Source organism: Pyxicephalus adspersus, chromosome 7 (assembly GCF_032062135.1).
Source record: "Pyxicephalus adspersus chromosome 7, UCB_Pads_2.0, whole genome shotgun sequence".
NCBI lineage: Eukaryota > Metazoa > Chordata > Amphibia > Anura > Pyxicephalidae > Pyxicephalus > Pyxicephalus adspersus.
Genome location: NC_092864.1, coordinates 18602117 through 18717116, shown reverse-complemented (window position 1 = coordinate 18717116; position 115000 = coordinate 18602117). Strand labels below are relative to the sequence as shown.

The following is a 115000-nucleotide window of genomic DNA, read 5'->3' as shown; positions in this document are numbered from 1 at the left end:
GTTCCAAAGTCATTAAATCTTCTGTTCTTTTAGTTTATAATAATGTTGCCTTTTTGTTTTCATTTTGTATTTTCTAATTTACTATATATATATATTAGCAGTTGAAATTAAAAAGGGTATTACACTAACTTTCCAGAATTTTTTAAAGCTTTATTATGTCCTAAATTTTATAGCAAGAAATAGAATGCTGGCAACTTTTGCGGCCATTAAAAATACGCTATTGAGGTCATGGAGCTATATATTTACTGTATAAATAATTCCTTACCTTAATGTGAATAATGTATAAACTCTAAAAATTATATGAAAAGTACAGCTTATTAATATTCATGATGTCATGTTCTCCATGCGCGCCTGCTGAGAACAATGCTCTTAATTTTAGGAGGTAATTTTTTAGGAGTCAATAGGTTTGATTTCTAAAACTGGAGAAGATAGACTATCATGGGAGAACCTGGGTTATCCATCAAACCTGCATTATATTTCCTAAAAATAATTTGCTATTAAATTGAGTAGAGTGAGGAAGTATAAGGACCTCTATCAATTTGGTATCTTCATTTCTATCACCACATATTTCCTGTCCTGGTTTTGGTGGTCAGTTTGACAAGAAGTCAAGAGAGATCTTTGGACAATGATTAAAAAATCAACAGGGGTTCTGGGGTTTCCTCACTTTCCTCAAAACAAAATGTTTTTGCTGGAGTTAAACTCTGTAAATGTAATACTCTATTAACTGTGAAGTGTGCATGCAATCAATGACAGTTAATAGACAGTTTGTTCTATACAAAGGAACATATAAAGACCTCTTGGGAGAAAAAGGATTAATGGGGCAATTATGAAGCCACAACAGTCATCTATACTACTAAGCTAACGAATGGAAGTTGTTCATTAAGCTTTCTTCTCTTATCATGAAGAACAGAGAATATTCTCTCCAGGAAACTATTTTTTTTTTTGTAATAATCAGATCCCAAAGAAAAACCTATGTGGTCCAACCCTCATCAACATCATTGGGGTTTATTGGCTAGTGTTAGTGTTAACTTGGCAACATGAATATTCTGTTTACCAAGTAAATGTTCACCTGGGCTTCCTCCAGAGTTTGCTGAGGGTTCCTTGACATGGGACTGATTGACCTTCAATTTAATGCAGAACACCAATTACTTTTTAGCTGGTGGTATTCTGGCCACTACTTTAAGGGTCATTCAAACCACTGGCCCCCATTATCTTACTGCCCCCCAAAGAATTGGCTTTAGCAGAGGTTCACTGAGACCTGACAATTATTTAAAATATTTTAAAGATTCCCCCAAGGTAAAAAAAAGTTGACTTAAAGTGACTCAACCATGATATATATATATGGGGGCTGCCATTGCTGACTTCTCCTTTGAGAATGTAATATGCTTTGCTCTGGAACAAGAGTAGAGATAAGGATTGTTGCCACTAATTTACAGCATAGAAAGCTGTGATTCCATCTCTGTAACTCAAAGGCATCAAAGTCATAAGCTGCTGGGCAACCATCATTTTTAAAAGTAGGTTAGCAATGGCAGCCCTTTATGTTTTCTATGACAGAGTCACTTTAAGAGTCCATTCACACCATACGCAATGTGTTGCAATGTATGCATTTTCAATTTTTAAAAAATGGGCTATTAACACATATAATATTAACACCTAGACTATATTTTTTAACACAATGCAACTCAATGCACAGACTAGGTCTGCTTTCTGAAGATCTCTAAATTCGGGTATATAGAGGTGCACTCATGTACATTGGGGTGCAATTAACTTTTCAGGACAAAGCACCACAATGTAGGTAATGCAAGTTAAGATGCCCCTAGTAAATCCCCTCCATGGCATCAGTTTATTAAATTAGTGCAGAAAGGAGACCACTCCTTGTTAGCACTGTATCATAGCAAAATAAATAAAATGAAAGGTGTAAGAAGCGGCAAGTAACAGATAAAAGCAATTGCTACTTCTTTATCTTCTGTAACATTAGAACAATAGCAGTAATCATTAAAGCCAGGACAACACTTGGGATCCCTGCTGTGAAGTATGACAACACAACTTGTAATAAAGTGTCATTTTTCAAGCCAATTGTGAACACAGAGAAGATGTTTATTAACACATATTGGTACGCCTCATATCAATCTGAATTAAAGTCTGTTTGCCTAAGTGTGATAAGTAGATCATCTTATAGGTCAAGTTTTATTTAGAGGATGTGAATCTTTTTAATAGAAACTACTGGTTTCACAGCACATTCACCTATCTAATTGTGGAAGGGGAAAATACAAGAAATGTTACAACAATCCCATAGTGAAGATAATGAAGAAAATGCTAGTTTCTTGGCTCTCATGCAAACCTATGGCTTTAGTATGTTCATAGCCAATGAAAAAAGTATGCACATTAGAGATTCACAACAAATCCCTGCATTTGTGAACTTCATCGCGACAATCTGGCCTGAAAATGTTGCAATTTGCTACTATGAATAAATAACAACTTATAATACAGTGAATAGCCTTCGCCTGTGGTCGGTTGAGTCACAACATCCAATAGATTGAAAAAAAATAAAAGGATATCTTCATATCAGATATATTGTCAGCAATGTGTGGGAGATGTATAGGGAGGCATTTATCAATGTTTTAAATGTTGGTATTGGTATGGTATATGTCCTTGTGGCAGTTCTTCCTATGACTTTGAACAAAAGCTTGCTTATTAGCATTATAAATTGCCAGAGTTAAATAACAAGATTAGCCCCCCTACTTCAATATATTTTATTGGGGTTTCTGCAAAGTTTGCAAACTTTGATCTGCAAACAAACTTCACAAAAAGTTTTCTGGCTAAAGCCTGGCAGACTCGGAGATCTCAAACTAAATTATATAGATTTTGATTTCACTTTCTCCTATTCTACATTCTTTTTCCCGGTAGCTGATTTGAAGGGCCTGATTTATTAAAACTCCCCAAAACTGTAGAAGACTGTCAATGGAGATCCTGGGTGATCCAGCAAATCTGAAATGGATCTGGTCAAGGAACTAAAATATTTGCTTACTAATAATTCCAAGTTTGCTGGACCATGTTCTCCCATGATCATCTATCTTCTCCAGTATTTGAGATCTTTAATAAATCAAGCACTTACACAACCAGGCAATAGCAGTCTACACATTTCCCCTATATTAGGTTTTCTTTCATGCAATTTACAAAGAATTGTGAAAAGCAATGAAGTGAAGTGTAATATGAAATGACATGAAGTGCACATGTGTTCATAAAGCTCTATTTTCACCTCTTACATAATTGGATGTTTGAATGGCACGTGGATGAACTTCATGTTATCTTATTCCACACTTTTTGCAAATCAGCCCCAGCATGTTTCATGAGTGAGCTTCATACACACAAATACAAAGAGGAAGTACTTGCCAAGTATTACAGATGAATTGTGAGGGCCCTGGAGATCAGAACCCAAATCATCTATATAATATAGAACTTGTGATCAACAGTGGGTGCTTTGCATGCTGTATTCTCCTTTTAGATTGTGTTACATTCAGCACATCCCCAATATACTCAATTGACTGTTCAAGAGCCATAGGTGGAGTACAGATGTGTACCACCATTAGGATATAAGGTAAGGGTGCACCTTTATCAATGGATTCTGCCCCATACTCACCCCTGTGTACCACTCCTGTCAATCATAGTGTATACCAATCAATTCACAAATCCCAACCTGACCAAATCCAGCAAACCATTATTTATACCTACTTTAATTTCACCCAATGGATCCTCTTATCATCCCTATGTATAACATTCATCAATGGAAGTGCATACCACTCAATTCACAAAGCCAGCAAACCAGTATTCTCCATCATTACTTCCAGCCTTCTTTAAATTTTGGATCGTGTGCCACATCTTTCCATAGAGAATAATGATCAAACTTAGTATAATAACTGAATAAGGAACCAGATAATAGTTTCTATGGCAAGCCTAGTGCATGCAGAAGAATTTAAATAATAAAGTGCTGTAGGAAAAAACTAACTGGGCATGATTTATCCAATCACATACTGATGAAATATTTTTTACATGATTGAATAAGTAAAGTGAATAATCATACAATTTATTATGTGAGTATTTTTTATTCCTAAAATCATCGGCAAAGTGAGTTTGCCGTGGGCATGGTGGGTAATGTAAGCTGCAATCTCTGCAAATCCCTGGCACAGTAAACAGCACACCTTTAGGTATTATATGTGATGGCTGAGTACTTGCCAATACCTCAATAAGCTGTACATTGCAGAGTGGGATCAGTGCCCTTCTCCAGTTTTGGCAGTGTGAGCTGGACAATATGTAGCTTTAAGGCGTGTATATATTCAATGTATGTAATGTCTAGTTTATAGTACTTGGCATCAGAATATACATTGCATACCATCATTGTGACCCTGATGTCATAGTAAAGTCATGTTTTAAAGGGTTTTGCCAAAAGGCTCTGCTGTAATGATTGGTTACTGGAGATCATGTGATTTATACTGCCAAGACTTACAGCTCTAACTCTTTTTTCATGGCAAGGAACAGCTACATATTTTTTTGTAACATCGAAAAGTATGTATTCGTTTCTTGCAAATGACAAGTACACGTAAAGCTTACTACAGTTATGATTATTCATTATCTTTGTGTTTTAGATTTAAAGCAGTCATATTATTCTGTGCTATGCTGTGATATTTGTCAATCAATAAACTAATTGTGATATGCTGGGCATATAAAACGCGACTTGCAATTGTTAATCACTTTTAACTGGTTTTGAAAGTCCAAAATATTCAAACAAGTCTAAGGACAAATGATAGATTTAGGTTATCTATATGTGTAAATAATTTCTGTAATTGTTAAACTGATGAATAATTATGTATATGACCAGCTCTGATGATATACACATGGCTTCAGCAGTTAGTGTCCCAAGAACACCAAAAATATGGTTGGGAAATTTACATTTTAGGGGATAAAGAGCAGAAGTCTTGGTCCATGGTTGGAAGTTTCTTACCCAAAGATTATTCCTATTAATTATACTCATTTTGTCTGCAAAAAAGGTTCAACCTATAGGGTCTCTAGTTCAATACGTGCGCATAAGACATAATTTAATTATACATTTTTATATGATTTTTACCTCTTATTAAACCATATATTGATTTGGTGTAGCTCCTCGAATACTGCCTAGCTTTATTAGCTTCATTAACTTCAGTCTTATAAAATTGTTTTCCACATGCTCATTGTTAAATGCCAGATTGCTGTCTTTTTTATATTCCCCAGAGCTATAAAATGAAGTGTCAGGAAGATAGCAGAGGGCACAAGTCAATCTAAACCCATTAGCTCCTTTTTCCCCCCAGCCCAATCTGAGCACCTACAGAGGACGGTGGCCTAGCCGGGCCCGATCCGGGCCTGTCCTGGGTTCTTCTAGCACCCTGCACCCTACAGGGTTAACAGCTCTTTGTAATCACTAATTTTAATTCTCAAATGGGCCGGAGGCTCACGTTGTTCTGATCTGGTAGAGGGAAAGCGTTAACTATTATCTGCTTCTAGCTTGACCATCTGCTGTTGTAGAAAATTCAAAACCCTAGAGATCTACTTATATCCACATCGTAAACGAGAAAAGATGTTTTAATTAAGGGAAATCAGGTTAACTTAGCTCTAATTTACAAGCCGCCTGCTTAATGAATTGTCTGTGCTGCTCTCTCTTTGTAGAGAGTAAATCTAAAGATCTTTTTCACTGTGCAGTTCAGACACTAATTAACTAAGCAAAAATTTCTGTAGCAACCCCAGTTCCCTCTAATAGTTTTACCTAAAGCCAGCCTGCCCATTGCTTATACAAATTGCCAATTAAATTTGATTGATATAATGAAATTGGATTTTATTTTCACTTACCTTATCCATTCCTCCTCACTAATTCCCCTGCACCCATAGAAAATAACTTTAGCGGAATTGAGAAAAAAAATATCATTGAATATGATTGGTTGTATTTAAAGAAAAAAAAAAAAGCAGCGTTCTGAAAATTTCGCCTTTATTGCTTTTTAAACAGAATGAGCAAATTCTAAACTGGAACTCAAACCAGCGCTGGATAGGTTAAAATAGTTTAAAAACCTGATGTAACATTAACAGTTTTCAAAATCCATATAGCCGCTTAATTAAATATGTTGTCCTGTTTATAGGATCTGTGGATAATTATTTAGAGTCATTTAATCTAGTCAATTTACACGTTAATTAAAACAGAAAGAGACCCTTTTTTTAATAAACTGGAGAGAATAGGAAGGTTAAATAGCGCCGCCTAGTGGTCATTTTAGAATTTACAGCTCTTGGCTATAGTTGGAGTAACGAGACAGCCATAAAAAAAATTCGGTTTATTTTACCACTTAATTTAATGTTATCAGTTAAAATGTAATTAATATGCATTAAAATTAATAGACGTAAGTGGCATGTCTGTGTGTTTAATTGAAAATATTTTAATTGCCCAAGTTTAGGTAAGCTGGGGTCAAACACTATTTTTAAAAAGCTTAGATTTCTTATATTACCATGCAACTGCTGGTATTTGTAGTGCCACAATAGATGTAGCTTATTACTCATAATTAAATGGTGCTTAGATCACCTAAGTTTATTGTTATAAAGTTTTTTTGGTACTATGTGCACTGTAAAATATCAACAGATTACAGCTAAAAGTGTCACATTGATAATGATTTATTTTCCTTATTAGATTAAGTAGCAGTTATGCAGATTTTACTTGTAGGCTTTGCTACTATAACATAGACCTGGTTTGTACTACGCGACAGTCTACGTTGGTGTTAACTAAGCTGTAATTGTTTAAATATTGAGTCGGGAGGGTGAAAGAAAAAAAGAAGAAAAACAAGAGTGGTGCTTTGATTTAGTGATGAATTATGTAGGTCCCACTTTATCGATTGTTAATTGTTTTCCTCCTGTTCTTCTTTCCCCTTCCACCCCATCTGTCCCTTTGTGGCCTGTGTGTATTTTGTCTTTGTCTCCCCTCCTTTTATTGACACCTTCATTTCAATGGTCACTTCTGCCACCATTGGCAATCTCTTCTGCCCCATTAACTCATCGGCACAGGGGGCTTCCCGGACAAAGGCCTGAAATGGGATCTGCTCCTTTATTGAATGTATTGTTTGCTGCTTAATTCCACTTTGTCTGAGAAAATTTCCAGCAGCCCCATTACACAGAGGCACTGCATGCAGGCACTAAAAAAAGTCACCTAATAATAATATAATAATAATTATCATCATCATAATGGTAAAAACACCAATAATAATTTCAATGACAATAATAGAAGTAGCAACAATAAAAATAATTTTATAATAATCAAAAAATAATATAGTAATAAAATAATAATTATATAACATAATATTGAAATTTGAATATTGAAATAATAATAGTAATATAACCAGTTTTATAGCTAATATATATATATATAAAATAAAGATAAAATATTATTATACCTTACTTTAAAATAATCTTTTATTACTAAAAAAATAATATGACCACAAGGAAAAAGAAGGGTTTTTCTTTGTGGTCATTTTCTGTATATATTACCAAGGCCTAAACTTTGTTACCTAAATAAATAATAATTATTATTGCTTCATTTTATGTGTTATTGCTAATATGTATATATATTTTTTTAAATTCTAAATAATATTATTTTAGGTAATGCTAGCTTTGCTGTAGCAAAAACAAAAAAAAAACTTTGTTTTTGCTTTACTTTTTAACTTATACACAGCCAGATACATATGGAAGTGATCAGTTTTTACTTTTTATATGATAAAAAAATTGTAATAATGTATAAATTTATTCTAAACAGTGCAAATTATTATTATTAAATAATAAAACAATAATACTCCATTATATTATGACTATCATTTCCATTGTTATTTTTTTGTTTTACTATGTTATTATTGTTATGTTTTTATGTTTTTTTTTGTGTGTTATTTTTAAGCTTTGTCAATACCACAGTATGTTGGTAATAAAATATTTATCATTATAAGTGTAATATTTAAAGGTTACAACATTTAGATAATCAGAAAATTAATTAATGGCTCACTAATGACAGCTAGCTTTGTATATATTTGTTTGTCTTCTATTAACCAGCTGTTCTGGCTGACCATAAAAGGAAGTGTTGGACAGAAATCACTTTACATAAGCCCAGCCACGATTCTTTAAATAAGTTATATCATGTTTTTTTATTGATTAATGTATACATTACTTTCAATTAATTATTGTATCTTTTATCCATATTACATTCCTGTTCCAAATACAAGATTCTTCTATATAAGACAAATGCTTTGTGTTCATGTGGTCTGGACTGGCTGTATAGTTAATAGGATATTAGATGTATTTTTAGCACCTATTGAGTGTGAATGGAGCAGTACAGAATGTAATGGCATAGTAACAGGACAGGTAATGAAGTAATTTGGGGGCAGCTGCATGGAGGTAATTATTGGTTTACTGTACAACAATTTAATAGCCAAAGGGCTGTGTACTTATGAGGGTGCAGACACCTGACTTTACATAGAAATACAAGGTTTGCTTATTAGGAAAGTGCTCTTAATAAGTAATTAGCAGCCTGGAAGTAAGCATTAGCAGAGAACTTTGTTCTCATGTGTAGCTAGAATAAGTGAAGTATATGCTCCAGGCTATTTATTAACTCCTGTTTTGCTTTGTTTACATAGTCATTGCCCTTTGTAGTATGTTATGTTGCCTTTTTGCTACCTTTATACAAAATAATGTCAGTTAAAAGAAAACTTATTTGCCAAATATTACGCAAAGAAGTTAGGAAATAAGATTATGGATTGTTTATAGGGTTTATGTTGTTTTTTATGACTTTAATGGTTGGGAAGTGTTTATTTTGTCTAAGAAATGTTCAAACTTTGCTTTTTGTACTGGCCAATAAGAAATGTTTATAACATGCTCATAATTTATTTATTAAAGCTAAATTTATTTTCAGTTGAGTATCACTACAAAACAAGGCGAAGTGTACATGTATTCTGGTTTAGGCACAGGACAAACAATCATTGACAAACTCAGGACACAGTTGTGCATGACTTTCTATGTACTGCTGACGCTGAGGCTTGTTTACAGAACTCAGTAATAATAATAGGTATAAAGTACTTTACATCCATTCCATTTAAAAAACATAAAAAAACAACCATGAGATACCATTGAGGGCTCCAAAGCCTGCACAAGTCGAATTGATATATAGTAGTATACCTAAACAACTATAATTAAACTAAATAATAAATAGTATGTTTTATTATATTTGTATTATTAGTTTCATACTGGAGCTGGAAAACCTATCATGAGAGAAGTCACTGTTCTAATATCTTTCATAGTAAACCTGGACACACACCATGTTTTTCAATGCAGAATGCCACAACACAAATGATACAGTAAATGTTCTGAAACACATGAAGGTCGAGGTGCATTGGTAGGGTGCAATGGGGTGCCAAATTGCATATGTGTGAAATCAAACAAGAGAGAGACGATCAGTTAGTTTTTGGTCACTGATAGATATTTGTACCAGGGATTTTTTTGCCTTTCTCTGGATCAACTATGTCCATAGAGTTATATGTCTGGGATATGAATATTTCCCTAGTGGTTGAACTTGATGAATTTATGTCTTTTTTGTATATCTGATTTTTCTGTAGTTGGAAGTTTCTTAAAAAATAAAGTTATCAATATATAGATAAATACCATTATATATATTTATAAGTATTTTTTATTTATTATATAGAGTTATTATGTAGAAAAAAGTAAAATAATAAATACCTAGGCATTGAGAGTCAGTTACAAAAGCCCCATCACTGGTAGCTATTTATAACCAAGCATTTAGCTGGATCACTGGAGGTCAGTAGGTGGAACCCCTGGGAGTTAGTGGGTGGAATGTAGCCCCATCATTGGTGGGTAGTGAAAGGAATATAGCCCTATCACTGGTGGTTAGTGGGTGCAATATAGCACCATCATTGGTCGGTGGTGAAAGGAAAATAGCCCTGTCACTGGGGGTTAGTGGGTGCAAAGTAGCCCCATCATTGGTAGGTAGCTAATGGAATATAGCCCTATCACTGGTGGCTAGTGGGTGCAATATAGCGTCATCATTGGTCCGTAGTGAAAGGAATATAGCCTTGTCACTGGGGGTTAGTGGGTACAATGTAGCTCCATGGTTGGTGGTTAGGGTAAAGGAATAAAGCCCCATCACTGGGGGTTAGTGGGTGCAAAGTAGCCCCATCATTGCTAGGTAGCTAATGGAATATAGCCCTATCACTGGTGGCTAGTGGGTGCAATATAGCGTCATCATTGGTCCGTAGTGAAAGGAATATAGCCTTGTCACTGGGGGTTAGTGGGTACAATGTAGCTCCATGGTTGGTGGTTAGGGTAAAGGAATAAAGCCCCATCACTGGGGGTTAGTGGAAGCTATGGAGCCCCATCATTGGTGGGTAGTGAAAGGAATATAGCCCATCACTGGGACTTTGTGGGTGGAATGTAGCCCCATCACTGGTCGGTAGTAAAAGGAATGTAGCCCTATCACTGGGGGTTAGTGGGAGCTATGTAGCCCCATCATTGGTTGGTAGTGAAAGGAATATAGCCCATCACTTGCGGTTAGTGGGAGCTTTGTAGCCCCATCATTGGTTGGTAGTGAAAGGAATATAGCCCATCACTTGGGGTTAGTGGGTGGAATGTAGCCCCATCACTGGTCGGTAGTAAAAGGAATGTAGCCCTATCAGTTGGGGTTAGTGGGAGCTATGTAGCCCCATCATTGGTCAGTAGTGAAAGGAATATAGCCCATCACTGGAGGTTAGTGAGTGCAATGAAGCCCTATCATTGGTCGGTAGTGAAAGTAATATAGCCCATCCCTGAAGGTTAGTGAGTGGAATGTAGCCCCAACATTTGTGTTTCATTGCACTTACCTTGCAGGCTCCATATACTACACTGCATCTTGTAGTAATGTTACAGAGTTTAAAAGTAGCCCTAACACACTCACATGTAAACTTGCATGCTGACTAGCCAGGTAAGTAGATATCATGACCTTTGCCTTGGTATTTGGTCATGTGATAGCCCTGACCATAATGATCAAACTCAAACACTGTAAATTTTAGCAAGTCACAGAGACTGCTGTGTCCGAAATTAGTGAACACTGCCAAGAACTGCACAGATACTGAGATTTATTTAACAGATATCTGAGCCACTATATACAGTGCAGTAGGTAGATGCCAACCCTGGAGGATGCCTGAATAAAGATGGCCCCATCTTTCTGGAGATAAAAGCAGATGTAAACATTGTAAGTGGGAATAATGTGATCTTTGTGAGTAATAATAAAATTCTTTACAGTGTTAAATATGCATCACATACACAAATATATCTGCATTAATATCTGTTTAGTGAATGTGGTGAAAATTCACTTTGCAAAGAGTACCCAATTACTGCAAAAAAAAAAAAAAAAAAAAAACACATTGGGCTTTGTTAAAAGATAAATCTTTTCCCTGTCAATTCATATGAAATTTGCTGTTCCAATCTCTCTAAAATTCTTCTTTCATTGGTTTCTATTAAAACAATTACTCATTCTGCCACCTAGTGGCCAATTGACAAAATGCACAGCTGTTAGAATAGAAAATGCTATATGTATGAATGAATATTATGGACGAATTTAGAGCCAATTGACAAGGGAATATTTTATAAATACACCCTATGATTTGTTCATGATTCAGAAGACTTTCACATCATTTGTTGTACTTGTACAGCAGCAACAGACCCCAAAAAATGAACATGCATCAATCAATAAGGTTGTAGCTAAATATCTCCAGCACTGGTCACCACTGAAAAGGAGTGTAGTCTAAGGGGATTCATAAAACTACTATAGTATATGTAATTTAAAAAATGCAGCTTATTGCAAACACTTATTATTAACTTGTATGGCAACAGCCAATCATCCATCCATACTGAACCTAGGGGACAGGTGCCCATATAGACATGAGATAATGTGATACTTATAGAAAGATGCCTGCAGGCTGGGCATGTCTAAATTATACTGGACCCTGGAGATTGTGAAGGAACAGTATCTAAATGTCTAGAAAATGTAGAGGTGGTCAGGCGACTACTCTCCTGACATGTCACAATTTACAGACAATCAGGCAACAATCCAACAAATAAAATTTGCAAATTAAAACAACTGAACTATATATTAAAATAAAATAAATACACTCAGTGCACATCAAAACTAAAGATGAATTAGAGATATAGAGATATATAATATATAATATAGAGATACTGCAGACTAGAGATAGAGAGGTATGAAGAAGGGAGCTCTACACTGGAAAGTGAGTTGGCAGCCATGTAAGGAATTTAAAGCGTACCTAAACTCAGAATTTTTACTTTACATAAAAGAATATCTCGGGCGGAGAATGGCCTATAGTCCATATTGTCCCGACATTGTCACCTCCCAGGGAAAAAAGACTTTATCTACTGATGGGATTGCAGAACGTTCTCCAAAGGCACATTTCATTCTGTTCCAGTTTCATTTGAAATAAAAAGCATTTTACTAGGTGATAGTGAATCTTAGGCTCCAAGATAGAAGTTATTCAGCGTAATACCACCACTGCAGCCCCATAGGTAGCTTGGAATTTGGGACTATCTGGAACGGGGATTGGTGTTGTTGTCCCCTGTTGCCCAGTTCCTACAAAGCTTGTGATATGGTGAAGTAAGAAACCAATGAGCAGCCCATGGCCTGTGCAGAGTCTGCCCTATTGATTTGGCCTACACTTGGTGTAATTGGAATGCCCCTACTTACATGTACCTTGCATAAATAAATGGCCATGGGGGGAGGTTGGAGATGCAGCCAGCTTAACTGGTGACTATTGACAAAAGTCAAGGTTTGCACGTTAAATATGATGCTGCTTGGTTATTTTGTGGAAAGGAAGATAGTATTTAATTTGCCATTGGAGCAAATTATATAGGTTCCACCATGATTACATATTTGTACAACTGAAATGTTTATTTGACGTCATAGTATTCCTCTATATAAATACTTAGTTACTTTAAGTGTTATTTTTTCATTGAAATCAGCTGATAATCTAATAACATGGTGAAAATAATGTGTGAAAAATGTTTGTGGGTTGCAAAGGAGACTTTCTTTATTGTATCTTTTGTTTTCCTCTAATAACCATCCCCCTTTGATGATTCATGGCCATTACTACAAAAACGAGTGTACACTGTGATTTAATATGACAGCCACATACAAAATAAGGTTACCATGTGACAGCTGTGACATTTGAAGTCACGTTAGAGAATACGGCACAATAGAATGTATTGAGGACATGCAAATTTCAACCCTTCCTGGAAATTTATTAATGACTACAAAACAGACGCCCATGGAATACATACGAGATGAAGTTTAACATGCCACCTGTCATGTAACCTAATTAAATATATATATGTATATACTGTATATATAAATAATATATTTCTGATTTGGATGCTGTGTGATTGGACACGTTAACAATTGTTCAAAAACTATCAATGTTCTTGCTGAATGACTGTAACAAAATCAATCACATAGTAAGCCCCTTAAAGGTAAACATCAGGCTGATACAAAACACAATTTTAATACAGTTGTGAGTTCCTTATAATGAAAATACTTTAATGTATTTTAGAACTAGCATAGGTATGTATGCCTTGATACCGCCACTGTTATTCTATGCAGGGCTGCATGTAGGCTGGGAGAGGAAGAAAACCTTTGCTGACAGTAAAGCTGCATAAACACTTCCAATTATTATCGTTTGTAAACGAACGACAAACGATCCTGCACGATATCTGCGAACGATCGTATAGCACCGACCCTGTACATACAGATAACGACACGATTGTTCAAAGATATTGTACACACGATAGATGCGATCGTTTGAACGATACAGGAAGTGACGTGCATATGTGTATATATGTATATATATTTATATGTATGTATATAGACACACACACACTCATATACACAATACAGCCTGTATCGAAGGTTCGTTCATCGCGCATGCTCAGAACATGCACGATCACTGAACGACCGTACACACGATAGATGGTGAACGATCGTCGTCCAATCCGATCCGCCGGTCCGGTCGTTCATTTCCAACGACTATCCTCGTTCGTCGGCGCCGTTGGTTACTTTTTTTACGAACGATTTTTGGCCAATCGGTCGTTCGTCGTTCATTTCCAACGATAAAAATTGGACGTGTGTACGCAGCTTAAGAGTGTTTAGGATGGTTACTTAGCAAAGTGTTTTATCATTCTGCAATGGATCAGTTACTTAGCTTAGTGAATTTAGTGAAAATTTGCATGTGCATAGTCATATAATGGGTTGGGTCCTTTTCCTCCCTTGCTCACCTCTAGGCATTCATCAAACTTGCAGAGAGCAGCCCTGGCGCAAGGCTGGAGGTTGGATCTCCAAGGCTGCAGAGGATACACTTTCATCAGTGAAACTGTGTGATCCAGCTAACCTGGAATGGATCTAGTCCAGGATTCAAAACACTTGCTAGCAAATAGCAAATTAATTTGAAGAAATCTATTCCAGGTTCGCTGGATCACCCAGCTTCACTGATGAAAATGTATCCTCTCCAGCCTTGGAGAGCTTAATAAATCATTCCCAGTGAATGAGGGGAGACAATGAACGTCAATTAGTTCAGAGACTAGAAGAGCATATTGTGGTGGAAATCTAGCACTGAAGAGGACAGCTCCCGACTGAAGTTCTAGGCTGCAGATCGAGCTGTTTTTAAACTTCTGTTACTGTTTAATATTTTTTTAATTTGTACCCAAACTCAATTTGGGTTTTAAGCAGCATAACTGAGCTGCCAACTTTCAATTATGTGCAATCGCAAATATATTATATTAGGAAAATCATAAAGTACTGCAAAGTGATTGTTATAAATATACCTATTTATTTCATAAGGTAATTAAATTGGATGGGCTACTGCTAGTTACTTTTAACTTCTTCTAATCAGTAAAATCTAATCTAAAATAATTTAGAAAAAAAATCCAACATTAAAGTTACAATAAAACATGATAAAATTATTGCAATGTTAAAATCCAACAGGCCTGGTACTGTTATTGTGGTAGGTGTATGCTATGAAACAGGCAACTCTTATCAGGTCTTTTTATTCACAATAATGTATGGTACTGAACACTGTATTTTAGTATTGCTTGAACAGCTGCTTTGAAATCTGTGCCTGGGAGAGACCTTGCTGATGTAGTATTACTACCTTGTTTCTTGTCGCTGTGCTCAGTCTTGCCATGACCTTGGACATGAAACCATCTTCCACAACCTCACGTGGTAGTGAAGTTTGGCTGTTCCTCCTTTTAAGTCTCCTAATCTCTAGTTCAAGCATAACCCGCTAGCCATTCTTCCCCTCCTACCTGCTTACATTCAAGCATTCCTAAACCCTGGGACTATCTCATTGGTCACCCACTAACAGCATAATAAATTAAAGTCTCTGTACTCCCCAGAGGAAGCCAAAAGGCGAAACGTGTCGGGTATAGAGACACATTCTCCTTACTGATTTGTCTACTAATATGCTTGATACTTTGTATTGATTTCCCACTTGTTATGTGCCACTTATGATTATTTGTTACTCATTACTGTTTCAGTTGAGTCAGGTAAACCTGGTTGTACTAACGTGGTCTACATACTGTAAATATATTTAAGTTTGTCTAAAAGCCATTTCCTCTTCTCTCTCGGTTTTGCCTAACGTGTTTTGGCAACATATATTGAACAGGAAAATGCTTGGGTGCTCTATTAATATTATTTGTAGGGTATTTTAGTAAATAAAATTCTCCTGCACTCTTGCATATTGATGGCCTGATGAGAGATCTTACAAGCTTAATAAATCAGGCCCTGTTAAAAAATAGAAGCCTTCTGTACAGACCTTGAATGTAGAAGGGAAACCAGTGCTGGCTTTGCACAGATGTTCTGCACAATGAATGTTCTCAAATTGGACATAGATGTTATTTTGCCTGAATTCTGAATGTTCTTCCAAGTCTCCTAAATTCAAGTAAAGTTAACTAGCAAACCAATGGGCATTTAATGTCCAATAGCATCAGCACTGTATTGATAAGTTGGCATTTATATAAGTTGGAAATGTACCCCAAGTGACCCTTTCCATTCTTGTGTGCTGTAGTTTAAAGTTGGCAAGCCCTGCCCCAATACTAGCAAGCTAAACACAGATTTATGCAATCCTTATGATAACTTGCATTACGATCGTTCACCGTCCGTGGATCCGCCAGGACGGTCGTTTGGATGATGAATGACACGGGCTGTACACACTTCAGTCTCTCTTCCGATATTGACCCTGCGCCAATTATCAGGCGAGAACCATTGGAAGTGTGTACGTAGCTTAAGGATCACAAGAGATTTGTTAAACAGCCCAATCATTTTATTCCCTGGACCTGCTCGGTCACAGTTGCCCCCATGCACGCCAAAAGGTTAGCCAACCTGGTCAGGAGATTTCTAAATGCACTTACTGAAAATACAAAGTAGTTTTTATGAAAATGTTAACATATCTTTAAGAGCATTACCTACACGTATTTAAGCTATTCACATCCACATATACATCAAAAATACTGTTTATTTCCTGTTATATACATATATTTCTCAAATTGAAAAGTACCTTGGCCTCCCAGCTTTCGCTAATTTTATTAGCAACATAAATCTACAATTGTAGCCTATTCATATGCTAATCCATATTATTTGTTAATGCCGAGAACAGATCTGATGAAGGGCACACAGCCCACAACATTGTTTTGTGTGTTTCCTATGTTTGTGCTTTAATAGATTGGCCTCGGGGGAGAAGCAGTAAAATAGTAATGTTGCTTTAAATAGCTGGCAGTTTGGTGTGTTTCTGCATCTCATTACATGTCATTTGACAAAACCGGACCTGGTTGTTCAAGTCTTGATCAGAATGTGCCAACAAAGCAAACCTGGAAATTAAAGTGACTTCTATTGTTGCAAAATTCAATTATATTGCCCACGGTCTCCGAATCAATACAGAGCATTAGCAAATGTGCTGTAAAATACTGACATCTTGTGGTATTGGATAATTGCTGGAAGATTAATATGAAATGTTTTTTATAAGGTTGGAAAGGTTGAAGATAAAGCTAGTTATGGACATTAGATGGTAATTAACCATAAAGGCGGTATTAATTACAAGACACCCACGGACCAGTGTCTAGTGCAGCCTTTCTCAACCTTTCTAACATAGGGGAACCCTTGAAATAATTTTCAGGTCTTTAGGGAACCTCTATAATTACTATATGCACAGCTCACAGTATGTGTGGTGGTCAGTGGGAAGAATGTCACCCTTACATTGTTGGCTAATGGAAGTAATGTCCTCTTATAGATAGGTAAAAAGATCATTGGAGTCAGGTAAATTTACCTGAGAAGCACAAATTACTCTTTATTCATTCAGTCTTTCCTTTAGCAACTAATAAAATCTGTTATCCAAAGCATAGGTCTTCTTTATCAGGGGATTATTACAGAAATCCTAATCTATAAATGTACATTACAGATTTTAGCATTAGTGTATATAGTTAAAGACTATTAATAATCAAGTTCTATATCAAAATCATTGGGCCTGATTTATTAAAGCTCGCTAAGACTGGAGAGGATACACTTACATCAGTGAAGCTGGGCGATCCAGCAAACCTGGAATGGATCTGGTCCGGGATTTAAAAAATTTGATAACAAATAGCAAATTACTTTTCAGAAATACAATCCAGGTATGCTGGATCACCCAGCTACACCGATGAAAGTGTATTATTATTAATATTATTAATAATAAACAGGATTTATATAGCCCATTATAACACACTGCTCACATATTCAAAAAGTTTACATGACATAAAGCTGGTATGATTAGTAATATCAAAAACCCTCATTTTAAAGAGACCTTTCAACAAAAAAAAATGATGTAATAAACAGAAGAACAGCAACAGTAAGAACTTGAGCACTAACATGCATTGACTTTTCCATAAAAGTTTTTTTATTCAATTACAAAGTATCTTTAACTGGCTACATAATTTGATTACTTAAGGAAGAATATGTTCCCCTGCACAGCCCCTTCCTCCTTGCATGTCATAGCCCACTCCTATTTTGGGGATGTCTAATTATGGTGCTGGCCCAGCATCCCCACCCCTCCCCTAACCTCCCTACATTACCTTTTATGTAGCTGCCAGGTGGGGGATTCTATAGATGTTACAAGAGGAGAATGTGGGCTGCCAGGGAAGGGATAGGGAAAGTAAAAGTGATTTTAATGGTGCCAAAAGCGGACCTAAGCTCAACATTTTCACTTTACATAAAAGGGTAGGCAACCCTTATATGGAAATATATGTTATTTTTTTATTTTTTAAGTTCAAAATCCTTTTTTTTTTCGCCTCGGCAATAAAGACTGAATAGAAGCGCAGAGCCTCCCGGGATACCTATGTCATGCATGCCGGGAGGCTCTGGGTGCTTCTTCTGCACATGCCCTAATCTCGGACATCCGCAGGGGAAAGAGATGCTGATCTCACGCAAGCCTTTACAGTGGGCTATGTCACCCGATCTGGCACCTGTGCCAAGAAGACATGAGATGGTGGCGAACGAAGCGCTGGAATGAAGAGGAATCCCAGGACTACGCAAAACCGGATCGCAGGAAGGACCAGTGCCATCAAGGGATCTGCACGAATTAAGGTAAAGCTGCGTACACACGTCCAATAATTATCGTTGGAAATGAACGACGAATGACCGACGAACGACCAATTGGCCAAAAATCGTCCAAAAAAAAAAGTGACCAACGACGCAGACGAACGAGGATAGTCATTGGAATCGAATGATGGGCACGGCGGATCTGATTGGACGACGATCGTTTACCATCTATTGTGTGTACGGTAGTTCAGTGATCGTGCATGTTCCGAGCATGCGCGATGAACGAACGTTCTGTATAGGTGCTTCACTGTGTTGTGTTCATGTGTGTGTATATTTATATATATATCTATATGCACTAAGCAGACAAATCAAAGCAAGAGCTGCTTTCCTCTTCCTTGAGAACACTTTGAAGGGACAAAGGAACAGTGTGGTGAATGTAGTTCGTTTGACCCGATCGTTCGTACACACTATTCACTTCCTCTGGTGCACGTCACTTCCTGTTTCGCTCAAAGGATCGGATCTATCATGTGTACAATATCGTGTCGTTATCTGCATGTACAGGATCAGTGCTATACGATCGTTCAAAGATATCGTGCAGGATCGTTGGTTGTTCGTTTACCAACGATAATTATCGGAAGTGTGTACGTAGCTTAAGTGTCATTTTCCAGTGTCGTTTCCAGTTTACTTCTGTTTTAAACAAAAACAAGAATGCAACCATTGTGCTGCATGAGGAGAGCCCTGTTGTAACTAACCTTTAACCTTCAGCTTTAAAAACAGCTACTTCTCCCTCAAAGCAGATTTAAAGCCTGGGATACTCACCTGTCCTCATTCTGACATAGGTGCCACCACCCTTCTACTTTTTTGTTTCAAACTTTAGCCATCTTGATTGGTTGGGATGGCTCAGCTCCCATACAGGGCTGCGGGAGCTCAGTCCTGGCAACCACATGGGAAGCTGGGATGTGGGGGGGATTGGGTATACCAACAACCAATGCCAAGCTGCGCAGTTGAAGGAAGTGATCAGGCTAGTAAAATGCCAATTGTAGAAGGGCCGAAATGGGCAGACGTGGGTACGTGGGTCGCTTTAACAGTCGGTACACATCTGTGTGGTGCAGCACCACGTTACTGTATGTTGTATCGCACTGCACAGTATAATTTTTAACAAGTGTTGGTGCTCTGCCATTCATTTTCACAATGCATCACCGCTTTCTGAACAACACCCCAACACTCCTGTACAGTCAACCAGCAATGCACATTACCACACCTGAATGCAGGCATTTCTTTTTGTGTTCTGCTGTGCAGTTGGCAAAAAAAAGCTGCCTTGACCCCACTACAAGCACACAATACAACCAACCACTTCTATCATGGCCACATAAATGTTAACCCAACCCAAATGTGTAAAAAAAAAAAAAACATTTCCAATCCAGAATTGCTTCTTGCCAAAAATCAAATTTTTTCCTTTTTCACTCCAAAACACAGAATTGTTTTAATGTTTTCATTTTGCTTGTTTCTGTTTAGCGTTTTCTCCATAAACAGACGTTTTTTGTGTCACTTTTGCTAGATTTTTTTTTAGGAAAGAAAACATGTTATGTGGGGAGAAGAAAGCAAATGAATTATCAGGCAAACTGTTTTGTCAAAATTTAGCACATAAAATTACAAATGCAGATCGAGCTATAATCTGTCGACACTTTTTGTGTAATTGTTTCTGCTCGACACTTACCTTGCATAGCAGAAGTGGAGATCGGAAATCTGTTCATTCATCAAAATAATGAGTCGGGCATATTTAGATTTCATTTCTGCACCACATATCAAGAGACCATATGTGAAAGGAGAAGGTTGTAGGGTTTGAAGGAAACAAATCATCATTTTCAAGCATGTGACCCTTTGTGTGCTGCTGCTGCATAAATGTACATCTAAAGTGCACCTGTCTTTTATTACACCCCTAGCTGCTCTCTTGGCTCCTCCAATGACCTACTAATGACTTTCTCACTCATAACCTCTTCACATGGACAACTCCAAGACTTTTCTAGAGCTGCCCCCATTTTATGGAATTCTCTTCCTTGTCCTATTCGGCTTGCCTCTACTTTCTGCTCGTTTAAAAGAGCCCATAAAACCCATGTTTTCAAATTCGCCTACCCGTCTTCTGTCTCCCAACCTCAAAGGCACAGTATTACAATAACTGTTTAAAGGAAGGTTAAGTGGAGTTAATTAGATGATATTGTAGTGTTTTCTAAATCTACTTATACATCATTTATCTTCTGGGGTGATGTGTACTTGGGTCCCCCAAGCAGAATGGTGAACCACCAATAAGAAACAACTTATGGAGGAGAATACAGCTGCTTGCTCCTTCTCCCCCTCCCCTCTTTATTGAACAGAACAGTTTGTATGCACAGCATTTGTTGGTTCATCTGCCAAAGGAAACAATCACAAAAGATTATTTCCAGTAACGATAATCTGATGTCCATTGGACGTCTGTACAGGGCTAAAAGGGAGTTTGCATTTCCTTAATGGCAAAGCAGAGGTGGGGCAGGGAAACCATAATAGTGTTGGTGTCCAGCTCAGGGGTTAGCACTCTGGCCTTTGCAGTGCTAGGTCCAAGGTTCAACTCTCAGGCAGGACACTATCTGCATGGAGTTTGCAGGTTCTCCCTGTGTTTGCATGGGTTTCTTCCCACATTTCCAAAAACATGCAGTTAGGTTATTTGTCTTCCCCCAAATTGTCCTTAGACTGTGATAATGACATATGACTATCATATGGGACATTAGATTGTGAGCACCTTTGAGGGACAGCTAGTGACATGACTATGAACTTTGTACAGCTCTATGTAATATGTTGGCGCTATGTAAATACTGTTTAATCATAATCATTGATGAAGCACTATTGATGGCAGGAGCGGTAACACAGAGGGAGCTGTATTATGGCAGAAAACTAAAAAATGACTGTATGCTCGAGATCAGAGCTAAGCACTATATAAATCTGTAAAATAAAATGTTGGCGGTCAGAGATTGTAAAGCAGATCTGTGCCACTGCTGAGCATTTCCCCAGGAGGAGATTACTAATATTTCATTGACAGGTACAGTTTAAACCAACAGCAGTGTGTTGTTTAAAGTTCCTAACTGTCAGCTGTAGCTGTATGTAAACATAAGAACGCATGAAGAATGAAAGTGTATTTATTATTTATAATAAACAGGATTTATATAGCGCCAACATATTACGCAGCGCTGTACAATAAATAGGTACATTCCCTGGTGTGAATAGTCATAATTCTTCCAGAGACATCCCTGAAATTATTTTCATCCTTCTCTCTTCCTCCATTGGATCCAGTAGCTGGTCCGACATACAATATATAGCAGAACTCCAGCTACAGTTTTATATTTCACATATACATTATCCAATACCCACAAATTATTATGTGTTGTTGTGAGAATGATGCAGAACAGCCAGATATTACAGAAATAAGATGATCAGAGGTGTTCTGTAGTCCTAACACTTCCTGGGCCAGGATGAGGATGTTTCTTCTCCACAGAGAATACAGGGAGAGAACATTGTGACCTCAGGATGGAAGTGTTACTGGCACAATCACCAACCAACAAAGAAATATGTTCTTGGGATACATTTTAATTCTAGTACATACATAGACATCTCCCTCTTCCTTTTCATTAAATGTATTTCTATTTACAGGATTCAAGGTGTCCAAGAAAGTAACCGCGTTATACCATGGAATTTCCAGACCTGGGGACACATTGCTCAGAAGTCACCTGCAAACAGCTAGGTGTGTGATCATTTCCCTGTATCGGCCATCCATGAGGCAGTACTTCGGGGTAGCAGTAGACGGACAGATTGCTTGCAGTGGGCGAAGGGAGAGGTTCATGTTCTTGAATTGCATGGTGCAGAGATCTAATTCAGTCCCCTCTCTATTGTATCCATGGTACAAAAGTGGCTCTGATTGTTTAACTCCAAGCAAATAATGCAGCTATACAGGGTCTGAAATAATTGTATTTAAATATTTCTAGTATAGTTACTTTTTACTACAGTTACCATTCAAATGTTTCTTTTATGATATATTATGTATGATATAATATCTCCTTTATACCACAAAACTTTGGAGTGTGTGAGGTTCCATACTGTAAGCCAATCAGAGTTTACACTCTCATTGTAAATGATGGTCTCACCCACCTGGTTATGCAGCAAGGCAGACGTGTAAATCACAAGACCGACTGTAATGTCCTGCATGACCAGGTGGGGGAGCTGCCAGGTACAGTAGTTGCAGCATATACGTATCACCTATGTGGTTAGAGTACTGCTTGAACTTATTACTCTTTTGATTCTATCAGGCTGAACTTACATGAGTAGAGACAGGAGATTGGAGAATTGTCCATATTCTTCATTATTGTCACAATATAGACCACCCACATTCAGAACAATTTGAAATCATTCTATTTTATCTGATTATATCTGAACACAGCAATAGTTTAACAATCATCTACGTTTGTAACATCTCCATCCCATGGTGACAAGAGCTTCCAATTCTCATACAAGCATTGAATTTGTATGTTGTATTGACATTGCAAGAGATGCTCAATTCCAAAGTATCTCTGAAATGTATGGTAGAGGACCTCAACTTCAGTCCTCAAAGCCCGGGGACTGCACAGATTTGTAGTATTTCTCTAGCAGACACCAGTAAATGAAGTAAGGGATGCTTTTAAAAAGTCAGAAAATTACTAGATTTACCAATATGTGGCCCTTGGCGAGTTGAGTTGAGCACCCCTGGTCTATGGCCATGGTTTATGCTCTTATGATATCAGATCTCATGCCTGATGTTTTCTTTTTAATTAGAGGAGGGGAAAAGTTTGTATTGCTATGGACAGGAAAAGATTAAGAAACCTTACCATCAGGAATACAAACCTTGAAACTTTCTACATTTATCTAGTAAATAACTTAAATTGATGCTTGTGTCATCGTGTCCTCATTGGAATTGTTTTTCATGACACATCAGAAAATGAGGTGAAGCCATTCATCATTTGGACCCCAACAAATGCCTGACCGAGAACCTGACCGAGAACCAAGAATTCTCCAATTCTATCAACAAAATAAATAAGGTTTTAGTTGGAACTCTTTTAAATCTAATTAGAGTTGTTGGGAAATTTGACATTTTAATGGGAAAGCAGAACTAAAATGAGAAAACATTGCGAGCAGGCAGGTTCATTACCGCAGAAAAGACAATTTCCCTTTTGCAATAAAATAAACTTACCTGCTTGTTCACAATCGTTTCTTCAGTAAACACCGCACTTCCCATTATCTTCTATGGAGTGCAGGGCATTATTTTGTACAAAGGAAACAAATATACTAAAGAATAGGAGCATTCAGAATGGCTCCACTACACATACATGTCTATAGGAATGCAAATGAAGTAGAATTGGGTTACGTGGAAGTTAACATAACCTTCACAGAATTCTTAGTGATCTCAGAGAAGAAATGATGTCCGGGCGCATTATGTCAATCAAAGCCTATTAGGACTGCCGGTGACATTGCATCTTTTAATGACACAGCTTACACACAATGACACAGCCAAAGTTATGCACTGTGTCAATGTATCTTCAGTAATGTATGTCCTGCTTGAAAGGCTGAAATGCCATTCACTATTTATTATGGGCTGATATCCCGCTTACTGAAATATATGTAGAACATTTTCCCGTAAATACAAAGCTTCAATGTCTTTTTCCTTTTCAGATTTTCTTCCTCTGAAATGTGATGCTTGTGAGGATTTATTTTGCAAGGACCACATAACCTATGATCAGCATAAGTGTACTTCTGCATACAAGAAGGTATGTTTGCTTTTATTTCCAACAATGCTGACTTAAAATAGGGTGTATTTATTTATCACAGATTTCCTTTTGAAAATGACTTATTAGTTTTATTTATTGTTTGATTTATTAGGATATCATAGGAACAAGAGAAGCTCATTTTGCTTTTTTTAGTTTGATATAGTTACATAACAGATATGTTGCTCCTACTTTCTTTATTATATATATATATATATGATATATATGATTATATATATATATATTGATCTCTGTAGTTGAAAAGGATAGAAGCAGGTGATGCCAGATATGTTGCTCCTACTTTCTAGATATAATGTGATCTCTGTATATGTTTAAAATAGAGGTAGATGAAGTTAGATTACCTCTTACTGTCATTATCCAGGTGTATTTACGCCTCTTACTTGATTTGGGTGAATACCAATGTTATGTATCTGTGTTAGTAATGCTCTTCAGGTTTTTTTTAGGATGTGCAAGTCCCTGTGTGTCCACTGTGTGGCGCCCCTGTGCCAGTAAAAAGAGGAGAGCCGGCAGACATTGCAGTAAGCCAACACATTGACAGAAAATGCAGCTCCATCCGAAAACAAAAGGTTTGTGTGTTCACTTTACTCGGCTCATAAATAAATGTATGTATGTATTACATCTTTGCTTTTGCTAACGTTACATCCTATTAAAAAAATCTGCCTAGCTATTTTAAAGTTAAAGCACTTAAAGTTAACTTCTTAAAGTTTTTCCTTTGTCTAATTTATTTATCTTTTGACCATAGTTGTCTGTCCCAGCCACACAGGCAGATACTGTATATAGCTTTCAACATGCCAAATAAATGTCCCGGAGGGTTTCAGTGGATTTTTGCAATGTCTTGTTATTACTGATTTGAGTGCTATAAAAAAAAAAAAAAAAAAACTGGTCTACCTTGATTTTAAATAAACTGATGCGGTGACACTGTGCTGCTTTTGTCCCTGATTAGTAATATAGTGGATTTTAATTTAGAAGAGTTTTCTTCCCTTTTGACGTTGCATGATGACATACTTGGTTCACATACTTAACACAGATGTTGTCCAGGGCATCCATCAAATTTGTTGGGGCCTGGTAATTATTTAGGATAGTTTTTTAAATAACATTTTAAAATTGATGTGTTCATTGTTTTTCAGAATTAGGGGAAGTGCTGATGATATCACGGCACTTGTGAATACAATGTCAAAGCATTGTTCTGGTATGAAGAGCTTTTCTGAAGCACCTTGTAGTAGTAATGCAAACCAAGGGGTAGATCCATGCATCACCTCTATTAAAGGCTGGACTGTGGCTGGGCCTGGTAGCAAGTCATAGCACCATAACCCAGTGGAGCTACTAGGGCCCAGCATACATGCGCCATGAAGTTCATCTTCATACCCAGTTATAACATAAGAAAATTTTACATGTCATGGTGTTACAGAGATAGACTTTTTCCATACTAATCATTTTTGTCAATTTTTCTTTTATTTGTGCAGATATTTACTAATCGTTGCTTTAAACCAGGGTGCAAAAAGAAGGAGCTGATGAAGATTGAATGTGATCAATGTCACAATAATTTCTGCCTGTCTCATAGACATCCACTAGATCACGACTGCAAGACTACAGGGCCAGCACTTTCCAAAGCTGGGTAAGCATACACATTTTTTCTCCAGAAGGGACCATATCTATCTATCTATCTATCTATCTATCTATCTATCTATCTATCTATCTATCTATCTATCTTATCTATCTTATCTATCTTATCTATCTTATCTATCTATCATATATTATATATCTCAGTGGTTCTTTACGTAAATTTTATGCTGTCATAATCCACTGGTACCTTTGCAGCCATCCCTGGAGTATATGCATGTAGACATGCAGCATAGACTATTACAGTTTACTTGGACTTTGATTTGCCTTTCGATTTGGGGTTGTTTAGAATATTTTTAATAGTTTTACAAAGACTGTGACTTCAATACTTCTTTTTATTGTTTGCAGATATGCAGCTTTAATGCGATCTCAGAAGGTTTCTGAACACAATACAGCAGCAGTTAAAAGACCATTTTTTTCTCATAAAGTGGAACAGCCTGAGTCATGTAGAGCTGAAGCAAAAAGGTAATAAAATGTTGGACTGCTTCTGGCTGCATCTCCTTCAAACACAATTATTCTAACATAGCGATATGATAACCCCTGTGATCACCTATCACTGCATTCAATATAGTATCAGATATAGAGGCTTCCTAAATATTGTCCCTTGTGACCAGTAAGCAGAGAAAAATAGTCATAGTTATTGGTAAATGTGATAAAAAGACGTTATCCCATGACAAAGCTAGCTTTAAGTAAGCACTGATTTAAAATAGACCTTTTTACTGATATAGAAGGTATGTTTACACTCTCTGGGGCCCCCTCCTCCTTTAATCACCTACTCCTGGTGGGGTAAAATTTACCTGAAGACAAACAATTATTTGTTAGGCATACTCAAATCTTCCCCATTTTTTGGAAGGATGTAGCTGAGCAGGTGTCATTTTGTCAGATGTCACTTCTGGCCATTTCAAGCACATCCATGTTCTAAAAAATAGCGCTTGCCTGCTTTGTGTAATGCCGTCTAAATCACTGACCCAAAATGAGGATGCAGTTCAGGTGATAAATATTCTTCTGCATGCTTCTTTCATGTGTGTGACCAATACTATTGAAATCAAAAGATCAACTTAACATCAGGTTAGTGTTTTTTTAGAATGAGTTCAGCAGTGGCAGCCTACCCAATGTATTAGTAGTAGGTCCACTTTAATACGCAACAATGTAACAATATTGTAGTACAGTGGGCATCATAAGTGCCTTATATATTAACAGAACAACCTGTTGCTTAAAAATGGTACTGTAGTCCCAGTTAGCAAAGGTTCACTATAGAAAATACTCTGAACCTTAGACAAGTAGGCAGGTGACTAATAATGATTGTGTATGTGTTTATATGGTGTTATAATCCTCATTCAAGTTTATATTAGTGTCTGATGTCTGTTTATTATTCCTGTTTAGAGTGCCTCTAAAATCTTTTTTTTTTTTTTTTTTTTTTTTTTTATGCAGTGCCTCTCTTGAGGCTCCTGGAGTAGCTGATCTTCACAACGGACTGGTAAGAAAGTTAATGCATCTTCCTATCACACTTAATTTAAAAAAAACAAACCATAAAACAATGCTCCATCCATGTCACCAGTACTTTAATTGTTTTGTAGTTTCACAGAAAAAGCCTTTATAAAAAGGGACAAAAAGCACAATTTTGCATCCCATAACTAACCACAGTCCAGCACAATCACAGATGTAATCATTTGTAGTCTTCCTTTGAAATGCTGTTTATTAGTACACTTGGACTGATGATGAAGATGTGTGTAGCAGCAGAGGGTAATTTATGTACCAAAGGTTTTTCTGGCCCAGTCTATGGTGCCCTCAAAATCAAGATATATACACAAAAATGTAATAATCAAAAATAACATGCAAGCATTCTACAATGTCCTCAATGACTCTCTCTCAACCAGCATGTATTCAGTAAGGACCCTTTGCTGTAACTGGCCACTTGGTTGAGGGGAGGCAGGCACAGGAGAGAGGCAGACACAGCAGCTGTGATAGATGTAAACCGCTGACATTGCCCATGGTACCCATGCAAACCTGCCATGGAAGTCTCAAGATATTTAGGCTTTTATATAATTTAGGGTTCAGGAATATATCAATAACATATTTTCCCAGTGGCATTAACTCCTCAATGGTTGCATGCAGTATTTCAAAATCTAATGGATAATTGTAAGTAGTTCTACCCCAGATCTCCTGTCCATATATTGTGCACTTACCCTAATATACAGCAGCATTGCATTTTTGTAGTTTACCTTATGGTAATTATAAGTAAAAGGAGGACCCTATTTAAACGCAATGTGCCTACTTTTACATTACAGAAAATCCAAAGTGATTATGGGTAAAAAAAACATGCATACCGGTGCTTTCACGTTGTTGCTTCCCCATCTAATTTAATGTTCGTATGAAGCAATTCCTTATTAGAAAATGCACCACATCACAACACAATAATAAGAATGTTAGACTGACTTTACTATGGGAAATAGACTGTTCTTATCGATTTGCAAATGTACTTCAAAATATATTAAAAAATGTGCATTATGGGAACGAGCCTTCTGTTAGTATTCCCAGCCACATCTCATTTTTAGTTCTTGTTCTATACTGTGCTGTGTATCACAGATGGCATTTAAAATTTGAATAATGTTTATTCTTCTTTGGCTTTTATTCAATGCAAAAAAAGTTGAATTTGTGCTCTTTAATATTTGTTATTACCTTAGATAGGTAGATGCTGACAGAATACAATCTTGACTTAAAGAGGATGTATAGAAACTCACTGTGATCTTTTCTAGAGTGAGGATGAAGCGTTGCAGAGAGCTCTGGAACTTTCCCTATTGGAAGCCGGAATAAACAATCTCCTGACAATGAGGTATGTTCTTTCCTAGATTCTATCTTGGCTTTTTTCAGCCTTTGTCAGAATTTCTGTTTATATTCATTTGCATAGTTGAAGTACACTGTTATAGGATCACGATAAATAACAGTTATTTGAATGTTGGAGTTTGGCAACCGTTCCTGACATGTAAATGATTTTGGACAGCTCCAGATCTGTTTTGTTTCCGATGACAGGTCATCATGTTTATGGCTCAGCATAAAACGAATGTTCATCTTAACATGCAACAGTGAAAGCCTCAAGGCTTTTTATGTACCTTGTGATCCTGCCAGAAACACACTTTGTGTGCTAGGTGGTAAAGCATCCTACTGCCCTCATCTTTATAACATAGTGGGGAGATGTTCTGTTATCCTAATATCATTCTGATTACATTTTTTAAGATAAGACTTCAAAGGGTGCTTCTAGATTTCTGGCAGGTCAACAGGTATTTTACATGGTAAATGTAAGAGACCAAACCCAATATTAATGTTTCCTGATTCATATTTCTGACCTCTTTTTATTTTTTCTCCACAGGCATCCACCTATTAACACAGTGAAAACCACAGGACAATAAAGTCTGATATTCTGTAGGGCTTTTTTATGTTGACGAGTGATAACATTTAGTCCTGAAATGAGCTTTATATAAACAGTGATAAGAGGAGATTGTACATAGTGACAGTTTTAAACTAGTGGCTTTAGAAGAGCAATACATTATAAATGAATAAAGAAAAAAAATGTAATTGACATAACTTGTTTGTTTATTTTATTGGAAGCCAGCCAGCAGACCAATATGCCAAAAAGGAGCTTTGACCAATACCCATTGCTAGGGAAGTCAGTGTTTTTAGTGACTCACTATTTTTCCACGGAATTTAATAACTAGGTTTCTAGAAAACATGTACTGATATAATTATGTAGGCTACCACTGCTGACCTCCAAAATGTACTTTACTTCCAGAGTTTCTGTTAAACTGCCAAGAACAAGAGCACAGATTGTAATGTGAGAGTGGTGTGAAACCTAATCTGCAGATTTCTTCCTGGTCAGGAAGTACTAAATCTAGTGGATCACTATAGCAGTCAGGAAATTCATATTTTAGAAAAGCTAGCGGCAGGATTCTGACTTCAACGTTTTCACTTGTAATATTTTAGTTTTTCCTATCTTTTTGCTAAAGGCTGCTTTTGTTTAAAATATTTCTATTTTGTAATGTATCTTTATAGAGTTGTATATATTTATTAAAAATGTAATAAAATATTTTCTGTTTTCATATTTTGTCTTTTGTGTGTACATAATGGTTTTTAAGTCATTGGGCTGTAGAATGCTTTTTACTGGCTAGTGCCAGATAGATAGACTGTGACCACAGATAAGAGCTCATCCAGGCATCGTATATATCTAAGCTAACCACATCACTCCACCTATTCAGTTTTACAGCTTGAACCATTTCTATGAAATAATTCATTTTGTGTATGGGTTACACATGTATTGTAGCACAGGGAAGAAGATGTAAGTACTTAGGTTAACCTATCTTCCCTGCCACTGTTACCTGCAGTTGCTGGCTGGTAAAATTTGGGAATATTTATGGGCTCTATTTATAAAACAGGGAACCTGTTATTCCCTCAAACATTTCCGGGGCAATGTGTTTCAATGGCAGTAATTGATTCCCACAAGGGAACGTTTGAAGGAATGTCAGATTCTATGTTATTGCACAGTATGAGTGTCTGTCTATATTGCTTGCTAAGATGCTTCTATCTTTTTTTCTTTATATCTGTTTTATATACTTCTGTCCTAACTGCTACAAGAATTCTCATAATTTTATCTCTTGTAGTTAATTCTGCTGTCTTATAGGTTAACACAGGATGTTGGAGCTGGCAGCAGAAACCACAGCAAGTGAGAGTGGCATTAGGCCAAGGGTAGGCAAACTCCGGCCTTTAGGCCAGATATGGCCTAGCCAGTAGTTTGTTTTGGCCTAATGCCCCCCTGGTCAATCAGGCCTAATCCCGGCCGGCAGGGGTCAGCAACCCGCGGCTCTTGAGCCTCGTTGTTATGCCTCTCCTAATTACCGCTGCGGGCGTTAACACTTCCACCGCCGCGGTAGGGGGACATTCCCTCACCTTTCGTATGCATTGTGGAGGAGAGAGATTTCCTTTCATGGGCGTTCCCTCTTCTCCGTATGCGTTGCGGAGGAGAGAGATTTCAGGGGCATTCCTGGTGGGGGGCAAAGCCATCAGCTCGGGACTCGAGAGAGAGTCCGGCCTAGTGACCTCCTAAAATAGCCTAGTAGCCAAAAAAGTTTGCTGACCCCTGCATTAGGCAATTAGCCCATCTGACAAGGGAATTCTTTCCGTAGCTGGATGGAAATAAATCAGCAACTTTGAAAAAAAAATTGGCCAGCGGAGAGGTATGTATATGAAGTCTTCTTTAAGCAACTGTGCTGGTAGGTGTACTTTAAGTTGTATTCTAGGAATTCATGTTACACTCAATTTCTCAATCTACATACTTGGTGTTGCCCAGAAGCTCAAAAGGTACTGCAGTCATTAGATCAAGCTGGATGATCAGCATTTCCTAGAGTCCAGCAATATTGCTCTTTTAACAACTTTAGTAGAAATATGATTTGTAGACATTTCCTGCATGTAAAATATCCAGAGCTGTATTAGAACAGGGTTAGAAGCTTAAATGATACTAACTGCCAATCACAGATCTGGAAGGTTGGTATGTGGTTTGTGTCACAGAGTCAAACATTATGTCCAGTCTAATGATTAACCTAAAGTTAATCACTGTCCACTTAAAAACATGCATTTCCCTGGAACTGAATAGTGTTTCCCAAGTTCTAATGTACAATAAATAAAAAACATTTCAAGTGGTTAAGCCAACTTCAGTTTCCTCTCGTTTTATTTCCCACATTACTTTCTTGCTTGCTAGAAATAGATGAGCAGGATTCATAGTAGTACTGATAGAGACCATAACTTACCTAGTGAGATTTAGACTTACACACATCCCTGCTTTCTGTAAAGGGAAAAGAAGGCCATTGTACAGTGCTATCACAAATGCCATACCTGCAGACCAAGGGCCACATCATCTATTAAACTTCATTCCATAGAGATCTTTTATAATACCTTTCTTTGGAATGGCCTCGGTTTCATGGCTAGCATCATTCAACCCACCACTTTGAGTCCGGCTTATCAGTGACACATCCCAGCCTGTGATCAGACAGCACTGAGCTCATCTCTGACACTCTGCTTTCATCTGTTAGGATGCTGCTGCTTCCTTTCACATATGAGCCCTGCTGTATGGGAACTGCAAGAGACTGGTAACTTAGGTACTTGCATTTGTTATGATTCCACAACACAAGCACGATGATCCTGATTTATTAAAGCTCTCAAAGGCTGGAGAGCATACTCTTTCATCAGTGAACTTGGGTGATACAGAAAACCTGGAATGGATTTCCTAACAGTCGTTAGCGAATGTTTCCAATTCTGTACCAGATCCATTCCAGGATCGCTGGATCACCCAGCTTCACTGATGAAAATGTATCCTCTCCAGCTTTGGAAAACTTTAATAAATCAGGCCCAATGTATTGTGCACACCTGGGCCATGGGCACACCTGCACGCTCCTGTACATGCTGTAACGATACAAGCTAGCTAGGCATATTGTCCCCAATCCTTTGCAGTGTTTAAAATCAAATAGCATTGTTGATCCTTATTACAATAATAATGGCCCTATGTCCCATTTGAGGCTCCTTCCAGAAAGTCAATCGAAGCCTGTCTGGAACAGATCAGAACTTGCTGACTTACAGTACTTTACAACACCAATCTTCACTTTTTTCTGGTTTTCTCACCAACTGGTTATCAGTGCATATCAATGCAAGGTGCATCACAGATAGGTTTGGTGTTCCCGTGACATTACAATATGGACATTTTTAACAAGAGTCAATAAAGAGATGATAAAACACATCATTACACAGCTTGAGGCTTATTTATCTTTAAAACCTTTTTTTTACCAAAATCTTCTATGAGCTATAACAGTGGTGTAAAGTGTGCTGGGTTTTCCTGTTCTGTGGTTTCCTTGTGTCACCTGCTCTTTATTTTTACCTACAATTTTCGTAGAATTCGCCTTCAGGAGCTCATTTGGTGATAACATATGGGTGTATGATGAATTCATACTCTGTGAAAAGTGAAAGTTTGGTTCACTGTGTATAATCTTCCTATCTTACAGCTTGTGAGTTTAAAAAGAATTTCAAAGAATTAGTGCATCACTTTTTATTATTTAGTGGAAATATTGGCACATGTTTAGCATTAAGCTTTTTTTCTATATATTTATGAGGGCAGCAGAGTACCATTTCAAGATATAACCTACTTATGCCAGTACATTTTTGTTACACTTGCTGGTTCCTTCTAACTCTTGGGGACTCCACCAGTGAGAAAATTATGCTGTAGGTCTTAGATTTTTTCCACTTAACCTTGAGTTTTGGGTATTCTCACTCATCTACTCTAGATTGTTCCTATATATGTGAGTGCCCATAATATATTCTTGTAAATGGGGGCAATTCACCTTTTTATAAATATTGCCTAATATGCCACATTCCTAATTAAACATCACACAAAAGCACAAAAAATAGTGAGGATGCAAAGAAGCATTTCTTGGGACATTTTAAGCATTTCAAATCATTATTGTTATTACACATCAATCTAAAACTATTAAACATACATTTTTTCAAAATCAGATTAAAATAAGTAAAAAAACCATTTTGCCACTGTATCATGTATTAGGTCTCTTTTCAAATAATGTTAAATATGTGTTCTACGTGTTTTGCTTCATCAGGAACGTTGAGACTTACAATAACAAAAATCACCTTTCAAACACAATACAATTTCCATAAACACAAAATTATATGCACATTCACATTACATATTTATAAACATTGTAATAATTAGTTGAGATTTCTATAACAAGAATGAGCATGATACACTCTTTGTAGCTCCACGTTAAGTCACATAACATCTCAGAGCCTCATGGAAATTAAGGACGGGATCACAAGTAAGTAAATAGGGGAGTCACAAAATGCAGACAAAACACATTGGGCTCTATTTATAATACTGGGAATCTGACTTTCCCTCAAACATTCCCTAGTGGGAATCAATTGAAACATATGGACCTAGACCTCTCTCCGCTCCTCCAATGACCTACTAATGACTTCCCCACTCATAACCTCATCACACGCACGGTTACAAGACTTCTCTAGAGCTGCTCCAACTCTCTGGAATGGTCTTCCTCGTCCTATTCGGCTTGCTCCTACTTTCTGCTCATTTAAAAGAGCTCTCAAAACGCATTTTTTCAAACTTGCCTACCCGTCTTCTTCTGTCAATTGAAACCACCACTACTTCCCACCACTACATATCTCCCATTCTATTGTGTGTGAAATTCCCCCACCTACTAGATTGTAAGCTCTTCGGGGCAGGGTGTAATGTAATGGATTGGAGGTGCAAGTCATCCACTGCTTTAGTAATTTGAATGTCACAGATGCTCAGGTCTCAGGAGAGTAACACAGGAATTGCCATTTCATCAGTAACAGGTGGGGTCACAGCTTTTTCCCAGCCAATATGGCGATGGTTTGACTGCTGTGAGCCTGAAATGTGTGGAGCTGAACCCTTCTAGGCTCATATTCCCAGGAAAGATGAGCAGACATGTTCACTGATCTCCTACTGCCTCTCCATCCGGAGGAATAGTAAGCTCAGGATGCAAGGGTGGGGAGTCAGAACTGATAGCCAACCTGTGCAGAAATGACTTGCAGACACTGTGGGGGGCCCTGTTGGCCAGGCAAGGTTTGCACACTTTGCACCTCCTTATAGCCACCCCGACCACTTTAACAAAAAAAGCAGCTCAAAGAACAGATGTAAAAGTTTTTTTTAAAGCTTCCAGTGATGTAGCTGGCTATAAAGATGTTATCTTTTGTTCATACAAATTATTCTTTTACTGGTAGAAATACTGTAAAAATGTTGCTATTTGTTAAATTCTTTTTTTCTACAAATGTTAGTTGTCTGAATTATGGCAGACTGAAAACTAGATCAAAGTGATTATTTGGCTTCAATTACTGAATTACTTATAAAAAGTGAAAAGTTAAAAGGTGACTCAAAAGTAGGAAAACCAGTTTGGCAGCATAACACCGGATAACTAAAGCTGCATACATATGGTGAACTTCTGTTGCTGGAAATGATCTTTCATGAACGTTTCCAGTGATAGATAGTGTTGTATTAGAATGCTGTCCAGTTCTATAAAGAGGGAAGTGGCGAGAACAATTGGGAGGCACCCTGCTGCGTCATCCTCTATATTAGGTAACAGCGGTTATCCCCATTCAGTTGTTTAGGGATCTGCCACAGTGGCTGATGCACACATTATATTTTCACCCAACATGATCACAATTGTGAATCATCTAGCATGTGTACAAAGCTTAACATTTTTAAGTTGACATAAAGTCTGCTTCCTAGCTGCCTTTTCTTATGACAAAAGAGACTAAAGTCTGATCAGTCAGGGAGTTTCCACTAATGCAATGCCAAAACACCCAAAGGCACCTAAATGCCCTTACTAGAGCATTGCAGCATTTCAAGGTTGTTCTGTGTGTTCCTGCAATATTAATATGCTGTATATAGGACTTCAGTAAACAGACACTTTACTTGCAAAGAGGGCAAGTAAATTAATAAATGCAGGGGTAACATGCACATTATTTGCACTTAGTCTATTCTTTCTCCTTTTTTGTCACACAGGGCACAAACATGCTGGGCAGGTTATCTGTAGTTCCTTGGGTGCTTTGTCTGCTACTGTATTTGTGCATTGGGATGCCTTCAAAATGAGTTGCACCTCAGTGCATCATGGTGCAGAGGTTGTCTTAGGCATTTTGGTGTCAAAGTGTTGTCATTCTTAATTGAATATCCTGTGTTGAGATATGAATAAAACACCTACTGAATATAACATGCCACTGACATTTCCTTGTTTCTGAATATTTCCTAATACATCAGTTGTCACTTGCTGCAGGAGTGCATAATAAAAGCCCATTGTGCAGCAATGTGGTGTTTGGTTATCTCTAAATATCTCTTTTTTCAAGCAAGTGAAACTTGTTTCCAGTTTTTCCATTACGTCTGCAAATTGAAATCATCCCTGCACTAGAATATAAAGTGGTATACCACCCTTGTGGGATCACCTTCTCTGGGGTAAAAGGTACAAAGGTAAAAGGACAGTAGATAAAGTGGAAACTGACCCGCAGTCAGCTTTATTAAAAGGTTGCATAAGACAAAACAAAACACAAATAAATCCTAGCCAGTCAGGCACTAACTAAACAGCAGGCAGATTCCTCTCTTCCAGTTGGTGGCTAACCCAGGAGCGGAAACGAGGAGAAAAATATCTTCCCTCCAAGATGACTCCTTTTGCCATGTCACAATATATATATAAAGAAGTTCCGATGAGTGTGGTCCAATTACAACACAGATTCCTCAGGAGCTGATGATGGTGGGAGACCCTTCCACTTCCCCAGTAAGTACTAGAAAGGATGTAATAATTCTAATAATAATAATTCTATAATAATAAGGATGTAAAATTCTAGAGAAAAGAGAAGGTGACATTTTGCAACATATTGTTTATGTAGACAGAATTGGTTTTCTTTTTTTCTCAACAAAGCTGAATCATTTTTTGAAAGTCCAATTGAACATTTCTATATTATTATAATATCAACCCAGAATAAAATGCTAAAATCATATGTGATATGAATATAATAATAATTATATTAAATATAATATAAATTATTTCCAAACCCAAAAACATGTAACATATATAAAATGTGCTTAAAACAAGGTGCAATAATCAGATATAGTTTCATCATACCGATGCATATAGGTGCCAAATAGTATAAAGTGCAAACCTTCCAATAAATTCTTCCCACTGAAAACCTTGATATCCAAAATAGAGAGCAATGATCCACCCGGTGATGCAATCCACCTGCGGTGCTTCCACTCCCTTTGAAAAGAAAGCATAGAACATATAATTAGGGTGAGCTAAACAGTGATTATATCCAGGAATTCACTCCTTACCACTATACTTCCAGCAATTGCCTCTGATAATGTAAATGTGGTTGTGTTTTTACATTAGGATGTTCATCCTCAAAGCATTTCTATTAATGCCCAATCATAATAAAGAAGAAGGGGGATCACTTAGGATAACAAAAACCTTTATTTTATTGAAATCTATAAAACTTTAAAGAATGTTTTATAAAAACCTATTAAATATTCTGATGGTGCTAACCTTGATGCCAAAATGTACCGTGTTACTGTTCACCACATACCCATCGGATGGCACAGCACATGCACACATGATAAGGTCTTGTCACTTTTCTTCAGATGACTTTAGCAGAAACAGTGTTATTGATATTATTACTATATTGTATTCAAGCTGCAAAAATTCCCTGTGCCATACGTAGGCTTGAGAACACAGAAGTTCAGGACTTGAGTAGTTTAAAATTCCCCCAATTTTTACTTTACATTACTTCACAAGGGAAGACAACCCTTTTAGTTGAAGTAAAAATATTGGTGAAGCACACACCCTTTATGTCTTCATCGCAGTGGAACGCAAGACTGATCGGGATACCTACAGCACCCATTCCGGGAGGCTCCTAGCTTCTCCTGAGCATATCTGTTCTTCGGCTAGCACAGAAGAGGAATTTTCATTCACTGAGGGGAAAGAGATGCTGATCTTGCGCAGTAAGATTGGCGCTTCTTTTTTCCCTTTTACAGCAAGCTTTGTCACCCAATCTTGCGCCTGTTCAGTGGGAGATTGGATGACATTCCAGGAAGAAGGAAGGAGAAGGCGGAAGATGGCAGCGCTTCCTCTGCGCCGGGACGAAGAAGAATTCTAAGATGGTGCGGGACCCGATCATGGAAGGCTCCAGCACGATCAAGAGATCTGCGGAATTAAAGGGAAGTGTGATTTTTTCTTCTTGCAAAGGAATCGCTATTGTTCTTTGCTAAATTAAAGTCAAGCTATAATTAAAGGAAAGCTATACTGATAACATGTAGGTACCACTGCACGGTCCTTATGTTGACCTAGATCACCCCCTTTTTTCCCCAGGAGCCCTCTAACAGAATTCACGCCTTTGGGACCCCCTAACTATTATATCTAAAGCTGATGGTACCTGATCATAATCAATACAGTGTAGAAAGTTTTGAACAAATGATTAAGGAATGTGATCCAGAGCACTTGACACCTGGGACAGATGAGTTTTTTCTAACACCCAACTGCTATATGTGACAAAATTATATTCAGTAATACTGGATTCATTCATTTTCAGATATAAAGCTGGATATCAGCATTACCTTTAGTCTTTAACAAACTAAACAAAAACTAAACAAAACTGAAAATTAAACAAACTCTAACAATTGAGTCCACAGCTGAACTGTCCCTGACCTCCCCCCTTTTACTAACTGAATTTCAGTACTGAAAATCCCAACTAAACGAAGCAGAGAGAAAACAAAAGAGAACAGGCATATTCATTATCTCAAAAAGAATAGACAATGTCCCTTCTTCAATAAAATAAATTTACGCAGACAAGGATTTAGGAGTTGATTTTTCGATATCTGTGAATCTGGTATTTACACCTTAAAACAAAACATTATCGGCTCCTTGAATTAACGTCATGATATATATACTGATTATTACTCCATGATCTCTGAGTTACCGTATCTTAATCTCATATAACATTTGGAATTGTGATAATGTTAATTCCATGTGTTCTGTGTTATTCCTGTTCCTAATTCATTGATCTTACTGTTTTTGTTATGTTTGCATCATCTGCCAATAAAAAATAAAATTTAAAAATAAAGAAATAAACTTACCTGCATGTTCAGTGAGGTGCGAATACACAACTCAGCATATGATGAGGTATGCCTGGATGCTGGGAATAAATTACCTCTTATGTGCATGCAAGGGAGTTCTATCATTCCAGCCCAGCCAATCAAGATCCAGAACACAGAAGATCAGCTGAAGATGGTGGCGCCCATGCTGAAGTGAGGACAGGTGAGTAATCAATCAGACAAGATCAGACAGGAAAATGTATTTTACTGTAGAAGTCAGAAATAGCATAAAAAATGCCACCAGTAATAGGAAGGCCAAATATTCCACCACCAGGCACTTTCAATCAGGTGGGTGCAAGTGCATTGAAATGCCTGGGGACTACATTGACAAACTACATTATCAGTTGTGTTAATTCCATTTTCCACTTTACAATATATCCCATTTTAGCTTGGCTCACCTTCGTACATTGCCTGTCCCTTCTGCTATAAAGGACCTGATGGCTTTTAATTAGGTTCAGTTCTGTGTTAAGCCATAGAGGCTCAGTATCACGTGTAGGAGTTACCAAAGAAAATCTGCATGTTTAAAAAAAACATCTCTTCGAGACTGACATGAACTCATCCAAGTGCTTTGACATTTGCAAACCTTCTCCAGGAGCCAGCCTGTCCCTTTACATTAAGGTTGAAAACCCATGAGAAGAGTAATGAGGTTGTAATGTTTTAGGAAGCTACATACAACACAACATACAACCCCTAATTTGTCTGCATTGCTTAAAAAAGAACAAACACTCAGTGATCTAAACATAGTATTTAATAAAAAGTTAAAAAAATAATTTATTTATTTTTACATGTTCATGAAGGGGGTAAAGAGGGAACCTGGGAAGGCAAACTGTAAGCAGATTCAGTTACAGCTTTAATTCAATTGGAAATACTGAGCTGTGCACATTTTCTATATCTCTTCTTTTTTGAATGGTAAAATAATGTATATTCTATATGTACAACGTTTATGGATCCTCATTACATCAATTACAAGTCGTGCTCTTGTGTACATCATTTTGCTAGAAATAAATTCTGCAGAAAAGTATGGAAATAAATGTTCTATTTATAAAGTTTGATTTATGTGCAATACACTCCTTTGTTTTACTTGGCATATTGCCTTTTGTTATGCAGTGCCACCTGCTTAGTGTTCCAGTGCAAAAGTTGGATACCTTTTCAGGTCGTTAAATAATAATAATAATAAAGCTAAATTTAAAGCTTTAAAGCTTTAAATTTAAAGCTAAAATTAAATAATAATAATAATAAAGCTTTGGTTATATTTTAGAGCAGTGTCTCCTTTTAAACCATGCCCAGTCTTTTGTGCAATGTAGCCTCTTCCACTATTCACTTATTGGGGAGTATAGGGGAAGTGAATATCCACAGGGCTATTACAACTCTTTTGAGATATTAGATTGGTTTTTACTGCTATCCAGGGTGAGATTTTCCAAGCAGTTATTCTTTTGCTTATGTTTTACCAGACAGAAAATGTTGCTCTCCAAAGGAAACACAAGAAGAACCCTACAAAGTTCTTCCCTGTGTTAGTACGGTATGCTGCTATGTTCCTATCATTTCTAATCCCACCATTCAACTCCACAACTACTTTGAACAAGGATAATCATTTGTTAGAGCTTGTAATGGAACAATGGTGGTGGCAGCATGGACTTTGATTCCATGCACTTACTTGACAACTTGTGAGAACAACTGCCCCTGGTAGTTATCCAGAATGCATACAAGAGGAAGCGTATGAGAAAACACCTCATATAGTGTCTGATAAAAAAAATTGAAATATTCCCTTAGCAGTACAACCCCCGTAACTTCCTATGAGAAAACCAAACCAAGTGGAAGAGCTGGAAGCCTTGGTAAGTTCTCTTTTAAGTCCCTCCATATAACTGCCCAATGCCCAACTGACCCACATATCCTAATATCTCTATTTTAGCTTAAAAAGCTGTCTTCTTTTGAGCTGCAAAAATTGTAACAATTCCCCATAAGTTAAATCTTAATGGTCATATAAATTCTTAGACCTTCTTAGAACATGTGAGGAGTTTTAGCAAACCGTATATAAAGGGGAGGCGTAACTATAAATTGCCATCATGGTCGCCCAATTGTGCACAATGGGCTGGTGGCTTGTCTTTTTTGCCACTACAGTAAGAGGGGCAATAAGGCATTGGTAGGGTGCAAAATAGACACCAGACTGCAAATGGGTAGGAAGAAGTCCAAGCAGGACAGGAGGACTAACGACTCTCTAAAGTGCCTCTTCCATTATTGGCAAGTGGTGATCCTAGCATCAGGAAGTCAACTTTTAAGCCTGTTCTTGCAGCCTCAAATTTATACCTTCAATGATCCAAGAGAATAGAAGTTATCTAACTGGGGACATGATTCTTCAAAGGGGGAGTCCCTCTTGTAACCCTTTATGTGAGGCATTTAAGAATTAAAAGCTTAGAAAAGTAACTGTAACTCCAATGTACCAGAGACTTTTACAATCCTTGTTACTTTGGTGCCACAGCTTTGAAATACAATTGCTGCAAAATAAGGATCAGTGATAGAAGTGGAGACCTCAGGGAATGGTGGGGGACTTGTTACGTAAAAGTTTCTTGTTAGGATAGATTTATTAAGACTCACAACATTATGTAATTAACTTAGTATTGTGTTCTTGGAAAAAAGGCTGGTAATAGTTTCCGCAAGGATCTCAATGTATTCAAATACATTTTCTACAGTTCCTGTTTTGCTGGCACTTTCCGCTCTTACTGTTAGCAAGATTTTGCAGACGTTCTTTCATTACCCTCTCTAGAGGATTGCAGAATTTGACATCCTGTTCCTTCCACCTTCTGATATAACATCATTTTAGGGTTGTTTTACTAAAACAGCTAAACATCACTCCAACTTGTATCTGTATTCTCTTCATTTGTAGATAAGATCAATTTGGAATTTGTTTATTAAATGATTGGATATTTTTTTAAAAATCGTCACTCATTTCCATCACTACATCAGTGCCTTGTGGTGATAGTCTTTAGTTTTTGCATTAATTAGAAAGAAATAAAAATGTTTTGTGCAAAAATTGTAATTTTAACTTGCAACTTGAAACATTTTTCAGAAATGTGTAGACAGAGGGGACAGATTATGACTCAGGGGGACAAACTGTGCCCCTGACATCATCAGGCTCAGGCTAAAACAATATATCCTGGGTGCCTGTATCCTTGAGACAAAGTTAATCCACATATTAGCCATCGCTGGGGCAGGACCAACTGGATGCAAAGTGGCAGGCACCTGCTAGCGATAGAACCCAATCAATAAGGATTTCAGCTTCTGATACTAGTGTAAACCCAGTGTATTGTCATTGCTCTGCTTCTGATTTATCATTCTGGCCCTCTCTTAGAACTGTGACATTGTTAACCTTGCATCCATTCTTCCATCGAGGGTCTCAATATGTGGACATTTCAGGGCCTTCCCAGGCCAAACCTACCGATCTAAATTGGAGGCCCTGATTGCAAGGTTGAAAGCCTCCCACTAGGCACCTTTTCTCAAGGTAACATAGGATACAGCCTAAAATCTAGAAAAAGCATTAGACCAGGAAGTATAAATAGTTGGTTTAGTACAGAGGGAGAGAGACTTCTACTCTGTTAGTGTTCTTACAGATGTTTTACCCTAACCCATGTCTCTGGATCTAGACCAATAAAATGTAGAATACACATGTGTAATATTAAATAAGCCATTATGAGATCAGCTTGAGAGAAGGGTTCAGTAGATCCAGATGAAGTTCATATTACTCTTTTACCAGATATATTCCACTAAACACTTCAGATGGGGCACCCCAAACCATTACAGGACAAGGTAAAGGAGGCTGGGGTCACCCACCAATTGGGATCTCTTGGGCTTCCATATCAATTTTACTCTCTTGCCAATGCCAGATCGTGTTGATATTGCTACCAACTCTCTCTTTTGCGTTTTTTGATACTTATGGCTGTTTCTGCAACTGGCCGACCATGAGGACTCGCCTATCCTTAGAATTCCTCACAGATTACCCTCTTCCAATTGGTCTTTGTAATGATTATATTGGGTCTAATTAGAGCTTTTTATTTTTTTTTTAGAGCTTGGCTCCCCTGTCTGCATAGTTGTCTCATTGTAGATGTTTTATTGCAGTGGACTTCATCTGGTTGTGTGGCAGGACGATGTGGTACATGGGGAACCCATCATGGTGTTTTCAAACTGGATTGTCCTAATACATGGATTATGCACCAGCTGGATTTGGAGGGTTCCCAACTGCTAATTTGTTGGTTGCCCAATTGGCTTCCTCTTGGGCAGACTGGCTAGGGTTGGTTCCTGCTTGAGACTGTCTAGAAGTATTTGAGATAGGGAAAAACTACTTCTTGCTAGAAAGCTAAGATATTTGTACTCACTCCATCATTGTCATTATTAGGGTGGGTTTTCTCTTCCATCTTGTCACTAATTTCTGTATGTCTGGATTGTAGGGTTGCCTGACTGAGTTAACTTTAGGAATATAATTATGCAACTTTCAAAGAAAGCAACAGATTGTTATGACTCCCCATTCTCACCCGCTTCCATGATGTTGATGCCAACAACTATACTTGGTCCCTTGCCATGGATTCGATTTTGGCATTTACACAATTACCTATTCCTTTACTTTCTCTCTGGTTCCTTTCTGTCTCCCACCATAAAAATGTGCCTGTTTTCTCATCACAATAAGAGGCGAACAGAACAGAATAATGGATCCAGACTAACACATACAGAATTATTAAGCAGGTCATAGTATTCAGCTTGTTTGTCTCATTTTGTGCTAGGTTGTTGGTATCTGTACAAGTATTGGATTTTGGGTCCTTCTAAAAATCTAAGGAACTAACCACAACGTGGTATTGCACTACTACTCTATGTCAAACCTTTTTTTGTAAGAAAATAGATCTATGTAGGTTAGTGTTTGTTTTTGGGCTCTGAGGCAAGAAAGCAATGTTATCAATGTGCAGCTCTGCATTTTGTGGTTCTTAGATATCTTACACCAGAACATCTTACTATATAATGAATGTTTTTATCGGTGACCACTCCTAAAATATCTGGTGTCATAGTATTAGAGGACTGTATGTTGCTATCTCTGACCACAAAAACTAATGAGAAATAAGGATGTTACTATGACTCTTTAGAAATAGAAACAATTAGCAATATTGCCTAATGCACATTAAATTCTTGGTATTAGTTTAACTGTTTAAATAACCTATAATGATATTATAGGTCTTATATAGAAATATATATAGACAAATATATAGTCCTCTGAAAATACTAGTTTATTGACTATCACGTTGACCCAATTGATTCAATACATAGTTAACTGTATATATTTATTATATAAAAATTTGCATGTCACTTAGTACGTTTCTTATAGATACTGTAGTTCAAAAGACTGAATGGACTAAAACCAAAGCACTGGTACTACATCATACCAATCATGCCACATTTCCATTAAACCCCCCAGGAGCTCCAAAGCGCTAAATCCTTAGAAATGTAAATTTTCATTAGCTCTTGTGGTTGACCACCGACTAGCCCATCATGGTGACGGGGGTCCTGTCTGGCCAATAGAAATCCACAAGAAGCAGAAGGGGAAAAGCCAGGCTGTTGTTATTTTTTTTTTGCACTGGGCGAAAGAAGTGCCCAGGGATTTGGAGCTTTTGGGGCAGCGAGTAGGAAATGTTAAATGACATTGAAGCATATGACATGGCATCTCATTGGAGCTTTGGTGGATTTTATTTCACTTCAGGTATGCGTTAATATAAAAAAATATATTTATTATTTTAAAGTTCTGCTTTATAGCGTCAAGTTCAATAAAAAAGCAGGAGCAACATGGCTTTTTGATCTTTTTTATTCTCCTAATGGAAAGTGTGTGGATCCATCTGGAGGTGTGTGTTTTTTACTATAATACAGCCAAAGCAAATAAACAGCAAATAAACTCCCAGGTGATTGGTCTGCCTGCAGCAACCTTCATAAAACACAAAAACATTTTCCTATCCTATGACAACTAATACAAAAAGCTTTACCACAACATTTGTTAAATTATTTAAATGTTTATTTCAGCCGAGTAACAGTAATTTTCAATCACTTATTGGAATAATTTGAAAATAACAATTTTTTTGGGGAAAACCTTTATCTTGATGAGTTAGCCTTGTGAGCCCATAGAAATAAATCTCTCTGCCAAAAACCAAAAACTTTTTTAGTTCAAAAATATCTTTAGGATGCATCTCTCTAAAGGACAACAGCACATAAATATTCTACCTATCATGGAAAATGGACAAAACATTCCAGTTCTTCATATAGATTTTTACAAAAAATGATCTAATAGAGATATTTTATTATTATATATTATATAATTACTGGTATATAATTGTTTTATTATTAGATTTTACTTTTATCCTATACATGACAAAACAATTTCTGTCAAATGTGATGTCAGATTGGCTTTCTGGAAAACAAGATAGGCCCGGAGCAGTAAGAAGAAATTGAATAGGTGCAGGGGCTAATTGACTAGGTGCCCAAAGGGAACCAGTTATTTAGGACTTAAAGTATAAGAAAAGGGGAGGAGTATGATGGTGGTGTGATAGGGGTAGGCAGAGTTTTTGGGTAACTTTTAAAAAGTGCTGGAGAGGAAGTAGGGGGCATCAGAAGGTGGCTGGTAGTGGAGTTAGTTTCCCGCCTGCCTGTCTTCCCTTGTGTTTCTAGGGGTAGAGTTGGGAGTTGTTGGTTCGGGTCTTTGGGTGGCTGGGGTCCAGAGAAGGCATTGGTCTTGTGGATGCTGGAATGTGAAAGAAGAGCATGGTATCTATTGGGGTTACAGTATTGATGGTTAACAGCTGGTGGAAGGTGGCAGTGGAGCCTGTGGATGGTTGATATCAGCACCCAAGGCAGGACAGGGTGCGTCTGGGAGCCAAAAATAGCAGTTCTTTTTACTTGGGTGGATGTTATTTTATTGGTGGGGCATGTCTTCCCAGGTCTGCAGCCAATTAGGATCTCTGGGGTTAACTACTGTTAGTTAGTGTTCTACTACTAACTAGTTAGTAATGTCAAGGTATAAATGTTAAATTATTATTATATGTATATTGTTATAATTCTGATTATTTATATTGAATTTGTTAATAAAGTTAAATCAAGCTAATCAGGATTGTCCCTTCCTCCACCAATCACAGAGCACTAGAGGTGAATGAATGAGGAGACTTGTCCTCATTTAACCTCCAGTGCCCAGGGATCCCACACTAACAGGAGGATTCCCATGACTGTGCTCATGAATAAATGCAGCTGTGGGAATCATCCTGTCATTGCGGGATAACCTGTAAAAAACTAAAAGTTAGTTACAAAAATCACACACATTCAATAAATTACTTTAACAATAAAGCCTCTTTTTTTTTTTTTTTACACATATTTTTACACACAAATTCGCAAAGTTGAATCCCATGTTTTTCGGGTCGGGTCTATCCGAATTCGAACAGCCATATTTGGGTCGAATATAAGGACAAACTGAATTCGAACACGAACACTATTGCTCATCCCTACTTAATCATGTTTGACCTCTTCCAGTAGACATTCACTCCCATAGATTTTCATCGAAAGCAACTGGGAAAAGGGCAATCTCTAGGGTTGCTTTGCTTCTTTTTAGGCACAGACTGTCAAACTTGTATTCCTCTATGTTTTTAGTCAGAGTCAATGGGGACTAGGCTATGACTAAAACCAAGAAAAATACTGAAACCTTATGGCCATGAAGACCTCAATAAATGAATCAATGACATGCTTTAGTTAAAGGAAGTACAGAGGACAAGTGTATATAGTGCATCTGAGTCAGTATGTCTAGATCTTTCACTATGACATCATTTTCCCATTTTACCAATAAACCAACATCATACTTTAGCATGCCAATAGTTGACATCTAATTCTAAACTTCCCCTAAAGCTTCATGCTCTACAGTATGTATATGGGTGGCTGGATGAAAATCCTGTACATCTCAACATATGTGGTTGCAGGTGATTAGGAAAACAAATCCTCTGTTCATGAAAGTTTTGAAAGTTTACTTAGAAGAGAATTTTATAAAGTAAAAGAATAGAGATAGAAAAGCAAAAGATTAACATGCAGAGACCCTCATTGCAGGTTGTAGAGGATCCAACTTGATAGCCATATTGAAGTCTTATTTAAGCTAAAATTTTGGTCAAGTGCCATCCAGAAGCTCCCGGGCATAAATATAAGTAGAAATCATATAATTATTATTTTCTTTATCAGAGGTGAGATATTTGGTCATCCTGTCTTGAATCAGAGGAGCTCTGAGCTTGGCTTTATGTTCAGCCAACAGATATATGTGGTGTGTGCACAATTTGCACTTCCTTCCCTTTTCCTAAAATCATTAGCGTTGGAGAATTGCAATACAATAACTATAGCAGTTAAATAGCAAGTACGTTTGGCAGCTAAAAGTAAACTCAAACAAGGCCAAACGGACCTGTATTCCAACAAAGTTTATTTTGTTTATCATTTATGCCCAAACTAGGACATTTCTAAAAAGTTATTTAATTTCTGGCTTAGATTCTTAGGCTAAAAATGTCAAAAATGTTTTTATTTATTTTTGCAAGCGCCAACTTGATTTACTTTCTGCAGCTTTTTATGTTTCTGTAGGATTGGTCTTCTGTTCTGCACCCAGGGCTGATGCTTAATTCCTGTTCATGTGTTCATCCATTTTCATCAGAATCACGTCCTAAATCTTTTGCTATCTGGTTGTTCAGACATTTTGCGCTCTCCTAGCTGGTTCCTAGGGCCTGATTTAATAAAGCTCTCCAAAGCTGAAGAGGATACACTTTTTTTAGTGAAGCTGGGTGATCCAGCAACCTGGAATGTATCTGGCCCAGGATTCAAAACATTTGCTTGGAAATAGCATATGACTTTGAAGAAATTCATTCTAGGTTTTCTGGATCACCCAGCTTCACTGATGAAAGTGTATCTTCTCCAGGTTTTAATTTAATTTTATTTCTATTCTTTAATAAATCAGGCCCCAAGGTTGTTGTCCTGCTGAAAACTTCCTCTGAGGTCATGTCTGGCAAATCTATTTAAACCTTATTAGGGCTCTATTTTTGAAACAGGGAATCAGACATTCCCTCAAACATTTCTTGGTGGAGAATCTCCCAAGTCCAAGTGTTTCAGTGGCAGTAAATGATTCTCCTCCAGGGAATTTTGAGGGAATGTCTGATTCACTGTTTTATAAGTAGAGCCCTTAGTGCATTTGGATTTGCCTAGGTATTGACCTCATAGAGCATGTGGTCCCAGAACCTGTACCCAGATTGTCTACCCTTGTTATCTGCTTGCCCAGACCTTTTGCCTGTTTGTCCACAATCTTGCCTGCTGTCAGATGTTTCAAATGTGACCAGGATGTAACCTAGAAGCTGTCTACATGAAAGCCCATCATTGCTTGCTAACTTTATCAACCAGAGACTAGTTTGTAACCATCCCCCCATTAGTAACTCTAAAGAAATCTTTCCCCATTTTGGTGGTCAATAATACAGTGACTTTGGAGACCTTTTGTTTCATGATCAGATACTTCTTTTTAGGGGTAGACATCCTCAATTTTGAGACTTTGGAATTTTTTGTCAAGTTCAGCTTATGCTTTGCATGACATTGCTCCTCCTAAAGGGGACGAGGCCACAAATGGGTTGACCTCGCAATGAACTTGAGGGCCCGTTGCGCATTAGCTATGGTGATCCATATGGGGATCCTAATCACATACCAACAAAATCAACCTCCGTTTAGGGATTTAGTCTTAATATTTAATAAAAAAGGAGACAAATCTAATTCATTGTTCCTATGACTGCTCCATAACATTCATGTCAGGAATCATGGCATCATGCTATGGCTGTGTGTATCCTCCTCTACACTTGAGTTGGCTCTGTTCTAATTGGAATTTAATTGGAATTTAATATTGATTCCACTCTGGGGAAAATTCTCTTTAGGTCTTGGATTTTCCACTTTGGTGTTTTTGACCCATAGTTGGTAAAGAACTTTTATTGACGATGCTAAAAGAATGCGTAGTTGTGGAGTGATTGGGTGTGTGGGCGTAGTATCACAAATTACTCGCCAACAAAAACTTGTGTTACTAACTTCAGCTGTTCATGTTGTAATTCAAGCCATTTGCTGTCCGGTTCTGTTGAGACATTCCCACACTACCTTTATCGGATCCAAATTGGAAGTGCTGCTGGACATAACTGTAACATTGAGTCCAGTTCAGCTATTTAAACCTACTTTTAGCTCAATACCTCATCACGTATCTATTACAAGGTTCCTGTACCCTGATCTCTGTCCCAGTTCTGATGCTCATTTATCACCTCTGACTGTAAATGATCTTTGGTATCCCCCAGCCCCGACCTATTGTCTGTTTGACTATGATCTTGCCTGGCAATCCGGCACCATGTTTCTTTTTTGCTTGCTCTCAGCTTTTGGCTTTCCAAGTCTATGAGCCAGGTGTGGGAGTTGTGTGTAACAAAGCTTATTGTCATTTGCAGGGTGCCTTGGTGAACTCAGATTATTCAAACCACCTTCCTTCCAAACATCAAATGATTAACAATATTCTAATTACCACTACTTATACAATTGTCTTACCACTTTATAGAAAATGCATGCAATTTGTAATGTGACATTCTGTGCTGAGCAGTAGTAACACAGCAGGTTAATGTCTATAATGCTTTCTAAGACTCAAAACGTGTATGAAGCATTTTTTTTGTGAGCCTTGAAACACAAAAAGAGTGTATGCCTCCCAAATACCAAGTACAGAAAATTTTACAGCAGCACGTGGTATGATACCAGAAGCCATTAATATTTGCAGCACTAGAATGTTACATATATGGTAATTCTCATTGTTCATGTGAATCCATGGCCAAGCTTTCAAGTATTTACCAATTCAATACAAGCAGTAATTAGGCTTTAAAAAAAAGGGCACACTGACCTCTGAAGCTCCAAGCACTGTGGAGAGATTCATTAAAGTTTACAGCAGTTTCAAGGTCACTTTTAATACACCTAAATCTGCAGTTTTAAAATAATTAATTGTGATTATGATATGAAGGTGTTTTATGGCCCTGTATAGTCCCTGTTCTCCACTTTTACGTCTCCCTATACTTACCCTAGAACATGGGTTTCCAATGGAGTTTCCAAAAGGCTGTTTTCCATTATAGAGGTCCACTGTTTTCACCATCAGGAAGCCTGAGAAATGTACGGAGTCATACAGTAGATAAAAAAAATGGTAACTGTGCATTGTAACACAGTATGTTAGACAAAAACAAGTCATATAGGTTAAACTTATGTGTACCTTAAGAAATATATTAGATCCTTTTACCAGAAAATGGAGTTTGCTGGCATACTTCCACCTGGCATGAGTTAGAAAGCATGAGTAAAAACAAAGTTTTAGGGGAATGAAAAAAGTGTAAATAAATGCCATCTATAAATGGTTAACTCAAGCAAAGGAAGAGGAAGAAAATGCTGTAATTTGCTTTTGTGGTTTAGACAAAAAGTTAGGGACATTTATGACGTATGAGAACACATGGGGAGCACAAACAAGTTAGTGAGTTTATGCCAAATTTAGTAAGCACAGCATATTTTCAGATTATGGCACTAATTTACCTGTTTGCATTCTTCCTGCAACAATGATAGGTCCAAGAACAGGCCCCTGCTTAGTTCCATGAAGCTGTTATCTTCACTGCCAACTGCAAATTCGTTGCAGACTTCTGGGTGCACAGTGATTCTCCAAAGCCAATGAACACCCAATATTTTCCTGCACATGGGCAGGAGTTACATGTGCATCTGGATCTTTAAATAGCGTTGCTGCATAAAACCAAAAGCCACCAGGAGCCAGGACCTTTTTTTGGCAAAAGAACTTTGCATTTTTCTTTTACCGAAAAACTCTACCTCCTGGCAGTGGTTGGAACTTGAGTCACAACGTGGATTCGAGTCCGACTTAAGTCGCCTATTGAACGACTTGCAACTCGACTTGGGGGTTTTGCCCATCGACTTGCAATCGACTTGCCACTTGCTTTCTTTGCTGACAGCTGAAGGGGACAGGGAGGAATGCAGTGAGTCTTATGTAACACTGCCTACTTCCCCACCTTCCTTGCATTCTAAGTCCATGGCTTTCTCCTCTGATGGCTGAGGGGGCGGGGAGGAGGGTGTTGTTACAGAAGCCTCACTGCCTTCCACCCCGCCCCCTTCAGCTGTCAGAGAAAGCTGTGCACTTAGAATGCGATCCTGTGCTCAAGAACAGGATCAAAACTCTGTTTTTTATGGGGACAAATGGGGATAAATGAAGTGACATGACTTGGGACTCAACTTGGAGAAATTCTTGGTGACTTGAAACTTGACTTGGGACTTGGTGTCAATGACTTGGACTTGAAGGGTGATGACTTAGTCCATGGAACCTCTGCATCCTGGTGACGTTTTGTTTCTTTACTGTGGGTCTGCTTTAATTAAAAAATACATTGCAACTAAAGTACAGTTATTGCATGATACAAATTTGTAGCGTGCAGTGTGAAATGTTTGCAGGTTTAATTTACTGATACGAATCATAGTCTCATCACTGCAATTCTTCATAGTAGTAGTAAACATGCAACAGTAAATTGCATTGATACGAGGAGAAATTCAAAATTCGGCCCCCTAGTCAGGACCTTCACTGATGCTAATGAAATGATCAGAGAGAGAATGATATTTGGAACAAGCCACAAAATACGTGAGAAATACTGTTGACATTACAATAAGCCACAGGCATAATTTAAAATCATAGATGATTAAAAGAGTGTAAAGAATTTACCCACCACCCAGTCTTACTCATATGAAACAAAAACATGTTGCATGTGGGAAATCACACACTAAGTAAAATCTACCTATAGACAGTCTGATGTGTCACAAATGCAAAAAGTGAAATTACTATGCTAAAGGTCTGTATAGAGAATCGATTTTTATTCCTGGAGATGATAAAAAAACTAGTACAGATTTACTCCTACTGCCATTCATAATAATAATTTCCAGCAACAATTACTGAAAATAGTACAAGATTAGTACAACAAGAAACACTGATGAAACGCCCAATGTTGTTTCAGGGATAGACTGAGCTAGGGGTTCGGTTTAAGCTTGATCAGTAGCCATCGGTGGAGATATTCCCCTATTCAGGCCACCATCAGATAAGGGTCTACAGAAAGTGCCAGCTAACTTCGCCCTCCTTCAATCATGAGAATATAGCATCTGGCCAAGAAAAAACATCCATCCTGGGCTTTCTTTGCTGCTTGCTCTACAAAGTTACACATGCAGACAGCTGCAAAGGAAATCCATTTTCGAAGGATGTGAAATTTTTGAAATGTGGTATGCTCATATGTGTTACACCCATTAGCCACCATGTGGTATGTCCTCCACCCCTAGATGCCCCCAGCATGTATATATTTTTAATACTTACTATTTTCATATTTCTTCAGACTATTCCAATGAGAGGTTCTCTTTCAGTTTTCCAATACAATGCTTCAGTGATACAGAGCAGTAATGTCATGGTTATCCCAATACTCCAATGCACTTACCCCATTGTGACTCAGAGAACAGCATTAAGAGATACGTAATTGTAAAAAAAAGTGTTATCAATTATTGCATTATTATTTGAACTTTACACAGGAAAGCACCAATAAAAAGTCACAGTCTGCTGCCATAATAAAGCGGAATTAGACATAACACATTTACATTATACAGTACGCAAGCACAGGATGAATAGACCAACAGTAACATAGTAACATATAACATTCTTCAATGGCTCCATTACTTTCCTCTGCTGTATATATTTAAGTAATTTTGTGTGTGATGCCACCTGTCCATGAGCAATGTATCAATATTCATTGCATTTCTATTCCTAATGTGAATGTAGGAGTCTGGTGCCAGCTTTTAGCGTGGGCAAAATGTGCAATCACCCAGGACCCATAGGGCCACTCCACCAGTGTCTGCCTCCCTTCTCTTTCAATTTTGTGCCACTGCCACCTGAAGGTAAAGAAGAACCATGCAGCAGAATATGGATTAGTTAGCCATTAGTCTGCCTGCAGCCAGTTCCAACCTATCATTGTGGGCAAAGGCAGTGCCACTACCCCAGGAGGCTCCACTTCTGAATATAGGACAGCTTTTTCAGTACCTGAATGCCAAGTCTTACCAAAAAAAAAGACATAACGTTGCTGTCGGAATACCAATAAAATATAAAGGGTCCCATATTACTTTTACCCAGGACCCCATTTTACCTTAAACCAGCCCTGCCCCCCCCCCAAGAGCTAGTATGGCTCAGGCCTAGAGGCTGCCCACAGAGGAGAGGAGGAATGGACCATCAATGGAAAGCACATTATTGCCAGTAAAGCATTAGAATCTAAAGGTCCCAGGTTTACTTTTGTCTAGAGTCCCATTTTGTCTAAAACTGAAAATGTCAAAATCACAGGTTACTATTAACTAGTATTTATAGCGCGCCAAAATATTATGCAGCACTATACAAAGTCCATAGTCCCGTCACTAGCTGTCTCTCAAAGGAGCTCACAATCTAATGTCCCTACCTCAGTCTTATGTCATTAATATAGTCTAAGGTCAATTTTGGGGGCAAGCCAATCAACCTAACTGCATGTTTTAGAAGTGTGGGAGGAAATTGGAGTACTGGGGAAAACCCCCACAAATACAGGAGGAACATGCAAACTCCTAATCCATGGCATGCACATTACAAACAAGGAAGGTAAATGCCAGAGGGAACATGCAAACTCCTTGCCCTGCTCAAGATTCAAACCTGGGACCTAGCACTGCAAAAACCAGATTGCTAACCTCTGAGCAGAGACATGTTAAGGGAATCCTTCAACCAGCAAAATAATTATAATTCCAAAAACTTTCTTTTATGTTTTTTTACATATAGAGATCCCTTGTAATGTGCTTGCCAGGGATTGAGACCTAAAGTCTGGGAAGAGTGGAAGAAACAAGCAAGGTAAATGCCAGGACAATCCAAGGCTTCAGCAGCAGTGGTAGCATTACGGGTTATCAAAAAAAAAGTCAACGAAAGTAAAAATAAAATCTATTGAGCTAAAGAAATAAGTGAACTAAGTTTGGTTCTGTGTCTTTTGGGTGGTGGCTATACCTGTCTAATTCAACTTTCAATATACTCACACAATGATACAAGCTGGAGATTATTCGATTAGAGATGTTTTAGATAGAAATAAGTACAGGTAGAAAAGACAAATAGGAAACCACAGCACAGGAAAACAAATCACAATACATATCTGTGTTTTAGTCAGGATATTTGATAAACAGAACTTTACACTTGTTACAGATCAAAGATCAAAAACAATGAAGATAATATTTATTTGGCAGACACATTTTCCTATCTGCTCAGATAAACCCGAGCCGATAAATAATGTTTTTATGTTTTGTAGACACTTGTGAAAGAGATAGCTTGTTTTAAAAAAATATTATTGTGTGTAATTGCCTTTTGATGTGCACGGCTTGTAAATATATATGTACCGGGGGCAGCTCCAATAATTCTAACTTACTTTAACCCTAATGCAAATCTCCTACACTGGGTCCATATGAAAATAATAGACATTGTTCAGTGTTTACAACACCCATATTGCTCCTAGTCGCCAGAGATCATGTGATCTAAGCCAAAAGTATATCTACACCTAAAGTAGAACTAAACTAAAAGTAAAAAGATTCACACATACCTTCAATTCCACAGATCCCTCAATCCTGCTGTAGAAGTCCTCAATCGGGTCCTGCACAGTCCTGAAATCCTCCTTCGTCCTGACGTGAGTGAAGCGCTGGAAAGTGCCATCTTTACCCGTCTTCTTCCTAGTTCTGGCTACGTCACCCGATCTCTACGCAGGCATGAGTCCTGGTGACGTAGTTTGCTGTAAAGTGGAAGAAGAGAGTGCTGATGTCACTGCACATGCGTCAGGTCAGATTTTCTTTCCCATCAATGTAGGAAAATGCCCCAATCTCAGGCATGTGCAGACGGATCAGCCAGGAGCCTCCTGGGATGAGTGACGTAGGGTGCCCCGGGAGGCTTTGCTCTATAAAAAATTAAAAATTTTAGTGATACTTTAAGTGAACTGCAGTGGTTTTGGAACCAGTTTTGCATGCAGCTGTGACATCTTTGTTTTTGGAAAAATGGCACCACCACGGCAATCACAGCGACAATCCCATGCAAAAGTAATAACTGTTTTGCATTTTGCCACTCACTGGTGTACACTCATGGGAGTGGCCCTTAAAGTCCTAGGGTGACAATGCTAACTCACTGTACTGTATGTATGGAGGAGCAAAAGTGTCACCCTAGGCTTCTTGTTTCTGATTTGGCTCATAGAACATTTACCCTTCTCCTTGCCACTGTTTCAGCAACTACTATAGATTGCTTTAAGAAAAAGAGAGATGGCCTAATGGTTTTGTGGCCTCCAAAGCACTCCTTTTATCATGGTTTAAAGATGATCTAAAGGTCCACTTTACAAAATACAGGATTGGGCAGGTGGTTATTGCAGAAAAGGTCAAGAAATGTCCCTCCTGCAATAATCCATGTTACCTACCTGATGCCCGGGTAATTCCAAAAATGCCTGTCAATCCTGACTTCCCTTGAGTGTGTGGATAAGTTCAAGTTACGTCATCCCAATCAAGATGGCTAAAGGTCACCTCTAGTAAGAAGAAAGGAAGAAAGATGGCGGCACCCGGTGATGGAATGGGGATAGGTGAGCCACATTGGTTTCAGTTCCTCTTCAAGGGCATATGGGGGATCTCACAAATAGACTTAAAAAAAGATGGTGCACAATATTGTAATGTAGCCGCATTGATTGCTGTATGCTCATGAGCAGCTGGTGGGTGTAGGGTTTAGGAGTCTGCGGTAGCTGTTGTATTGAGTTTCTGCAGCTCTTCCCTTCTTTCAGAACTCCAAAATGTGCTACCATGACTGACACGATAATGGATTTGGCACCACTGCAATGACGGATCAATATCAGATCGCATGTGTTTTTAGAGTACATGTTTATTTTTTATGAAGTGTTATACTCATCAAATATCTCTCCTTTTATTTCTGTTCTGATCCAACAGTTAATAGTTATTACCAAACTGTCCAAATTGACACCAAAAATCACATTGTGGTTTGGTAAACTTGCTGGTTGCAGATAACTATATCGGCTTGCCTATCGATTGGTGCACATTAATTACTCAAACCATAAGTATTGCCAAGTACCAAAACAGAAAGTAATAAACACTCATACAAATTATAAACTTTTTTTTACTTAAAATTATGTAAAATTAACACTAACATTGAGTTAACCAATATTTACACTATATCATACCCTGTTATTCTCCTATACCATAAACTCATAACACTTGCAGCATCATTATTATGTACTTTATAGACAACACACAATAACAATTATTTTAAAAGAAACAATAATAATTCTCTTCCAATGCATTTAATTGGAAGTGATTGATTCTTCACTATTAAAGTGTAATGAAATGATTTGTTAAAGGTTTTATGAGATTTAAGTAATCTGTTTGACATATATTTCAATTAAAGGATTAGATCTGTATTTGTTTTTTCTTCAACAAATCCTTTTCACTGCTCAATTGAGTGATGTTTTAAAGGAATACAGATACGTGCTTCAGGTTTTTGGGTTTGGTTGGTTTTGAGTTTGTGTTGGGTTTGAGGTTGTGTTCTATTATGTTAGTTTGACACGTTCAGGTCTGTACAAGGTCATGAGGGTAACACATTTAGGGAAGACATTAACACCAGTGCTAACAAATATCCTAATGAAGTTAAACAAAATAAGGAAAAACCACAAACACCTCAAAACAAATGACTTCTGTATTTATACTATACTATATATACTATATGTATGAAGTGTATGCACGTTTTATGAGTGGACTTACAGGCTGATTTTACATAAATGGAGGGTAATCTTTAGAGGACATGTAGAAACAATAAACAAGCATAAAATCATTACTATTTCATGATGGAACATGACAGCTAAAAATAAACAAAACTACAATTCAGATTTATAATCTAGTTCTAGAATCTGGGATACACATCTATGATACTTGGATTTGTGTAAATAAAATAGTTTAATTACCAAAAGTGTTTAACATACAGTTTTAACATGGAACAAATTACTATCTACCATGTAAGTGATTAGAGATAGGCAAAATGATTTGTCATTTGGATCTGAACAATTTGCTCAGGGCAGAGTTTTAAATTCTGACAATCCAAGCATTGACTCTAAGCAAACGTGTTGCATCGTTAGGCTTCCTCAGGGGAGGGAGAAAAGCAGTAGAAGTAGCAGCAATTGTACTCCGTATACAGACATTTCAGGAAGGTCTCATCCTTTTGGATGAGCTCTGAAGTAGTGGCTGTGAAGTTCTGGACCTATTCTAACAATTTAGCTGTAAACCACTAGATTATTCCTAGTATTGGACTACTGTATGTTGTATTATTAACCCCTGAGGCCTAATAGGAATGTCTCTATTCGTAATAAAATTGTCAGTACTTGTTTCTACCTCCGTTTATATATAAAGTTACCCAGTTACTATCAAAAGACACTAAACTAAAGACAATCTGTGAAACCTCTTTTATATTTACCTCCCAGCATCTGTTTGTTAAAATTCTGCTATGTTAGTATCAAAAATTGCTACAGATATCCAACCCTTTCTTGGTATCCCTGCATTCATGCCAAATTCAGTTTTTTCCTGCCAGCTCCCACATAGGAACCACAACATGTATTTGCAAGTACTCATCACTTACAACTCAATCGGGTCTGTTTAATATGCAGGGAATCTGACATTTACAGAAACATTTCCTGGTGGAGAACCTTCAAGGTCCTTGTGATTCAATGGTATTATTGGAGTTGGTATTGTTGGTAATGTATTGATTCTCCACTTGGGAAAATTTCAGTGAATACTAGATTCCCTTTTTTTGTAATGTGAACCCTTATATACTGTTGCTTGGAATAGAAATTTGAATGCTAAATATCTGTACATATGCATGGTATATGAACAGCAAGTATGGGATTTTTTAACTTTGGTTTATGTGTATTTATTTCGTTAGCCAATCACTTTATTGGCTAACTAAATAAATAATAGTGCATCCACTATTATTAGTTTGTGGATGCACTCCTTAGTGAATGCACAAAAGCAGCATTGTTTGGATGTTCAACGCACATGGCAAGCTTGGACTTCCCATTACCCAATACCTACTTCCCATTACCTGCCCGATAGGTTGGGAAATTGTATATATCCAAGTGCTGATGCTGGCCCAGAATGCAAGCTAACCATAACAATTGTTCATTTACAGTTGACATTCAAAAAATCCAGCTACCTCCAGGCCTGAGGAGTGCCGGATTTTTGAAAATTCCAGATTTTTGAAAATGATGCTTACCTCCACACACAGGCCAGCCTTCCTCTCGCAGCACCAGTGGACATCTGGCACAGATCCAGGGAGCAAGCAGCAAGGATGTCTCAATGTGTATTTAGTTTAGCAAGCAGACCTAACAGCTGTTTCTGCAGAACAGCGCCATCAAAACATATGTGGCCAAACAGTGTACTACAGTCCCTGTACTAAAAATGCCATCTGAAATTCATGCCGGAAAACTGAAGGATCTGGATTATCGATGGCCAGATTTTCGATTGTCAACTGTACTTTAAAGCACTTGCACTGGGTTTGTAAAGTGCTGAATATTGCACTGATCATCCATTCCATTAGACTCAGCCTGCACTGTAGTCTCTGAAGACACTAGCGTCTGTTTTGACCTCATTAAAATTAACAAGACCTGAAACCTGTTCTGCACCAACTGGATTCCTAGAACAAATATATTATTCCCAGCCCTAAGGGAGTTACCAGAACATTCTGTCACTACACCGACTCTACAAGTTAATATATTTCTGATATATGTTTCTATTTAAAACAAATGTCTCCTGATTGTATAATATAATTGGCAGCTTGTAGTGACTCAATGACAAAAAATTTAGACATTTTGCCTTTTTTGGTTACTATCCTCTTGTTGCGGACCCTGACTACTTTTTTTTACTGTTTCTTGAAATCTGGCCAAAGCTTTTTTAAAAAATATAAAAATACAGCTAAAACATTTGTGCATAAGTCATCCTCAATGTCTTTGTGTGCTTCACACTTATCATGGTATTTCCCAAAAGTTTTGAGAAATATCCTATATTTCAATTTACCACTGATGACAAATCATTGTCATCTGCTCGATGTTGCTTGGTCTACCTGGCAGTTTCATTCCAATCCAATAGTAGCAGTGCCAATGAAGTAAATACCAATTATGTTTTGTACACAATAAATGTAATAAATGCAGTGTAATAAATCTTCTTCCCATGTTGAAAACAGTCTGCAGCACATTTGGGTACTTCTAGGAATAGGAAAGGAAACAGACTACCTCTCACACCTATCAGTCCCCAAATAATACATATACCAATATGTATATTAAATAAATATGTATATATATATATATATATATATATATATATATAATATATATATATATATATATATATATATATATATATATACATATAAAGCTATTGTTTTTTTTAGATAGCTTGTTTCCCAGTTTTCTGATGCAGACTTTTCTGTTGCCAGTAACAAAGGGATTTCTTTTTTTTCTGTTTCTGGTGGCCAAGTTCTTATTATTCTACATTACTTCTGCCACTAATTTATTGTAATATCTCTTTTAAACTTACATCTGGAAACTGATGATATAACTGACTATTTGTATTTTTTTTCTTTTGACTTAGGGCAATAGTTTTCTAGAATTTTGCAATTCATTGACAGATTTGGCTCATTTGTAGGTTACAATATAAACCCAGGTGAATCTGAATATTTGCGGTAAGAAAGAGCGTTACACTTACTAGGTAGAGAAGACTTACATTTAGGTTTAGATAAATATACTTTGCTAACTTACTTAAGTTTTTGTATGCTGTAGAAACTATGATTTTAAAATAGTTTGTGTTGCAGTTACCCTTTCCTCACACCTCTGAATGGCTTCCTCTTTCTTTTAGCGTCTTACCCACAAAAGCCCAAAGAGAATAAATGGGGGTGGCAGTGAACAGTTCAGTACCACCTGCTGTAAAATGTGTAAAGTCTGGTTGGCTAAGTGGCAAGGTGCCAGCCACCGGCAGCAGCATAGGAACGCCTGTTCCTGCCAGGGATCTAAACTTAGTCCAATAGTGAAACAGCTAAAAATAAGGTATCAAAAAGTATGCAAGTAATTTGGGCAGTGCCTAGAAAAATATACCGTACATAGAATGGACAAATAGGACATGTATAATAGCAGCTATGGACAGGTAGTGGGAAGGCCACCTGCTTGAAATGTAAGGCCCCATAAATCCCAGTATTGTTACTTTTATACCTAAAATATATGCAGCAATGTCTGAATAAGCCCTCAGTACAGATAGCAGGTGGACCAGTGACCATGACCTGTGTAATCACAAACTTTGCTTGTACTTGTATAAACTTTTCATATACTTTGGCTTATGATTATTAAAGTGTTAGAATGGATGACAACAATTTTCTAGACCCACAAAAACTATTTCAAAGATGTTTTTCTCGTATTGCTTTAAAACCATACAGATAATGGCTACAATGTGATATGCTGTGTGATTTATTATCTAAGTGTTGCATATGCAGATGTGTAATACATATGACGTGTAGAGTTTGGCATTGCCTATTATTTCAATGTCTAATTTCCTGTCATCTCCCTGGCTCAATTCCTGACTGTTCCCATATACCAGGTGGATATAGTGTTCCTGCCCACCCCTCCAGCTTCTTCGGTCACAGTCACCAAATAAAAGAATAAATACAAGATATAACAAGGAGAATGGAAGCCCATCATAATGGCCAAAACAGATGTATAGCCCCAAGGATTCAAGTCCAGATATTCCAGTAGTAAAGAGATATACAAACGTTTAACGGCATTGGGCCTTATGTTGATGGGCGCCACTTTCCTACGTTTGTCATGGGTTTGAAAGCACCAGGAGGCAAAAAACATTTGACTTTGTTTGGGTAGTAAATAAGTAATAGGTTAAACCATAAAAGCTGCTCTTGGCCACCATAGGGTTATTAGGAATGTACACAGGAGTACCATATTATCCTGCTCCACTTCGGACGTGAGCAATACACATGGCAATTCAAAATCTTCTTCTGACCTGCTTTGCATTTTTGTATTTGCATACTGACAAAGAACGAACATAGAAAATACAAATATTTATCTGACTTTCCTAATCAGCATAATTATTCCAGGTCAGTGACCAGAATGCCATGGGATTAGCAGAACATCCAGGAAACCAGTAATCAATATCACTCCTAGCAAAATGTACAATATTATGTTCTACATGACAAATTTGAATGTAACGTAATTTTAATACTTTTTTTTTTTACTTTTAATGTATATCTTTTCTTAAGTTTGCCTAGAGTAGCCATTCCCAAGTTAATTACACCTGAGGGTAAATACCACTTTTCAGGTCTTTGAGAACTTCTGCCAAAACAAATTTATTGGGGTCAGTGGATAAAAGCCAACTAAATTGGAGGTCAGTGAAAATAATTAATCAGTGGTGGACGTACCCAATAGTGAACCCCTGTGCAAAACTAACTTGGGGTCCCTCTGCCACCCCATAAGTGTCAATGTATCTTACCCATCCACATGTCCTGGCTGTACTCGTGTGTCATAGAACAGAAGCAAACGACAAGAACAAGTATTCCTGTTGCATTGCCTGGATCCCTCTGTCAATGTGGCTGGGTGAGAAATACTCTTGCAAATTAACATGTACATGGAGGGGTGCAGGCGGAACATAAAAGAGTGGCTCACCCACTGCCCCCTGTTCATTACAATTATTGTCACAGGTTAGGCCCTGGCTTTGGGGAGCCCTGTTAGCTAAGGTGGCCCCAGGGCCCTCATGCAGCAGTTCATTCCCGCTTAGAATACTACCTTGACAAAAAGCTAAAAACATAATTTGTGTCATGCAGCTGGTTTTCACAAGTAGTGATGGCCCTTGGACAATGCAGGTGTCAAAAAATGGGGGATCAATCAGTCACAATTCGAGGAACCCCTCTGCAGGAACACTCACAGAACCCTATTTAGCAATGGCTGGGCTAAAGTGTTAGAGGAGAGGAAGTCTTTAAGCTTTTATTACTACCTGTGTCCCCTCTATACAGGGTGTAAGTCATTCTGGAGAAGTAGGTATTTGCATACAGACTTCCCTAGGGTATGTCAGCATGTGATATTGAGCTTCTATGATTGATAGAACTAAAATGTAATCCATGCAAGTGGTGGGCCAGAGATTGAACAGCTGGGAAGGAAAGGGCTATCTGTTAATGGGTGTTATTCAATTAGTACATTTATTAGGCTCTATCTGACTTGCCGCGGGTTTTAATGAACACTGTGAGAAGCATAAAGTACAATCAGAATGAGAAATTTCAATGCAGAAGAGGAGCCTGTACAACTGTACAAGACTGATGGTAAGGCTGGAGTTTAAGGCTGAATATATATATATATATATATATATATATATATTTATATAATTAAGTCCAGCATTTGAAATACAAACTTTTTTTTATAGCTCAGTGTATATCGAGGTTACTTTGCTGCAATTACTGGACACCAGCTTAGCCTTGTCCATTGGTTAATAGATGCTTTCACTAAGTTCATTTCCTAAAAGAGACTGCTAGAGAAAACATTTAGCTTAGCTCAGTTTCCTTTGTAAAACAACTTTGTTCCTATAAATTTCAAACTGATATCAATTTCCAAATGTCAGATAACCCTCTTCCTAGGAAATGTATTGTTAAAAGGGTCGCTAGAGGCTTTAAAGTGCAAGAGGCGTGCAGCAGCTTTCCAGGCTGGAGGAGAGGAGATTTGCATAGTGTCCCGGCCCACAATTTGTGTGTCAGTGCTGGGAAACTGTGTGATCACAAAGTACAGAAGGAAAGAAAAAAAAGAATGTAAAACAGTAGGCTGGGCAATCCTGGCTGAGTGCTGAAGAGGAAATGCGTGTGATATGTTGATAACTGCAGCAAGAGACAAATTTGGCCCATGGAGGGACATAAGGAACTGAGGACGGTGTCGGGAACCATTATTGATCCTGTTAACAAATGTTGGATGGGCACATCTTAATGTAAGTTTACCAAATACAACGTGACGTGAATATAGACCAGCAAAAAGATTGGTGATCTGATAAGATTGAGGGATAAGTGAAATTGCCATTGTTTAACAGATGCGAGCATGCGAAAAGGTGACTTCACATGGGCACAAGTGGTATAAGGAGATCGTTTTCAACCATGAGCATGTTGACCAAATTTGTTTCAGGTGAACAGATTCCAAGCAGATGTTCCATATGCTACTCGATGATTTACCTTGTAGAGTGAACCTGTTCTCTTTAAATTCCCAATTTAAAGGCGACAATTCAAAAGGATTGATTTCAGAAGATTCAGAAGTATTTGAAGTGAACACAGCTTCAACTGATATAAAGTCGACACAAGTGGTCCATCAAGCTTCTTCGTTTTTGTCTAAGGATAGATTTATGATTATTGCAATCATGTTTCAGCTTGCTGTTGGTTTTCTAAATGAAATGAGAGTGTTCGCTCGGAATACTTTACTCGTGAATACTTTACTCTTAAAAACTGCCCTTCCTATGCTTTTTTATGTATTTCATTTATTCATGCCCCCTCCCCTTTAATTCTTTCCTTAAAGCTTTACATAGTAGGTTCTTGCAGTCTCTCCTGATATGTTTTTACCCCCAGACCTTTAACCATTGCTGTTGGCCATCTTTGGGCTCGCCATTGCTGTTGGCCGTCTTTGGGCTCATTTCTATCTCATCAATGTCACTTATCTAAAGTAGACTTTAGGGTTACATACACGCGTCAGATGATTACGAACAATCGGGTTTGTCTCTGTGAAAATCTAACATATGTACAGCAGTCTCTTGACATCATTCATGGATCTGTCCTGAAGGATCCAAGAACGACTGACAGTAAACAACCGTAAAAAAAACCCAGAAGCTTGCTTGTTCTCCCCCCTCCCTTCTCCGTAGAATGGTGCTGTGTGTACAGCGTTTGTTCCTTCATCTATCACTCTCAGGAAAGATTGTTTCCAGCAACAAATATTGAACTTGTGCACACTGCTTTAGGGTTTGCTTAGTAAATAGTTTTTACTCCTTTAGTAACCACCCCTTTTAAATACATATATAAGAGATAAACTATTCTTTTTCTTTTTAAAGAGATACAATTTGGTAAAAACATGTAAAATCCATGCATAATAATTCCTTGAATTTCACCCCTGCCCCTCCCAGTCCTTATAAATGATTCTGGAGTATTTGCACTGCGTGTAGTTGGCTGGCTGAGGCTGTGATGTAACAAGGAAAAAATTAGAGTGAAAGAATCAGAAGGATAGCTTAGTAATTTATTTCTGAAACTTCAAACCACCATGACAGCGGTGTATCAAAGAAGCCATCAAGTGTATCGAACCTTTGTACCTGTAAACCATTTTACAACAGCAATTTTTTTTGGTAAACATATGGTCACAACACCACTCCCTCTATTATAGGGAATGCACTATTAAAGTTCCTAAACAATGACAAATATAATATTACTTAAAAGAACTGTGCAGGATTAAACACAATATAGGTATATGCACCAGGCTATATACTCATGCTTTTTTCTTATTGCCTTTTGAGTTATTAATAATGATAAAATGATTGTTTGCACCTTGGTTATCATAGTCAGAGCTTTGTAGAGTTGAGGAAAGGGATTAGGTAGAACATATGCTTTATTGCCAGTCAGGGATTGTGGTAGGTGTTGGTGTTTGCGTGGCTTGTTTCAGGATGAGCAAATGTAGACCCAACAATCGACCCCCTGTCTCTCTAATCTACATGCATTTTCTCTGCAGGGTTTTCAACATTTATTCCAAATGTATTTACTAAATTCTATTAAAATCTGTATAATTTAGTGTTTAGCAAGCTATAGCAGTTGTATGGTCTTCTCTGACTACAGCTTATTCCTTAGGCATATATCTGCAAGTCCCAAAGTATTAAGCCCTGCACAGATGTTAGACAGATAAATGAACGAGCTCTGTACACAATGTACTGTTCTGTTCTGTAGAAGGGAGAGAGAGGACAAGCAAGCAGCACCCCACTGTGCTCTCCTATATAGGAAAGTACAGCTGGGGTCCCCACTTGGTCATTTATCAATATGCCAGGGCAGGGGGTTGCTGTACGCATGGCCATATCATGACTATTTGTCTCAGGAACTACATTAGCTATAGAGAAATATCCGGCCTTAAAAAAGAAACAGACATTGTTCCTCCATGTTTTCTATTTGTCCATCTGTGGCCACCCCAAATTGATATAAAATGAATAGACTTGTTAGATAATCTGACTCTTTGATTATCTTTTCTGGCAAGCAAACCAAACTAAATGCCTAGCTCCAGAAAGAATCTACTGTGCAGGAAATATTTGCTGCTGATCATTTACAAATTCAGTTTGTTAGCAGTACTATAGTAGTAGTATAACATCCCAACACCAGAGAAAATCTTGGTCTTTTACTGCTATCATTCTACTTTGTTTCTATCTGTCCATCTCTGGCCACCCTCATATTCAATATACTGTATAACACACTTTATTATTATTGTCCCTATTATCCTTTGCTACTTTGCATTTGCCTATTTGCTAAACTCAAGATCTGTTATTATCTCATTTTCTTGATAAGGATCTTTTCTTATTTTAAAAGCAGAAAACCTAAAATACAGAAACAAAAAACATCAATATGTGCATTTTCCTATATTAACAAGCACTCGTATCTTTGGTAAGATGTTTAGCAGCTGTTCACATCCAATGGAGTGCAGATATCTCAAAACCATCATTTAAAAAATATGGCAACCCTGAATATTATGAACAGCTCAATTGTCTTACTGATACCCCTCCATGACAAATGTTTGATATCAATGTTTATTGTGTGTGTTCTATTTGATTATTTTGATGATGTGTTAGGATTAACACGTAGACAAATTTTTCCTAAATTACATTTATCAGATTGTTAGATTGATTACATTTAGCTAAATTTGCCAACATCTATGAATGAAGATGAACATCATTAGATATTATTAAAAACATTTTTACACAAGTTCTGGCTCTACAAGTAAAGTCTGGGAAGATTTGATAATTAGACTGTGATTTATGTGCATGAAAGCATTAGGTGTGACTGCAGCAATTTTGTAGAGAGAAAAATTTACTACTTTGCAGTATTTGGGAGTCAACTCAGAAAGAAACATTCAAATAAAAACACCATTCAATTCAGCAAAACTCCAACCAGCAGATGGCGCTTATGGCTCCATTTTATGTTTTCCATAATTTCTTTTGCTTCTTTGCTGTAAAAAACAATTGCTAACCAAGCCTAATAGCCTATTTTTTTACACATATAAGGGCCAACGTAGTAAATTATGCTGATCACTCTGTTCCTTCTATGAATGCATCTGTCTAACTTTTAAATTAGAGACTGCACTGGCTAACATGAGATAACTACTGCTGTCTACATGTAAAACAAACTGGTATAGCATCCCCTTGAAGAACCCTTGCAAATACAGTAGTTTGTATGGATTCCTAAATGGAACTAACGGATAACATATGAAGCTAATAGTTAACATATGTTGATTTCAAATACATATGCACAGCCTGCCAGCAGAATATACTAGCAGATGATATTTATAAAAAATGTAGTGCTTGGCTAAGTGTCTGAGAGTGATGAGAATTTTAGAAGTCTCACTTCTGAAGGTTGCTTTATTAAATTATGTTGATGTGAATCCTTTAAAGGTAACTGATAAATATTCAATCATATGCAAAGTAAATCCTAAATTCTATGAGTTTGATTGTCAAAAGATCTGCATTATAGGTGTGAAATATTTGAGTACTAGGATTGGTTCGCCAAACATAAGGGTAGTTATGATAGTGATAGGTCTGAAATTAATATGAGGGAGTTCTCATTAAGGTGTGTTAATTATCTGAGAGGAAAACAGATTAATTGTAGTACTTAGGATAATATGAGTCAAGCAGAGGAGTAAAGCTAAGCCCCCCCAAAAATGTGGCTTACTAGTAATTACTAGTAATTAGACTCAGTGAAAGCTGCTTTTAGTTTTCTTTTGACTAAGTGTTATTTCTAAGTATATTTCTGCCAACATATCTAAGGGTCCTGCCAGAATTCCAGCTTCTATATAATCAAGTGGTTAGCAAAGTAAACTTCGGCATGGACCAAATAAGGGACACTGGTGTACCATTAGGTTCTCAAAATCTGATGGTATTTGTTCTGTTTAATCGCTTCTTCTCTTTTATTTGCTATTAATTCTATAAATTTATTTATATAAATATATAATTCTCTAAAAAAAGTCTAAAAAATGTAATGACCCGTTTCGCCACTTGGCTTCTTCAGGTTTATGTGGTAGATGTTGTAACAATCTGGGTTAATGTGGGCTGCTACTCTTTACTACTGATGAAAGTACATTCCTGTCTAAAGAACTCAACAGCCTCCTGAACAATAATCCATCATCCAGCTATAATAATTTCACCATATCAACAACTAATAGGAAAGAAAGTCATTTCGCTGAAAGAAGCCAAGTGGCGAGACTGCTCGGGATACAAGACTTTATTTCACCACATAAAAAGTATAGATAGTTAAGGCGATTATCTAGTTTGCGGATCCTTATTCCATGATTTATAAAATGGGTTTTGGACCTAAAATGGTACTTACCTGTATTTTTGATATATAAGTAACAATACGAACAATTTTTGTGCCAAAAAACCTTATCTATCCTTAATTTTGTTGGTTTATATTTTAATGTTCCCAAGTTCACTAAACACAGCCTTGATAAATGAGAATTGTTGTTGCCTTCGAAACATTTTGGCTATGCTCTGTAAAGCATACCTTTATGTGAAAACATTAAGACCTTGACCTGGCACTCTCATTGGATGGTAATAAATTAAATGCAAACTGTGGGTCCCCAATAAACTGGCACCTTATTATTACTGGGAGAAGGATCATTGGAACCACTGTGCTTCATGTAGAGTCCCTACAACCATAAATTAGTGATTATTTTAATATAGCAATATTTAGAGGCTACTTTTCAAAACGACCAATTGCAAAATCTCCAAATCAAGTAATTCAAATCAAGTTACCATTGTTATTAACAAGTAATCTCATGGTTATCACACAGGTCTCAATACAGCTCACAGAACAGAAGATATCACCAAGGCTTAGGATGGGACTAAAAGGAATCAAACAGATCCACCTCATTTGGGTCACTTTATCACTTATTGCATTAAGCAGATGTAAGTATACGTTAAGTGTAAGTTAGAGTTAAATTTTAAATTTTATGCAGTAGATCTCTGCGTTATATAAATATTTCCTGTATGGTATTCCATTTAAACACCCAGCGAATCCATAAAAATACTTTAGGATGAGCCAGAAATGAACTCATTCCATCATTTCTGGTGTTAACTCTTCCTAGTTGTCTATTGGTAAACTACTGATTCCATCCTCTCTCTCTCTTTAACTCTACAACATAGCAAAAAATTGTTCTCTTTTTCGTGTTTGAATCTTAGGGGCTTCCTAGGCAGTTGGATCACTCAAGGAGATTCTCTGTCTTAGTAAGTCTCCATGAAAATGAATCCTAATCCATTACATTTGTGCAATGAGGGTCAATTGAGTGACTCTTTGGTATATAATATATATGTTCATATGTAACACAATCCAGGCCCCTTGCAGAGCCAACTCAATAATTTCACCCTGCTTTTTGACAAAAAGTGCTTGGGTTTATGGGTTTTTCATCAACCAACAGACAACTGAAAACTGTAGGTACATTGAAATATTGATATTATTATGTCTTTCCCTCCAGCTCAGAACATTTCCAGTATTAACAATTTGGGCTGTGTCAATGATTTCCTCACTGAAATATTTTGTTCTTGGGAATCTGTTGGTTCAAACAGAAGTTGCAGTGAAGATTTTACCTTAACCTATACGGACTTAGAACAAAAGTAAGTTCACAGTAAAATTCTCCTTTTACATATTAGTAAATTAAAAATAAAAATAATTACAGATTTGATTCCATAAATGTCAAAAAAATATGAATTTTTAAAGCCTGATTGAATAGTTAAATTAGATAAACACAATAAAATGTGAAAAGTTTTTATAGTTTGTTTTGAGGAAGCAGTCACAGCCTAGAAGGGTAGAGGTGCCATTCCTGTATGAGCATGCTGTGGAGAAGAACCCTTGCTGTTGCATCAAAGCAATGTTGCATCAAAGCAATGCAAAGGTTCAATCCACCCCTTTATAAAGCTTACCAATAAACTAAGCTTATTATCACTTTTGCCCACATTGTACGTTACTAGAAAGTTTAAAAATACATACATTTTATGAACCTTTATTTTTTACTTACTTGCTTTTCCATATTTTGTTGTTGTTTTAAATATAGACATGTTTAGTGTATCCACCAGAGGGAGCTCTGTAATCAGTTTCAACTGTTATCAGATATCATTCACAGAGTGATTGCATTATTTTGAGTTGGTTGATACATTACCTTGCATTGTGAACACTGCAAAGAAAGGAGCACAGACTGAGTGTGTAATTGTCAAATATTTTACCCCAGCTACATATTTACAAAAAGAATAGTTTTTAAAACAGACATTGATAAGAATCTTTTATGCACATTTTTAAATAATCACCCAACAGACTCCCATTAAAACGATGTGTTGTCCAACTTATAACTGCCAGTTCAGGAGATATTCTGAGCCATTTCTAGGAATTGTAAATCAACATTTATACAGCTATTGCTTAATAATAAAACAGAAAACTTGCTTGGCATAAGCTGGTATTATGGAAGTTATGTACTAATTTACAACTATCTGTGTAGAAGGACCAATGGTTTGATTGGCTTAGTAAGAAATGGTATGTATTCTTATTATGTAGTAGTAAGAAGGTGTTGTATATCTTTATATGGGTACTGATGGTACCCAGGGGGATCTGAGGGAGCTCTGTGTCTAATGGACTGTGAGTACGGAGTAGTGAGCTATTTGTCCTGGGGTGGCAATCCTATTGTTGACATGGATAATAGGAATGGAGCTGTGCATGTGGGAGTACAAACACCACTGGAGGCTTGTGTATAGGAGGTAAGCATTGCGTGCTGCAGTGCCCGTCTACTGATTACAAAATATTATTATTATTACACAGTATTTATATAAAGCTGACATATTACACAGCGTTGTACAAAGTCCATAGTCATGTCACTGGCTGCCCCTCAAAGGGGCTCACAGTCCAATGTCCCTACCTTAGTCATATGTTTTTAACACATTTTTTGGGAATACAATTAACCTGACTGCATGTTTTTGGAATGTGGGAGGAACCCCGAGTACCCGGAGAAAACCCACGCAGACATGGGGAGAAGCTGCACACTCCATGCCGATAGTGTCCTGGCCTAGATTCGAACCTGGGACCTAGCACTGCAGAGACCAGAATTCTAATCTCTGAGCCACCGTGCTGCCCATATTAGCCCATACTAGCCCATACTAGCATAATGATGCTGGAGAGTGGTGCCTACTGTGCTCTGTGTATCAGTGATGTGGGTACAACGAAGTGTGCTTTGTATGCTTGTGTGCAAGTCTCATGGGTAGCATGGCTACAAGGGGTATGCAGTGTGTCCTGCAGTGTTACTGTGATGATTACATGGATCCTGGGAAGCAAACTATGTGAATTGTGAGGTCTGAGTAGTAGTGGTAGTATGGGTCCTGGGTAGTGAGCAGTGTGTGCTGGATAGAAAATCTCATGGGTGGTATGGGTCCTGGGGAGTGAGCTGGATGGAAAATCCCATGAGTAGTGCGGATCCTTAAGAATTATCTTAGGTGTGCTGGATAACAATCCTATGGGTAGTGTGGGTCCTTGGGAGTGAGTTGTGTTGGACAGTCTCATTGGTATTTTGGGTCCTAGGAAGTGTGCTGCCTATGGTATGCTAAATAGAATATACATAAATATGTAATAGTAAATCTTCTGCAAAAAAAGATGTTCTTAGTGAAAAAAATCTTAATTTGGGATTTATGTCGTTTCAGAGAAGAAAAATGCCAGGACCTGCAAAATGAGCAGTCTGGTGGTACTGTGGTGCCTAATAAATGTATATGCCACATCACTGTTCCTTTTTTTGTGATTGCTGATACCTATTTAATAGCCGTGAATTCCCATGGACAACCAGTGGCCAATACAACCATAAACATTTCAACCACATGTAAGTGGGAACTCTAAAGTTTCTAGTGGGGGTTCAAAAGATAACAGGAGCAATTGCTTGATCGTGGCAGACATTGACAAATACTATCATTGTGCAATGTCATATGCCAACCAACCAATATAGTAATATTTAGTACAGTGTTTCTCAACCAAGATCCCATGGAACCCTACGGTTCCTCCAGAGGTTGCTTGGGGCTTCTTAAGCAATGAGCATTTTATGACTCTTTAACTGATACCAATGATGTTTTTGGCTATCCGTCATATTGACATTCTTCCCAATGGCCAGCAATATAAAAGGGATTCTTCCAACTGACCCCTACATTAATATAGTAAGCTGTGGATATAGTAAGTACTTTTAGTAAATTGGTAAGAAGTTACGGGGGGTATCTCAGCCCAAAGGTATAGAGTTCCATAAGGATATAGGACTTAGGCATGTCATTTGATATGGTACTTCTAGATGGAACCAGGTTTCAATGCACAACAGAGCACCCCCGGGGTATTTTATAGATTTCCACCTTGCTACTCCAGCATTGGGTTGGCTCTCTAATCAGTATGAACCCTTTTTTCATTTTGTAAATGGTATTGTTAGGGTACTAAGGGAACACTACCTACAGAGACCCAGCCCCTGGCAGGTTACAAAGTGCAAAGCAGGCAACGTTTTATCTTCTTGTTAGGGGGAGTATTAACCCATACAACCATCATTTACAAACCATGGGTGATGCTGCCCACATTGCATTAGAATGCAGGGTGCAAACTTATGATATTTGTCAGTACAGAATGTCAACACCTTTAATACCCCCCCATTGCCCTATTAGCTAAGATTTGCTGTCTCCATAAGCTACCGATATTGTTGGTGACCATTAAATCTCTTCTCTTTGGTCATGGGTAACCCATATATATACTTTTTGTATAAGCTATAGACAAGTACATAGGGTCTACCATGGGTTGACCAATTTATTGTACAAGGCAGCAACAGGCAGACCCACAATTTGCCTTGGTGCATGTTGGGAAGGAGGCTAAGGGGTGGGTGTCAGCAGTGCATGCCATGCAACAGACCTGTAGGTATAGTTTAATCCTTTAACTATACTGGTTGCATGGCAGCAAGACGTTTATTGGGTCTTTAATTCTTTAACTGTACAGTTGTACTTCAAAGAAACTCTTAAGCAAATGTGTACACTGCCATTACTGATCTCTTCTCTGAAACCTCCAAATGTTTTCATCTTTTTAGTGCAGGGTCATTTCGACCACAAACTGACCCTATTTAAGCAACAACTATTTCTCTGCAACCTTCTTTATCTTATCTATGTATCCACTTCCTCTAGAACTTGTTAGATTCTGTGGAAATAACGTTCTTTTTGTGTGTTGTGCACAGTTAAACTGAGAGCTCCATCAAATGTCCGAATTAAGTTTCAAAAGGAACAGAATTGTCTGGTGCAATGGAACACTGGCTATGAGGACTCATTCATTCGAAAAAAGCTGACTTTCCATGTACAGATTCTCTTTAAGAAGAACAGAAAACTGGTAAGCCGTTTACCGGTATTTCAATTTTCTTGTGCTCGCTGCATCATATAAAACTGACCACAGCATCTGAATGGCATTTTCTTTATCTGGCCATCTCCTATAAAGAGGCCCGGTCACAAGACTATTCATTCCAACAAAATAAGTTCTCATTAAAATATATGAACATTTAGCCTTTCTTGTATAGCCATCCATATAACCTAGAAGACTAAACAAAAATGTAAAATATGGAAATGCCTTTTTTATTGGGATCTGAGAGGGGAGAAGAAGAGAGGGCTCTGCTTCTCTGCATTGGTGTGTATGGTATTTTAAGGGCCACTCTCAATGATGCCAAGAAGTAGCGGATTAGAGATGGGGCCTGCAGGACCGGAGGCTCACCATGCATTCACATTGTATTGTGCTGTTCCCTATAAAAGTGCTATTTGCTTTTACATGTCAATGCTACCACAAGTCAGAACACAGAGGGCTGGCAGGATCACCAGGCATTTGGAGTTCTTTGCACATTGTATAAAAAAGTACACATCATAAGGGTAAAATAAAGTTTTGGATTGATAAACGTTTTACATATACCCTAACATCTAAGAACACCCACAAATGTAATCAATATTCCTTTATTTGCAAATGTAGAATCCCATCCATGGCAACTCATTGGGGGCAGTCATGAGAAGTTAAGTGCCGATGGCTGACAACTGCTGTTAAATGTTTAATTATTGGTTCACTAAGAACCTGCATACCAATAGAGCTACCAAGAGCTTGCTAGGCAGCCACTGGGAGCTGACCATCTGCACTTAGCCCCATTCAGCCCTTTTCATTTACCATGCCTATGGAAGAACATCTGTTGCAACACCTCCATGGGGTAGATCCCAAACACTAGACTTAAAGTGATGCTATTTAACCCAAGAATGTCCTGGCGCTGGATTGAAAAAAAAGTCTACAGGGGCTCCATTTTCCATTTAAAAGCTGAAGTTCCATCTGCCTATACGCCATAAGCAGTTCCATGTTTAACATACTAACACTGTTTTCAAATACAACCTTTCCTTTTAAATGACATACATCATTTAGGTAATTTTATCATTGGGTTTTCGGTGCCCACCCCCCATGTAATTTGAGAATATCATGGTTAGATGTTGTACATAGCTTTCTGAGACATCACAGCCCCCTCCTCAGTTCTCCTCTCAAGTGACCTCAACCCTGATGCAAGTAGTACACTAGCACCTATTAGGAGTTATGCAATTATTAAAAAAATATATATATATATATATATATATATATATATGTATATATAAATATATATATATAATATATATAGGTAAGTATACAGGTAGTGCACTCACATTGGAAGGCAGAGCATGGGAAACACCATGATAGAAAAAGAAAATGCACTGATGAATATTTTAAATTCTTTCAGTATTGCAGGTATGTGACAAATTAAATTTGTTCTTCCAGGCAAAGGAAGATTTCCTTATACGACTGGAGCCCCAATACATCTTTAACAAAAGGCAACTGGAACGAGGAGAAGAATATGTAGTCAGGGTCAGAACAAAGCCAGCAGAAAACAAAGATATTGAAGGAATCTGGGGTCAATGGAGCTCGGAAGCTGAGTGGAAAAATGGTAACCTTTAATGATTCTGTTTTATGTCTGGGTACACACAAACAGATTATATATATATATATATATATATATATATATATATATATATATATATTTGTGTATATATCAATTATATCAGTCTGATAACTGATCTTATAAACAATTGCATATGAAGTGGATCTCAAAGCAATTTAGCTTGAACTATCGTGAGAGACAGATTTTTGGGTTCCAACCATTTGCCTATAGATCCAATGCCTAGGTAAATTTTTGTAAACTGAGTTGCCCCATGTACCAGCATTACAGATTACATTTATTCAAAATTCTGATCACTTTCTATGCAAGAAAATTGATTGGAAGGGCAATGATAATTGGGCATTCTCACTGGCAACCGATGGATATAGCATTTTCCTATTGATTAATATAACAGGGGGTTCCCGATCCTGAAAATTATCTTGGGATAACGATAGGGTAAGATGATTGAAAAAAACTGACGTAGATGAACGTATCCCAGATATATAGAAAACATATTCCTTGGAGAAATTATAGAACTATATCTTTATGACCAAGAAATACTGCTCTAAGTCCATCAAATTCAACCTCTAAGGAAATAAACATATACCAGATGTAAAACCCTATGGACATAGTTGATCCAAAGGAAGGCAAAGTGTTAGAAGTAATAACGTTTAAACTTTTCCTAAATGTTCTTTATAAGCTGGTAATGGGCTAGTAAATATGTTGGAAATTTTCACTGAATAAAAATATTTTTCCTGTGTACAGATTACAGTCTTACCTTGCAGGATCTGCAAAATATCATTATCCCAATTACCTGCATAGTGATATTATTTTCAATTATTGGGAGCTACTTCTGTCTTAACAGGTAAGTTGTATCATTGCTATATTTCGTTCCTAAAATGTGCTACACACAATGGGGCAAAATGTCATTCTGGCATGTTACTACCTGATTACAGGTCGAGTCATTGGCTGGGAAGTTGCTTTCAGATTACACATTGTTATATTTCATTTTATCCAGCTGTACCCTCGCTGGTATCTTCAGAATTGCTGGCTTTATGCCCTTTTACACCTTTGCCACTTACTTGGGTGGTGCACTTCCCGAAAATGTGAAAAAAAAGTACCAATCTAACTGCGCATGTGTGAGATTTGCTTTTTTTTAAATAGAAGAAAGCCCAATCATGGGCTTATTGCAGAAAGAACAACCTCGTGGGTTGCCAGTTTCCCATTCAGTCTTTACTTCCGCAGAAGGGGAGGAGCTTCCCCTAAATTGGAAAATAGAGGTTTAAAAAAAAAAACAAACAAAAAAGATAATTTTTTTAATCTTTTTTTTTAAAAGGGTTATCTATCCTGTTATATAAAGTAGCAGCACTTAAATATAGGCATATACACTTACAGTTCTTTCTTAGTTAACTTCATTTAGGCTTAAACCTCAGAGGATAGAATAGAGTAAAACTAGACTGTAGACTAGATTGCAGACTTTGTTAATTTATTTCATGTTTTTATAACTTTTTCAGATATGAGTGCTTTGAGTTTATTAATGTTCATTTAATGTTCATTCAATGTTATTTGCTTAACATATTGGGCCTGATTTAATAAAGCTCTTCAAAGCTGGAGAAGATAAACTTTATTCAGTAAAGCTGGGTGATCCAGCAAACCTGGAGCGAATTTCTTCAAAGTAATTTATTTCCTAGCAAATGTTTTGAATCCAGGACCAGATCCATTCCAGGTTTGTTGAATCACCCAACTTTACTGATGAAAGTGTATCCTCTCCAGCCTTGGAGAGCTTTAATAAATCAGGCCCATGTTGTATGCTTTTTTGGGGATTCACACTAAGCTTACAAACACTTTAAACTCTATTTATAAAACAGGGAATCAGACTCACTCAAATATTCCCTTTTGGAGAATCGTCCAGGTCTATATGTCTCAATGGCAGTAATTGATTCCAACCTGGGAATGTTTGAGGAAAATAGAAATAGAGCACCATCTGTTATTTATGGTAGACACAACACACATTTCTTTACAGTTTTAATGCATTCTTAAATGAACTATTATTATTATTATAATTAATATTATTATTATTACTAAATATTTGCCATGTATGCATTTCTGTTTAGATACAAGAAATGGTGGAATAATATCCCAAACCCTGCAAAGAGCAAGCTTGCCCAGAGCAAACTATTACAGGTAAGCAGATCAATTTTATGAAGGTGGCACTAGTCTGTTTAATGTTTTAGAATGTGAATCTGAAAAAGACAAGCATCATGCATTATAACTGATTAATAATGTACAGTACTCAGTGTTGAATGTGCATGGGGAAAGCCATATGTACTATTTCAATATGTAATATTCAGGCTCTGCTGCCTGATGTTGTTTTTTCTGACCCATTGGTATCAAATCCAGTATCCTTAAAAGGGTCCTAAACAACACAATCCATGCCGATTCAAGTATTGTGAAAACTTAATAATACTTATGGTATCTGGAGACCATGTGATCTTTTCCTAGGCTTTAGGTCATGTGATGGAGCTCAGTAGCTGATTTTTTTTTTATAAAAAAAGAGATTTTTCAATTTCCAAATATTACAACAAGTTTGAAATGTCCTTTTTAAATAGCAGAATGAAGGTTGTAGGTTTTCTCTTTTTACATCTGAAACATTGGTTCACTCTCACTCAGCCAATTTTTTGCTTCAAAAGAGCAATTTCACTTTAAAAATCACAAATTAGCTGAGTCAGTATTTTTGTCTTCAGAGACTATAGGTATTTATGTTTATATTTTCATTGTTCCCCTGAATTGGTTTTGACCACTTTTTATTTCATGGTAAATATTGTGCAAATTTTTCTATTTAGAATCATCCATCAAATTCAGATGGAAAATATCCTGCAAAATCATCTTGGTAAGTTCATAATTCATATTTTCATTTGCCTTTAAAGTTTGATAATTTTTGAAACATTAGCACACTTCTTTTTCTTCTCAGTGGAAGATTTCTAAGCAAAATTGTCAAAGTTCACAAGTCCAAATGTGACCAACTCACCCAGCAACTCAATTCCAAGGACTATGTCAATATCTGTGGAGGTTATAACTATAAGAAAGTTATTTTTGAACCTGAGGTAGAAGATATTGAGAGATGTGTTAATATTTACCCCAAAAAGGAAAATGAAAAGGTGGTTCTAGAAAACAAACAAGAACATAGTGCTGAAGATCACCTAATGGAAGGAGACCTTTCCATTGCAAAGATGTTTTTTGATATACTTTGTGACTCATCAGGAATAAAGGTGGACACATTTAAAAACATTAACACATCAACATTTGGTGGTTCAGGCTGGATGGACAGTTTTGGTAAAATGGAGACCCAACGGTGCAATTCAGGTGTCTCAGCATATCGTGAATCCGGATATAATAGTTATGGCTCTGATGATTCTCCAGTGGATTTTTTATTAGACATAGATGGCTTCAACTCCTCATACTTTGGCCACTGGCCTGATAATGAAGAAGACGATACCCCATACACTCCACAAGATACTATCCATAAAGACTTTTTATACCAGCAAAATGATGACCCTTTAGAAAGCTCTGGCCATACCAGCTTTGCTAATGCCCTGATTGATAAGAGAAAGGATTTTTTTATTGATTCTTTCAAAACTTTTTGTTTGGACAGTTTACCAGACAATACGGTGCTTTGCAAAAATAACAGTTTCAGAAGGCTTCTGCCCCCAAAAAGTGTTCTATATTACAACACAAAACATTTGTTCTCACACAACAAGGACAGTTTTCAATCAATCATAAGACCAGAACCTGAACAGGGTTCGGAATTCACATTACAATGCTATGAAAGCAAAAGTGACCCAATTTCTATCTGTCCTGTCTCTGGATATCAAAGCTTTGATCAAGCTGTCAAAGAAAGTGATCCAGAGCTTGGCTGCAACATGTCTGGATATAAAAGTTTCGACCAAGCAGTTCATGAAGGTGGGCCAGATTCAGGGTGTGAGCTGTCTGGATATCAAAGCTTTGATCAAGCAGTTCAAGAAGGTGGGCCAGATTCTGGGTGTCAGCTGTCTGGATACCAAAGCTTTGACCAAGCAGTTCATGAAAGTGGGCCAGATTCTGGGTGTCAGCTGTCTGGATACCAAAGCTTTGATCAAGCAGTTCAAGAAGGTGGGCCAGATTCTGGATGTCAGGTGTTTGGATATCAAAGCTTTGATCAAGCAGTTCATGAAGGTGGGCCAGATTCTGGGTGTCAGCTGTCTGGATATCAAAGCTTTGACCAAGCAGTTCATGAAGGTGATGAGAATTCAGTATGTCAAAAGACATGCGAGAGACAACAAAGTGAAAGCTCTGGATCAACAAACTTCCTATTTGATTCTGAATATAAACCTTCGGGAAACCTTACTTCCCAATATTCAGCTAAGGACACGTCTAAAAATGGCATACAGTATCAGTTGGGGGATAGTCAACTCCAAACCAATACAGAATCTTCAAAAACTGAGAAGGTTGTTAATGTAACAGATAACAATAACAGCAAAACTATTAACAGCCAAAAACATGATTGTCTTTTATCAAGCTTAACGCAGTTTTGGTTGGGGGACTTTGTACAATCAACAAATGGAAAATACCATCCATCTAAACATTTGTCAGATAAATCCATTAAGACTTTAAAGATAGCAGTGGACACTTTTCTTGACAATGACATGACAGCAACACATAAAAATGTTCCTTTTACATTGACTTTTGACATATGTGAACATTTAAAGAACCTGGAAAACAACTATGGGCATAAGGTGTCTCCCAATAGCTTGATATTCCCCTGCCATCCGAATGAAATTCAGTTCATTCAAGAACAGCTCAACACCAACAAATATCTTACTAGCCCAAAATGCCCTCCAACAAAGTCTGACAATTTTGAGAATTTATCGTATTTTATCCCTCTCCGTGATTTAGAGGCCTTGGGTTCAAACCAGCAAAATAAACACCTATTGATACAGCAACGTAATGAAGATAAAGATGGCAACTCATACATGAAGCTGGTTTTACCTTAACAAATCAATACAAATGTTTGGGGACAAAAAAGGAAACTTTTCTGCTTTTTAGATTAGGTTAGTCCAACTCAGGTCATGTGCCTACAGCGTTGGTAAATTAAAGAGAAACTTTCATCATAATTGATGTTTCTGGTGAAATCAGATTTAGCAGCTCATCTTGTACTATATTAAATATTGGGGTTGATTAACAGCATTTTCGCAGTGTAACCATTAGCAAAATGAATGCTCACTTAACTTGTTTATTGGGGCAAAATTATGTTCATTATTGATTTATCATATACAAGCAAAACTTTCATTTGTTTAGTGAACCAAACTCCTTTTCATGGATGCATTTTGTCTTCCAATTATAATATTCAGGGCAGTATGGAAGCTTGGGATGGAGTTATAATTGGTGATCAGATATATGAAATAGAAAAAGTTCATAGTTACAACAAAGAATGTTTCTATTCTATATTTATAAATACATGATCAGTTTACAGAATATGCTTTTTTTATGCATGCATGAAATGTATTTAAAAGTATCAAAAAACATGAAGTTAAATGTAGCCTCATCATTTAAGTAGATGAAAGTAGAATAAAATTCCAGTTTAATGCCAGAATCTTCCCATGTTTAGAAATATTTGTTACTTTAATAATGGCAGAATTATCAAAGTGGTAACAAGTTTTGATCACTCTTCTAAAAGGCTTCTAAAAGTGTATAACAAAGATATATCGAAAGTGTATAATCAGAGAATCCAATAACTTGAGTCAATTATCTCTGCTTTTGAGTGGCAAAAAGGTGCTCGACAAAAACTCCACTGGTGACAATTGTAGCCTAAACTATTCGTGTCATTCAAAGGGTCAAATAAAAAGAAACCATATTTGCTTTTTGACTACAATAGGTTTTATATGTAGCAATATGTTAAAAAAACTGGCAATTTGAGAAAAAACGGTGAAAACTATGAAAATTTTTTGAGGCTTCATACTCAAAGTGCATTAATCTGTAACTTAGTTTTCTCTGGAGGCTGTTGGTTGACATATTAAATAATCTAATTGCAGATCAGCATAGAAAGCAGATTGCTGCTTCCAAAAAGAGTTCAGTGTAATACCGTTAGCAACCACCGGTTATCCAGAACTCAGATAACTGGAAAACTAAGATAACCGACACCCGACAGCTCCACTTTCTTGATTATTCCTGCAAGCCTAGCAGAGCTGTGACATGTGTTCTGCATCCAAGAACTCATACCGGGGCTGCGCGAGCAATCAGGAGAGCGTCAGGAGAGCAGAGCAGGTCTCGGCTGATTGTTTCGCTTTGTGATTGGCTTAGAAAAGGTAAACCCTGATGACGGCTCAAGCTTCATCAGGGTTTCCCTTTTCTCAGCCTTTCAGCCATTTAGCAATAGAGGTGAATAGGGACAAGTCTCCCATTCAAGTCGAGTGCTGAATGGCTGAAAAACCTCAGTTTCAGAGTAACCTCTGTTAACCGGAAACTACACTTTCCGGAATCGGCCAATCCCCATGGGTGCCGGATAACCGAGGTTCTACTGTATTATGTTTATATTGTAGCACTTTATATTTTTTTTCTAAATAACAGCTAGCGCTTAATGATATTAGGCATATTGTATTTTTTTTTTAGAAAACTGTGCTAAAAAGAAGACCCCAATACAGCACCAATAGGTCAAAATCTTTTTTTTTTTTTTTTAGACATATCCAATAAATTATATTCAAAGCCCTAATGCCTGCAATGCTTAAGGGTTATGTTTATAGGAAATTAGTGTTAGGGGGAAGTCATGCTGACCTCCTTCTGAATACGTGTGAAATATACATATATATATATATATATATATATATATATATATTACCGGTAATACTTTTGAGATGTAAACACTGACTAAACTAATTTTTGACTGCTGCACTTTCATTTCAGCATGGACCTTGTTTTCTTTAGTAGCTTTAAAGAATCACATAGCAAAATGCCAATAGACACATCTGTTGTTGCTGACGAATGGTATTAACTTTCCAGCTGCATTTGTATTACATGTATTACATTTTATTTTGTGGTGTTTCTGTTATTTTGTCCATTGACTAATGTTATTTGTCTGTCCCTTTCTCTTAGACTTCTGTAAGGTAATGCATTGCATCCTGTAGTACTAAAATGTACATATATTTTTCCATGGAAGATCCTTAAAGCGGAACTGTCCCCATTTCTTTGTGGGTGCCACTATCCTCTCCCTTCCATTCTTCCTTATCCTGATCTTTAACCATCTTGATTGGCTAAGGCAGGATGATGTAACTTCCACACATGTGCACAGGAGTTCATTCAGTCCTAGCACGTGCAGGGGAAACCAGGATTGTTGATATATATATATTGAAAAATATTTAACTTTTGTTTAATAGCTAAATATTTTAATTTCGCAACCATTCAAATTCTCTCTTATTCTTCCTTAATAACATGAAAACAGGAAAGGGAAAACCTCATAGATTGGTACATCTTGCAAGAATTGTTTTTTTCACAATGTTAAGCATACTGAGCATTTGTTTTTGTAGAATGGATAAAAACCAAAATGTAAATCTGGTTGTTTTAGTGTAATTGTAATGCAAATGCACTTTAATAAACTAAATATATTTCAAAACAATATCATTAAGCATTTCTTTTAAAGACATATGCTATGTACATTTAGGCATTTCATTTTTTTTAAGAAATGGAGAAAAAAAGGATTTTCATATGTGCCAAGTCACGATACAGTATAAAAATAAAAAGATGTATTGTTATTTATGGAGATTGGATACAGAGTCCTGTACAATAAAAAATGGTTCAGTTGAGTCATCGAGGTAACAGTTGACATGATTATGGACTTTATAGTTCCAATATAGTTTAAGAAAAAACGTATTTTATTCTTTAAAAAAAACTTACTTCAGCAGTTTCCAGGCAGAGAAATCTTTTTGTTGGGGTCAGTTCCTGTTGCATAATACTGCAAACTTGTAGAGATACTTTCATTCCAGGGAAAGGACGTGAACTTGATAGCTGTTTATTATATGGAACTCCAACAAAACATCAGAATATATACCATTTTATCGTAAAGTATACTGTATATATAGTATATAAATTTATATTATAGTCTAGTGCCGGCAGAGATTTTTTTCTTTTCTACCTCTGCGTTTCTTTTATTATAGGATAATTATTAATTATTGTCCCCGTTATGATGACGATTGGAGTCTGTGTAGATGGACTTTGGGCTTGTGTTGATGGCTTCATTTTGGCATTAGTTTGAGACACTTTTGAGATCATTTAGGATTCTTTGACATCTGAATCTGACCTGCATTTAAACTTCTTTCCAAATGTTTTGAATTCCTTTAAGCTTGTATGGGAATGCAGAACTGCTTATAGTGAACAAAAGCCATTCAACACTGCCTTTTGAAGGATCATTTATTGTAATGCAAACTAAAAAGTGAGCAAACGGGAAATGTAGAAATGGTGATTTATGAGTAAATGAATGGTTTTACACCAACGATCCTGTTATAGAGTTGCTGGCAATATTATTATTTTAGAAGCAGCATATATTGAACTGGTTCCAAATGCTGGCCGTAAGAGTGAGCCATTGCTAGGAAGTAACATTCTGCAGCTTTTGCATTGCAACAGTGTTGGATCACTCATCCAGACAAGAGCAATGCAAAGAATTCAAGGAGTAATAACATTGCTCGGTATATAATTCTTGTTGCATAGCTAGTTGTGAGCAGAATAGCTTATGTGAGATGGGCCTGTTACACACTGGGCAGGACGTAAAAAAATACAGAACCTAAGGTAATCCAGTGTATTTCTTTTACAACAAAACAGGAGGTTTTCTGATAGTCCACCTGGAATATGACCTTTATAAACTACAAACATCATTAGAGTCATGCAGCTGGATCTACCAAGTGGTCCTAAAACTTTGCAGGCATCACCAATGGAAGGTCAGTCTGCCAAAGTTTAAGGAACCCATGGAGGTCATTGGAAAAGAAAAAAGCCTCTTATATTGGTGGCCAATGGAAAGAATGCATACAGTGGTGGCTGGAATATCACCTTTATAATTTGTAAACAACCATAAAACACAGGCATCATCAAATAGGAGGTCAATCGGCCACAGTTCCAGAAGCCCTTAGAAACCATTAACGGAACCCTGGGGTTCCACATGAATACCTGGTTGAGAATGGCTGCGCTAATGGGTGATCAATACAATGTTAAGGTGCAGGAAAGATACATAAATTGGTTTCAATAATTTTGAATCCAAACATCAGGATGTTAAAAGCTCTGGGATTTTAATGATGTTCAAGAGAAAGTCCCTTTTGCTGCAAACTGAAGTAAGATTTGTTGTTTGGGGAGTTCTTAAATTTTGTGATGACCTTTGATGACTACAAAGAGGAACAGAAACCTAGTAAAAGAGAAAAAAATATCATGACCTCAAACCTTTTTTCTTCTTTCGTGAATTCTAATACAAACCACAGCTGTAAAGGGTAATAACCTCTGTGAACCCATTTTAAGTAAAATACATCACAATATATTGCTAAAACAACATGCATAGGATAAAAATAAAGCAAATGCCATCAATGCATCTGATCTGTGTAGTAATGCATTTACTGAATTAAAATATCAATTTTTCAAAGCAAATAAGTTAAAGTCAAATTAAAGCATGGTTTTGTTGTATGGTGGTTGTGTATTATAAGATACATGGAAAGCACTCTATAAGAAAAAAATTACAATAGTGTCTTTGAGTTCAAGTGTGCCCTGGAAGGCACAGTGACCACTTTGAAGAAGAAACAAAGCATACTCCAAGGTTTGCGAATAGGTTAATAAGGCAGCTTTGTCTTTAATATTTTATGATTTGTTGTAAGGAGACCAATCATAAATCTTTGTTGTGTTATATATTTTGGCCTTCATTCTACCATACTTTAAAAATAAACCAGCACAGGTAATAAAAAATATAACCCCAACTATTTAACTAGAATAGCTATTCATTCTGATGGAATGTCTACAAACCAGGGTATGTAGACCTCCATTGGAATGGATGGAGCTTACATAGGGGTATGCAGGCAGACAAGGACCCAACAGCTGCATAAAGGAATGATGTTGGAACCATGTTCAAGTATGGGCCGGATGTTTGGATGAAGATGTTATCCTTTCCATGTTAGTGTTACAAACAAAACAATGTTGTGTTCTTCATCTACACTGGAGCTAAAAAAAGATTTGTAAAGGTGGATGAAGTAAGTATCGCATAGGGAATAAAAGTTGGTCCAGACGGTCACCTAATTACATGTGACACGAGATGATGGACGATTCTGACCACTCACATTGCACTGAGGCCCTCAAACTGGCCTTCTGGCTGCATATATCTCAAAAGAGACTTCTGGGGCTTAAATATACAGATGTTCAGTCTTCATTTCCAGAAACAGGAGAACGAACAAGCCATGTAGAGTCAACATTCTTCTGTACTATGAGAGAGGAAGGGAGAGAGCAAGTTGACTCACCATATTCTCCAAACATCAGTTGTTCCTATCCATTATTTATTAATCCAGCAAAACAGATCACTAAACCCTGGAGAACAGTTACATGGATGCCATATTTTCGCCAAATCATTTACGAAGGTAACGAAAATCTAGCTCGTTTATACAGCTTAGGGAGAGACCTCACCCCACACACCCACAACAGGGACCTCATGAGTGTTTTCAGCCCTAGTAATTTCTTTTCTTGTATGATGAGAAATATTTTCACACAGAAGAAACCCCAGGGGAAGGGGGTGAGTTATATTTTCATACAAAGCACTGCAGGAGCCCCAGGAGATCAGACATCTTAAAAGGTGCGCAAGAGAAATGTTTGGGAGGGGAATATTACACACCACACTTCTTTGATCTGCCCCCACTTTCCACTTGCTACAGAAAATTGTAAGTGAGATACACTCTCAGAAACCGCACAGCCTACATATGTTCCCTGTGATCTATAACCAGGAACAGAATATTACTAAAAAATGTATTTTTGTGAAGGATAAGCTTTCGTATTTACCTACAACAATTTTTAACACTCAGAATTATCACTGGTGACCTCCATATTAGCATTTTAGCTAAAGTTGCACAAGGACCCAAGTCCACTAAAAAAAAAATGTATATGTGTTCTGTAACCCATGTTGGTGCTTTTGCGGACTCTTTCAACTAAAGGTATTGCCTTGGGCTCCATTCAGATTTGTGCTCTGTAGCATGTTACTGCAATGCCAACTGTACTGTGCATCCCCCAAGCATTGTAAAGTAGAGGCCAATGTGCAATGCAACACAACGTATCGCAACATGCATACCATTCAATGTGGTGCCCTGCATTGTGTAAAATGGTCACGTGTATTTCTGCCCCTGTAGTGCACTGATGCAACTCACGGTAATGCACGACACATTGCGTGTTACCTTGTGATGAATGTGTAGCCACTGTGATCCAGTGTGAATCCAGAATAATACTGGACAATGGTTTCCAGTGACTGTAGAAAAAATGAGCGCTGTACATATAACGTAGTTCAAATCCATGGAGAACAGAGGACAAATTATGGGGCACCCGCTGTATCCTCCCCCATAGAAGAACAGCTGTCGTCGCTGCTTGGTAGTTCATTGATGTGCCAATACTGATTGATAAACAACATCAGGGGACCCCCTGTATACTTTCGCTAGAAATGATCAAGATCGTTTGTCTTGGGCAACAGTCATCCAGCCAGATAATCATCAATCAAGACAGTTGTGTTCATCCCAGGCAAAAACCATGTGTAGAGCTGATCAGGAATGACCACTGTTGGGGTGCGGCTCGCTCATCCTACCCCTTTCACCTCCCCATGGAATGGAACATTGCTATATCTTCAGACCGCGTTTTTTCATCCACCGCATTCGTTTCAGCAACAATCCTCTGACTTCCATCAGACATCCGTACAAAACATTAGTTTAATAGGTTGTATGTGGTCAACAATTCCTTTAGGCGGATGAGGTGACATAGACCATAAGAAGAAGCGTAATTTACTTGGTGTGATACGGTGTAGTCCAGGGGTGTCAAACTCTGGCCCACAACGTTCTTTTTTTTGGCCCCCCAAAAGGAATCCTAAATTTGAACTGCAGCTGGCCCACCGCTGCATTGAAATAGCACCACTACTACAATTCCCGGACATCACTTGCGTCTATAGACCAGCGGGCAATCTGTCTATGCGTGGCCCCACATTGGACTGTTTTATAGATGCAAGTAATGAAGGGAATTGTAGTAGTGTTGCTATTTCAATAAAGAGGGAGTTCCAGCGGCGGGCCACTCTTTTGGCCGCATCAACTTTTTCAATAAATTTCAAGGTTAGACTTTGTCTAAAGCTACGTACACACTTCCAATTATTATCGTTGGTAAACGAACGACAAACAATCCTGCACGATATCTGCGAACGATCGTATAGTACCGATCCTGTACATACAGATAACGACACGATCGTTCGCAGATATTGTACACACGATAGATGCGATCGTTTGAACGATACAGGAAGTGACGTGCACCACAGGAAGTGAGCGAACGTTCGTTCACCGCGCATGCTCAGACCATGGACGATCAATGAACGACCGTACACAGGATAGATGGTCAACGATTGTCGTCCAATCCGATCCGCCGGTCCGGTCGTTCATTTCCAACGACTATCCTCGTTCGTCGGCGTCGTTGGTTACTTTTTTTATGAACGATTTTTGCCCACTCGATCGTTCGTTCATCGTTCATTTCCAACAATAAAAATTGGAAGTGTGTACGCAGCTTAAGTTTTTAATTTTGGCCCTCTGTGTATTTAGGTTTGACACCCCTGGTGTAGTCAATCCCTTTTTTCAGGCAGGATTGCCATCTGATCACATATTGAAGATAGTAAAACTATATACCTAATAAGAGGAATTCTGAATTCTTCCTACATATAAAGGAAACATTAATGTTTTGCCTGGAATCCCACTTCCAGTATCAGTATAAAGAATAGGCAGTAACACTTTAGGTAACAATAGTGCATTAGGCAGTGACAGGTTCACTGATCAATTTTTTGATGCTTTTTCTTTAAGCAAAAAATGTTTGACTCTTAAATGGGCTAGCATCACTTTTTCTTGTTCTATGTATTCTTTATTATCTGTAAACCTCCTTCCACCCCCCTTCATTATATTAGTTTAGTACTGTAATAGCAACCAAGCAACTCTGTCCAAACAAGGTAAAAAAAATAAATAAAATTAAAATTTTTTTTTAATGATTTTCATGAATTCAGAGCAGTCAGCAGTGGAAGAAGTATCTGTATTGTCACTTTCTCTATAGCATACAGCCATTGGTGTTGTGGGGCTCACAGCTGAAGCTGACGTTTACATGTACTTATCCCAAATATATGCTGATGTCTTGAATTCCTGGGAATTGAGCCAGTAAAAAAGCAGACGAGGGTTTCAAGTATTCAGAGATGCAGCAGCTTTCCAGGCTGGAGGATATTATATTTGCATATTGTCCCTGCCCACAATATGTGTGTCAGTGCTGGGAAATTGTGTGATCACAAAGTACAGAAGGAAAAAAAAAGAGAACTTAACACAGTAGGCTGGGCAATCCTGGCTGAGAGCTGAAGAGGAAATACGTGCGGCTGCTGATAAGGGCTGAAAAAACAAATTTTCGTCCCATGGTGGGACAAGAAGGGCTGCGAAGGGTCTCACCTACCTCTGCTGCTCCAGGTAACAGGTGATATGTAATGTAAGTCTACTAAACTTCTCCTGATACAACTTTTTCTTCTTCAAAATTGTCAAAGGGGGTCACCCATACACGGGCACATATTGTACGATCCAATCTGTATTGAAATTTTAAATTAGGCGCTTTGAGATGCCCAAAGAGAATGTTCTCTCTTCTTTAAAGAAAAGTGGAATATTGCTGATTGTTTGAAAAGATTGGTTGGGAATTGATTGTCTGTGCAGAAGTATATCGCATTGAACTGCTTGATGGCTACAAGGGTAGAATATTGGGTAGAGATGCCAACAAATGTGCAAGGGTCTACCTGATTAGATAGACATTGAATGGGTTGTTTGGGCACACATTACATGATGACCTTAAAGAAGGTTGACCAATCGACTGAAGTGACAACGCTTACTGTGCTGTGTTTATGAAGAAACAGCGTTGTCAGTGTAGGAATGGACTATAACAACCTCTTCCTTACCTCTGCTCCATAACAAAAGGGTGAGAGCTCTGTATTCTTCAAAGATCGCTGGGAACAATGTATCCGGTAAGAATGCACAGGACACACACACAGAGGGAACACATTCTGAAGGAATCAACATAATGGGTCTAATTTATTAAAGCTCTCCAAGGGTGGAGAGGACACACTTTCATCAGTGAAGCTGGGCTATGCAGCAAACCTGGAATAGATCTGGTCCAGGGTTTAAAACTTTCCCTAGGAAATAGCAGATGACTTTGCAGAAATCCATTCCATGTTTGTGGGATCACTTAGCTTCACTGATGAAAGTATATCATCTCCAGCCTTGGTCAGCTTTATTAAATCAAGCCCAATGTTTTCATGTTTTAACACTTATAACAAAATGACCAAAACAGAACAAATAAGAGAACGCGCTGGGGTTTACATATTCATAAGTGAATTTCTCACTGTTAAATATACCATTGTTAGCATGTTGTTCTGTTTTATTAATGTAAATATATCCCTGTTCATCATGCCAGCAATTCACCGTCATCCTGTGCCCTTTGCTCTCTGCCTGTGTTATCTCAAAGAGACTATTGAGCTGCCCAGCCCTTATCTTGAAGTCAATGAAGCCGCATACACATGTGCAACAATAGTCGTTGGAAAGAAGACAATAGTTGGGTGGTTTAGTCAAAGCTGACACCATTCAGCTTACAGAAATACAGTGTGTTGTCAGCCCACACGGAAGGAAAATATTTTTTCCAGCAGATCAGCAGATATTCCTAGGTACTTACAGGTCTTTAATTAAATTGATGATAGAGCATTGTTGTTGTTTTTTTTATCATTTTATATGGACTAGGAAAGGGTTAAAATCACTGCAGGTTTCATTCCATATGTATCTCATATGGGAGATTTCCCTTCATTTCCTTCCCCTTAGATACAGCAGGAAAGGAGAAGTTATCTATACAATGCGAGCAATCTCCCTCTTAAACTATATAGATGTTAGATAAATAGTTGTAATGAGCGATTCCCAATATATGAATAGCACATAATTGCATGTATGCAGTAATGATACAACCACTCTAAGACCAAGCAGACAGTCAGGACCACTATCTGGGTAAACTTCATGGGCCCCCTCAATAAGTCTAAAAGTTCCAGCATTGCAAAAGTCAAGTTCTTTTGATAGGGAACGGGTACGGATCACCCCTTGTACCCCCTGATGGTGGCCTTGCAGACAACAGATGTGATTGGTAAAAGTTTGGTAGTGACATAGGCAGAAGTAATGTGCAGGAATCGGCATCTTCTTGTTTATGGAAAAGTTGAAAAGTGCGGCATTCCCTAAGTGCCCCATCGTTCCCAGACTGTAAACACATGCTGGATAACAACTGATTGTTGAACTTATGAATCCATCACCATGCAGTTTAATTTTAACTGAAATTTCTCAACCATTGTTATCATTTGTAACAAGATTCATAAATGATGATACAAGGATGAGTCAGGGATCTTTCAGATGTCATTTGTTTCCGATGACATTTATGTAGCATGTGTACAAGCCGTTAGACAGTTGTCTCCATTGATGCGCACTTATCTTTAATCCTTGTGACATTGATGTCCTGGACAGTTATAAAGAGTGAATCTCCATCATAAAAAATTGACTAATGGGTTCATCCTGACAAACCCCCCAGCCCAATCGCTATCAACCCTCTCTCTTCTCTTTTTTTGCCATTCTTCACCCCCCTCCTTCCATTTCTCCCACATTTTTCTCTCTTCCGTCACCCCCAAAAAACACCCCAATCTCTATCTTTATCTCTCCCTCTCTATTATTTTTTATTTTGCCATTTTACTCTCTCCCCTTCTCATATACTACCATTAAAAAAAAATCAATGGCAGAGTTCTGCACGTACATTGGCAAGGGTTACAATGTAACCTAAATATTGCTAATTTTACTGCAAAGGTCGGCACCTGAGCGATACATAATAGTTACCTGAGATGAACAGTTGTGCTCATCTTGGGTGAAAAGCAGACATCATGGTGGATTGATATGATTGGGAATGACTGTTCATTCCTATGGAGGAGAGCACAGAGGGGTGCTCATTTCTAATGACAATCCTCTGATGTCTCTATGGGGCTTTATTCTTTGTGCACATTGGCACACAGACAGTTAAAACACTGCTCCCCATACTCTAAAAAATGCAGAACAAACATTTGACAATAGAAGCACCATTGAGGTTTTTTTTCGTGATATCAGTAATCAGTAATGATCAGAAAGGCTACAGACAAGTGTCTGATCAAGGGAAAGAAACTGTTTTTTTAACATGTACAGAACTGATCCCATATGTTGTGCAGATGTAATGACATATGTCAGACTTTAAAAGACAGTTGTAAACTTGCACACCTAGTAAGTGATAATGTGCAAAGTGCAGTAACCTCTAGCAACTTCAGAACTGACACCTAAAAAAAAAAAGAAATACAGAGAGCAATATTTACATACAGTATATGGAAAACACAAACCCATCTATGGAGTCTGGCGACATCTTGGTTTCTTTATAAAGCTACTTACCTTTTCTCTTCTGTGCTGCCATCTTTATGTGGAACTAAACCCTGGGGATCCTCACCTGTCCCCATTCTGTCACGGGTACCATCATCTTCTTCTTTCTTCTCTTCCATATTCCAATCTTCAGCCATCTTGATTTGCACTTTTACTGGCAAAGCAAAGTCCTTTGTCTTCTGTTCTGGCCCCATGATAACCCATGACGCAAAGAGTGTTACATAATGTTACATGTTACAGAATGTTGCTGCCTATAATATCCATCAGCCTATAGAAATGCTCACTGCTGTGAACCCTAACATTCACTATAAACATTGGGCCGTGCTGTTAAGGTACACATTGGTGAGTGTTTCCTTTGGCTAGTTTCCAAGGCTGGCCAGGGTCTTGTGAAACTTTTCCAATATCCACCTCTCTGGTTTTTCTTAACTTCCATGCCACAGGCACAAAAGAGTTTACTAAAAATGTGTTCCATGCCAATCAGGGAGCTCTGGCTTTGACCCAGCAAGTGTCAGACCTCTGTAGAGAGACCACAGCTTCACAGAGTCCAGCTGGCAGGTCAGGCTGTGGCTCATTTCTAAAGAAGAACACTAATAGACTTGGCACTGTTTTTGTTTAGATACACATGAATTATAGTTAGCTAATTTAAACTAACATTTCATTTCTGCTTTAAGAATTGACTAATATTTACCTCCACTCTGCTATTTAAATCCTATGCCAAGCCGCTTGAGATTCTTGTGTTTCAAATTGCTATGCATATTTCCCCACTCTCATACAACAGAAAATGGGCATGGTACTTGGCAGCTCGGGCTCTAAATGATGCATTGTGGGTAGGCAGGACAAGAGTCACGTATGCCTTTTAGTATTGGGTATACAGGCTCTGGCCAATTGGGAAGATTAAGAAAAAATAAAAGCTTATGAGTCAGTACAGTACAGTAAGGTTTGCCTGTGACTGTACCCAGCATGGGCAAATTGTGGTTTCGTGTTTTCAACATTGGCATATGACGTATCTTTAATTTCCTGTCCTCAAAGCCCAATCCAAATTCCCATCTCTATTTCAGATTTGTTGAAATCTCATATTAAAGCCTGGCTGCATAAGAGGTAATAAATGCAGGGTTGGTCTTTAAATTCAAGGTGTCCTGTTTGCCGCAAACAAAGGTTAAATTCCATGTGCTGGCAGAATGCTGGAGAGCCTCTAATATGTCCCTTGCACCATGCTCCACTAATTAGCGCTTATGTTCCCTAAGCATTTAGCCCACTTCTAAATACCACAAATATTAATACCTGCAGCTTCTATACATATGTGAGATCTTCCTAGGTGGCAGAGTCTGTGGATTTCTGGTAGATCATTCGGCAGTGATGAAGCTACAAATCTATGGGCTCCAGTGCAAATATCTGACCAAGGCCCATCTGAAGCATTGGGGGCATGCTCCTCATCATCATATCCACAACCCACCACCCAGGGTACTGCCTCAAGACACTGTCATAAGGTAGAGTAATGTGGGCAAATCAGTTTTATTTTCCCATCACAGGGATAATTCCATACTTTATTGTTGCCAAAAGCAAACATTGAGCCAAAACCACCAACACACCCTGTTAAAATAAGAAGGCAGCATTCTTGTAGTAATCATGTGTGCACAAATACTAAATGCAGTCATCCCAAACTAACAAACAGAATCTTCATTTACACCCAAACCATCATTTCCCATCAGCTTTCTCATCGTTATAGAGATAAACAAGGCTTCCCCTGTAAACCTGACCTCTCCTAACACCACCTATTGACCCCTTACAAAAAGCACAATGTATTATTCACCTCTGAGACCTTCTGCAGGGCAAACCTTAAAGTACCTCTATGGATAAACCCAGTATATGGGCAAAATGCATCAGGCACCTGTGCCCAACAAATCTTGCTGAATAATACACAGCAGAGTGGGACCCTTCTTTTGAACTTTAGAGCCAGTGGATAATGGGGCAAACCTCTGGGGCACGGCAATTGCCATGGAGCTATGGGGAGCACCCATGGAGCAAACTTTCATATCTGGCATCAAAGTTGCCTGAACTCTTGAAATAGACAACGTCAGTTGATTCTATAGTCTGTGGCTCCTTGATTCACTCTATGTTGCCTTTGGCCTACTGGCTTTCACTGGTTTCTAAGCCCAAGCAGCCGAGCATGCTAGGTCCAAGGTGATGCGCAAGGATGGTCCTCCAGGCTCAGGTAGAGTAGAGATGACAGGGAGAAAGGGAAAAAAGATTCTTCTTCTTTGTTTTGCAAGGCTCTTCTATGGAGCTCTTCCTCGTTCTTTAAGCAAGGAGCAAAATGTTGTGTCTTCCATCTTACACTTCCCAATATGAAGATTTTACCTTCCATGAGTAGAGAGATGATCGCTGCACAAGATCTCCATTGAAGGCAGTAAACAGTAGTCACAAGGAGCAAGTAGCCTGGTCAAAGTTGAACCTCTAAGACCCTTGTTCCTCCACCACCTTCAGCAGAAAAAACATGGGGAAAATGTTTAGGTATTGCAGTGATATATATTGTGACAAATATTTTTTTTTGCCCACACATACATATGGCCCAAGCTGATGGTTTGTGAATAGGTAGATCATTTTAAGAATGCTGAAACCCTTGTAGACTCAAAGTTCGAATCTCTTTTTTGTTCCACATAGGTCGCTGTTCTGCCCCTTGATTAGATGATAATGCTCAAGATGGCAAAAAACAGAATTTCACAGATCATCCTGATTTGGGTTACCATATTGCTAACATCAGCAAGCAGAGGTAAGTGTACTGATTTCCTAGTTTATGCCATGAATTCTAAAAGCTATAATAATATGTATGCCACACGCTCGATGCCATAGGTACACACTAACACATGCGTATTCCTATGGCAGAAGGTGGAAGCGATACATGGATACAATGACTAGATCGGAAGATACATGGGTTTATCCCAGAATTCTGAATGACAACTTTTCTGCACTATGTCTTAGAGGAAGTACTTTGATACATGTACAAAGTACATACACTATTATTATTATTATTATTATTATTAATAAACAGGATTTATATAGCTCCAACATATTACACAGCGCTGTACATTAAATAGGGATTGCAAATGACAGACTAATACAGACAGTGATACAGGAGCAGAGGACACTGCCCTGAAGAGCTTACAATCTAGACACTAAGAAAACTCCATCTAACCCAACCTTGGCCTTTCTTCTTAAGAGAAACTGTTCTTCAGTATGTACTTGTCATGAAGCTACAGGCACTTGAAACTAATAATTATATGGTGTCTTACCTTTCAGCTGAGAACAAAACAAAAATTCAAAATTTGAGCTGCTTCAATGATTTCTATGAGAAAATTGTTTGTTCCTGGGAAGCTTTTGATTCAGGATGCAAAGATTTTGACTTAACGTATGAAGACTTCCTAAAAAAGTAAGTGACTAACAAATTACATAAATTCTTTACAATGATTTACTATTATTAAGTACAATTTAAATGACTACCTTGACTGTTCACATTTTGATGTGAAGGTCTCTTTATTTTTACCTCCAAGCAGCACCAGCTTGGAGTGGATAACCATACTTAGTATGTGAAACATGATATCACTTGTTTTCTTTTTATAAGGCCAACTGAACCTTCAGTATGTATGAGCTATACAATCAGGTGAATAAAAAGGCTCGAAAAAGTATAACAACTAATTTTCTTTAATAAGCAAGCTGCAGAGAACGACTCTTTCTCTCTATAAAAAGCAGTGGTCTCTATGCAATGGTTAGACACATCCCCCCATCATGGTAATGATGCTCCTTGTTATTTGGAAAGGATCAACTCTGCCTCAGCAAGGGGTGTGTCAGACCTCTTCAGATAGACTACTGCTTTTCCAAAAAACCCAAAGGTCCTTCTCTGCCATATGCTAGCAGGGGACAGATTTTTATACTCAGAGTGTGGCTCTGTAAGTCATTGAACACTTATTGTTGTGATACATTGAGTTCATTTATCTGATTTACACAAAGTTAATTATTAAATTATTTATGTTTATTAGTTTAAATGTATATAATTTATACTATTTTTCAGATGTTATTCTGGGTTGGGCCAGTTTGGAGCAGCACATATAGCAAACCGGCCCCTGTATACAAAACACTTTGAGACTCTTTTCAGCAACCATTTTATATTACTTTCCAATAAATAAATTCTTATGAATAAATTGTTAACTTAATTTGTTCTAAATATTTTTAGCCACATAAACAACATCCCAATTTTGAATTGTTATTATTTCAGGAAAGGCAAATGTTCTGAACTAGGAAATGAGACGATTGGTGACTCTGTGGTGCCTAATAAATGTATGTGCAACATTGCAGTGAGTGCCTTTGCATCGGATGAGATCTATGATATAGAAGTGAAATTACATGGAGAAACAGTGAACACTATACAAATTCCCATTGGATCCACACGTAAGACATACAATTTTAGCATATCTATATATGGAAATGGTGAATAAAACATGATGAATATATTGTTTTTTAAGGCTAATAGATAAACTACTGAAAAAAACTGGGCATTGTCATGGGCCTGGGTCATGGACATATGTCAGTGCAAAAAAAACACTATTCAGTGGAGAGAAGATCCTTCTATGTGGCTGTAAGGGCAACATGAAAATTACTTGAACTAAACTTTGTGATTAGGCACAGACTTATTGCACAAAGGAACAGTCAATGTCTCTTCTGCAACAAGCATTCTTACCTGCCTGTTCGCCATCTCTTCTGACAAAATTTGCTGAGCTGCATAGGGGCAGCACATCTCAGCTTCCTGTGTGGGTCCTGCTTTGTGATTAGGCACAGACTTATTGGGTTTGGTTCTGCTTTCAATGACAGATCCCTTGTCCTGCAGTAACAGTGCAAGAAATCCTGAGCAGCGCCATTGGTCCACTATAAATATGATGGGTTCATACAGTCAGTTTATGGGTCATGGTATTTTGATTATGGGTTTAAATGGATAATTTAAAAAAATATTATATATAAATATATATATATATATATTTATTTATATATATACATACTCATACAAGTACAGTAACACTAATGATATGCATAGTTACTTTTTCACCCAGAACAATTGTTGGTTGTTTTAGCAGGGAAAAGAAAGAAGATAGTATCCTTCGACGCGTTTCACAACCACTATAGTTTCTTCCTCAGGAAAGAAATTATTGGATACAATAAACAATATAGATGAAACATACAAACATCATATAAGCAAATAATTGAACAAAAAAATGATATTCATCTTCATAAGAGCATATGAATAAGTTTAACACAGGTTAGTCTTCTATTGACTTTAATTTCCTTTAATAAATATAATTATTATTGGGTGGATAATTTCTTAAATAAATACAATTTTTATTGGGTGGATATCCTCTGCTAGCAGGTCCTCCAGACACCGTGCATCCTATAAAGTGAGCACACTCAGCTGTCTGGCTGTCCACCTGGAATCCCTTGGGGAGGTATTTCTCCCTTTTGTTAATATGTGCAGACCTGCAATCTTTGGGCTCCTATTTGCTGCCTTTCTCTGTTGAAGAGGAGTTTCCTCTTTTTGTCCCACTTTATTGATTTCTGTTGGGAATTTATTTTATTTCTCCCCCTTCATATTTATTTTTCAATAAGGATTTTTATATACCAAGGTGCCCTACTTCATTATATCAGGTACAGTTTACTATATTTAGTACTATCAATATTTTGTTATCTCTTTTGTTATTTATTTTTTTCAATAGACATTTAAGAGGGAAGGAAATCAAAAGAAGTTCCTTTCCCACTGAGAGTAAAGGGTCCCATCTTACCAGCCCACTTTTGGAATATTAAGATAAACAAATGATGTTATGGACATTGAGGCTAGTATTATTTAATATGTCCAACAAATTATTAGCTCCTTAGGTGGATAATTAAACTGAGCATTTGGGTTATCCATGGGACCTATACAGTTATCTAATATCACCTCTATTGATTTTTAAGATAACCCCCATTTATGGGGAGCTGGGTAGCTGGGGAGTTGGTGCTCACCCTTTGTGGATGTTCTGTGCCACTTTTGACAACCATCATTTCCAATAGAATCAATAGAAGACTTGCAGTAAGTTAACCTGTAATAAACCTATTTTTATGCTGGTATGCAGATAATTTTATTTGTTTTGTTTAATTATTTGCTTATATGATGTATGATTGTTTAATATATCCAACATTCTCATTCCTAAAGAAGCAACCTTGGTTGTTGCGAAACCCATCTAATGAAGGATACTGTCTTCTTTCATTCCCCTGCTAATATAAGATTTTATGAATTTTAAAAATATTATTTTTTTTTATGTTATGCTTTTTGTGCTTATTAAAATTATTGATTTTATTAAGATAGCCCTGGAAAGTCCTGCCATTGAACTCTCTTGTTAAAAAAAAAACCTATGTATTGATATTTTGGTTGTGGCTTTGTTCATTTGAATTAACGTAAGGGGCATTTTCACATTTGTATAAAATATGTATATATGTCAGAGGATTCTTACCCGATATGCATTTCGTGTTCATCTCAGGTGAGAATTTGACATGTGTACAGTGGTCACCCAACATCATTCATGGATCCATTAGGACAAATCCATGAATGACAGATAAGCAATGACTACTATACAAGTCAAAGAAGGAGAGCACGATAGAGTGCAGCTTGCTCCTTCCCATCTCCATAGAACAGAACAGGAACAGTGTGTACAGTACAATATATATATTAGCCCATGGAAAATAAAATGGTACACTATTTAGTTGGCAGTTTTTGGTGTCTGCATGAAGTTTACCTTTTCCATTGCCTATTATGAGAAATAGACAAACAGCCATGGGAAATGATATATAGCGTCATTGGCCAGTGCTCTGAATATTTCAGTTTATAGAGATTTGTCATTTAATTCCATTTAATTACTAAATGAATCTGATTTAACAGACATTAGAGGGCAACACAGAAGAAAAAGAACCTAAATATCACTTCAATCAGAAGCAGCTGAAGCGAGGAGAAAGTTATATACTGAGGGTTCGTGCAAAGCCAAGAAAACAATTCAATGGAACCTGGAGTGAATGGAGCCCAGAAATTGAGTGGAAAAATGGTAACATTCTATGGGTTCTTCATTTTTTATAGTATTAGATAGAGCAGAGCCATGAAAAATGATGTGGTGAATATGATGGCAGATGGCTTAACACATACATGGTACAAGCAAGGCCTTTCAACAAAGATGGTGGCAAATCTTACTGGGTAGCTTTTGTTTTAGCAAATGAGGACAAAAACTTCAGGAAACGGCAGAAGAGGGGCAGGAAGCACAGATTCACTCACTTAATAAAGTAGGGAAATTCTTGCACTGGAGCTTTCCCTCCAGCATGGAGAACAATGAAAAGCACAGACCAATTTCACAATTTTTGGATAACTTTACCTCTTGGCTCCCACACATTCCTTCCCATGACCTGCACACCCTCATCCTCCGTGACTTTAATGTTGCAGTGGACAACCCCAACCATCCCTCCTCAGCCAAACTGCTCCCCATTACCTCCTGAATACCAACTCTCTGCTTGGTCCTCTCCAGTCTGGCTTTCGAGCTGCCCATTCCACTGAAACAGCCCTTACTAAAGTGGCTAATGACTTCATCAGAGCTTAGTCTCAAGACAACCTTTCCCTGCTCCTTCTCCTTGATCTTTCCTCTGCTTTTGACACTGTTCATCACCCCCTTCTAATCCAAATTATGAGCTCCATTGGTATCAGTGACACTGCTCTCTTTTGGTTTGGTTCCTACCTATATGACCGCTCCTTTCAAGTTTCTTTCAATGTTAATTATTCCTCTCTCACTCTTCTCCCGGTTGGTGTTCCCCAAGGCTCAGTCCTTGGACCACTTCTCGTTTCTCAGTACACCTCCTCTCTCGGTAGTCCCATGTCCTCCATTGGCTTACAGTACCATCTGTATGCTGATGACACTCAAATCTATCTGTCCACCCCTGACCTGTCTCCATCAGTCTTTGACAAGGTTTCATGCTGCCTGTCAGCCATCTCTTTATGGATGTCTGACCGATTTCTGAAACTCAACCTGAATAAAACGAAACTCATATTCTCCCCTTCACATTGCAAATCTCCCCGGACATATTCCTAACTGTTAATACCAATGGAATTTTTCCCTCCCCTCAGGCACGTTGTCTTGGCGTCGCCTTTGATTCTGCCCTCTCATTTACCCCCCAAATTCAGAACATTTCCAGGTCCTGCCACTTTCACCTACTCAACGTCTCCAAATTCCGCCTCTACCTGTCCCTTCAGACCACCAAACTCCTTGTACACGCTCCTATCACTTTGCCTTCCAATCCCTCCTCAGTTCTTGAACCACTAGCTGTTTTCTTCAGTCCTCCAATGACCTACTAATGGCTTCCTCACTCATAACCTCATCACACGCACGGCTCCAAGACTTTTCTAGAGGTGCCCCAACTCTCTGGAATGGTCTTCCTCATCCTTTTCAATCAAATTTAAGCTCCTATGCTTTGCTTCCAAATCCCTCCAAAGTTCTTGTTCCACTTACATTTCTGAACTGGTAAAAAAATACTCCCCCAGCCACTCTCTTTGCTCCTCAAATGACCTACTGATGTAAGCTCTTTGCGGCATGGTTCTCTCCTCCTCCAGTGTTACTGTATCTGTATCTGTCTATCACTTGCATCCCCTGTTTATTGTTAATATTATTATTTTATTATTAATATTATTATTATTATCAATATTATTATTATTATTAATAATAATAATAATAATAATAATAATATCTAAAGCATTTTTTTATGTTGGATAGAGGAAGGGTGGGCCAGAACTCTCCAGTTTGTTTTTTGCCATTTGTGTCCCATTACTGAGCTTTCTACTCCTGTTATGTAGATTTAACATGAAATGAGAAGATATTTATCTAATTGGTCTATTGGCTTTAATAAATAGAATAGCCTCTTTCAATGTTTTAGCACAGGTTTTCAGGGAACCCCTGCTATAATTATTATATCCACAGATCACAATACATTAGTGTGGTAGTCAATGGAAAGAATGTCACCCTTACAGATATCCAAAACGATCATTGAAAGGCACAAATTGCCTATAAATCCCTAGTGACCTCTCCAGGGACCCTAGGGCTCTGCAGAACCCTGGTTGGGAAACCCAGGAGAGACCTGGAATCACAGCCCACAGCAAACACATCAGCATTATTATTTTAAAATGACTTTGTAATAGATATATTTGTTGGAGGTCAGAGATTGAAAAAGTGTTGAAACCAAAGACAGCCAGACAACTATCATTCTCAGAAGAAAAACATAAATTAAAATCTATACATTTCACTAAAGGCAGCTTTTATTTTATATTTTAAGTTTTTGGATAAATGTGTATTTTCTAAATTGTAACCAAATTATAACAATTTTCCTATGTACAGATTACAGCCTCACCATACTGGATCTGTTATACATGCTTACCCCCATTACCTGCATTGTGGTGTTATGTCTGATTATAGTGAGTTACGTCTGCCTTAAAAGGTAATTATTATTTTTTTATATCCAATACCTAAAACGTAAAGTTTATTATGTAATGAAACAACATGGCAGCTCTCTCTGTCTGTCTAATACAGAGTTGTATGTGTCTAGTAATTTAATGTAACAAACTGTATATAGTGATAATACAGTTAATATAAAAGCTACACAGCATTTCTATCAGATTCATGGCTGGAGAAAGAAAGTGCTGATCCTCACAAACTTAACAAATAGGGCTTGGAAAATTGAGGAATTTAAATACTTTCCAATAATGCAACATTGATCATTTAATTGGTTTCAGTAGGGAAATTAGAAATTGCTAGAAAATTGAGCTTGATATACCATTGATATAATTAATATCTGTAAAGCAGACGGTAAAAATGTATCTCTCCTTCTTTGATGAAGAGGAATTTTCCCCCTAAAGGCTCTGCAGAAACCGCCAACCTTCTGTGTCCCCATTGTACTTGGTAGTTCCTCCTAAGTATCAGTTTCTATAAAAACATTAGGAGATGAGTCTTCTTCAACAATGTGATGTTTCCTAGCAAGGTCAGGAGATAAATATTACATTGTTTGTAGGGATATCTCTCATTTTCACTCATTTTCAGTAAACTTGTTACTTTTATTGTTTGGGCAATGTACTGATTCAATTTAATTGGCAGGTAACCATTTGCAGAGATACCAACTATGTTTGGAGCTCTGTTATTTTGATCATGCCATGAATTTACATTTTTGCAAATGAAAAGTATAACATTAAATACATTTTATGAATAAACATAATGTACAACATGTGAATTGATTTATACCAAGAATATCATACCTTGATTGATTATGAATACTTAACAGGATTCTAATTTTTATTCATTTTCTTATATGCAGATTCAAGAAAAAATGGTGGGATAATATTCCAAGCCCAGCAAAAAGCTCCATAGTGAAGAGAAACCTGATAGAGGTGAGTTGGTAATAACATCAAGACTGATTGTTAAGTAGTCTATGGCATATGTCACAGTTTTCTATTACGTGAGAGCTACAGAACCCAAAACTCAGCAATCTGTAAACCACAAGACCAGGCTGCATTGGCTTTGGGATGGTTGCATCTATTTTTTGGTATTACGAAGGCCATCTTTTGTTTTGTATTATCTCTACGGGCAATATAATAGGCAGTAAAGTGTATTTTAATTCCATTCATTTTCCTGTTGAAATAATTAAAAAATGTCTCTATTTAGCCAAAAAGATTCATTCAAGACAGAAAAAGTGCTGCAAAACATTCTTGGTGAGCTCATACTCCATTTTTCTTGACAGCCTTTAATGATTTGTGTTATTACCTCAAAAATTAACTTTCTTTTTTTTTTGCAGTGGACGTTTTTTCAGCAGACCTGATAATGCCCTGAAGTCCAAACTTACCCTGAACAATGCTGCTGAACAATATGTTGTTGTTTGTTCAGACCATAAATGTATCTTTGAACCTAAGAATGAAGTTATTGAGAGATGTGTTGAAATACAGCTAAAAGTACAAAATGAAAACAATGCAGATCAAGAAAACAAACCAGAACATGAATCTGAAGATCACCCAGTGGGAGAGGATCTATCTATTGCCAATATGTTTTTTACCATTCTTAATGATTCATCAAACGTAAAAGGAGATACATTTAGAAATCTAAATGCAGGATCATTGCTTGGTCTAGATTTGATGGATAGCTTTTATAAAGAAGAAAAACAATCATCCAGCTCAAATATCCCAGGGCATTGGAAATTGGGATACCACAGCTCCGATAATTCTTCATTTTCTATGGATGAGGTCAGGATACCACACTTTGACCAATTTCTGAACAGTGAAACGGATCGCATGCCATATATCCCATCAGTCAGTTTTAATGATGACAACTCATATCAAAGCAAAGGGGACTCATTCACAAATTCAGGTTATAACAGCTTTGCCAAAGCAGCATATAACGCAAGCAAGATCAATACAACTAAAACATTTTGCCTTGACAATTGCTCAAAAAGCAAATCTAATATCTATAATTGTCAATTAAATCCAAAAGACATTCTTTACTACAACACAAAATGTCTTTGTTCAAACGTCAGTGAGTACAGATTTCAACCAAACTCTGGACAAAATATTTTACCAATGCATGAAAGCAAATCTGGTCCAACTTCCATATGTCAGGGGTCTGCATATCAAAGCTTTGATCAAGCAATCCAAGAAAATGAACTAGAGCTTGGGTGCCAAATGTCTGTATATAAAAGTTTTGGCCAAGCAGTTCAACAAGGTGATGAGACTTTTGTAAGTGCAGTTAATGGATATCAAAGCTTTGATCAAGCAATTCGAAAAAGTGAAACCTCAGGATCAACAAACTGTTTGGTTCTTGACCCCGAATACAAACCTAACATTTTTATAAATGAAATAAATAGATATCAAAGTACTGACCACACAATCCAAGAAAATGGTCCAGAGTTTGGGTGCCAAACTTCTGGATACAAATCTTTTGACCAAGCACTCCAGGAAAGCGATGTCACTTCTATGTGTGAGCTCAATGGATATCAAAGCTTCCATGAAGCAGTTTCAGAAAGTAAAACCTCAGGGTCAACAAATTGTATTGTTCTTGAATCTGGTTACAAACCTTTTGAGAATTTTATATGTCAAAGCAATGATTATTCAGACAACAATGACTGTATTGATGAAAATGATCAATTAGGAGACAGTAATTGTAAGGATATTACAAACTTTAAAAGCAGTCAGAAATATAAACCTCCATCTTCAGACTGAATGGAACTTGGATATAATGATATTGTGAAAGCAACAAAAGAACAATATCCATCCTTTTCAGATAAAACCTCTAAACTCTTTAAAAAGGCATTGGATACTAACCCTAAAGACACGGCTATAAAACATGACAATATACCACTAGCTTTGACTTTTGACATATGTGAGCATATAAGAAACCTGGAAAACATGCACAGGCAAAAGGTTTTATTCAACAACATGGAAACTGGTATAATCCCCATAAAACAGACAATTTGTCAATGCCATTTCAAAGAGGTTTCATTAACTCAAGAACAGTTTACAATCAATAAGAATCTTGCTCTGCATAACTGCCCTTCAACATTTACTTTGGAAAATATGTCTTTTGGTATTCCTCTGTATGAATTAGATGATTCAGATCCAAGTGAGACTACTAAACATTTATTAATACAACAAGGCAGTTTGGATAAAGATGGCAACTCATATATGAAGATAAAGTAGATAGCCAATAATGTCCCCCTCCCAAGCCAATTCCACCAAGGCGTTTCCATGGGTTAAATTCCATATTAGAATTTATGACCATTTTGGTATGGTACTAAAAACTATTAGGAACAGTCACAGTAACCCTGACAATGGATCTCTTACACTAAAACCACCCTGTAAGTTCTAACACTAACACAATAATCTGGGTATTCTATCCATACCCTAAAGCAGGGTTCCTCAACCAGAGTTCCTCAAGAAGCTGCTAGGGCAGGGGTGGGCAAACTTTTTGACTCAGGGGCCATAATGGGTTCTAAAATTTGGCAGAGGGGCCTGGCCAGGATCAGATGGATGGAGCGCTGAAACGGGTGTCACTGAACGTGACGTCATGATGGCATAACCCCGCCCACTCTCCCATCGCTGATCTGAGCCTGCGATGGAAGAGTGGGCAGGCTGTTCTGCCCACTTCCCTGAGCCCTGGATTTGTACTGGGGGACATGGTCTGTGGCTCTGGCCGGTGCCGTCCCCCAGTGGTGTCTTCCTGACCCCGCTCAGGGGGTCACCGGCCAGAGCCGCGGACCGTGGATCTACTTCAGCGGAGCCCCTGAAGTAGAGAGAGGTTTCAACGGGCTGGAAAAAAGCTTAACAGGCTGTATATGGCCCGGGGGCTGTAGTTTGCCCATGCCTGTGCTACGGGGGTCCTTGAGTAATGAGCAAGTTGTGCCTCTCAGGTCAGTTACCACTGACACCAATAATCTTTTTGGGGTGACAATCTACTGACCACCACAGTCATGTACTGTAAGATGTATTATAGCAGGGATTCCCCAAGGCCTGAACATTATTTCAGCAGGGGTTTTTCATGTTAAAAAGAAAAGCTGCCCTAAAGGAGGCCATATTCCCCCCCCCCCCCCATATACCGTAACAACTTGCCCATCTAACACTAACTTTTTTTTTTTACTTCTTACTGATGTGTGCAAATAGATTACAAACCAAAAAACAGATCCATTCTTATGTTTTCAGAGCAGTAATGTCCATTTTTTATTATTTTTTCTCCAAGAGAGTTGTATTGTCAACAGAACCCTGTGGAATCACTATCTAAACTTTTTTATAGATATGGACTATATCATGATGTTAAAATGTAGATAAAACCTCATACTATGGTATACTGTACTTAGCATGTGGTCATAACACCTTGCCTTGCACACATGTGATTTTTTACTTTGGAATGTTACATTTTAGTTAATAGAAAAAAGGTAAATGAAATGACTGGTTTTCTATGGTTCTGTGATCACTGTTAATGTCTTTAATGTCCTTTGTTATTGGTTGCACTTTTAGAAGCACTTTTTCGATGTTTTCCTGCTTATTTAAATGGAGAAGATATAAGAAAAAAATAAATTACAAATCATGTATGTGCACAAATTTCTTTGACATAAGAAAAGAATAAAACAAACACCTATGTGTATGAATCTAAGTTTGAACATATATTTTGTTTTTTTTCTATGTAAGGAAAAAGAAGAAAGAGAGAAAGAAGTCATGTCATATAAATTAAAAGTTACCAACTTGCAGCGATGTAAAGGGGGAAATCAGGTAAACCTACATTAGACAGAGGGGTCTTTTGGTACATCTCATTCGCATCAAACATTTCAAAGGCTCGAAAAAAAATGTTTACTGTATCTCATTTTTCATTGAGAAAACAAGAATTAGATTACAGTGATTGATAGGCAGTCATTCAAATAGTAAATGGTCACATGAGTTTAAATATAATCTCCCTGAAGAAAGATTTGCAAAACGCTTTGGGATTCAAGGATTGTTCTGAATTCTCTTATCAACATGAAGTCAAGTGCCCGTTTGCTAATACTTGAATGATTGCCTATCAATTACTGTAATCCATTGCTGTTTCCTCAATGTAAATGAGATACAAAAATACTTTTGTTTTTTTGACACTTTTAAATGTATAATGCGCATATGATGTACTAAAAAACTCAATTTAGGTTTGTCTGAGTTCCTCCCTTTTATATGTAATTATTCCATACTGATTCTACTGATCCCAATTTTTTATGGATGTTGCAGAATTCTCTAAAGCCCATGTTGCACCCCATATCAGTACTTTACAAACAATCGAAATATTCTTACCCCACAATCCCCTGACCTATCACAACTCACCCTTTCCTCTTCATAGATTCCTTCTTCCTGGGATCCTACAGGTTGCTTCTCCATTGTTTGTTAACATCCATGTCCATAAGTCTTGGTCACACCTGCACATTACAGCCCCATACACTTCTTTGAGACTTGTCTCTGAACTTCGGACATAGACCATAGAAGTCCATGATTCAGTAATCTGCAAGCACAACTAGAAAAGAAAGAATAAACAAAAGGTTAGGTGGCCGCCTGTTCAATATCAGGAAGTATGGATCTGTGAAGGGGTAGGATAGTTAGATAAAGTCAAAGGAATAGCTTTTATTTTTGGAATTCATTTATATTTTTGTACAATTATTCTTAAATCTGCATTGCATTAAGGCATTTCATTCAGGGCATGGCAATAGAGGTCACTGAGCATCAAAAATGAAAGTCAAGTCTACATTTATTATATCCCAACATCAAAAATAAAAGCTTTTACCTTCATACCAATTAAACATAGTTGGTAGATTACACAGAACACTTTTACCTGATCTTTTATCATTTTAACCAGACTTTTAGGTGCCAGGTTTACGTGATGCCCCAAATTACTGCTACTGCCCACCTTTCCTGTACTCCTTTTCACCCACCAGAGCCAAGTTGTATACCTGGTACCTCTAGGTATGGGGAATAATGTACTGTCACATTGGGCCAAAAGAGGGCCTGTGTAAGCTCTCACGGACCCCAGACTGGCAGTGTTCTGTCAAAGGAGCTATCTTCTTCTTCTTTCTTCCCTTCCTTGTTTAGATCTTCAGACAACTTGTTTGGCTGGGCCAGGATGACATAACTCCCCTGCAGAAGTGCATTCAGTCCTGGCAGCCGCAGGGGAAGCCGGGTATCCCCGGAACCAACGCTGATCTGTGCATACGCAGCTCAGCTATTAGTTTAAGAGAAAAGGTGAGCATGTTTTAATTCAGAAGGGATATCATCTGTCCCTTTTTGCAATGCAACCATGTCGAACTTAAATTTTGTTCTAAAGTTTACACCTAGGCAAAGTAAAAACAACATATTCAGTAGATCTCTAAAATGCACTTCATGAATGTCAGAAAGAATGCCAGGACCAACTCACAAGTTATTGCTCATCAACAAATTGCTGAAGGCTCCTCCAGTGGGACCCTACCTCTAAAACATGCCAAATAGAAGCAAACTCATCTCTTCTCACTCCATCACTAGTGCCACCATCTTCACCTCATCTTCTTTTGTGTTTGGGTCTTCAACCAACATTATTGGCTAGGCCACAGGGAGTCCATGTGCAGTGAACAATACTGCAAACACAAACTTAAGTTTGTTTCTTTGGAGAAGGGACAAAGTTCCTTTTACAATATAGAGCTACCTGCTTGTAATTTTTACATGGTAACACTACAATTCTGCTTCAAGAGAGACTTAAATGATGTTTTGTGCTGGTCCTTCTGCCAATACTATTGTGGGGACCCCCTACATCTTTGGATGTCATGTTGTGAAATACCACACCTGTCTACACTTATTCTCCTCTTTAATTTTTATTCCCCTCTATTCCCCACTGGAAAGTAAAACTAAACCCAATAGTACAGTTCTAAAATATTGTATCTATTGGTCCTTAGATGTGATGACTACAGTCATTTTCTAATATTTTCATGTAGTTTCCTTTGTATTAGTGGTAATAGTTGTAGTATTAATTCTACCATACTTTCTTATCTAGGGTAACAGCATCCAATTTTCGTACGTATGGAAGGGCAGCATGGAAGTGTGTTAGAACAACTACTAAACAAATCACAACCAATGGCATTTTTAAGGCATCCTAAAACTAGTAGACCATGTATAAATCAAATGACAACCGGTATGTCACATCTCTAATTTCACATCAAAACACATAGGAAGGAAACAGGTGACAATAATATTGATATTCATGTATGGTCTGCTAGTTTTAAGCTGCTATAGAAATTCTATTGGTTGTTATTTGTTTAGATCCAATGTGTTTAAAACTAGGAATGCAGCGTCTGGGTTGAATTATTTAATCTCTCTTCAGATCACTAATAATCTCTATTTAGTGAATGTCAGAACAACTATTCATTTCCTTCCTCAATTGTTTTTTCCAGTTCTGGACAAGTTTTTTATGCTTTTGAATTCTTTGCATTACTGCAGATGTGGCACAGGGTGTCCCTGTTACCTAAATGTTATTGCACTAAAAACTGTTCCACTTTCATAATAGAGAAGGTCTATTAGTGTCACTCTCACTTTTAATTAGACACATAATAACACACATACACTCAGGCCTCCTAGGCCTCAATATTTCTGCTGTAATGCAATAATAATCTTGACATTAAAAAAATATTATAATAATAATGGACAAGGTCATAAAAACATGGGCATAATACCAGCATGCAAAATAAAATATAACACAGTATAGTAAATAAAAGAAAGTGAAATATAGTGGCAGTATTGCTTTCCCCCTTAATAATATATTGTTGTACTTTTTTTACTATTAATTATTTTGCATTATTTTGCATGTTATGCAATGTTCAGACTGGCGGTGAGGTTGTGGCGCTGATACAGCTTCCACATGCCAGTGAACTGCTGGGAAGACAATACAAATATTCTCTCCCTGCGGCAGCCCCATAGAGAATGAATGGAGGTGGCATTCAGCAGAATAGTTCCATCCATGGGTGCCAGCTGTGCAGACACTAGTTCTTCAAGAACCTAGACAGCAGTGCGAGACCAAGTGGCTGGCAAGGTGCCACCTGACAGGAACCATTGCGGCCCTAAATATGCATTTTGTAAAAGCAGCCAATTTAATATACAGGCCGTTTGTATATTTGTTACACATTATACCCAATGAATTGCAGAAAGGGAATTTGCAGTTTAGTTTGACTAAAGTATTTCACAGCCAACTGTGCTGACAAATTTTAATTTATTTTCGAGCTGCTGTGTGCTGTGTTGGATCACATAGAGGACATTTACTGACAGAGTTATTTTGCACCAATAAATGAGTAGCGCCCCCTCCCAGGAATGCAAGTGCTTTTGTTTTTCAGCTTAGACTGCATTTAAATGTGGATATCTGTGCTTTTTGGGATATAGGAAGAAAGTAGAGGAAAACACAGAGGGAACGTATTAACTCCATGCAGATAGTGTCTTGGCTGAGATTCTTACCTGGGACCTAGCTCGGCAAAGGCATGAGTGCCAGTTATGGAGCCGATTATTGAGCAAGAACCATTGGACGTGTGTACGTAGCTTTACTCTTGGATACCTTGTTTGGTGGACTGATTTTCTTTATATGACCACTGGCTTTGTTTACAGGACTTGCCTCTGGTGCATTTGTATGAAATATAAGAATATGATATCACCAAGGTTTATACACCATGCAAAAAATGCTAAATTATGTGTGACTTGTAAGATTGTAAATTAACAAATTTGCTTGATCATATATGTAAACACAATCAAAAAATAAATTTTAATAAGATGTTTCAAGTTTTATATGCCATGAACATCTCTCTTGGTTTATGAACCATTAGATAACCCAGATTATACATTTTTAGTTATATTTCTGTTCTTTTTTTCTTTATTTGTAAAACTAGGAATCTGAAATTCCCACAAACATTCCCTGGTGAGAAATAATTATTGCCATATATATATTGCCTTAATTTTTTATTTATTTATTTATTTATTTTAGTTTTAGTGTCACTTTAAAAGAGGGCAAAATTCAATGAAGAATCACTTTTTTTATAGAATAAAAAGTACTTTTTATTATTTTTGTTCACATATTTTCATCTATAGATTACACAGAAAATAAAACCGTATATGCAAGACAACATTGCCAAGAGAAAGCCCAGTTTGTTCTCCAGAAAACAATGCATGTATTATTAGGTAATGCTACCAAAGCTATTGCAGAACAAACTTTCCCACAGTGGAAAAAAAAAACAGTTCTGGTCCATCAGAGGTATACAAATACAAGAGCTGAAGTGGTTATTATAGCAAATATAATTTATTATATTTATAATTTATGATAATAATTAAAAACTTGCATAGGAATGTTTAAAATCTGCAAACAATATAAATGTTTACATGCTTAAGATATTGCTTTTCCATTACTCATTACACATATAGCAATTAATTAGTGCTTAAAAGGAAAACTAAGTCACAGAAAAACGGTAATAGTTTGCAGATTACCAGGCCTTGGATGTGGTGGGCATATTATTATTTTGAGAACATTTCAAGAAAAGAACAAATGAATACCTGTAGATCTTGCCAGAAATGTTGTATTCCAGTCTCTTCCAGAGAAATAAACTTCAAACACTTTTTGAGTGGGTTTTGTTTTCTGTGTACTAATCCTGCCACGCTTATGTAATGAGGAAAACAACAACAGCCATCTTTCCAGGCTGAATGACAACCATGGATCCTCCCATGGATAGTAGAGGATAGTCTGGCATAGTGCCCCTCACTTAAAGATTTGAAAGCTGCAACTTATTACATTTTTGTTTTTTGAGTTTAAATAAGTTTTCATTTTTATAGTGGCATGTACCTGCACCTTCCTAAAAATAAAAAAAAAACACGGATTGGAAAAAAAAACTACTACCTCTATTGATGAGTTGTTAGTCACTTACCATAAGTAACAGGACCAATTAAATTCAGAGGGAGCAACATTCCAACATTGACTAAAGACTCTATTTCCAACGAACCCAAGCATATAACATTTCCAGTGCTAATACCCAAAATCTATAATAAACCAAAAAAATTAAATGTTCCATTCTAAAAAAATATTAAAACTGTCCCCATTTATCCCCTGATTATTAAACCACTACTTGGATTGTTGACCAAACAGTGATCTGATTTAATCAGCTTACAGGCAGCAGAATATTAAAGCTTTCATAAATCAGGGCCTATGTCTCTGGTACGCATCACAGGCTCAGGCAGTGGGTGGGTTTTGGCATCATGACATCACTCTGGGGGAAGTTTATTCCCCTTTGAGTGACACATGGCTCCCCACCCATGCGCGGTTCTGAGAGCGTGCTTTTACTGCTCTGTGTGCCCTAAAAGGTTGGGGACCACTGATTTAGGTAATGCTGGGGTGCTCTGTGCAGACACCTTGTCAAGCTTGCTCCTCAAAGAAACCTCAATGGTTGGGCAGCCCCGCATGAACCCTCGGGCATCATTTTTACAACATGGCTTGTAGAGTATTGTTACCCTTTACCTGACACTAACCTCACACCAAACAAGCCCTCTGCATCTTCAAACCATTCAATCTACAAATACCTGAAGTTAATCAGGGTGAATGTAACCCATCAGGAGCAACCATAGACCCAATATTGTCTACTACAGTAAATCATCAGAACGCCCTGGCTATAGTAGACGTGTTATTCTCATTCCTTTGACTAACAGTTATAAGCATAATATAAACCTTTAAAGTCATTTTACGTGTCTGTAGCCTGCAGAGGAGGAATAAGCAGAAAAATAGGCCAGCGAGTATAGAGGGTTCAGGGCATTTGCTTGCATTGGTTAGGTGACAGAGTCTCTTTAAGTCATTTATAAAATAAAGTTTTGCTTATTATTACCAGTCTGAGAAAAATTTACTGGATAAATAAACTGCAAACAGAACCATAATTTATCAGTAAATATGCTAAATATCTGTATAACAGACTGAAAATCATTATTCAAGACAAAGAAAATTGCACCATCTCTGTGTTTATGTCATGCAACTGTTTGGAACTAAAAAAGTGGGCAGGCTAATGTAAAAGAAGAGGAAATTCAGCAGGATTAAGGGAAAAAACGATAATAAATGAGACAGAAGAACCATCAGAAGAAGAACCAGCTTGTAACTAGCAGACAGCAGCAGAAGAACCTGTAAGTTGGATCTTTTAAAGACTGATTATATTATTTATTTTCAATTATAACAAATGGATAGACAAGAAATAGTTACCTTTTAACCTGAAAAAAAAAATGTATAGCATGTGCTGGACTAGCTACATTCTATGAGATTTCCAATGAATAAGGGCTCATTCACGGTTACCTACTTCTAGGCATTGTGCTAATGTGTATCATGCCATTTTGCTTTAGCTAAAATTAATGCCTAAATGCGTGCATTAAAAATATAAAAAAAGGCATGTAAAAAAAAAAAACTGAAATTAATATCTTTATGCAATAGTTCCAAATAATAATCACATGGAGAGCTATTTATAAAGCATCAAAACATTACCTGGCAGAAAACAATTACTTCCACTGAAACACATTGGACCTGGAAATGTTCTACCAGAAAATATTTTAGTGAAAGTCAGATTCACTTTTTTATAAATAGAATAAATTCACTAGAATACAATGTTTTTGCACATACAAGCTTATTCTGTAAAGTAATACGTTGACCAAGGAGTTATGTGCAGATTGAAGAACACCAAGCAGATATCAGCGAAAGATACATTCTGATTGATTGTTATGTTATAACACTTTGTCCACATTTTCCTAGCTACTTCATTAGACAACATCTATCTATTCAATAACAAAACTCAGATTAATTTTCAAACTAGTTCCAAAGGTATTTTAATGTAGGAATAGATAACAAAATGTGTATACACTGTAAAATATTTATTTTTAGCATGTACCGGATACATATACAACCCTTGCGGTATAAAAAAAATTCCATCCAGTGTCCAAATCATCAAATAGAGATAGGCAATCTCACATGGTAAAATGTCTGTAATCTCCAGCTATAATAAAATGAGATCCACAGGCAGGTGTACATTACAGATAATAGAAGCCACAGAAGTGTCCACAGGCAACAAAACCCCCAATGCCTGAACATTCTGCTGTAGTTAGGTGTGTAATTCCATTATCGTATACTGCATAATGAACTGCTGTTTTACTGTTCTTATATCCAAATAAGTCTGGTAGGCATATAAGGGAACTTGGATCATGTCAAACTGGATACATTTTTGCTTGATCAATGAATTTACCAACATCTTTGAAGCGCAAGCTACTTGTTCATTATACTTCATTGTATTTTATTATAATCTCTTGTTTTATTGATCTCATGTTTTTTCTTAATAAAATATGTTATAATCCAAATAGGTAATAATTACTATAATAATAACTAATTATAAAAACAATACATAAAATAGCCGTTTCTTAAGAGTCTCTGCAAAAACGTTTCATATTTCAAATGTTTCAATTATGAGAAACCATGGAGCTGCTTTGTTGGTGTCTCTTATTAACCTGCAATGGGTCTTAACTGTAGTTGTAAAATGAGATTCTTTTGTAGAGGGGTAGAAAGTCCTAGGCATGTGGATTATTGCTAGCTTTAGATTGAATTATTACATCTGTGATTCTCAAGCAAAGTTCTGTGGAACCCTAGAGTTCCTCTAGAAGTTGATGGAAGGTGAATACCATTGACACCAATTATCTATTTTGCTATTTATAAGGGTTGCATTCATCCCATTGGTCAACAATGTAAGAGGCATTCATCCCATTGCCAAATAGGTAATGTACTATGTGGTGGACATATCATAAATATTGGCAAAGGGTTCCCTGAGACCTGAAAGGTATTTCAAGGGTTCTCCTATGTTCAAAAGTTTGAAAAAGATTGATTTACATGAAGAAGTCCAAGGCTTGGGGATCATTAGCACCAACTAAGACAAAAAATCCCAATAAGTATTCATTGCATGCTACAGTGTCCTCTGCTAATTTAAAATAAACTAAAAATAGAAAATGTTTTACAAAATGAATAAAACATGTTAACTTAGCTAAGTGAATACAGTTAATATAGGTTCCATCTGAATACCAAAATCAAGTGGATGCTTCCATTTATTACTATCTACCCGAGGGAAAACTGTTTAATGTGGGCTGATCTTTCAAAGAGTTTATCTAAAAAGAGTCTTACGTTTAAAAATGTCACTGATGATTAATTGTATTGGGGTTTTGTTTTGAATAGAGAAGAGAAGCATTAGAACTTAGGTGTGTGTTTTTTTTGTTTATCTGCTAGGAAGGTTCACATTTTTCCTGATGATTAATGTCACCTGTACATAAAGCATTGAAAAATTGAAATTTTTGCATTTCTCACCAAACCAGAAATAGAATACATTTTCCAATGAGAGCACCTGCTAGGGGAATTACCCCAATTGTGTAGATACTGCTTTTCTCTTCCTTTACATCCGTGGGACAGGAAGTTTAAGTGATTAAAAAAAATTCAGGCAGACGTGTTGGCTGCAATAAAACAAACTTACCTGGCTGTTTGTTATATCTCTAGAATGTACACTGAGCTGTGCAGGCGTTCTCAGAACACCTAGGTGCTGGAATGAAAGAACTACAGTGTACATGTGCCGCTTGGCCATTCATGATGTCTGAAGATACTGAGCTGTGCAGGCGTTCTCAGAACACCTAGGTGCTGGAATGAAAGAACTACAGTGTACATGTGCCGCTTGGCCATTCATGATGTCTGAAGATCTCAAGCCACGACAAAGACCCGGTACAAATATTGGTGCCACCTTGGGAGGGAAAGTGGGTTTACCTCTGTTTTAAGAGAATACTTCCATGTAAATCCTCCTCTAATCTATCCAAATATATACATATACATATATATGTATACAAATACCTTGGACAGCATGGGAAAATTAATACCTGTTTATACCTAGTGGTAAAATATAGATGGTAGTCTTTGTATTTGTTCAATGCAAGCAGATCATAGCTGCAGGAAAGAGCCAGTAGAGTGTTGTACTGTCCTATGTAATGCCCATGTGACATGGCGTGCCTCGATTATCACTGCTTTCCTATCGTATTTGATTGAAAATATCTTTCTGGTTTATTTCACTTGATGGGCAAAATAAAGGATTGGGTATACTCAAGTAAGTGAACTGCCATAGAATGGAAAAAGCACCATTAACTCAGTAATACCTTTACAGATAGTCCTCGAGTTAAAGACATCCAACATAGGGACAACTCCTAGATACGAACAGGGCTTCCCTGCTCGCTGTGTGCAGGACAGAGGCTTGATGGGGGGAGGGGGGTTTTGCATGACTTTCAGAAGAAAACTTTTGCTAAACACAGCTGAGAATGAGCTCTTCTGCAACATCTTGTAACTCTTTAATGGCCAAGAAGAATGACCAGACCTGCTCATGTTGTCTAGGGAATAATATTCAAGGTTATATGT

The 115000-nt window shown here is 37.5% G+C and overlaps 3 protein-coding genes across 4 annotated transcripts; all 3 read left to right on the top strand.

The window, feature by feature from the left end:
• The first annotated feature begins 22321 nt into the window (after positions 1 to 22321).
• On the top strand, positions 22322 to 30218 carry ZFAND2A (zinc finger AN1-type containing 2A). The gene is made up of 8 exons (XM_072417752.1): positions 22322 to 22433; positions 24392 to 24486; positions 24948 to 25070; positions 25968 to 26119; positions 26473 to 26589; positions 27556 to 27601; positions 28881 to 28957; positions 29492 to 30218. Exons 1-8 carry the CDS (start codon positions 22379 to 22381, stop codon positions 29529 to 29531), a joined length of 705 nt encoding a protein of 234 aa, XP_072273853.1. The 5' UTR covers positions 22322 to 22378; the 3' UTR covers positions 29532 to 30218.
• A 6054-nt stretch (positions 30219 to 36272) lies between these two features.
• Positions 36273 to 81886, top strand: LOC140335255 (uncharacterized). Of its 2 annotated transcripts, none has more exons than XM_072417750.1 (10): positions 36273 to 36473; positions 68065 to 68179; positions 68746 to 68884; positions 70949 to 71121; positions 72493 to 72641; positions 74085 to 74250; positions 75007 to 75106; positions 76356 to 76425; positions 77085 to 77131; positions 77213 to 81886. In XM_072417750.1, exons 1-10 carry the CDS (start codon positions 36444 to 36446, stop codon positions 79269 to 79271), a joined length of 3048 nt encoding a protein of 1015 aa, XP_072273851.1. In that variant the 5' UTR covers positions 36273 to 36443; the 3' UTR covers positions 79272 to 81886. The 2 variants fall into 2 exon arrangements, with proteins under 2 accessions (XP_072273851.1, XP_072273852.1); XM_072417751.1 differs by lacking the exon at positions 36273 to 36473 and adding an exon at positions 62787 to 62983.
• Positions 81887 to 97271: 15385 nt separating this feature from the next.
• On the top strand, positions 97272 to 105190 carry LOC140335253 (uncharacterized). Its single transcript, XM_072417749.1, has 5 exons — positions 97272 to 98077; positions 100403 to 100502; positions 101373 to 101445; positions 101720 to 101766; positions 101850 to 105190. Exons 2-5 carry the CDS (start codon positions 100435 to 100437, stop codon positions 103261 to 103263), a joined length of 1602 nt encoding a protein of 533 aa, XP_072273850.1. The 5' UTR covers positions 97272 to 98077; positions 100403 to 100434; the 3' UTR covers positions 103264 to 105190.
• Positions 105191 to 115000: the final 9810 nt, after the last annotated feature.

Coding starts and splice junctions, on each gene's coding strand:
- LOC140335255 (XM_072417750.1), top strand. CDS start 36,444: ATGATGGTGGGAGACCCTTCCACTTCCCCA. Junction 36,474..68,064: donor GAGACCCTTCCACTTCCCCA/GTAAGTACTAGA, acceptor GTTATCACACAG/GTCTCAATACAGCTCACAGA. Junction 74,251..75,006: donor GGAAGCTGAGTGGAAAAATG/GTAACCTTTAAT, acceptor TCCTGTGTACAG/ATTACAGTCTTACCTTGCAG.
- ZFAND2A (XM_072417752.1), top strand. CDS start 22,379: ATGGAATTTCCAGACCTGGGGACACATTGCTCAGAAGTCACCTGCAAA. Junction 25,071..25,967: donor GCTCCATCCGAAAACAAAAG/GTTTGTGTGTTC, acceptor TTATTTGTGCAG/ATATTTACTAATCGTTGCTT. Junction 27,602..28,880: donor CTGATCTTCACAACGGACTG/GTAAGAAAGTTA, acceptor GATCTTTTCTAG/AGTGAGGATGAAGCGTTGCA.
- LOC140335253 (XM_072417749.1), top strand. CDS start 100,435: ATGCTTACCCCCATTACCTGCATTGTGGTGTTATGTCTGATTATAGTG. Junction 100,503..101,372: donor AGTTACGTCTGCCTTAAAAG/GTAATTATTATT, acceptor TCTTATATGCAG/ATTCAAGAAAAAATGGTGGG. Junction 101,446..101,719: donor TGAAGAGAAACCTGATAGAG/GTGAGTTGGTAA, acceptor GTCTCTATTTAG/CCAAAAAGATTCATTCAAGA.